This window comes from Podarcis pityusensis (genome assembly GCF_964106645.2).
Source record: "Podarcis pityusensis genome assembly, chromosome: 13".
Classification (NCBI taxonomy): Eukaryota; Metazoa; Chordata; class Lepidosauria; order Squamata; family Lacertidae; genus Podarcis; species Podarcis pityusensis.
This window is the reverse complement of record NC_138038.1, coordinates 29,974,111-30,108,695: the sequence shown is the minus strand read 5'-3', so window position 1 is coordinate 30,108,695 and position 134,585 is coordinate 29,974,111. Positions and strand designations below refer to the sequence as shown.

The 134,585-nt window shown below is 40.4% G+C and overlaps 16 protein-coding genes across 20 annotated transcripts; 5 read left to right on the top strand and 11 right to left on the bottom strand.

The window, feature by feature from the left end:
• Positions 1 to 433: 433 nt before the first annotated feature.
• On the bottom strand, positions 434 to 15,176 carry LOC308460806 (uncharacterized protein; the record flags this gene model as incomplete). Its single annotated transcript, XM_080977341.1, has 3 exons — positions 14,147 to 15,176; positions 12,472 to 12,554; positions 434 to 1,436 (listed from the first exon to the last, which is right to left on the bottom strand). Exons 1-3 carry the CDS (start codon positions 15,092 to 15,094, stop codon positions 434 to 436), a joined length of 2,034 nt encoding a protein of 677 aa, XP_080833467.1. The 5' UTR covers positions 15,095 to 15,176.
• On the top strand, positions 5,812 to 11,491 carry LOC308461487 (olfactory receptor 6F1-like). Of its 5 annotated transcripts, none has more exons than XM_080978478.1 (3): positions 5,812 to 5,871; positions 7,803 to 7,962; positions 10,128 to 11,491. In XM_080978478.1, the coding sequence occupies exons 2-3, from the start codon at positions 7,945 to 7,947 to the stop codon at positions 11,091 to 11,093; spliced, it is 984 nt and encodes a 327-aa protein (XP_080834604.1). In that variant the 5' UTR covers positions 5,812 to 5,871; positions 7,803 to 7,944; the 3' UTR covers positions 11,094 to 11,491. The 5 variants fall into 5 exon arrangements, with proteins under 5 accessions (XP_080834604.1, XP_080834603.1, XP_080834607.1 ...); XM_080978477.1 differs by having other exon boundaries at positions 5,818 to 6,100; XM_080978481.1 differs by lacking the exon at positions 7,803 to 7,962 and adding an exon at positions 7,297 to 7,689 and having other exon boundaries at positions 5,818 to 6,100.
• A 1,392-nt stretch (positions 15,177 to 16,568) lies between the features above and the next one.
• Positions 16,569 to 18,945, bottom strand: LOC308461501 (olfactory receptor 10A4-like). Its single transcript, XM_080978496.1, has one exon. The coding sequence runs from the start codon at positions 18,019 to 18,021 to the stop codon at positions 17,065 to 17,067; it is 957 nt and encodes a 318-aa protein (XP_080834622.1). The 5' UTR covers positions 18,022 to 18,945; the 3' UTR covers positions 16,569 to 17,064.
• A 7,411-nt stretch (positions 18,946 to 26,356) lies between these two features.
• LOC308460805 (olfactory receptor 10AG1-like) lies at positions 26,357 to 28,267 on the bottom strand (the record flags this gene model as incomplete). The annotated part of the gene is made up of 2 exons (XM_080977340.1): positions 26,357 to 27,325; positions 28,178 to 28,267. The coding sequence occupies 2 exons, from the start codon at positions 28,265 to 28,267 to the stop codon at positions 26,357 to 26,359; spliced, it is 1,059 nt and encodes a 352-aa protein (XP_080833466.1).
• Positions 28,268 to 33,948: 5,681 nt separating this feature from the next.
• LOC308461504 (olfactory receptor 10A4-like) lies at positions 33,949 to 34,905 on the bottom strand (the record flags this gene model as incomplete). The annotated part of the gene is made up of 1 exon (XM_080978499.1): positions 33,949 to 34,905. The coding sequence occupies one exon, from the start codon at positions 34,903 to 34,905 to the stop codon at positions 33,949 to 33,951; it is 957 nt and encodes a 318-aa protein (XP_080834625.1).
• Positions 34,906 to 40,646: 5,741 nt separating this feature from the next.
• LOC308460804 (olfactory receptor 10AG1-like) lies at positions 40,647 to 41,471 on the bottom strand (the record flags this gene model as incomplete). Its single annotated transcript, XM_080977339.1, has 1 exon — positions 40,647 to 41,471. One exon carries the CDS (start codon positions 41,469 to 41,471, stop codon positions 40,647 to 40,649), a length of 825 nt encoding a protein of 274 aa, XP_080833465.1.
• A 3,671-nt stretch (positions 41,472 to 45,142) lies between these two features.
• Positions 45,143 to 46,099, bottom strand: LOC308460803 (olfactory receptor 10AG1-like; the record flags this gene model as incomplete). The annotated part of the gene is made up of 1 exon (XM_080977338.1): positions 45,143 to 46,099. One exon carries the CDS (start codon positions 46,097 to 46,099, stop codon positions 45,143 to 45,145), a length of 957 nt encoding a protein of 318 aa, XP_080833464.1.
• Positions 46,100 to 49,450: 3,351 nt separating this feature from the next.
• On the bottom strand, positions 49,451 to 57,455 carry LOC308460802 (uncharacterized protein; the record flags this gene model as incomplete). The annotated part of the gene is made up of 3 exons (XM_080977337.1): positions 49,451 to 50,419; positions 55,195 to 55,259; positions 56,540 to 57,455. 3 exons carry the CDS (start codon positions 57,453 to 57,455, stop codon positions 49,451 to 49,453), a joined length of 1,950 nt encoding a protein of 649 aa, XP_080833463.1.
• Positions 57,456 to 60,668: 3,213 nt separating this feature from the next.
• On the bottom strand, positions 60,669 to 61,610 carry LOC308460801 (olfactory receptor 5V1-like; the record flags this gene model as incomplete). The annotated part of the gene is made up of 1 exon (XM_080977336.1): positions 60,669 to 61,610. The coding sequence occupies one exon, from the start codon at positions 61,608 to 61,610 to the stop codon at positions 60,669 to 60,671; it is 942 nt and encodes a 313-aa protein (XP_080833462.1).
• A 4,483-nt stretch (positions 61,611 to 66,093) lies between these two features.
• LOC308460800 (olfactory receptor 6N1-like) lies at positions 66,094 to 67,071 on the top strand (the record flags this gene model as incomplete). Its single annotated transcript, XM_080977335.1, has 1 exon — positions 66,094 to 67,071. The coding sequence occupies one exon, from the start codon at positions 66,094 to 66,096 to the stop codon at positions 67,069 to 67,071; it is 978 nt and encodes a 325-aa protein (XP_080833461.1).
• A 3,768-nt stretch (positions 67,072 to 70,839) lies between these two features.
• Positions 70,840 to 71,760, bottom strand: LOC308461556 (olfactory receptor 5V1-like; the record flags this gene model as incomplete). The annotated part of the gene is made up of 1 exon (XM_080978558.1): positions 70,840 to 71,760. One exon carries the CDS (start codon positions 71,758 to 71,760, stop codon positions 70,840 to 70,842), a length of 921 nt encoding a protein of 306 aa, XP_080834684.1.
• A 3,633-nt stretch (positions 71,761 to 75,393) lies between these two features.
• Positions 75,394 to 76,326, bottom strand: LOC308460799 (olfactory receptor 6N1-like; the record flags this gene model as incomplete). Its single annotated transcript, XM_080977334.1, has 1 exon — positions 75,394 to 76,326. The coding sequence occupies one exon, from the start codon at positions 76,324 to 76,326 to the stop codon at positions 75,394 to 75,396; it is 933 nt and encodes a 310-aa protein (XP_080833460.1).
• A 7,040-nt stretch (positions 76,327 to 83,366) lies between these two features.
• LOC308461542 (olfactory receptor 8S1-like) lies at positions 83,367 to 84,299 on the top strand (the record flags this gene model as incomplete). The annotated part of the gene is made up of 1 exon (XM_080978539.1): positions 83,367 to 84,299. One exon carries the CDS (start codon positions 83,367 to 83,369, stop codon positions 84,297 to 84,299), a length of 933 nt encoding a protein of 310 aa, XP_080834665.1.
• Positions 84,300 to 88,709: 4,410 nt separating this feature from the next.
• Positions 88,710 to 89,648, top strand: LOC308460798 (olfactory receptor 5BS1-like; the record flags this gene model as incomplete). The annotated part of the gene is made up of 1 exon (XM_080977333.1): positions 88,710 to 89,648. The coding sequence occupies one exon, from the start codon at positions 88,710 to 88,712 to the stop codon at positions 89,646 to 89,648; it is 939 nt and encodes a 312-aa protein (XP_080833459.1).
• An 8,283-nt stretch (positions 89,649 to 97,931) lies between these two features.
• Positions 97,932 to 99,299, bottom strand: OR13G1 (olfactory receptor family 13 subfamily G member 1; the record flags this gene model as incomplete). Its single annotated transcript, XM_080977332.1, has 2 exons — positions 97,932 to 98,871; positions 99,274 to 99,299. The coding sequence occupies 2 exons, from the start codon at positions 99,297 to 99,299 to the stop codon at positions 97,932 to 97,934; spliced, it is 966 nt and encodes a 321-aa protein (XP_080833458.1).
• A 3,343-nt stretch (positions 99,300 to 102,642) lies between these two features.
• Positions 102,643 to 126,484, top strand: LOC308460796 (olfactory receptor 13A1-like; the record flags this gene model as incomplete). The annotated part of the gene is made up of 4 exons (XM_080977331.1): positions 102,643 to 102,648; positions 103,505 to 104,362; positions 111,027 to 111,086; positions 125,525 to 126,484. 4 exons carry the CDS (start codon positions 102,643 to 102,645, stop codon positions 126,482 to 126,484), a joined length of 1,884 nt encoding a protein of 627 aa, XP_080833457.1.
• Between the last annotated feature and the right edge of the window lie 8,101 nt (positions 126,485 to 134,585).

Here is a 134,585-nt window from a genome sequence, read left to right as displayed (position 1 = left end):
CAAAGACCTGAATCCTAAAATAAGTTTACTTAAGAAAGTTAACTGAAGTTCCACTTCAGCAGCTCCACTCATCACATCTCACATTGCACAGGGGCACCCCAACCAAACTTATGGTATGAGCATAATAGCGGGGAAAGGTGGGGGGAATCTATGGATTTTTTCAAAAAATTCAGGATTCAATCCTCTTCTTGTGGATTCAGTCAACACGTCCAGCTGTTAATCATCAAGTGCTGAATAATTAACACCACAGTCCTATCCAGATTTACTCTGAAGTAAGACACACTGTTTTGAATAAGATTTGCTTGGTAATAAGTGTGCATACAATTGCAGCCTTAGTGATAGGAATGCATAAGGCAATCAACCCTCAGCCCCCGAATCAAGCACTACTATGCACTTTAAGACCCTATTACAATCCAAAAATGGGTCAATGTCTTTAAGTGGTGATACTTTTCCTTACCGCTTTAGATAGGGCTCCTTTTACTTCCTTGTTCCTTAGACTGTATATGATAGGGTTGAGCATGGGAGTAACCACTGCATAGAATATTGATACCATCTTGTCTTGGTTGGGTGAAGTGTTGGCTTTGGGACTCATGTAAGCAAAGATTGCTGTGCCATAGCAGAGAGTGACCACAGTCAGATGTGAGGTACATGTAGAGAAGGCTCTCTGCCGACCTTCTGAAGAGCGAATTCGTAAGATAGCACGGATTATATAGACATAGGAGAGCAGCACAACACCACAGGGAATCAACAGGACAATGACTCCTGCCACTATAATCACAATCTCATTGACAAAAGTGTTGGAGCAAGCCACTTTGATAACAGCCAGGAGTTCGCAGGCAAAATGGTTGATGGTGTTGAAGCTACAGAACTGAAGGTGCATGGTAAATACCGTCTGCACCAGAGCATTGAGGAAGCCGCCCATCCAAGAAGCCATTGCCATCTGAATATACACTCGTCTGCTCATTATCGTCATGTAATGCAAGGGATAGCAGACAGCCACATATCTGTCATAGGCCATGGCTGCTAGCAGGATAAACTCAATACCACCCAGGGACAAAGAGATGTAGAGCTGAGCCATGCAACGACTGAAAGAGATGACCTTGTGACTAGTCAGGGAATGGAGCAACAGCTGGGGCACCACACTAGTTGTATAACAGATGTCCAGGAAAGACAAATTGCTCAGGAAAAAGTACATGGGGGTGCTGAGCCGTGGGTCAATACGGATAGCCACAATGATTAGTGTGTTGCCTGTCAGGGTGACAAGGTACACGGAGAGAAACACTACAAAGAGACACAAATTTACGTTTCGCTCCCTGGAGAATCCCATAAAAACAAACTCTTTGACATTTGTCTGATTGTGCTGTCCCATCATGGAGATACTTTTTTTGCTAAGAGAATGAGAACAGAGTCGCTGTGCGAAAAGTTCAGTGTGGACTCTAAAAAGAAAGAAAAAATAGAAAATGGAATGGTTTCCTTTGCTCTTGTATATGTATTATCATTTAACCTTTAGGAAGAAAATCAATAATAACATTTGAAAAGTAATTTTGCAAGTTATCAATTTGAATTAGGAAAGATAGAATTTATCAGTTAGCATTCATGACACTAATAACTCATCCTTCTCTCCCCCAATTCCTAGAGCCATTTTACCACTACTTAGTGTGTTTTTTAAAAGAAAAATAGGTGCTGGTGAGGCATCTGAGCCTGCATTATAATCAAGGCTTATATTTTGATCAGGTTCCTATAATTCTAAAAATGGGCTTAAATTCACAAATGTTTCATGCCAGGCAGGAACTAGGCTGGCTAAGATTTTGGCAGATGTTCATCCTCTTAGGCAGAGGGCCCCTTTGGTTTATTGGTTTATTGCGGTCATAAAAAGGCTGGGAAGCGAGGTCACTGACCTTACAAATAATCAAGTTGCAAAAACACAATGGTAAGCTGGTAAATAGTAAGAATATTGTGCCACAAATAGGACAAACGGCAAGAGCTAATGGAAACAGCAGCTGGCTAGGGAAAGGGGGGCTTCTCTCTGAAGAAAGTGTTTTTAAGTTTTTTCTTACTGTGAACGTCTTTGCTTATAAAAAAACTATATATGTTATGTATTAAATATATTGGCTTAAATGTAATTATGCAAAGGATTTAGAAATTTAGATTCTTATGTTAGATTCTTATTTCATAGAATCATAGAATCCTAGAGTTGGAATAGACCACAAGGGCCATTGAGCCCGGCCCCCTGCCAGGCAGGAAACACCATCAGAGCACTCCTGACATATGGCTCCAAAGAAGGCGATCTTTCATAGCTGGTGAACCCAAGATCTCTGTTCAGATAAAAATAGAACCATTAGCCACCATCTGTTCTGGAGTGAATAGGGCAATAGGGCAAAAGGTTATCTGGTAATTAAGGTGCCTTGTAGAGGTTAATGGTAAGGGGGCAAAGGTGATCGTTAATTAAGGTGCCTTGTAGAGGTTAATGGCTACTTGTTTGCCAATTATAAATAGAAGGAAATATAGCTCTTTGTCTCCCATAAAAGGTAATAGGAAATGGGAGTATCTTATATGATTGGTTCTAGCAATCAGCCAATAGGAAATTCAACCAGGCTGATTGGACAGAGGCAGCCAAAGGAGGAGCAAGGGGGCTGGGCTGAGGGAATATAAGTGCTGGCCATAATGGCAGGAGACCAGGCCAGAGCTTGGTAACCATATACCACTGTGCCTCTCATTTATTTGTCTGACAAATAAATTATTATTTTAATTTCTCTATTGCTGCGTTGAATATTTCATTCCAGCTAAGCGTTAACCACAAGCAGGGTGCTACACTGGAACTAACCATGACATTGTGCAACATGGTGCAGCCCTGAACAGATGCTGGTTTGACAACAGCTGCATTCACTACCCATAGAGGTGCTAAAAACTACAGCAAGCTCTCTCCCTAGCTGGTATGTGGGTCACTCCTGGTTCTGGCACTGGTTAATTAAATGCGCCCCCAACTCCATTGTTCTCATAGATTCGGGCAGATGGCTAGGGCAGCTTGGAAGGGCCCTTGCACAAATGCACACACTTGCAATAGTAGAGGCCTGGCTGGAAAGCTGCTACACCGGAGACAGACTGAAGAAAAGGAAATACAAATTGGTGCAGCCCCAAAGCTTGACCAAACATGGCTAGGAGTGGCTAAGAGCTAGGTAGAGTCATAGATCTAAAAGAAGAAGAAGCGTAGACTCGCACGCATGGGCCAACTTCTGTTTTTAGTGGAAATGTTCATTTTGGGCTTCTCAGAAGTACATAACAGCACAAACTGGGAGGGAGGAGCGCTGGCCTGTAGTTGCACCAGTACCTGGGAGGTGCCAGAACTGCACTCTGGTGCTCTCTAACTGAGAAAAAGCACTGCCACAACTTTAGTATTTTCCTCAATACATAACAATGCAAGGCTATCATCACACAGCCCCCACTGGAGGATTTGTTGTGCTGTTTTAAACAAAAAAATGTTGACCAGGTAAAAATAAGTGGATATCCCTTGGAGCATATACATACCACTTGGAGAAAAGCCTGAAACGTAAGTGATATGGCAAGCATGAGATAATTTACAATATGAACATTAGTTACCTTTATAAAAATATTTATAAGCCTCCAGCTAATAGGTAAAATATTGTTCTGGTTTACTCCAATAATAGAATAAAATAATTTAAACAAAACAGCAAAAAAATCAGATCTGAGTTACTAATAACAAATACAATCAAGTCTCTAAAAACGTTTGATGAAACAAAAACATTTTCAGGACACAGTTAAATATCAAAATTGTAGGTGCCTGATTTTGATGGCAACAGTGTTCTAAAATACTCACTCACTCACTCATTCACTCATCTACAGGAACCACTTAAAAAACAACAACCTTCTTTTTTCAGCATTTTTGGGTGAGTGGGGGTGGGGCAGGAGGCACAAATGTGGGCAAACATATCCATGGAGCTTCTTCACTGCCAAGACATCATGGAAGGCTGGACACATATATCTATCTATATCTATCTATCTATCTATCTATCTATCTATCTATCTATCTATCTATCTACCTACCTACCTATTGGAAGGAATCGGAAGGGGGGGTGTCTGTGTGTGTGTGTGTGTGTGTAAAACTGCCCAGTGAAGACTAAGCATGTTCAGTGTCCACAGAATGCTTTTTGACTGCTTACTGCTGGAACATCCCACTACAGTTTGAGAACATACTGTGTATGTGTGTAAAATGCACAGTAATAAAAGCTTTTCAGATATTATTGTAGTTTGAACTAGAAAGCAGCAACTATTTTTAAAAAGTAAGAAGAATAAAGTTCTCTCAGTTAAATCCCATCTCATTCCTCCCACCATTTCTTACCTTCACAGGTGCAACCCTGCTGCAGAAAGAAAATTTGTTTCAGCATAGGAGACATTTAAGAACATCTGAATTCCTCCCAGAAAAACTAACTGAGTAATGCAAAGTGTATTGGACAGATGCTGGTCCCCAATGGGCAATTAACTATGAAACAACTTGAATTGAAGTTGGGAACTGCAGCATCAAAGCCTTCAAATACCATTCATTCATTCATTTATTCATAACTGCTTTATACTTCAATTTTAACAATACAAATTGTTCTAAAGGTGGCTTACAAGTAAAAATAAAATTCAATGATATAAAGGACAATATCACAAAGAAATACTTTAAAACTGTCAGGAGAGACCTTCTTGTAATTCCATTGTATGATGCAGTGATGCAAGAAGGGGCCTTTTTTGTGGCTGCATATTCCTTTCTAGAATGTCCACTCCATGAAAATGCATCTGGCACTGATTTCTGATGGTGGTTAAATATGCTCCGTTTACTTCTGGTTTTCAGCGGAGGATAGGCAATGTTGCCAGTAGGCATTTGAATGTTACCTGTTATATTTGAAACTGTTATTGTGCATTTTTAATGTTTTAAAATTGTTTTTAAAACAAAACAAAACACAAAACACTGGTAATTGGTTGATATAATTAGTGTTAACTTGTTTTGATGTTTATGTTGGTATTCTCTTAAAATGATCTCATCTCCATGTAATGAAAGGCATATTTATAAATCTAAATAAAGGAATAAAAACTCTTCAGGATCCTTTCCATAATTGGTGGTACCTGACCCTCTGAAAGGAGGTAGAACAGGACCTCTACTATTTGTGGTCATTCCCCATTTCATAGGGCCACATTCACTGATCATAGTTCATGGATGCTGGGACCTGGAATCCTGCAACCTCGGGAGAACACAGGTACTCCATTATTGTTCTGAAGTACGAGTGTCTTGTTTAGGAAAAATAACAATGTGTGCTATTCCTGACCAGTGGTAGATGAACTGCTTTTCAGGCAGAAGGTTCCATGTTCAATCTCCAGATATCTCATCAGATATAACAATACCACTAAGAAATTCAGGAACTCTTTATTTCCAGCAGGAGTGCAAAATCTAAATGACAAATCAGTTGATTTTAAACCTCCCACTGATTAAATTTTATTAGGATCTTTTTGTTTTGGTATACAAAATGTACATTATTTTTAATACAGATTCTGGGAAAAATTTAAAGTAGTGCTAAAGAGATCTACTCCACCAGCACAAGCAAACAAATCTTCTAATATGCAATGATAGCACCACCAAAATATCCTCAGATGATGCAAGGGCCTAGGCAGGAATATGTAGGGAAAGGCACACACTTTTAGGTACCTAGGTCCTAAACCATTTAGGGTTGTGTAGGTAAGATTGCTGGCTGAGCCACTTACTGGAAGTGATCACTGTGACTCTGGTAAGTGAGACTTCGGGGAGAAGGTAGGAGGTGCTTTCCCAACTGCTTTCCCCCAACTGTCTAAACCTCTGGCTAAGCCTTTTAAAAACAGGTAGGCTCCACCTCTGGGCTTTTCTATTGGTCTACCTATTAACCCTTCCTCTCCCCCTGTACAGACATTTCCAAAAGAATGGGCAAAGGCACACCCACTCTCTTGGGGGCCCCAAAAAAATTTAAAGGGGGGAAAAATGGATGTACATTTCCAAAATATAGGCTAAAAAACAAATAAATTAAAACCTACAAACAGCAACAGTGTTTTCTGTTGTGTAGGCTCCTATGATGTAAGTACCTAGTAGGCCTGCTAGCCTACTCCCTAAAATATCACCATCACTATTAATATACAGTGGTACCTCAGGTTAAGTACTTAATTCGTTCCGGAGTTCCGTTCTTAACCTGAAACTGTTCTTAACCTGAAGTACCACTTTAGCTAATGGGGTCTCCCGCTGCTGCCGTGCCGCCGGAGCCCGATTTCTGTTCTTATCCTGAAGCAAAGTTCTTAACCTGAAGCACTATTTCTGGGTTAGCAGAGTGTGTAACCTGAAGCGTATGTAACCTGAGGTACCATTGTACTTCTTCTTAATTGTATTTCAATATTAATAAACTTCTTAATTGTATTTCAGTTCAACAATTACTTTGATAAAATACATATTTTGTTATGTGCAAATGGCTTTAGATACCTATTAGGTCCATAAATTACCATGTCGCATATATTCAACACAAAAAGAAGCAACAATTTGTTGTTGACGAAGGACAACTGGACATATAAAGGGCCCTATTACCTTCAGTAACTTAGGGCCTCATCAAACCTAAATCCGGCCCTGGTCCCAAGCCAAGCTCAGCTGAATACATGCCAATATAACTTGCTCGTCCTGATACAGCAGGGGCTCAGGTGAAGTTGGCTGAGACGAGGCCATTGTAAGTCACCAGAAGAGGCATTATGGGGGTGAAACCAGAGAAGGGGGAATTTGACTACAGTAGATCCTAAGCCCATTCAGCTATGTCAGATGACATGGCAACCTGGCATAGAACACTATTTCAAAGCCTTGTTTTTCCCTTTCCCAAGCTCAGTGGAGCAACAGTAGCCCAACTGACTGAACTTTACACCTTTGTTACTTTATACCTAATCAACTTACACTGGCTTGCATTACACCATCTTCTTGTGCAAAGGAGTAAATGGAGTAGACATTGTTAAGTTTAGTTTTGGCCCTCAGCCACTACTCCACATTGGCTCATTTACCTTCTTTTTCCATTCCCCAAACTCTTAAATTGATTGGCTCTCAGGAGACACACATGCACACCAAACACTATGATATTTTTGTAAACTTCAAGAAATCACCACATCAGACTGAATAAAGTGCAGAGAATATTGGGCTCACTTCATATTAATTTACTAGGTCTATTTTCAAATCATTTCTCCCCCACCCCAAGACTTTTTAAACTATATTTTTAGAATCATTGAATACATTTCTTTTATTAGTTCCTAGTGAATTTTATCTTTTACTCCTGCAAAGCCCAGCTTCAGCAAGAAGGTCAAGAACATGGGTAGGCAAGCTAAGTCCCAGGGACTGGATCCGGCCCAATCGCCTTCTAAATCCGGTCCTGGACGGTCTGGGAATCAGCGTGTTTTTACATGAGTAGAATATGTCCTTTTATTTAAAATGCATCTCTGGGTTATTTGTGGGGCATAGGAATTCATTTTTTTCTTCAAAATATAGCCCGGCCCCTTATGAGGTCTGAGGGACAGTGGACCGGCCCCCTGCTGAAAAAGTTTGCTGACCCCTAGTCAAGAAGTATAGAAGAGACAGCGAAATAAGAAGACTATTGCCGTTATATTTGGTTTTTGGGTTCCTAAGCAAACTAGTCCAAAAAGGTATGTTCTGTTTTTCATCTATAGCAGTCCAGTGGTATTTGCCATCCAAAACTATCTAATACCAGTGCTACAAAAGTGACTCCTGTTATGTATAGCATCTTGCCTCCTTTCAGGTCTGGCTGCAAACAGCAGAAAGATCTGGAATTTGTCAGGGCCCCAACAGTGCCAAAGGGTGAATCACCCCAACACCACTGCAATTGTGACATTTCACATTTAATCCAAGAGGGCCAGCAACAGTGAAAATTCCTACCCTGCATGGCTCACCTTTTTCAGGTAAATGGTCTTCACTGAGATACCTCTACCTAACATGTCCCCAGATCCTAGAGCCAGTACTGCCTACCTTGAATCTTTTTTGATGACAGTCATACCTCGGGTTGTGAATGGGATCTGTGCAGGAGGCACGTTCGCAACCTGCAGCGTTCACAACTTGCAGCGCTGCATCTCTGCATGCACGTGACGTCATTTTGTGCTTCTGCATGCAAGAGCACTGAAACCCGGAAGTAACCCATTCTGGTACTTCCGGGTTTGGTGCGGTCCGCAACCCAAAAATGCGCAATCCACAGCATTCGTAACCCGAGGTATGACTGTAATGTTCACAGAGTATCCAAGTGGCTGTATCTCTATCTTGTTACAGGTAGAAGTCTGAATCATATTGACAAGTCTTCTTTCTCTCAGACCTGAAATTTGAACCTGGAGATGTAGACAGTTTTGGAGACATAACCCTCCTGGATTGCACCTACCTTCTATAAATTGAATATTCATAAATGGTCAACTTTATGCTTTTGCCTAATGCTATCATAAATATTGTTTTTATTGGGTTTATTATTATTATTATTAATACCCCACCCATCTGTCTGGGTTTCCTTTTCGAAATGGAGTCAGTTATTTAGCGCACTCTCTTGAAACATGCTACGTCAGACCATTGGTCCAGCTAGCTCAGCATTGTGCATGCTGACTATTGGAGACTGAATCTGGGACTTTCAAAGGAGGAAGAAGATGGGTTGGGGATGACCAAGGTTATTTGGGGATTACTCAGCTAGTGTCAATACTCTTTAACTGAACCTATGTTAAAGTCAAAATGTCATACAACAGATGACATCCTACCACACAGTAAAAAGAAAAAGGCTAAGGTGATTTTGCTGCTAGGGATATTGTTAATCAACAGGAGAGATGTTATTTTAAAAGGAGGAGGAGGAGGAGGAGGAGGAGGAGGAGGAGGAGGAGAACACACAGAGAGAAAGTCCTGCTGACACATCTTCAGCACACAGAGAAAAGAAATAAGCCTAAACTTCCATGTGCAAAGGCAGATTAAGTAACATTGTACCAAATATCAGGGAGGAAAAATATAACGGTTGCAGTTTTCAATGAATCAGTTCCAGGCTAACTTGCTTGTAGATTCTATTTTTAAATAAAAATAACACAAGGAAATGAAAGCAAATGAAGCTTCCTTTTGTTTTTGCCATGGCACAGTCCTGGGGAAAACACCTTACTTCCAGGTGTTAACAATACCTCAAAGGATCTCATCATTGTCTGATATCATTGCCAACATTTATTTCTTATTGTGCCACTTGAAATATTTCATACAAAGCAGAAATAAGATATGGCTAATACAGTGGTACCTCGGGTTAAGAACTTAATTCGTCCCAGAGGTCCGTTCTTAACCTGAGGTACCACTTTAGCTAATGGGGCCTCCCACTACCGCTGTGCCGCCACACCGCTGTCGCATGATTTCTGTTCTCATCCTGAAGCAAAATTCTTAACCCAAGGTACTATTTCTGGGATAGCGGAGTCTGTAACCTGAAGCATCTTTAACCTGAAGCGTCTGTAACCCGAGGTACCACTGCATTGTATTAGTGAGAAATGATTACCTTCTGAGATAACCAATTTTTAAAAAAAATGTTTATTGATTTATCATAAACATATGCACAAAGTAACAGATAAACATATAAACCATAACGGAACCATACACAGAGCATACTGAGCATAAAAAAAGACAGAGATGCAGTTACATATACCTACATTTTTAAGATGAGTCTATAAAGTACAGCTACAATGAGAAGTGAGTTATGGGAGTAGTACTTATGTGACTCTGTTTAGTTATATAATCACAAATGCAGACCAGTTCACATTGAAACTGTTCAGTTTGGCTTGAACCCAGACAGCAGGTCTATGTCTAACCAGACTTTCAGATAGCACAATCAAATATTGGATCTACACTTAGAGAATGAACCCTTCACTGGTGGTGGAGGAGTGTTGATTAATTTATTAAAGTTTTGATTTGCTAATCTCCTAATTTCTCAGATGTTTCAACCAAACCTCCAAGTTCACCTCAGCATTTCACTTGACTAACATTGACCATATCATTAAAATGTGAGAATACAGTGCAAATATTTATAGCTCACTATCACCATGACTGCTTATTCACATTTGTTTTCTAGATGGAAGATGACACAGTCTTGGAGCAGTTAAATTACACAGGAGTAACAACATTCATCATTGCTGGTTTCACAGGTACTAAGAAGTTACAAGTTATATATTTCATCACATTCCTTCTCATATATCTCCTTACACTTTGGGGAAACATCATCCTGCTTATCACACTAAAGACAGAATCGAGTCTCCACACACCGATGTACTTCTTCCTGAGCAATCTTGCTATCCTGGAGATTGGTTACACCTCAGTCACTCTCCCTAAACTTCTGGCAATATCCTTAGGAAGATCTAAGGCTATCTCTCTAACAGCATGCCTTGTGCAGTCATATTTCTTCTTCTTTCTGGGTTCCACAGAGTGCTTCCTACTTGCTGTTATGGCTTATGACCGTTATCTTGCCATATGCAACCCACTGAGATACTCAACACTGATGTGCAGTAGAATGTGTATCTACTTAGCTTTAGCTTCCTGGGTGACTGGATTCCTAAATCCTTGCCCATCTACCATCTTAGTTGGCAGGTTGCACTTCTGCGGCAACATCATTGACCATTTCTTCTGTGATGTCCCTCCACTGCTCAGCCTGTCATGTACTAACACGTACATCAGCAGAACCATCATCTTCATCAGTTCAGCTGTCATAGTATTAGGAACTTTTCTGTTGACCATGCTTTCTTATGTCTGCATCCTGGCAACCCTCCTAAGGATGTCCTCAGCAAAAGGACGGCAGAAGGCCTTTTCCACCTGCACTGCCCACTTGACTGTAGTTTCACTCTACTATGGAACCGTTATCTTCATATATGTCAACCCCACAGGCCAGAACTCAATGGAAGTTAACAAGGTGGTCTCATTTATCTACAGTGTGGTGACCCCCATGCTCAACCCAATCATCTACAGTTTGAGAAATGAAGATGTTAAGAAAGCTTTAAAAAAAATGATGCTTAGGAGATTCTGCCCTGGAAGACAAACATTTTAGAAACAGAAGCTTGGCTTTAATGTGATTTAATAATTTATAGAAGTTAACTGAAAGTTGCTTCAAAATCTCCCTCTGGTTGGGCAATCTAAGACTGTGCACATCCTTAAAAATAATGAAGTACACTATCTATTTAGAAATCTTGAGTTTGTTTGTTTGCTTTTCCTCCTCTGTTTAGAATTCCCAGGCAACACTGGGCACTTTCTGCTAGTTAATTTATATGCTTAATCTGTGTATATTCATAGTTACTGTATTCCTAATGTGAGCTGGTAGTAGTAGTCGTTCTTGTAGTTCTTCTTTTTTGCTTTCTTCTTTCTTTCTCTCTTCCTCTCCCCTTCTCTATGTTAAATTTTCAAATAAAAAATCAGTTTAAAATTATTGGCTCATTTTTTGAGATTAAAGGGAACATATAGCACATAAGGTCTAGGAAGTCCTAAAAGGCATGCAAAGTCTTAGATATGTGGGACAACCTACTGGGTGATTAGAACTCCAGTTTTTGCTGCCTTTCTGGTATTGGGTTGGGGGGGGGTATTCTTGCATCCCGCACCTTTGAAGACAAAATGTGTGTTTGATGGGCTGACTTCAGATTGGAGAGTCACAAGTCACGCAGGCTTGCCCTGAACTGCTGCTGAGAAATCCAGACTGCTATGGAAATTATTACTACTACTCATCCTCCATTACAGTTATTACCATGCTGTCACACAAGACTCCTAGTGCTCTCAGGAGCTCTACTCATCTGCCCCACACCATCTTGGTTCTCATTCAAAGATCCTCTCCAACTTTACAGATCCTTCTTTTTCTATAGATGCTCAGTGGAAGATCAGTGGGGAGTTGCCTATAACCTGCTTGACATTGAAACCACTGCAGTTTTGTATATTATGTGAATTGGTGAGAGATGGTTCACTGAGATATATGTGGCCCAGTTTAGGTCAATATGTTTTCACTTGCATATTCTGTGTAATATCAACCCAAGACTAAGCTGGTGTTGTAGGGATGCGGCAGCAAAGTATCTATCTTAGGTAAAGGTAAAGGGACACCTGACAGTTAAGTCGAGTCGCAAACGACTCTGGGGTTGCGGCGCTCATCTCGCTTTATTGGCCGAGGGAGCGTGTGTTTATCCACGGACAGCTTCCGGGTGATGTGGCCAGCAAGACTAAGACTAACACGGAAACACCATTTACCTTCCCGCTGGAGTGATACCTATTTATCTACTTGCACTTTGACGTGCTTTCGAACTGCAAGGTGGGCAGGAGCTGGGACTCAGCAATGGGAGCTCACCCCCGTCGTGGGGATTCAAACCGCTGACCTTCTGATTAGCAAGCCCTAGGCTCTGTGGTTTAGACTACCATTCTACCACTAATGGCATTCAATATCCATTTGCCTTGGAGTGGTTTCAGATATGCTCCTGGAAAGCATCCAGACATGGCCAGGAATGCGTTCTGCTACTATAAACTGAAGCGAATCCTGTAGTGTTGACATAGCAAGTATTAATTCATGCTTTTGTATTATTTAGAGTAGTATTGGTACTGTATATATGAAAGTTTTGATATTTCTCTCCCATTAGAAACATTCCTGTATTAATAAAGCGGAATGTAAAATATAGTAGTCAGATCTTTATGTATTTCACATATTAACAGACATCATTAGTGACCATCTTCAACCATGAAGTAATAGTATGGATGTTGCTTGTTTATTTTCATTTCATCTATGAAACATCTTTCCATGAAACATCTCAAAGCCATTAAAAATAAAAATGTCATAAAAAACATCATTCAAAACATCAAAAATAAAAACACATGCATAAACTATTTCAAATGCAATAGAGATACTGACTGGGATTAGAATTTCTACTTGAAAGCCTTCATGGGGAAGGCAGGTATTCAGCACATGGTAAAAAGGCAGTAGAGATGGTTCTTAGAATCACAGAATTGTAGAGTTGGAAGGGATCCCGAGAGCCATCTAGACCAATTTCCTGCAATGCAGGAATCTCAACTAAAGCATGCCTGATAGATGGCCATCCAACTTCTGCTTAAAAACCTCCAGTGAAAGAGAGTGCACAGCTTCCTGAAGTAAACTCTTCCACTGCTGAACAGCTCTTACTGTCACAAAGCTATTCCTGGTGTTTAGTCAGAATCTCCTTTCTTGTAACTTGAAGCCATTGCTTTGAGTCCTACTCTCCAGAGCAGGAGAAAACAAGCTTGCTTCTTGTCTGATATGTAATGGGAGGGAGTAGGGTGGGCGCTGCCACCCTAAAGGTTCTGTATCATGGAAAATGAACCTCCTGAAGAGATTGCATCTGCAGAAGGCCTATAATCTATGCTTGCAAAAGAATTTCACAACAAATGCCCAGGGAGAGGAATTTCATGGTGAATGGTTCAGCACTGCAACTCAGCCCACTGTTTTTCTCTTCCAAACCGTACTGCACACTACTTTTCAGACTTTCATAGAATCATAGAATCATGTAATTATAGACTTGAAAGGTACCCCAAGGATCATCTAGTCCTACCCCATTGATGACAGATGGCAACCCAACCTCTGCTTTATAATCTCCAAGGAAGAAGAGTCCACAACCTCCCAAGTATACCATGTTCTCAGACTTTGGTCCTTTGCCAAATATCAAAACATAAAAATCAGCCCATTGGGACAGATCTTTCAGTGTAGGTGTGTTAAACTATGGAACTCACTCCCGCAGGAGGCACTGCTGACCACCAACTTGGATGGCTTTAAAAGTGGATTAGACCATTTCATGAAAGAGAGAGTTATCAATGGTTACTAACCATGATGTCTATGCTCCACCTCCACAGCAGGAGGCAGCAAAGACTGCAAATTCTAGTTGCTGGAAACCACAGAAGGGGAGAGTGCTCTTGTGCTCATGTTCTGCTCCCTGGTTTCCCACAGGCATCTAGTTGGCCACTGTGAGAACAGTGTACTAGATGAGCTACTGGCCCAATCTGACAAGATTATTCTTATATTCTTACATCTTTATAGTGATAGTATGGGTCTTCAGATCTCTTCAACTGATCTTCAGGTCCTTGAGGTTTCAGTTAAAGAATCTAAATTCCAAGGGAAGGTATTCTCAGCAGAAACTTTCTCATTGCCAGCTTCACTTCCTTGTTACGTAGGCTGTAAATAATTGGGTTGAGTGTTGGCGTTAAGAGACTGTACAAAACCCCCACAAGCTGATCTCTTTCAAGTGAGTAGCTGGAGGTAGGACGGACATATGTAAATATGCTGGAGCCATAGAACAGAATCACAACTGTGAGATGGGAAGCACAGGTGGAAATGGCTTTGTGGCGCTGTCCTTTCTGGCGGCTGCTCATAATGGCATGAAGGATGAATGTGTATGAGACCAGGGTGAAGAAGAAAGGGCTAAGGCCTACAAACACACCCACTGTAAGAAGGGTTGCCTCATTGACTGACGTGTCAGAGCATGAAATACTCAACAATGGTGGAATATCACAGAAAAAATGACTAATTCCATTAGATTGGCAGAAAGACAGGCGAAATGTGAGTATTGTGTGGAGAGAAGCATTGAGGAAGCCACAAGTCCAGGATATAGCAGCCAACTGAAGGCAAATATATTTATTCATGCGTTTTGTATAGCCCAATGGATGGCATATGGCAAAATAGCGGTCCAGAGCCATAGAAGCCAGAAGGAATCCTTCGGTGCCCACCAAGGCAACAAGGAAAAACAACTGTGCAGCACAACCCATGAAGGAAATGATTGGGGATTCAGCCCAGAGATCCGCTAGCATTTTTGGTACTGTCACAGAGATGTAGCAGATGTCAAGGAAAGAGAGGTTGCCAAGGAAGAAATACATGGGGGTGTGTAGAGACTGATTTAACACAGTCATGGTGAGTATGAGTGAGTTTCCCAAGAAGCAGACAGTATACATAGTGAGGAACAGGATGGCAAGGAAGGTCTTTCCTTGTGTGATATTTACAAATCCCAGGAGTATGAATTCCAAGATGCATGTTTCATTCTCAGAGGAAGTTGATCTCATGGTGTTTAATCTGAATATTACAAATGCAAGAATATTTCAGTCATTTCAATGTCATGCAGCAAAAATTTATCCTATATAGATATTTTTAATGTTACATATAAAGCTGCACTATTTCTATATTCTTAAAGGGAGCTAACTTGTAGCCTGTTGGCATAAATTGACAACCTGCAGGTTTTTACTTAAGAAAGTGATCCAACTGATTATCCAATTGATAATAATTGATAATAATTGATTATTCAATTGATAATAATGTTTGCAGATTGATCTTAATTAAAAATATTTTTTTAGTGACCTTGTTTTTGCTTTAGCTATAGATGGAGCAGTGCCCTCTAGATCTTGTTGGACTACAACTATCATCATAGTTTTCAGACCTAGCTGAATCATAGTTTTCAGACCTAAACGCATAAAGGATTGCAGGCTAAAGATGCAATTCTATATTCACTTTACATGGGAATAAGCCTCACTGAATGTAACGGGACTTTGTTCTGAGTTGCATTAATAGGATTGAAGTCCATCTAACAAGAACATTGTCTACTGATCCTTTTCTGGTGTCAAAAAGAAAGAAACAAGCACTTACGTTTGGAGGACTGCTGATCATTGTAGGTAAAGGATATGGTCAGCCTATCCTATTTAATGCAGCTATGAAATAGCTAGGGATGTCCAATTCCAGAAGCTGTGTGTGTGTGTGTGTGTGAGAGAGAGAGAGAGAGAGAGAGAGAGAGAGAGAGAGAATGATTCTCATCTTAAAGGATTTTAAAGTGTGCAGACATGATACCCCATTGGCATCATTATTTGAAGCAAATCATTGTCCCCAGAGAAGTTGAAACTGCTGCTTTGGGTATAAAAACTGGGTTTCTCCTATGGGGCCAAAATGATTAATTATAAAGCGATATTGCACTTCCATTATCTAAGATTCTGCACATCCATGAGTTAGTAAACAGAACAATGTATTTCTTTTATTTATCATTAAATTTATATTCCCCCTTTCCCACAATGGAACTCATGGCAGCAAACAACAAGCCAAAAAATAATAAGTTGGTGTATGTGTGTGTGTACACACACACACACACACTCTACATCACAGAGAAAGACAATGCAGCTTTCCAAAGCAAAGTCGTAACATGCAGGTATAGATAACTGTGAGCAAGTATCATAAATTGTAGTCGAGTTCTCACAAAGAGAATATTAAGAAGTAAACCTTTAGCTGGACTGTATCACTTCTACCTTCTGGTGGTGCTAGAGATGACAGATTGCAGGTTCTTCTTCTTCTTCTTCTTCTTCTTCTTCTTCTTCTTCTAAAACAAACAAACAAACAAACAAACCTTCCACAATGAATATGTCTGAGAAAAGGTTAGGTGTGTACACTCCTAGCAAAAATGCCCCCCCCCCTTTGTTCAAGGAATATTTGTAAGGATCATCAAACCTTATACCAATCTGAAAAGGTGCCATTCAGAAATAGCTCATGACAATACTGTCTGTCAGAACTAGGTCTATGAGTAAATATATCTTAAATATTTATTAACCAAAGTTTTCAAACATTTTATTATCAATTAAAGTACAACCATCCAAGTCCTTTGCTTTTTTTCAACACCTTATTTGCCAACTGAACTAAATTTCTCCTATACCTCCAGTAGTGGATTTATATACATGAAACTTTTTTCATGCAAAAATAAAAAGTAAAAACCCCTTCGCAATACACAATGAGCATGTCAGAGAGTTGGCTTGAGCCAACCTTCATGTAATATTGTGCCATTCAGAAACAGTTTAATACTCCTCTACAATTGTTCAGACACACAGACTATGAGTGTATATAGGCTTAATATCTATTAACAAGAGTTTTCAAATATTTTATTTTCATGTTACAACTTTCAAACTTTTTTTCAAATTTTTAAAATAAGAATGGCATTCTGTGACAAATGATTAAACTGTTAGGGCTTAAAACAACTCTCCCTACCCAGTTACTCAAATGTTCAATTAGTTGAGTCTTGGGCAGAGAAGATTCTTGTAACTGTCTTCTTAAATGCTCCTTTTACTTCTTTATTTCTTAGGGTATATATTATGGGGTTTAAAGCAGGTGTCACAACAGTGTACATAAGAGAAATCATCTTGTCACTCTCCGGAGTGTAGCTGGACTTGGGCCTTAAGTAGGCAAAAAGGGCTGTCCCATAGAATAATGTCACTACTGTGATGTGTGAGGAGCAAGTGGAAAACGCTTTCCTCCTTCCCTCTGCAGAAGGAAGTCTGAGAATGGTTGAAATTATACGGATATAGGAGAGGATGATCAGCAGGAATGGACTCATGATGAAAAGGACAGACACTGTCATGACAACAATTTCATTTTTAGTGGTGTCTGTGCATGCCATTTTCACCAGTGGTGGGATATCGCAGAAAAAGTGCTGAATGCGTTTAGAACCACAAAATGGTAAGCTGAAGATCCATGTTGTTTGAGCAACTTCCACTGAAATGCCAATAATCCATGATGCGGCTGCCAGCTGTGTACATACTTGGTGGTTCATGATGACTGTGTAATGCAAAGGATGAGATATAGCAACATAGCGATCATATGCCATGGCTGCCAGAAGGCAGCATTCTGTCAGCCCCAAGATGGTGAAGACATACATCTGGGCTGCACATCCAGCTTTAGAAATGCTTTTATGCTCTGTTAACAAATGTATCAGCACCTGGGGCACCACACTTGTGGTGTAACACATTTCTAAGAATGATAGGTTCACCAGGAAGAAATACATTGGCGTCTGAAGAGAAGGGTTGAGTTTTACAAGCAGAATTATGAGCAGGTTCCCAACTAAGGTGATCATGTATGTTGCCAGAAAAATGAAAAACAGCAAGATTTGGAGCTCAGCTAGGTCTGAAAACCCTACAAGGATGAATTCATTAGGGTTGGTCTGGTTCTCTCCTATATCTTCCATAAAAAGGATATCCTATATGGAACAGGAAAAGATTGATACTGGGCATTAATTAGATCAAATAAGGATACTATTTACTCACATACATTGTTTTATTACGGTCCAAAGACCCACAAAAAAAATTCAGAAGCAAAATGCAGGAGAGATACAAAGAAAAGATACCAAGACAGTCACTATGTTTTATCCAGAGCATGTTGATTTCTTTTTCTTATTACCTCTGAGAAATTTTTTGCCATGGTCAGGGTAATATCATTTGACTTAGCTTCGAGAAGACACTTGAGATGGAAGATTTCAGAAATGGGCAAGTGTGGAGGATTCCAAGGAGGAAATTGCAAACACTTTGCTCCTCTGTTATTGTTTTGCTTGCTGCAGCACTATGGTAAATTAATCTCTTTAATGGCTTAGCATTTCCTCTCAATCCAGACCTTATGTGAAAACACCAGATAATGTATTTGTTTGCCATCACTCAACTAGCCATTACTCAGAGATGAAGGCCTAACTCAGCCTTTTTCAGGAGCCCCAGCTAGTGAGGACCGAGGGACCTTGGGTCTCCCCCCAAAAAAAATTAAGAAGGGGGCCAGGCCCCCTGAATATCCCACAGTGACATGCTCATGCCACATGTGCAAGCTGTGTGGCGTGTGACATGAGCACATTGCATGGAGCCAGCCCCCTCAGTCGAGAGGGCAAGCCTGTGTGCTTGGCCTTTCCCCTTGATACTTGCTTTAACAAGGTTTAATTTTTTTTCATTATCTGAAAAAAACCCTCATCCATTCTTTATGAGTTTCAAGGGGTAAAGGTAAAGGTAAATGGTGGCCATTCGTGAATTGTATAAAAAGACAAACTTATAGCTGGCAGGTTCCTGCAAAATATGACCGCATCTGGATATGATTGTGTTCCAGGACTTGTTATTGACTGCTTTGTTGCACATCCATGGAATCTTTTTAAAAAATATAATTATTAAGTTTCCATTTACCAAATTAAACATATCATACCAATTAGTCCAAATTGTATCAATACGCATCATAAAGTCCAAATGTTTTCCAAATTATATTTTTTTTATGGGGGATACCCATGCTTCGCGATCGGCCAGAGTCCAATCATCTAATATTTCTGCTGCTTTCATATTTACAATGATGTTTTCAGTCCCATCTTCTCAACTCTTGGTCGTTACTCATTTTTCTTTTCTGTCACCTCCGAGTTCTCTTCGCAAGTGGATTGAAAGAAACAGTCTTGTTTATATCTCTGTGTGGGCTTTATAATGCTCTCTCGTAGATCTCTCATAGAAATGCAATAGTCCAGGCATTCGTTCGAGCAGACACGCCATCTTGCCTCCGATGAAATATAGTCTAAATGTCCGCTCATTAACTTTCCAGACCTGCTGCATCGTAAATTAGTCCTCCAGAAGGGTAATAGCCTTTCAAATTTACGATCCCAAACTGATAACCGATCCACGGCTCTTCCTCCCTAAGACCATATATCCTGCAGCGAAGGTTTGCCTGTCCATATCAAGTCACATTTCTTGCTGCATCACAGAGAGAGCCTTTTTCTTTTCCAAATCTTTCACAGAATAAAACCTTTAATTCATATTATTTTTTCCCCACACAGTTCATTTTTAATCCCTCTTGCAAGTTAGTTGTTCAGACGCTTCTTTAAGGGGGGGGGGGTTGTTAAATTAATCACATGAAAAGTAAAGAGTCTCCCCCCCTTTCCGTACCATTCCACCTACCAACATGTCTGCAATTCTCTGATGTTATCTCTGTTCCTTCTGTCCCAATGTTCTCCTGACCTCTCTTGAAGCATGTGCGTTTGCTTCTCCAGTTTTTTCTACTTTTTAAGCAACGCAACCAGATTCGCTCCTGAAAGTAGCTTCAGGGAGCTCCGAGCCTGTTCGAGGGCTTTCCGCCCAGTGCCTCTCACCCCCTCCTTCATCCGAACTCGGGGGTGATTTATGACAACCGTGGGCGAGGGCAGCATCTTCCCCTTCCCTGGGAAGATGAGGGAGACTGATTTTACTCCCCATAATCAGCCTCTAATTACCTCGTGCAAGCTGGATAGATGGTATTGTCAGCCATCTTCCAAGGCGCCCCTAGGGCCCCCCCCCCACATCCATGGAATCTTGATCTTATTATTCATATCATTATTTTTCTCTCTTTGATAAAACAAACATTTCATTACTTAGCAACGTTTTCTTTCTTGAGTTGTGGATCATATGATGTAAAATGGGAAAACCATTGTTTGCTTTTGTATCTCCCAAGCATCTGTAGTTTTACATGAAATAATATAAAATATTATTATTATTATTATTATTATTATTATTATTATTATTATTGAAGCAACTGTACTGCAAACTGAGAGCCAAACTCCAAATGTTGCACAAGATCACTAACCCTAATCCTAAATTAATCTTCCTATGTTTCACACCACCACCACCCAAAAAGCAGTGATGGAGAGGAGTGTCGCCTTAGACAGGAGTTGTAATATTGGGGGATGAGGACTGAGCCATTCCACTCACACAATTTCCTCAGTTTAAAGCTATAAACCCCTAGCACAGTTATTACATGGGGCTCAGATTTGGACAGGCACTCACCTTGGATCAGTTTGTTGTCCATACCTCCCAATCAACTATAATTGTGCAACTTGAATTTTCCTGTATGTGATTGAATACCACCTCAAATAAAAACAATCCAGAAGAGCTGCTGATAAGCACACAAAAAATACTATAAATTATTTATGCTTAGCCAGAAATGTGCAATAGGAAGCACACAGATATGCACAAGTTGATTCTCTTAACTCTTTTCATTTTACTACAAATTAAGGAAGAGTGTCCAGATCTTCTTAACCCACAAATTAGACAGAACCGCTGTCATTGAGATGTAACAAACCTACCTTATTCTTACTTTGCGCAAGAAATAACCACTCTTTCTTCCTTTGAAGTAGCACACTGAGATGCTGCAAACAAATACATGTTAATTTATATCTTCCCATCCTTGATGTAACTAAATTCTTTAGAAAAGCTTTTGGGAATGTTCCACTAATTAATCATTGGGGTCTAGAGAAGTTGCAAAATATTTACACAGTAAATATGAATGATGAAAAAAGTGGGTGAAAAGAAGTTACCTCTAGGGATGTGAGAAATTACAAATGGCTTACATAAATCCCAACATTTTAAGGCATTTAAGACAGTTTATCCATACAATTAAAAATTCACCCATCTGGGGGAAAAAATGTGCAGGAAAATAGTCCGGGGGGGGGGGGGCTTTCAGCATCTGTAAACCATGTTGAATTGATTAGAATAAAATGAATGAAGTTGGTAAAACAACCAACAGTTTGAATGCCATACAGGTGCGCCCGGTTCCACCCAACATTGTGGGTGCCCACTGCATGTGTTTGATTTCATGTGCGCCTCACACATGATATCACATGGCAGAAGGAGGCCCGATGGGGTCCGTCGTGCCCACAGAAAGGCTCAACTGGGCCTGCTGTGGATGTGATGGGCTCTGTCAGGTCTTCCCGAAGTCTGTTGCTGCAGTAGGAGGGCCTGACAGAACCCATCGCAGCCGCAGCAGGCCCTGCCAGTCCTTTCTGAGGGTGTGATGGGCCCCATCAGGCCTCCTTCCGCTGTGTGGGCTGTGGAATAATGAGGGGACCCAGCACCTCCTTGAAAATTTTCATGGGGCCTTGGCTCCCATGGCCCCACATAGATGGCACTCCTGATACCATCCATTGTTTGCAGTGTGCTGTGCACATTTCTGAGTTTCACGGGACTCTTCATCCGTCTGAGCATTCAAGATCTAAGGAAAGTTGCACAAGATTTCCTTTAATTGTATGGAGAAACTAAGGAACTTCAGGTAGAGGTGTCAAAGTAGCACTAGAGAGTGCTGAGGAAAGGAACAATTCAAGACAGTACTGAGGCCAAAGCATAGCTTGCTTTTTGCCTTTATATCAGGGGTTGACAATCTTTTTAAACCAGACAGCACTTTTAATTTGGAGAAAGTGCCAAGTATAACATAGTTGCCATGGGGGGCGGGGGGAGTGTGATGTAACACAAAAATGGCTGCTGTGGGGAAATGGCATGGCACAAAATTGTAGAGAGTGCCAGTCCTTTTTTTTCTGGGGGGATGCAGGGTTATGCATACCCCTAAACATTTTGTGAATCTAAGTTTGACCTATGTATGAACAGCTGCTGACATGTAGCATTGTATGCAATAGACTCTCCAGTTCAAAATCAAGGATTAAGCCAGGTAGTGTGGTCCAACCAAGGTCCATGAATTAGCCTTATATGTGGAGAGAAACATGTGAATAGGCTCCCTCCATCACAGGCCTACAGTCTCCAGAAGGCTATCTGAAAGGGAAATTGGCCTTGGGCTGAAAAGTGTTGCCGACTCCTGCAATAAGCAAAAAGAAGTAACAATCCTTTTCGCCCCCTTCCAGATATAGTCTTGGTATTAATTAGAACAATCTGATATGTGCTTATATTTAAATAAATCAAAACATGAAATGGAAAAGAGCTGTGCAAGCTTACCAAGCTCTTTAATATTTTCTCATCTGTATTGCAGGCAAGACAACAAAATCATCCAAAGTAAAGCTGTAAAATCAGCAATAGAATACTGAAGGGATGCACAAGAAACAATAGCCTAGTAATCACAAAGAGAATATTAGGAAGAATCTAGACTGCACTACTTGTACTTGCAGGTGGTCTTTCAGATGACAGAGGTGGTGGTGTTGGTAGGGTTGGCAAATCTGATAATTTCAGTTCCTCAAATTTCAGTTTCTTATCCCCCCATACCTCAAACTTAAGTTCCCATCAGTATGCGTTTTTTAATTATTCATGAAAATTCATCAGCATTTTAATATGAGTATGCAACATTTTGTAAAACAATTTTCCGGTATACAATACATATTTAATATCCTTTATGGAGAGCATGTGTTGTGGTGGGGTCTGGCAGGACCCCCCCCCCTTTGTTGCTTGGTGGGATCATTTAGATGGCCATGACAGTGATTCGGCTATTCTGGGTTGTTGGGCAAATTTTGATGTTGCTAATTTGATGGACAGCCCAAAGGCTATACATTCCCTGCATGCAGCGTGAGCGTTCTCTTTCGCTGTATGCATCGGATCACCTACCCACCCTCCCTAATTTTAGGGCTTTTGTGTTTGACCTTGCTATGCCTGTCATGGGGTGTCTGCTTTTGGGGCAGGGGCCTGGTAGGAATTTTGTCCATTTGGCTGATTGGCTGGTACCATTTGGTTTTTGCCTACTGCATAGCAAATCGTCACCACTTGTAAGGTTGTGGTTAGGCACTGGTTAAAAATTGGTTGATGGAGGGGTAAGGATTGGCTGTGCCTGCCCCTCCAATGCTGGTGCTGCACAGGTATTCCGTTAAAGGAATCCAGGGGCTCACTATGCTTTTGTCCAAATCCCTCACAAGGGGCTTGGGCCGCGCAAGAGGCCCTGGGAACATTTGGGGAGATGTGAGGGTCTGGCACCCAGCTCCATTCGCTCCATAGAAATGTTTTCCCTTACTGACTTTTGCAGGGTTACGGATGTCAGTTCTGTCCCTAGGCGGGGACAGATAGTTGTAACCAATGCCTAAGCAACCACTCACATTTTGTATTTTAATAAAGTTGTGGCCACAATTATGCCAAAAACCTTAAATAAAAATTCTGTGTGAATTGTGAATTATTTAGAGGGGTGGCTTGGGGACCTCAACACGCAATTTCAGTTCCTCAAAGTTTCTCATCCCCCCAAAAAAACTTAAATTCCCATCAGTATGCATTTTTTAACTATTCATGAAAATTCACCAGCATTTTAATATGAGTATTTCCTATTATGCAACATTTTGTAAAACAATTTTCCGGTATACATTACATGTTTGTATGTTGTTTTCGCTAATATCTGTATTTTATGTAGATCTTTTATACACCTTACTGTGCTTCAACAAGTCATCATGAAATTGAGGAACAAACTTCAAGGATGGCTATGTTACAGTTTTTGTATTGTTCCAGAAAGTAATTCAGTCAGTTTGTGATTATCTGGTACATGGATAAAATTTCTCTTTCATCCCTAGTGGTGGGTTTATATAGGTGATAAAAACAATTAACAATAGACAATGAGGTGTTCTCCCAGCTATCTGTCTTTCTAAACCAGGAATATTATATGAAACATTCAGCCTTCATGTAAACTTGTGCCATCCAGAAACAGTTTACCGCTCCTCTTTAGATGATCAGACACATGCCTATGATTAAATGTATAATTAATATTTATTAAAATGAGTTTTCAAATATCTTAATTTCAATGAAATTACAAATAGAAAACTTTTTTTCTTTTAGCTTCATAAAATCAGAAAGGCTTTTTGTGATAAATTTGTTATGAGTTAGTGCTTAATAGTATAGTTAGTCCCTTAATCAACAGTCATGATTTCATACCTATCAACATTTTTTTCTGATGAGAATAGGGGCATCCTATTTTACTGTGATTTCTTTGTACTCTGTTGCCAAATGTTCAGTTGATTGGATCATGTGCAGAGAAGAGTTTTATATCTGATTCTCAAATGCTCCCTTCCCTGCTTTTTTCTTAGGGTATATATTATGGGGTTTAAAGAAGGAGTCACTACAGTTTTCATAAAATAAATAATTTTGTCACTCTCTGGAGTGCAGCTGGATTGGGGCCTAATGTAGACAAAAAAGGCTGTCCCATAGAATAATTTCACTATCATGAAGTATGAGGAGCAGAATAAAATTTAAGGGTAGCCCAAATCATATGGATTTAGGAGACAATGATCAGCAAGAATGAACAGCAATTTCATATTTGGAGGTGTCTATGCATAACATTTTCACTAGTGGTGGGATATCACAGAATAAGTGTTACACAGAATTAGTTCATGGCATTGGGCAGGTCAACAGTAGTACCTCTGAGTTGTGTGAAAACCATTATGAAGGAATATTTACAGCCAGAGAAGGCAGTCTCTGAGCTGGGAGTTAGATTGCAAGATAGTGGTTATTGTCTTTTAAGAGTATACAGAAATGTGAGAACTGGAAAGCTGAATTTTAGTATAGGAGTAATGGAGTTGTGAGGGAATGCTCCACTTAAACCTCAGTTCAGTAGGACAAGGATGTATCTTCTAGTGAGAGAAGAATAATCCCAAACCAATTAGAAGTATCTAAAGATGCATCTGAAGTAGTGTGCATGCACATGAAAGCTCATACCAATAACAAACTTTGTTGATCTCTAAGGTGCTACTGGAAGGAATTGCTTTATTTTGTTACAGTTAGAAGTGGAATGAGTGCTGATTCCCTCGTCTGATATACTAAATCTACTAGGTAAAAGGTAAAAGACCCCTGGATGGTTAAGTTCAGTCAATGGTGAGGGGGGGGGCGCTCATCTCGCTTTTCAGGCTGATGGAGTTGTCGTCTGTCCACAGACAGCTTTCCAGGTCATTTGGCCAGCATGACTAAAGTGCTTCTGGCTCAATGGGACACTGTGACGAGTGCAAGAGTGGATGGAAGCACCATTTACCTTCCTGCTGCTGCGGTACCTATTTATCTACTTGCAGTGGTACACTCTCGCACTGCTAGGTTAGCAGAAGCTGGGACAGAGCAATGGGAGCTCACCGTGTTGTGTGGATTCAAACTGCAGATCTTCTCATTGACAAGCCCAAGAGGCTCAGTGGTTTAGACCACAGTTCCACCCACATGCCTAACCACTAAGTCTACTAGAGATCTCTAAAGGTTGGGAATATGAAGGATAATTGGCAGATTAGAACTCACCTGACAGAAAGTACCAACCTGTTTCAGAATCCCAAGTTATTGAAAGCTAAACTGTACCATGCCTGTGATTAGTTTAAGTAACTGAAGAAAATCAAAGCTGTACACCTACCAACTTATTGAAAAGTCTTTGACATCTGATGAGTTCAGTGTGTATATAGTTTGCTGTTTCTTTGAAGATTTCCAAATCCCATGGTATTTCTGTTTACCATTCTTGTTGTGAATGAAATCCTTTTTCTGTTTAAATTTCATACAGTAAGTCTCCAAGTATTAGGGTTTTTTAAAGGGGAAAAAGACACTACAAGTCAAAGTCTACTAATCATGCTGTACAGGTTCCTGCACAGCAAACAGTATTAAGAAAACTAATAATCAAAGCAGGTATAGATTTATGCTTAACCCAAAGAATCACTCCAAAATTATCACAGAGGTACAGGCAATTTAGGTTGGAATCAGGCTTATTTCTGTAATAACTGTTATAAATTAGGCCTTAACAATATACTTAAAGCCCCTTAATCTCTAATGATATGTCCTATGTTTGTTGATTTTTCTTCTTGCCATACTCCATGGTTCAGATTTTCAACTTGTTGGGTTCTGTACAGAGAGCAACCGTGAAACTGTCTTCTTAAATGCTCCCTTCACTTCTTTATTTCTTAGGGTATATATTATGGGGTTCAAAAATGGACTGACAACTGTGTACATCAGAGAAATCATTTGGTCACTTCGTGGAGTGTTGCTGGACTTGGGTATTAAGTAGGTGAAGATGGCTGTCCCAAAAAATAGTGTCACCACCATGAGGTGTGAGGAGCAAGTGGAGAAGGCTTTTCTCCTTCCCTTAGCAGAAGGAAGTTTGAGGATGGTTGAAATTATACAGACGTAGGAGATGATGATCAGCAGGAAAGGACTCATGATGAAAATCATAGACACTGCCATGACAACAATCTCATTTTTAGTGGTGTCTGTGCATGCCATTTTCACCACTGGTAGGATATCGCAGAAGAAGTGCTGGATGTGTTTAGAACCACAGAAGGGTAAACTGAAGTTCCATGCTGTTTGAGCAATTTCTACTGAGATGCAAGAAATCCATGATGCAGCTGCAAGCTGTACACATACCCGGGTGTTCATGATTATTGTGTAGTGCAATGGGTGGCATATGGCAACATAGCGGTCATAGGCCATAGCTGCCAAGAGGCAACATTCTGTCAGCCCCAGCATGGCGAAGGCAAACATCTGGGCTGCACATCTTGCAAGGGATATCCTTTTATGCTCTGTTAACAGATGTACCAGCATCTGGGGCACAACACTAGTGGTGTAACACATTTCTAAGAATGATAGGTTTACCAAAAAGAAGTACATGGGAGTCTGAAGAGAAGGGTTGAGTTTTATGAGCAGAATAATGAGCATGTTTCCTAGCAAGGTGATTATGTATGTCACCAGAAAAACAAAAAACAGCAAGATTTGCAGTTCAGCAAGATATGAAAACCCCTCCAGAATGAACTCATTCAGATTGGTTTGGTTCTCACCTAGTTTTTCCATAGAATGCTTATCCTGTATGGAAAAGGAAAAGACATATACAGATCATTAATCAAATTAGGTAATTATAGTAGAGCTATCTGGAGCATCCAAAAGGCCCATCTAGTGCATAATCCTATTCTCACCATGGCAAAACAGAAGCCTACAGGAAACCCTCAAACAGGACAAATGAGGATTACTGTCTGTGACAATGGAAGTAAGATAAAGCCATTATGACTAGCAGCCATTGAAAATTTCTTGAATGTGATTGGTCTGGAGGCAAGAATTATACCACATTTTTACAAATTCGTTCTCAGAGTTTGGAGTTCTTAATTAATGGGCTTTCCCCCCTGAAAGGTAGTGTGCTGAATGCAGATTTCATTGATTTGAAAGCTGCATTCGATTCAATCTCTCAAGTAAGACTGTGAGGTAAATTGAACTCTTCAAGTATAGATAAAAGATTATTGTTCTGGATTAAATGGTGATATAAAAACACTGTGTTGAAAGTGCATTGCTCTACAAATGGGCAGCTCACAGGATTCGTACCAGCCACAAAGGGAGTTAAGCAAAGGTTGTATCCTATCTCCCACATTGTTTAATTTATATATAAATGATATTGTCTGGAGTTTAACATCTCCAGAGTATCATGCCCCTAAAGTAGCCACAAATGTCATCTCTATATTCTTATATGCAAATGATGCAGTACTTCTATCTCAAACAAAAGTGGGCCTAAAAAGATTGGTGAGTGCATCCTCAGGATACTGCCAAAGAAAACAGCTGGCTGTGAATTATAAGAAAACTAAACTCATGGTGTTTCCAAGAAACTATAGGGCCCATTGATGGTAGATGGAAAATCAGTTGATCAAACAAGTTCAAGTCTTTAAATACCTTGGCCTTCTCTCCAGTCAACAGGGTCATGGAGAGCATATCAGAAATATGCAATGGAAAAAGTGTCTCAAATTGCCAAAATTCTGACATGTTTTCCCCATACACATGTGGCAATCACATACCATCAGTACTTGAAGTGTGTAAAGCTAAGCCCCTAGCATAGTTATTACATGGGGCTCAGATTTGGAGAGGCACTCACCTTGGATCACTTTGTTGTCAATACCTCCCAATCAACTATAATTGTGCAACTTGAATTTTCCTGTATGTGACTGAATATCACCTCAAATGAAAACAATCCAGAAGAGCTGCTAAGCACACACACAAAAAATACTGTAAATTATTTATGCTTATTCAGAAATGTGCAATAGGAAGCACACAGATATGCACAAGTCGATTCTCTTAACTCTTTTTATTTTACTATGAATTAAGGAAGAGTGTCCATAATTGTTCATGGTCAACAATCCACCAAAGCTTCTGATGACTTGTATGAATTCCTAAAAAGCATAAAAGAGTAAACTTCATCCAGTTGTACATGCATTTGGATTAAGATTATCACCAGTTGTGTTTTATCACTGTACAGAGCCACATTATATCTTAGCAAAGCACAACACTTTTAAAAAAGCCATCACATGTTCAATACCATCACATTGTTATTACTGATGCTGCCAGAACTCATTCATGTAGATTATTTTATAGTCACAAATTAATTTCTTTGCCCCCTTCCATCAAAGCTTTTAAGGCTGGGATGAAGAACTTGTAGTTTTGCAACTGTTAGTGGACTATTTTCCATGTCAGCCACGGACAATGGAACTCGGATTCCACTAAAACCTTGGGGCTACCCACATATCTCCCACCTGTTTTACACTGTTCTTCAGCATTAGCTGATCTGTTTGGTGAAGCAGTCTTCAAACTGCAACCTCCTATTAGCCATGAAATGGAAAGCACTCAGGTACAATGGGTTGTACTCAACACTGCTCTTCCACTCACAGAAGAGACTCTACTTGTGCATTGGAACTTAGATTCTGCTGAAGCACCCACACACCCTCAAAATCTGCTCTAGTAGGTTTAGCGACCTTATGGAGCACGCTGGGGAAAGGGGTGGTATGTGATCAGAAAATGAAACTGAAGTCCCATTGCTTCAATGCTATGAGCACTGTAACTTTTCTTCACTGTGATCTGTGGCTTTGTTGGTAGAGTAAGATAAAACACTGAAAAACACACGCTAGTTTGATTTGAATCGTTTATATTTCTTTATTTCATTTCTTTCATGTCTTGACTTTTCTTGGTTGTAAAATAAAAATGAAGATAGATAGATGATAGAGATCGATAGATAGATGATAGATAGATAGATAGATAGATAGATGATAGAATATCTCACAGTTGAGATTCTCCTAACAATATTTAGCTATAAATGTGTCTCTCTTCACTACACAGAGACACACATACCAGAATTAAAACACACAGTCAATCATAATCAAAAGTTCTTTGATTTAGATGTAACAATCATACCTTACTCCCAAAAAATCTTACTTTGCAAAAGAAGTAACTGCTGTTTTGTGCTTCAGAGCGGTGCACAATGATGCACCAAACAAAGATATTTTCATATATGTGATCTCATTTATGATGCAACTGAATTTTGAAGGAATACATTTGGGAATTTCCTGCTAACTAATCCATGGGGGTAAGAATAGGCAACAAAAAATAAATAAATGCATTTAATCCTTGGGTGACACACGAAATTACAATTACTTCCAGAAACCTCCCATTTTTAAAGTAATTGAAAATACAGCTTTTCAATGCAATCTAAATTTCACCCATCTAATTTCCTGTGGGTAAAAGGGGCTGGACTCAAAACCTCTTTCGGGTTTTTTCTACAACCAAGCAGTATATAAATTTTATGAAATAAATGAATGGATGGATAAAAAAGACTAGGTAGCCATGTTTGATTAGAATAACATGAATGGAGTGGGTCGTGCAGTGCATTGTATGCATACCAACAGCTGTATCAAGTACACTATACAAGGGTTTGAGTTATACACAGTCGTTCATCAGTCTAGATAATAATCTAAGGCAAATGAAGACCAACTTTGGAGGGAGTGGAAGTTGCAGTTCAACTTGGCTGTAGTTATTTGGGGTGGCCTCCCAGCTCCAGCCTGGCTGTGGGAGGAGCACTGGCTGCTGTAGCTCACCCACAGTTGTAGCCACAAAATGACACTTGCTGAAACAAAGACAGTTTTCACTGCCAAAATCTCATCAGTGAAGGAGGGTGTTGGGGGCTGCAGTGGCAGTAGGGCCTTGTGTGGCACCTAACTTGTGGGGGGGATACTCCCCACCGCCTTCCCCACAGGGGGGAATTTTAGTAAAATCTAAAACGTGGTCATACACAAACTTTGTGTGTGTCAGAATTGGGTCTGTGAGTAAATCAATACCTAAAATTTATTGAGAAAAGATGTCAACTGGATGACAGCAATAAACCAGAACAACCAATGTTACTGAGTGTGCATCAGACTTAGCTGTTTAATAATCATATAAGACACATGTAAAAAGCAGGTTCCTGTACAGCAAACAGTCTGCAAAAAGAAATAATCAAAGCACATGTAGATTTACAGTTAAAAGCAAGAATCCCTCCCAAATGATCACTGATATACAGACAGTCCAGGTTGCATTGGGTTGGGATCTGGTTGGCTTCCTGCAATAATGCAGCCACGAGCCGCATTTGAATGAAATATTTACATCCCCTTAATCAGTAGTTACATCTTTGGTGTTTACTTTTCTTCTATGCTCCATTCTTCAGATGTTCAGCTAGTTGGATTTTGTGGGGAGAAGACCCTTGCAATTGTTTTCTTATATGCTTTCTGCACTTCTTTATTTCTTAGGGCATATATTATGGAATTTAAAACCGGAGTGGCAACTGTGTACATAAGAGCACTCATTTGGTCACTCTGTGAAGTGTAGCTGGACTTGGGCATTAAGTAGGTGAAGAGGCCTGACCCAAAGAATAATGCCACCACCGTGAGGTGTGAGGAGCAAATGGAGAAGGCTTTCCGCCTTTGCTCAGCAGAAGGAAGCTTAAGGATGGTTGAAATTATACGGGTGTAGGAAAGGATAATCAGTAGGAATGGACTCATGACAAAAGAGATGATCACTGCCATGACAGCAATCTTATTTTTGTAGGTATCTGTGCATGTCATCTTCACAACTGGTAGGATATCACAAAAGAAGTGCTGGATATGTTGACAGCCACAGAAGGGTAAACTGAAGATCCATGGTGTTTGAGCAACTTGTACTAAGAAGCAAATAGTCCATGCTGTGGCTGCCAACTTTGTATAGACTTGGTGATTCATGATTGTTGTGTAGTGCAATGGGTGGCATATGTAAACATAGTGCTCATACGCCATGGCTGCCAGGAGGCAGCATTCTGTCAGCCCCAGGATGTTGAAGGCATACATCTGGGCTGCACATCTAGCTTTGGAAATGTTTTATGCTTTTTTAACATATGTGCCAACATCTGGGGCCCCATAATAGTGGTGTAACCAATTTCTAAGAAAGAAAGGTTTTCCAGAAAGAAGTACATGAGTGTTTGAAGGTAATGGTTGAGTTTCACAATCAGAATTATGAGCATGTTCCCAACTCTGTTGCCAAATGTTCAGTTGGTTGGATCATGTGCGGAGAAATTTTTTATAACTGATTCTCAAATGCTCTATTCACTTTTTCTTTTTCTTAGGGTATATGTTATGGGATTTAACAAAGGAATCACTACAGTGTTCATAAAATAAATAATATTGTCACTCACCAGAGTGTAGCTGGACAGGGGCATAATGTAGGCAAAAAAGGCTGTCCCATAGAATAATTTCACTACCATGAAGTGTGAGGATCAGAATGAAATTTAAGGGTAGCCCAGATCATATGGATGTAGGACACAGTGATCAGCAAGAATGGACAGCAACTTCATATTTGGAGGTCTCTATTCATACCATTTTTACTAGTGGAGGGATATCATAGAATAAGTGCTGCCCAAAATTAGTTCCTGGCATTGGGTTGGTCGACAGTAGTACCTCTTGAGTTGTGTGAAAACCACTCTGAAGGAATAATATACCTGAACGAGCGTCTCCACCCCCATCGTTCTGCCCAGACGCTGAGGTCCAGCACCGAGGGCCTTCTGGCGGTTTCCTCATTGCGAGAAGCAAAGCTACAGGGAACCAGGCAGAGGGCCTCCTCGGTAGTGGCGCCCGCCCTGTGGAACGCCCTCCCATCAGATGTCAAAGCGATAAATAACTACCTGACATTTAGAAGACATCTTAAGGCAGCCCTGTTCAGGAAAGTTTTTAATCTGTGATATTTTACTGTATTTTTGGTTTCTATGGAAGCCACCCAGAGTGGCTGGGGAAACCCAGCCAGATGGGCGGGGTACAAATAATAAATTATTATTATTATTATTATTATTATTATTATTATTATTATTATTTACAGCCTACTGCCTACAGAGAATATATTTACTGCCTACAGAGAAGGCAGTCTCTGAGCTGGGAGTTAGATTGAAAGATAGAGGTTATTGTCTTTGAAGAGTATACAGAAATGTGAGAACTGTAAAGCTGAATTTTAGTATAGGAGTAGTGGAGTTGTGAGAGAATGATCTACTTAAACCTCATTTCAGTAGGAAGATGTATCTTCTAGTGAGAGAAGAATAATCCCAAACTAGTTAGAACATTAATGAGTGCTGATTCCCTGGTTTTTTATACTAATTCTACTAGGTAAAAGGTAAAGGACCCCTGATGGTTAAGTCCAGTCAAATGTGACTATGGGGCGCACACTCAGCTCGCTTTTCATGCCAATGGCATCATCGTTTATCCACAGACATGTTTCTGGGTCATGTGGCCAGCATGACTTAACTGCTTCTGCTGCAACGGGACACTGTCACGAGTGCCAGAGCACATGGAAACACCATTTACCTTCCTGCTGCAGCAGTACAAATTTATCTACTTGCAGTGGTATGCTCTTGCACTGCTAGGTTAGCAGAAACAGGGACAGAGCAACCCTGTTATGCAGGTTCAAACTGCAGACCTTACGATTTACAAGCCAAAGAGGCTCAGTGGTTTAGACCACAGTTCCACCCACGTGCCTAGCTGCTAAGTCTCCTAGAGATTTCTCAAGGTTGGGAATATGAAGGATAATTGGCAAATTAGAACTCACCTGACAGAAAGTACCAACCTGTTTCAGAATCCCCAGTTATTGAAAGCTAAACTGTACCATGCCTGTGATTAGTTTAAGTACCTGAAGAAAATCAAAGCTGTACACTAAAGAACTTATTGAAAACCTGAGACATCTGATGAGTTCAGTGTGTGTATAGTTTGCTGTTTCTTTGAAGATTTCCAACTCCTGTATTATTTCTGTTTATTATTCTTGTTGTGAATTAAATCCTTTTTCTGCTTAAATTCCATACAGCAAGTCTCCGAGTTTGAGTTTTTTTTAAAGAGGAAAAATACATTAAAAGTAGAAGTAAACTAATCACGCTGTAGAGGTTCCTGTACAGCAAACAGTATAAGAAATCTAATAATCAAAGAAGTTACAGATTTATGGTTAAACCAAAGAATCACTCCAAAATTATTGCTGAGGTACAGGCAATATAGATTGCTAGGTTGGAATCAGGTTCATTTCTGCAATAACTCTGTTACGAGTTAGACCTTAACAATATACTTACAGATCTTTAATCACCAATGATATGTTCTGTGCTTATTGATTTTTCTTGTTGCCATACTCCGTGGTTCATATTTTCAATTTGTTGGGTTCTGTACAGAGAACAACCGTGAAACTGTCTTCTTAAATGCTCCCTTCACTTCTTTATTTCTTAGGGTATATATTATGGGGTTCAAAAATGGACTGACAACTGTGTACATAAGAGAAATCATTTGGTCACTCCGCGGAGTGTAGCTGGACTTGGGTATTAAGTAGGTGAAGAGGGCTGTCCCAAAAAATAGTGTCACCACCATGAGGTGTGAGGAGCAAGTGGAGAAGGCTTTTCTCCTTCCCTTGGCAGAAGGAAGTTTGAGGATGGTTGAAATTATACGGATGTAGGAGAGGATGATCAGTAGGAAAGGACTCATGATGAAAATAGTAGACACTGCCATGACAAGAATCTCATTTTTGGAGGTGTCTGTGCATGCCATTTTCACCACTGGTAGGATATCGCAGAAGAAGTGCTGGATGTGTTTAGAACCACAGAAGGGTAAACTGAATATCCATGTTGTTTGAGCAATTTCTACTGAGATGCAAGTAATCCATGATGCAGCTGCAAGCTGTGCACATACCTGGCGGTTCATGATTACTGTGTAGTGCAATGGATGGCATATGGCAACATAGCGGTCATAGGCCATAGCTGCCAAGAGGCAACATTCTGTCAGCCCCAGAATGGTGAAGGCATACATCTGGGCTGCACATCTTGCTAGGGAGATCCTTTTATGCTCTGTTAACAAATGTACCAGCATCTGGGGCACAACACTAGTGGTGTAACACATTTCTAAGAATGATAGGTTTACCAAAAAGAAGTACATGGGAGTCTGAAGTGAAGGGTTGAGTTTTATGAGCAGAATAATGAGCGTGTTTCCCAGCAAGGTGATTATGTATGTCACCAGAAAAACAAAAAACAGCAAGATTTGCAGTTCAGCAAGATATGAAAACCCCTCCAGAATGAACTCATTCAGATTGGTCTCGTTCTCACCTAGTTGTTCCATAGAATGGATATCCTGTGTGGAAAAGGAAATGACAAATACAGATAATTAATTAAATGTGGTAATCATAGTAGAGGCACCTGGAGCATCCAAAAGACCCATCTAGTGGATGATCCTAATCTCACCGTGGCAAAACAGAAGCCTACATGAAGCCCTCAAACAGGACAATAATGCAATAGCTCTCTCCCCAATGAGGATTGCTTTCTGTGACTATGAAAGTAAGATGGCTAGCAGTTATTAGGATAATCTTACTGGAGGCAAAAAAGTTCCCAAATTTTCCCACATTCCTTCTCAGAGTTTGGAGTTCTAAATTACCTGGCTTTCTCGCTGGAAATAAAACCAATACATTCAAGAATCCTCCCATGGTTCCTTTCATATTTCTCAATCTTTCAATGAGCACAGTGTAGACACAATTTAGTTGCATTTTCAGCTTCCTCATATATCCCTGCTCTCTCCAAGTGCATCCACATTGCTAGTGTACAGGTGTACATGTTGAGAAAAAAGGATGCAGTAAAGAAGCTGTGTTATGTTCCCCCCCCCTTGACCAAAAACAGTGGTCAATGATGCAGCTCTTTAAATATTAACAAATCTATTGTTACATAATAGTTCATGGTCAACAATCCACCAATGCTACTGATGACTTATACGAATTCCTAAAAAAGCATAAAAGAGTAAACTTGATCCAGTTGTACATGCATTTGGATTAAGGTTATCACCAGTTGTGTTTTATCACTGTACAGAGCCACATTATATCTTAGCAAAGCACAACACTTTTAAAAAAGCCATCACATGTTCAATACCATCACATTGTTATTATTGATGCTGCCAGAACTCATTCATGCAGATTATTTTTTAAGTCATAAAGTAATATATTTGCCCCTTGCATCAAAGCTTTTGAGGCTGGGATGGAGAAGTTGTGGTTTTCCAGCTGTTAGTGGACTATTTTCCATGTCTGTCACAGACAAAAGAACTCGGATTCCACTAAAACCTGGGGGTAACCCAAAGATCTCCCACCCATGTTTTACAGCGTGCTTCAGTATAAGCTCATCTGATCTGTTTGGTGAAGCAGACTTCAAATTGCAACCTCCTATTAGACATGAAATGGAAAGCACTCAGGTACAATGGGTTGTACTCAACACTGCTCTTCCACTCACAGAAGAGACTCTACTTGTGCATTGGAACTTAGATTCTCCTGAAGCACCCACACTCCCTCAAAACCTGCTCTAGGAGGTTCAGCAACCTTATGGAGCACTCTAGGGGAAGGGGGGCATGTGATCAGAAAATGAAACTGAAGTCCCATTGCTTGAATGCTATGAGCACTGTAACTTTTCTTCACTGTGATCTGTGGCTTTGTAGGTAGAGTAAGGTAAAACACTGAAAAACACACACTAGTTTGATTTGAATCGTTTATATTCCTTTATTTCTTCATTTCTTTCATGGCTTGAATTTTCTTGGTTGTAAAATAAAAATGAAGATAGATAGATGATAGAGATAGATAGATATAGATAGATAGATAGATAGATAGATAGATAGATAGATAGACAGAGAGGGAGATAGATAGATGATAGATGATAGATAGATAGATAGATAGATAGATAGATAGATGATAGATAGATAGATAGATAGATAGATAGATAGATAGATGATAGATGATAGATAGATAGATAGATAGATAGATAGATAGATAGATATACATATGATAGACGATAGATGATAGATGATAGATAGATAGATAGATAGATAGATGAAAGATAGATAGATGATAGAATATCTCACAGTTGAGATTCTCCTGACAGTATCTAGCTATAAAAGTGTCTCTCTTCATTACAGACACACATACCAGAATTAAAACACAGTCAATCGTGATCAAAAGTTCTTTGATTTAGATGTAACAATCATACCTTACTCCCATAAAATCTTACTTTGCAAAAGAAGTAACTGCTGTTTCGTGCGTCAGAGCGGTGCACAATGATGCAACAAACAAATATATTTTCATATATGTGATCTCATTCTCAATGCAACTGAATTTTGAAGGAATACATTTGGGAATTTTCTGCTAACTAATCCGTGGGGGTTAGAATGGCTAACCAAAAAAAAAAAAAAAAAGCATTTAATCTTGGGTGATGCAAGAAATTACAATTACTTCCAGAAACCTCACATTTTTATAGGGATTGAAAATACAGCTTTTTAATGCAATCTAAATTTCACCCATCTAATTTCCCGTGGGTAAAAGGGGCTGGACTCAAAACCTCTTTCAGGTTTTTTTCTACAACCAAGCAGTATATAAATTTTATGAAATAAATGAATGGATAGATAAAAAAGACTAGATAATCATGTTTGAATAGAATAAGATGAATGGAGTGGGTCATGCAGTGACCAATATGCATACCATTGGTATGCATACCAATAGCTGCATCCAGAACACTATACTTGAGTTATACACAGTCTTTCATCAGTCTAGATAATAATCTAAGGCAAATGAAGACCAGCTTTGAAGGGAGTGGAAGTTGCGGTTCAGCATGGCTGTAGTTATTCGGGGTGGACTCCCGGCTCCAGCCTGGCTGTGGGAGGAGCACTGGCTACTGGAGCTCACCCACAGTTGTAGCCACAAAATGACACTTGCTGAAAAAAAGACAGTTTTCAGTGCCAAAAGCTCATCACTGAAGGAGAGTGTTGGTGGCTGCAGTGGCAGTAGGGCCCTGGGTGGTACCTAACGTTTGTGTGGGATATACTCCCCACAGGGGAGAATTTTAGTAAAATCTAAAACGTGGTCATACACACACTTTGTGTGTGTCAGAACTAGGTCTGTGAGTAAATGGATACATAAGATTTATTGAGAAAAGATGTCAACTGGATGACAGCAATACACCAGAAAAACCATTGTTACTGAGTGTGCTTCACACTCAGCTGTTGAATAATCATGTAAGACACATGTAAAAAGCAGGTTCCTGTACAACAAACAATCTGCAAAAAGAAATAATCAAAGCACATGTGGATTTATAGTTAAAAGCAAGAATCCCTCCCAAATGATCACTGATATACAGACAGTCCAGGTTGCATTGGGTTGGGATCTGGTTGGCTTCCTGCAATAATGCAGCCACGAGGAGCATTTGAATCAAATATTTACATCCCCTTAATCAGCAGTTACGTCTTTGGTGTTTACTTTTCATCTTTTTTCTATGCTGCATTCTTCAGATATTCAGCTAGTTGGGTTTTGTTTTCTTATATGCTTTCTGCACTTCTTTATTTCTTAGGGTATATATAATTGGATTTAAAGCTGGAGTGACAACTGTGCGCATAAGAGCACTCATTTGGTCACTCTGTGAAGTGTAGCTGGACTTGGGCATTAAGTAGGTGAAGAGGCCTGACCCAACGAATAATGTCACAACCGTGAGGTTTGAGGAGCAAGTGGAGAAGGTGTTCCGCCTTTGCTCAGCAGAAGGAAGCTTAAGGATGGTTGAAATTATACAGACGTAGGAGAAGATAATCAGTAGGAATGGACTAATGATGAAAGAAATGGTCACTGCCATGATTGCAATCTCATTTTATAGGTTTCTGTGCATGCCATTTTCACCACTAGTAGGATATCACAAAAGAAGTGCTGGATGTGTTGAGAGCCACAGAAGGATAAGCTGAAGATCCATGCTGTCTGAGCAATTTGTACCCAGAAGGAAATAATCCACGCTGTGACTGCCAACTGTGTACATACTTGGTGATTTATGATTAGTGTGTAATGCAATGGATGACATATTGAAACATAGTGATCATATGCCATGGCTGCCTGGAGGCAGCATTCTGTCATCCCCAGGAAGGTAAAGGCATACATCTGAGCTGCACATCTAGCTTTCGAAATGCTTTTATGCTTTGTTTACAGATGTGCCAACATCTGGGGCACCACAATAGTGGTGTAACTAATTTCTAACCAAGAATGGTTTACCAGAAAGAAGTACATGGGAGTTTGAAGGGAATGGTTGAGTTTCACAATCAGAATTATGAGCATGTTCAGAACTCTGTTGCCAAATGTTCTGTTGGTTGGATCATGTGCAGATAAAATTTTTATAACTGATTCTCAAATGCCCCATTCACTTATTCTTTTCCTTAGGGTATATGTGATGGGGTTTAAAGCAGGAATCACTACAGTGTTCATAAAATAAATAATATTGTCACTCACCAGAGTGTAGCTGGATTGCGGCCTAATGGAGGCAAATAAGGCTTTCCCATAGAATAATTTCACTACCATGAAGTGTGAGGATCAGAATGAAATTCAAGGGTAGCCTAGATCATATGGATGTAGGAGAAAATGATCAGCAAGAATGGACAGCAACTTCATATTTGGAGGTGTCTATGCATAACATTTTTACTAGTGGAGGGATATCACAGAATAAGTGCTGCCCAAAATTAGTTCCTGACATTGGGTTGGTCAACAGTAGTACCTCTTGAGTTGTGTGAAAACCACTCTGAAGGAGTATTTACAGACAGAGAAGGCAGTCTCTGAGCTGGAGTTAGATTGAAAGATAAAGGTTATTGACTTTAAAGTATACAGAAATGCGAGAACTGTAAAGCTGAGTTTTAGTATAGGAGTAGTGGAGTTGTGAGGGAATGCTCTACTTAAACCTCAGTCAAGTAGGAAGAGGATGTATCTTCTAGTGAGAGAAGAATAATCCCATAATAGTTAGAAGGGGAATGAGTGCTGATGCCCTGGTCTGATATTCTACGTCAACTAGTTAAAAGGTAAAGGACCCCTGGATAGTTAAGTCCAGTCAAAGGTGACTATGGGCTGCACACACATCTCACATTTAAAGCCAAGGGTGTCATCGTTTATCCACAGACAGCTTTCTAGGTCATGTGGCCAGCATGACTAAACCGCTTCTTCTGCATCAGGACACTGTCACGAGTGCCAGAGCACCTGGACACACCATTTACCTTCCTGCTGCAGCAGTACAAATTTATCTACCTGCACTGGTATGCTCTCGCACTGCTATGTTAGCAGAAGCTGGGAAAGAGCAATGGGAGCTCACCCTGTTATGCAGGTTTAAACCTCAGACCTTCCGATTGACAAGCTCAGGAGGCTCCGTGGTTTAGACCACAGCACCACCCATGTGCCTAGCCACTAAGACTTCTAGAGATTTCTCAAGTTTGGGAAGGATAATTGGCAGAACTCACCTGACAGAAAGGACCAACCTGTTTCAGAATCTCCAGTTATTGAAACCTAAACTGTACCATGTCTGTGATAAGTTTAAGTACCTGAATAAAATCAAAGCTGTACACTAACTAACTTATTGAAAAGCCTGTGACATCTGATGAGTTCAGTGTGTGTATAGTTTGCTGTTTCTTTGAAGATTTCCAACTCCCATATTATTTCTGTTTATTATTCTTGTTGTGAATTAAATCCCCTTTCTGTTTAAATTCCATACAGTAAGTCTCCGAGTATGAGTTTCTTTAAAGAGGAAAAATACAGTATACAAATAGAAGTAAACTAATCATGCTGTAGAGGTTCCTATATAGCAAACAGTATAAGAAATCTAATCATCAAATAAGGTACAGATTTATGGTTAAATCAAAGAATCACTCCAAAATTATCGCTGAGGTACAGGCAATATAGGTTTCTGGGTTGGAATCAGGTTCATTTCTGTAATAACTGTTATAAATTAGACCATAACAATATACTTACAGCCATTTAATCAAAAATGATATGTCCTGCTTTTATTTATTTTTCTTGTTGCCATACTCCATGCTTCAGATTTTCAACTTGTTGGGTTCTGTACAGAGAACAACCGTGAAACTGTCTTCTTAAATGCTCCCTTCACTTCTTTATTTCTTAGGGTATATATTATGGGGTTCAAAAATGGACTGACAACTGTGTACATAAGAGAAATTATTTGGTCACTCCGCGGAGTGTAGCTGGACTTGGGAATTAAGTAGGTGAAGAGGCCTGACCCATAGAATAATGTCACCACCATGAGGTGTGAGGAGCAAGTGGAGAAGGCTTTTCTCCTTCCCTTAGCAGAAGGAAGTTTGAGGATGGTTGAAATTATACGGATGTAGGAGAGGATGATCAGCAGGAAAGGACTCATGATGAAAATAATAGACACTGCCATGACAAGAATCTCATTTTTGTAGGTGTCTGTGCATGCCGTTTTCATCACTGGTAGGATATCACAAAAGAAGTGCTGGATGTGTTTAGAACCACAGAAGGGTAAGCTGAAGATCCATGCTGTTTGAGCAACTTGTACCAATAAGCAAATAATCCACGCTGTGGCTGCCAGCTGTGTACAGACTTGGTGATTCATGATTTCTGTGTAGTGCAATGGGTGGCATATGGCAACATAGCGGTCATAGGCCATAGCTGCTAAGAGGCAACATTCTGTCAGCCCCAGCATGGCGAAGGCATACATCTGGGCTGCACATCTTGCTAGGGATATGCTTTTATGCTCTGTTAACAAATGTACCAGCATCTGGGGCACCACACTAGTGGTGTAACACATTTCTAAGAATGATAGGTTCACTAAGAATAAGTACATTGGAGTCTGCAGAGAAGGGTTGAGTTTTATGAGCAGAATAATGAGCATGTTTCCCAGCAAGGTGATTATGTATGTCACCAGAAAAACAAAAAACAGCAAGATTTGCAATTCAGCAAGATATGAAAACCCCTCCAGAATGAACTCATTCAGATTGGTCTCATTCTCACCTAGTTGATCCATAGAATGCTTAACCTGTATGGAAAAGGAAAAGATATATACAGATCATTAATTAAATCTGGTAATTATAGTAGAGCTATCTGGAGCATCCAAAAGGCCCATCTAGTGCATAATCCTAATTTCACTGTGGCAAAACAGAAGCCTACGGGAAGCCTTCAAACAGGACAATAATGCAATAGCTCTCTTCCCAATAGGATTACTATCTGTGACAATGGAAGTAAGATAAAGGGGGAAGGGGGGCATGTGATCATAAAATGAAGTCCCATTGGTTGAATGCTATGAGCACTGTACCTTTTCTTCACTGTGATCTGTGGCTTTGTAGGTAGAGTAAGGTAAAACACTGGAAAACACACACTAGTTTGATTTGAATCGTTTATATTCCTTTATTTCTTCATTTCTTTCATGGCTTGAATTTTCTTGGTTGTAAAATAAAAATGAAGATAGATAGATGATAGAGATAGATGATAGATAGAGAGAGAAAGAGAGAGAGATATGATAGAATATCTCACAGTTGAGATTCTCCTAACAGTATCTAGCTATAAAAGCATTACAGACAAACGTACCAGAATTAAAACACAGTCAATCATGATCAAAAGTTCTTTGACTTAGATGTAACAATCATACCTTAGGCCCATAAAATCTTACTTTGCAAAAGAAGTAACTGCTGTTTCGTGCGTCAGAGCGGTGCACAATGATGCACCAAACAAAGATATTTTCATATATGTGATCTCATTCTTGATGCAACTGAATTTCGAAGGAATACGTTTGGGAATTTTCTGCTAACTAATCCATTGGGTAAGAATGGCTAACAAAAAATATATACATTTAATTTATCTAAGAAAGATAGGTTTACCAAAAAGAAGTACATGGGAGTTTGAAGGGAATGGTTGAGTTTCACAAGCAGAATTATGAGCATTTTCCCAACTCTGTTGCCAAATGTTCAGTTGGTTGGATCATGTGCAGAGAAATTTTTTATAACTGATTCTCAAATGCTCTATTCACTTCTTTTTCTTAGGGTATATGTTATGGGGTTTAAAGAAGGAATCATTACAGTGTTCATAAAATAAATAATTTTGTCACTCACCAGAGTGTAGCTGCATTGGGGCCTAATGGAGGCAAATAAGGCTGTCCCATAGAACAATTTCACTACCATGAAGTGTGAGGATCAGAATGAAATTTAAGGGTAGCCCAGATCACACTGACCAGATGCTTGGAAGCTGTAGCTGGATGGTTTAGTGGGAGCCGATTGAAACTAAATCCTTCGAAGACAGAGGTCCTATGGCTAGGTCGGGATGGCATGGGGATGAGGGACCAACTCCCTTCTCTTGCGGGGGCCCAATTAGTGCCATTGCCTTCTGTTAAGAGTTTGGGTGTAATCCTTGACACCTCCCTTTCCATGGAGGTGCAGGTTACAGCAACAGCCAAGGCGACATTTTTCCACCTTCGCCACATCAAGCAGTTGGTCCCTTACCTTTCCCGCCCCGACCTGGCCACAGTGATACATGCGACGGTCATCTCCAGGCTTGACTACTGTAATTCGCTCTACGCGGGGCTGCACTTGAAGCTGTCCCAGAAACTCCAGCGGGTGCAGAATGCTGCAGAGAGGCTCCTCACAGGGTCTCTGCCATGGGAGCATATTCACCCAGTGCTTTTCCAGCTGCACTGGCTCCCGGTGGAGTACAGGGTCAGATTTAAGGTGCTGGTTTTGACCTTTAAAGCCCTTCACGGCCTAGGACCCTCGTACCTACGGGACCGCCTCTCCCGGTATGCCCCACGGAGAGCCTCAAGCTCCATAAATAGCAACACCCTAGTGATCCGAGGCCCTAAGGAAGTTATATTAGCTTCAACCAGAGCCAGGGCCTTTTCAACTCTGGCTCCGGCCTGGTGGAACGCTCTGCCTCATGAGACCAGGGCCCTGCAGGATCTGATTTCTTTCCGCAGGACCTGTAAGACAGAGTTGTTTCACCTGGCCTTTGGCTTGGAGCCAATTTGATTCCCTTCCCCTCTTTCTTTTTTCTTTTCCTTTCTCCTCCTGTGATGAGGCTACATTTTAATGTTTCATTATTTTAATGCTGTATTTTAATTTTGTTTTTAAGTTGTATTCATTCAACTTGTTTTTATTATTGCTTGTTAGCAACTTCATATTTGGAGGTGTCTATGCATACCATTTTTACTAGTGGAGGGACAGTGTACCTCTTGAGTTGTGTGAAAACTACTCTGAAGGAATATTTACAGCCAGAGAAGGCAGTCTCTGATCTGGGAGTTAGATTGAAAGATAAAGGTTATTGTCTTTAAGAGTATACATAAACATGAGAACTGGAAAGCTGAATTTTAGTGTAGGAGTAGTGGAGTTGTGTGGGCAGGGGTACCTTTACCTTTACTAGTGGAGTTGTGAGGGAATGCTCTACTTAAACCTCAGTGAAAAAGGAAGAGGGTGTATCTTCTAGTGAGAGAAGAATAATCCTAAACTAGTTAGAAGGGGAATGAGTGCTGATTCCCTGGTCTGATATTCTAAGTCTACTAGGTAAAAGGTAAAGGACCCCTGGATAGTTAAGTCCAGTCAAAGGTGACTATGGGGCACATGATCATCTCACTTTTCAGGCCGAGGGTGTCATCGTTTATCCACAGACAGCATTATAGGTCATGTGGCCAGCATGACTAAACCGCTTCTGCTGCAACAGGACACTGTCATGTGTGCCCGAGCACATGGAAACACAATTTACCTTCCTGCTGCAGCGGTACCTATTTATCTACTTGCACTGGTATGCTCTCACACTGCTAGGTAGCAGAAGCTGGGACAGAGCAATGGGAGCTTACCCTGTTATGCAGGTTTAAACCACAGACCCTCCGATTGACAAGCTCAGGAGGCTCAGTGGTTTAGACCACAGCACCACCCATGTGCCTAGCCACTAAGACTTCTAGAGATTTCTAAAGTTTGGGAAGGATAATTGGCAGAACTCACCTGACAGAAAGGACCAACCTGTTTCAGAATCCCCAGTTATTGAAACCTAAACTGTACCATGTCTGTGATAAGTTTAAGTACCTGAATAAAATCAAAGCTGTACACTAAACAACTTATTGAAAACCTGAGACATCTGATGAGTTCAGTGTGTGTATAGTTTGCTGTTTCTTTGAAGATTTCCAACTCCCATATTATTTCTGTTTATTATTCTTGTTGTGAATTAAATCCCTTTTCTGTTTAAATTCCATACAGTAAGTCTCCGAGTATGAGTTTCTTTAAAGAGGAAAAATACAGTATACAAATAGAAGTAAACTAATCATGCTGTAGAGGTTCCTATATAGCAAACAGTATAAGAAATCTAATCATCAAATAAGGTACAGATTTATGGTTAAATCAAAGAATCACTCCAAAATTATCGCTGAGGTACAGGCAATATAGGTTGCTGGGTTGGAATCAGGTTCATTTCTGTAATAACTGTTATAAATTAGACCATAACAATATACTTACAGCCATTTAATCAAAAATGATATGTCCTACTTTTATTTATTTTTCTTGTTGCCATACTCCATGCTTCAGATTTTCAACTTGTTGGGTTCTGTACAGAGAACAACCGTGAAACTGTCTTCTTAAATGCTCCCTTCACTTCTTTATTTCTTAGGGTATATATTATGGGGTTCAAAAATGGACTGACAACTGTGTACATAAGAGAAATTATTTGGTCGCTCCACGGAGTGTAGCTGGACTTGGGAATTAAGTAGGTGAAGAGGGTTGTCCCAAAAAATAGTGTCACCACCATGAGGTGTGAGGAGCAAGTGGAGAAGGCTTTTCTCCTTCCCTTAGCAGAAGGAAGTTTGAGGATGGTTGAAATTATACAGATGTAGGAGAGGATGATCAGCAGGAAAGGACTCATGATGAAAATAATAGACACTGCCATGACAAGAATCTCATTTTTGTACGTATCTGTGCATGCCATTTTCATCACTGGTAGGAAATCACAAAAGAAGTGCTGGATGTGTTTAGAACCACAGAAGGGTAAGCTGAAGATCCATGCTGTTTGAGCAACTTGTACCAATAAGCAAATAATCCACGCTGCGGCTGCCAGCTGTGTACAGACTTGGTGATTCATGATTTCTGTGTAGTGCAATGGGTGGCATATGGCAACATAGCGGTCATAGGCCATAGCTGCCAAGAGGCAACATTCTGTCAGCCCCAGCATGGCGAAGGCATACATCTGGGCTGCACATCTTGCTAGGGATATGCTTTTATGCTCTGTTAACAAATGTACCAGCATCTGGGGCACCACACTAGTGGTGTAACACATTTCTAAGAATGATAGGTTCACTAAGAAGAAGTACATTGGAGTCTGAAGAGAAGGGTTGAGTTTTATGAGCAGAATAATGAGCATGTTTCCCAGCAAGGTGATTATGTATGTCACCAGAAAAACAAAAAACAGCAAGATTTGCAGTTCAGCAAGATATGAAAACCCCTCCAGAATGAACTCATTCAGATTGGTCTCGTTCTCACCTAGTTGTTCCATAGAATGCTTAACCTGTATGGAAAAGGAAAAGATATATACAAATCATGTATTAAATCAGGTAATTATAGTAGAGCTATCTGGAGCATCCAAAAGGCCCATCTAGTGCATAATCCTAATTTCACTGTGGCAAAACAGAAGCCTACGGGAAGCCTTCAAACAGGACAATAATGCAATAGCTCTCTTCCCGATAGGATTACTGTCTGTGACAATGGAAGTAAGATAAAGCCATTATGACTAGCAGCCATTGAAACTTTCTCGAGTGTAATTAGGGTAATCTTACTGGAGGCAAAAAAGTTCCCAAATTTTCCTTAATTCCTTCTCAGAGTTTGGAGTTCTAAATTACCTGGCTTTCTCCCTGGAAATAAAACCAATACGTTCAAAAATTCTCCCATAGTTCCCTTCATATTTCTCAATCTTTCAATGAGCACTGTGTAGACACAATTTTGTTCCATTTTCAGCTTCCTCATATATCCCCGCTCTTTCCAAGTGCATGCACATTGCTAGTTTACAGATGTACATGTTGAGAAAAAAGTGGAAGAAAGAAGCAGTGTTATGCTTTCTTGCTGTTGACCAAAAACTGTGGTCAATGATGCAGCTCTTTAAATATTAACAAATCTATTGTTACATAATTGTTCATGGTCAATAATCCACCATGCTTCTGATGACTTGTATGAATTCCTTAAAAAAGCATAAAAGAGTAAACTTGATCCAGCTGTACATGCATTTGGATTATGGTTATAACCAGTTGTGTTTTATCACTGTACAGAGCCACATTATATCTCAGCAAAGCACAACACTTTTAAAAAAGCCATCACATTTTCAATACCATCACATTGCTATTATTGATGCTGCCAGAACTCATTCATGCAGATTATTTTTAAAGTCACAAACTAATTTCTTTGCTGCTTGCATCAAATTTTTTAAGGTTGGGATGAAGAACCTGTGGTTTTCCAACTATTAGTGGACTATTTTTCATTTCAGTCAGGGACAATGGAACTCGGATTCCACTAAAACATGGGGGCCACCCACAGAGCTTCCACCCATGTTTTACAGCGTGCTTCAGTATCAGCTCATCTGAACTGTTTGGTGAAGCAGTCTTCAAATTGCAATCGCCTATTAGCCATGAACCTTCCAACCTAGCAGTTCGAAAGCATGTCAAAGTGCAAGTAGATAAATAGGTACCACTCCGGCAGGAAATAAAAGGTATTTCCATGTGCTGCTCTGGTTCGCCAGAAGCGGCTTAGTCATGCTGGCCATATGACCCAGAAGCTGTACACTGGCTCCCTCGGCCAATAAAGCAAGATGAGCGCCGCAACCCCAGAGTCGGTCATGACTGGATCTACTGGTCAGGAGTCCTATTAGCCATGAAATGGAAAGCTCTCAGGTACAATGGGTTGTACTCAACACTGCTGTTCCACTCACAGAAGACACTCCACTTGTGCATGGGAACTTAGATTCTCCTGAAGCATCCACACACCCTCAAAACCTGCTCTAGGAGGTTCAGCAACCTTATGGAGCACACTGGGGGAAGGGGGGGGCATGTGATCAGAAAATGAAACTGAAGTCCCATTGCTTGAATTCTATGAGCACTGTAACTTTTCTTCACTGTGATCTGTGGCTATGTAGGTAGAGTAAGGTAAAACACTGAAAAACACACACTAGTTTGATTTGAATCGTTTATATTCCTTTATTTCTTCATTTCTTTCATGGCTTGAATTTTCTTGGTTGTAAAATAAAAATGAAGATAGATATATGATAGAGATAGATGATAGATAGATAGATAGATAGATAGATGATAGATAGATATAGATGATAGATAGATGATAGATAGATAGATAGATGATAGATAGATAGATGATAGATAGATAGATAGATAGATAGATAGATATAGATGATAGATAGAGATAGATAGAGATAGATGATAGAATATCTCACAGTTGAGATTCTCCTAACAGTATCTAGCTATAAAAGCATTACAGACAAACATACCAGAATTAAAACACAGTCAATCGTGATCAAAAGTTCTTTGACTTAGATGTAACAATCACACCTTAGGCCCATAAAATCTTACTTTGCAAAAGAAGTAACTGCTGTTTCGTGTGTCAGAGCGGTGCACAATGATGCACCAAACAAAGATATTTTCATATATGTGATCTCATTCTTGATGCAACTCAATTTTGAAGGAATACGTTTGGGAATTTTCTGCTAACTAATCCATGGGGGTAAGAATGGCTAACAAAAAAATATATGCATTTAATCCTTGGGTGATGCAAGAAATTACAATTACTTCCAGAAACCTCACATTTTTTATAGGATTTGAAAATACAGCTTTTCAATGCAATCTAAATTTCACCCATCTAATATCCTGTGGACTCAAAACTTCTTTCAGGTTTTTTCTACAACCAAGCAGTATATAAATTTTATGAAATTAATGAATGGATGGATAAAAAAGACTAGATAGTCATGTTCGGTTAGATTAACATGAATGGAGTGGGTCTTGCAGTGCATTGTATGCACACCAACAGCTGCATCCGGAACACTATACAAGGACTTGCGTTATACAAAGTCCTCCATCAGTCTAGATAATAATCTAAGGCAAATGAAGACCAACTTCAAAGGGAGTGGAAGTTGCGGTTCAGCATGGCTGTAGTTATTTGGGGTGTCCTCCCGGCTCCAGCCTGGCTGTAGAAGGAGCACTGGCTGTTGTGGGGCGCACTGGCTCCTGGAGCTCACCCACAGTTGTAGCCACAAAATTACACTTGCTGAAACAAGGAAAGTTTTCAGTGCCAAAAGCTCATCACTGAAGGAGGGTGTTGGGGGCTGCAGTGGCAGTAAGGCCTTGGGTGGCACCTAATGTGTGTGTGGGAGATACTCCCCACCGCCTTCCCCACAGGGGAGAATTTTAGTAAAATCTAAAACGTGGTCATACACACACTTTGTGTGTGTCAGAATTGGGTCTGTGAGTAAATGAATGCCTAAGATTTATTGAGAAAAGATGTCAACTGGATGACAGCAATAAACCAGAAAAACCATTGTTACTGATTATACTTCACACTTAGCTCTTTAATAATCATATAAGACACATGTAAAAAGCAGGTTCCTGTACAACAAACAGTCTACAAAAAGAAATAATCAAAGCACATGTAGATTTATAGTTAAAAGCAAGAATCCCTCCCAAATGATCACTGATATACAGACAGTCCAGGTTGCATTGGGTTGGGATCTGGTTTGCTTCCTGCAATAATGCAGCCACGAGCCGCATTTGAATCAAATATTTACATCCCCTTAATCAGTAGTTACGTCTTTGGTGTTTACTTTTCATCTTTTTTCAATGCTGCATTCTTCAGATATTCAGCTAGTTGGATTTTGTGGAGAGAAGACCCTTGCAATTGTTTTCTTATATGCTTTCTGCACTTCTTTATTTCTTAGGGTATATATAATGGGATTTAAAACTGGAGTGACAACTGTGTACATAAGAGCACTCATTTGTTCACTCTGTGAAGTGTAGCTGGACTTGGGCATTAAGTAGGTGAAGAGGCCTGACCCAAAGAATAATGTCACCACTGTGAGGTGTGAGGAGCAAGTGGAGAAGGCTTTCCGCCTTTGCTCAGCAGAAGGAAGCTTAAGGATTGTTGAAATTATACGGATGTAGGAGAGGATAATCAGTAGGAATGGACTCATGATAAAAGTGATGGTCACTGCCATGACTGCAATCTCATTTTTGTAGGTATCTGTGCATGCCGTTTTCACCACTGGTAGGATATCACAAAAGAAGTGCTGGATGTGTTGAGAGCCACAGAAGGGTAAGCTGAATATCCATGCTGTTTGAGCCACTTGTACTAAGAAGCAAATAATCCATGCTGCGGCTGCCAACTTTGTACAGACTTGGTGATTCATGATTACTGTGTAGTGCAATGGGTGGCATATGGCAACATAGCGGTCATATGCCATAGCTGCCAGGAGGCAACATTCTGTCAGCCCCAGAATGGTGAAGGCATACATCTGGGCTGCACATCTAGCTTTGGAAATGCTTTTATGCTTTGTTAACAGATGTGCCAACATCTGGGGCACCACACTAGTGGTGTATCCTATTTCTAAGAAAGATAGGTTTACCAAAAAGAAGTACATGGGAGTTTGAAGGGAATGGTTGAGTTTCACAAGCAGAATTATGAGCATGTTTCCAACTAAGGCAGTAATGTACATCAGCAGAAAAAACAAAAACAGCAAGATTTGCCATTCAGCAAGGTATGAAAACCCTACCAGGATGAACTCATTTAGACTGGTCTGGTTCTCAGCTAGCTCTTCCATAGAATGGATATCCTGTATGGAAGAGGAAAAGGCACATCTAGATTATTAATTAAATCAGATAATTACACTATTGATACTGGTCTGGCTTGCATGTCACACCAGGCAAAAATATAATTTAGGATACAGGAATTCTACAAATCCATAGTTAGTCTGGAGAAAGTTAGGGCATTAGAGTGGCTTCAAATCTCATGGCATGGCATGGCAGCAAAGTGATCAGAGAAGAACAACGTAGATTAAATTTTCTTCCTGGAAGCCCCCATTCTCATATGTTGATGCTAAATTATGGTTTGCTTAGCCTGGCATGCAGACCAAACCATTATCTTTCCCACTCCCTCATTTTCAATCTTTCTCAGAACTGTTTTGTTAATGAATGTAATTACCCCACAAACCTCATACACAAATGCCTTTGAACTTGGATTAAGAATCGTCTAAGTTATCACATGCTTGAATTCAAAACAGATTTTGCAAAATCCTTAGGAATTTAAGAAGTGCCTGCTGAATCAGCCAAAAGAGCCATGTGGTTCATCATTCTGTTCTTACAGTGGCTTTCTATAAGACCCCAAAGAGGGTGTGAATACAATAGCATTCATAAATGGGCATTGTTCCCAAATTTTCCTAATTTATTCTCAGACTTTGGGATGTATTACCTGAAGTAAAATGAATGGATTCAGAATTCTCTCTTGGGTCCTTTTATATTTTACAATTTTCTACTTTCTAGCACTACGTGTGCATAGTTTTGTTTCACTTTCAGCTTTCTCATATATTCCCACCTCCCAATCTTCCACATGTTGATAATGTATAGCTGTACATATTGTGAAAAAGTGCAGAAAAAGCACTTTCCTGGGTAGATTTTTTGGTGAAGCAAAAATAGTGGTTTGGCTTACAGTTCATTAAATACTAGCAAATTTATAATTGCATAAGTTTTTGTGGTCTACAGTGCATAGTTGAATGTGTTGACTTGTATGCATTGCTAAAACAGTGTAAAGAAGTAAACTTGATCCAATTGTACATGCAGTTGGATAAAGATTCTTATAAGTGAAGGAACTCACTGCATTAAAACAACACAATTTTGTTATGTGATATCATGGTCAGTGCAAACACATCATGAATAATGGTGCTGCTGGAAATCAAAACTAATCAGTTCATAAGTCAAATATAGTAGGTTTCAAATTCTCAAATATATAGTATGCCCTGATCCAATCATGTGAACTTTAATCCTGAATTAGGAACTGTCCTGAGATAACCCTGTGAGAGGAAAGGCAGTCTAGAAAACTGCTAAGTAAGAAAATATTTTGTAATTCAAAGCAAATCTGATTATGAGTTAATTTTTACTTTCTGTGTTTATATGGCTCTTAGTGAATTTACAGAATTATGAGGTGGTCCAATGACTTTATATCCATTCTCTTATTTGTTTTCTTTAGCTTTTTCAAAACTAAAATCTCTCTAAGCAGTTAGAAAGCACAGATCCTGCCACACATATTCAAAATGAGGCCATTAATGTCACTGGAAATGGCATAATGTGATTGTGTAACAACATCTCCAGGGGCTGCATGGAATTGAGAGAGACAGAGAGGGGAGAGAGGTCTATCCCTGTTTGATTTTTTGCAGAATACACCTTCTTTTTCATTGGAAATAATGTGCAAGGAACCCTTTTAAAAACAAGCAGCTTGCTAAAAATTGTTTGGGTAACCTTGTATTACTGCATCCAACTTACTGAAGGTATTAATGACATTGCAAGCTCATTTGATAGAGTCTGTTTGCCAAACAGTAATCAAGAATAGTGGGTAGATGCCAATTAATATGTTGCACTCTTTTCTTACTCCGGCTTTCAAAGCATCACAACATTCTCAACTGTCTTAAAAACATAATAAATGGGCATAGTCTGTGACAATTCCAGTGTGAGTCAACATAATTGTCATCTCTTGGACTAATGTACAGATTTAAATTTGATTATTCATCAGCTCTCACGCTTTCCAAATGTCCCAAATGCGAGTCATCCTCCTTGCAGGTAGAATAATTTAAAAAGAGAGACGTCAAGTGGCACCCACGAGTCTGCTTTGAATCATTTGCATTTTATTCATTAATTATGTCTCTTTCCCTTTCTTTTCCTCATTTGTTTATTTCCCTCACCTTTACTTTTCTTGATTATGATTCTAAATGAATCAAAATAAATATACATATGATCCCATTGTCGGGAGTTTGCTAGGAACTGGATCTTGTTGTCAACATTGCCGTCCTTAATACACACACACCAGAATGGCTGCTTACTGTCTTGTCAGTCAGTGGCAGTTGCAGCCTGACGTGGCACCTCCTCTCTCCCCCAGACATGCAGACCATTTTAGATTGTTTCCCAATCCCCTCCGGCCACTGTGGAGGCTCACGGGTTTCCACCTGTCCCTCAAATAAGGCAATCCATGGCAGCCCTGGGGTGGCATGGACATCTGCTTATCCCGGCCAACCACTTAGCACAGCATCCAGTCGGCTGGGAACATCCTTAATACACATACACACACCTCAACACCAGAATTAAAACACAGGCAAGCGTATTCATGTTTCATCAGAATTTATGACCTTTGATTTAGATTTAACAATTATACCCCCCCACGCCCTTAAAAACTTACTTTGCAGAATGAGTGCTTGCTCTTTCTTGCTCCAAAACAGTGAAAAATGGAGTTCCAAACATAGGTATTTTCATAGATGTGCTCTCACCCTCAATACAGCTCAGGATTGAAGGAAAGTGTTGGGAATACCCTGCCAATGAATTCATGGAAGCAACAAAATTCTATGTATTTAATCCACTAAATAGAAGTGGTGTTATCTCTAAAGTTGCAAGGAACATCAAATTATTTACAAAAATCCTATGTTTCCAAAGCCATTTAAGATACAATTTTCCAATGGCTTTTCATATATTTAGCATTTCTAAATTCTTAATGTATACTGCTTTTAGTTTCCCCCCCTTTTATAATCAGACCATGTGTATGATTTTTATGAAATAAATAATTTATCTTTGTGTGACTATTCAACAGACACATGTTCAGAGGAAGCATAAGAGTGGTAGCAAGTCCTGCTTCCGACCTACACATTTGCTAGAACATCAGCATGTTTTCTACCAGGTGTGCAGCATTAGCTTTGCTAAACTGGAGCATTGCTCCACCACCCGCCCTAATATTGCACATTTTATATGGATGTTTGAAGTGAAGTCACTAGGCACAAGCCGATGCTCACATCTAGGTGGAATTTTGATGTATTCACTGTATTTATGCCATCCAATGCTTGAGGGAACCTAATTCCACAGGGAAAGTGTTGGGAGCCTTCTTCTGATAAAATCCATCAGGGATAGAATGATAATAAAACAGTGTTGTAGGGAAATTCAGGTCAAAAGACCTCTAGAGAGTTCTGCATGAGAGTGCTACATGCAGAAATATATTTTCCCTTTTGGTATGGAGATGAAACAGTCAATATCATCACAAACTCATTCATTAATGCTTGGTAGGGAAGAATCTGGAAATTATGCTTGGTGTATTAGAATACAATGAATAGGCATTTGCTAAAGCTACCCTTTTAGGTAAATTCCCATCAGTATTTCTAGTGCTGGTTGACAAGCTTTCAACTCCCACAGTTCAATTTTGAGGCCTCTCTTCCACAGCTTTCCTCTCTATTCCCAAAAATGGGGATGGAGAACCTGACCACTGGCAATGCTGCCTTTGGTAAAACAAAACAGAGCAGAGTTTTCATCATCACAGAGTAAGCATTAATCAAATGTGAATATTATTGTTATCAGGTGTGCAATGTTGCAACCACACACTGTGACATTATGGTGCAACAGGTCTGGAGACAAAACTCATTTCTAGTAAGAATACGGGGGGGAGAGAGAGAGAGAGTAAGTAGCTAGAGTCAAGTGCAAAGACACAATCTGGAATGTGAAATCTGTGGGCATTTAAGCATTTTCTGGTCTTATAGAATGTGTGTGTGTGTGTGTGTGTGTGTGTGTGTGTGTGTATCACCCCACCTTTATTTATGCCTCAACTCAATGTAGCATATATGTTTCCTTATTTTATCCTCACAACCATATGTGAGGGAGTTTAGATTAAAGAGCAGTGATTGTCCCATGGTCACCCAGTGAGCTTCATGGCTGAACAAGGACTTGATTCTGAGTATCTTCAGTTCTATTCTGACATTGCAACTAATACATTACTGAAAGGATCTGTGAAACAGGAATGGAATACAAATTTGATTTGGTTCACATTTTAATTTGAATCTACATAATCCATACTTCCTGAAACAATATTTTAAACAAAATGCTGCTATCCTTTGAAATCTCTTTAAACTTCTCTGAATTTTGCCATACAGTTCTCCAATAAATAACCTGTACACAAATGTGTATTCTAGGGGAAAGTATACCTAGAAAGGCATATTTTTTTAGTGAAAATAATGCAGAAATTGCATTCTGTTGGGGAAGATTGCTTGTAAAAATGTATATATTAAGGTATATCCTTTATTTTGTGTTTTATTAAAGCTTTTTTATCCCACCATTCTGGTACAAAAGGCACTTTGCATTTGAAGTCACAATGCCATTTTAAAAACACCTAGCAATATAAAAAGGAAGCAGCAATTGAAACAAAAATTAGAATCATTATGCGCTACATATAAAATAAAATCTGTAGGAATGAAATGGTGTTTTAATAAACAATGAAAAGCTGTGAAGGGGTGGTGGGCATATCATGTTTCATAATATATCTGCAGCCATTAAGGTTTCCTCTCCTGGTTCCATTCAAGTGTGCTTTTACTGTAAGCTGAAAATTGTCTTTCTCAACTCTGTTCATTTGAATGATTTGTGTATAGCGCTCCATACCTGTACTCAGAGCAAATTCAGTATAGAATGTTAGGGATACAAATTAAAGAAGAACACTGCAAGTCATTAACAAAGAGAGGTTTGACATGAAATACATTGCAGATATGATATCAGGTGTAGGACAGTGGAGCATGGCTTGGCTAAAATGTCCCAAAGAGTCACAAAATCTTTTATGTTTGGATTTCATTGAAAAGCTCCATACTATTCTGGAAGCCTTTAAGTCTTCACTCCACCAGTTAGGACAAATGGACATAATTCAATTCAATTTCTCTGGACAATCTTAATTTCCAAGAGTAAATGCTTTCTCTTCCCCCCCAATGTCTTAACTGCCAATTGCACTTCTACGTTCCGTAGGCTATAGATGATAGTGTTGAGAGCTGGTGCATTTTGTGAAGTTTGCATATCAGAAATATGGCAAGCAGTTGGTGAAAGATGCTCATGGGAGTAGGGGTGGCAGTCTCCTGTCCACAGATCCTCTTTTCCAAATGGTGCCAATATCCTTCCCAAGACTGGGGATCCAAGATTAGAGTTATCCATGAAATGTCTAAAAGAACTCTTAGCAGTGAAGGTTTCCATGTTACGTCAATCCTTAGCATTGGGGTATTAGTTATTTAAAATACAGAATTGCCATCTCTTTTATTCACCTTTCTGTTACCTTTGGAACAAAAGTGCCTGAAACATATTGGTTCCCAACATCATAATGATGGAAGTTAACCAGAGGAATATTTTGAAGAATTCACCTGTGAATGACTTCAGTTCTAAAAAAATTACCAAAATTTGCCTAAAGTGGGATTTTAAGGTACATCTAAGGTTGTGCTCAAGAAATTATCAGTGAAGACAAAATATCTATCATCCATCTATCATCTATCGTCTGTCATCTGTCGTCTATCATCTATCATCTATCAATCATCTATCTAATCTAATCTATCTATCTACTTTGGATCATGCATACCACTATACTGAAATGATCACATACAAGTTAGTTTATCAAGGTTCCATATTTATTTGCAACTTTCACTACTGGCAGTTACAAAACAATGCACCATTATTATTATTTTTGGAAACTAAGGTTAGAGGACGTCACATGCCTATCGGGAATATTTAGCATCATATGGTAAAACAGAAATCACATGTCTCTCAGCTTATCACACACCGTGTAACATTTTATTTTAAAGAAAGTTCAGTTGTCTTGATACACCATTTATTAACAGTGTGTCTCAGTTAATCTCAGTTCTTGTTAAAGGTCCGAACTTTATAATGTTATCTAATTAATAACTTACTTATTGCTCTTTTCACTTCTTTGTTCCGTAGGCTATAAATGATAGGGTTAAGCGTTGGAGTTATGATATTGTAGAGAACCCCAACAAGCTGGTCCTTTTCCAGTGAGTAGCTGGAGGTAGGTCGAAAATATGTGAATATCCCAGAGCAGTAGAACAGAATCACAACCGTGACATGAGATACGCAGGTGGAAATGGCCTTGTGACGATGTCCTTTTTGCCGATTGTTGAAAACAGCATGAAGAATCAACGAGTAGGAGATCAGAGTAAAGAAAAAAGGGCTAAAACCTACAAATACACCCACTGTGAAAAGTGCCACTTCATTAATTGATGTGTCGGAGCATGAAATGCTCAGCAATGGAGGAATGTCACAGTAAAAATGACTGATCACATTAGATCTGCAGAAAGACAGTCGGAATGTGAGTGCTGTATGGAGAGTAGCATTGAAGAAGCCACAAGCCCAGGATACTGCAGTCAGCTGGAGACAGGTCCATTTAGTCATGAATCTTGCATAGACCAATGGGTGACATATAGCAAAGTACCGATCCAAAGCCATGGAGGCAAGAAGAAATCCCTCAGCACCCGCCAATGAGATAAGAAAATACATTTGTGCTGCACAATCCAGTAAGGAAATGTGTGGAGATTGGACCCAAAGATCTATGAGCATTTTAGGGAGAGTCACGGAGATGTAACAGATATCTAGGAAGGAGAGATTGCCAAGAAAGAAATACATAGGTGTGTGGAGGGACTGATTTAATAGACACACAGTGATGATGACTGAGTTGCCCAAGAAGCACATAATATACATTGTGAGGAAGAGGATGGTGAGCAAGGACTTCCCTCTTTTAATAGTTACAAATCCCAGAAGTACAAATTCTGTTATTGATGTTTGGTTGTTAAAGAAGGATGATGTGCCCATGGTGTCTTATCTGAATATTACAGTTAGGAGAGTGCTATTTTAGAAAATTCAGTACTATTCAGCATTATCAGTGAAAGCTTTCCAGGCATAATGCAACTATATAGACTGTATCACCTTCATGGCTTTCCGTATGCAACAAATTCCACTGTGGTTGTACCTGAAAAGCAAATTGTTACACTCACTGTCCATGAGCAAATATCACACGTATGAAGGTTAACAGGATTTGCTACCCCCTCCCCTTATATACTTAGGTCAGTTTGATCTTTTTAGGACTCAAACTCCGGCCCTCAGCTGGAAGGAAAAAGGAAACTTTGCACAATCTGGAAGAGAGTGAAAGAAGAAAAGAGTGGTAAAGGAACTAAAGACCTTGCAGCTGAGCTTTCCATGCAACTTCTGGTTGCTGCCAAAACTGTGTTAACCACATATTGGAAAGCTCCTACATTACCACCCGTTGGAGGATGGCTTATTAAATAATTAAATAAATAAATGCATAAATGTTGGGATAGATAAGCTGATGTTGTAGATAAAATTGCATTATTACCCGAGGAAAAAATAAACCAGTTCCTCCAGTTTCAGGATGTGTGTTTTCGTATGGGAGAATCAAACCATTTTATAACACACTAGAATTTACACTAAAAATTTGTCCCATTACATATAATTTGTTTGTGTAAATATGATAATAGAGTAGGAAAATATTGACCAGCCAAGCCCATAGCATGGCTTCCTGGCAGGAAGTGTGCATTCTGTGATATGCAGACCACAGGCACCGTCTCAAGTGAAGATCTCGGGAGTTTCAAAAGAATTTATATTTTGATGCCTCTGACCACATCATGGACACTTCCACAAAGAAAAAAATAGTAAGAGGTTTAATGAGAGGGCACACTATTTGTGTGCTCTTAGAAATAACATGTAACAACTATCCCTATCATTCCTCCCTATGCAACATACTTCTTTCATTTTCTATTAATACAAAGCACAAACACTCAGTTCTTGTTCTTCCATACTCCAAAGAGCAAATGGTTCCCTTAGATTCAGAGGATGTCAAACATACCCAACTTACACAAAAACGCTTTCTGGCCACCAAAGAAGTACTATTTCTTATTTTAAAGCAGCACACTGTGATGTAGCAAAGAAGCATGTTTTTATTTATATTCTTGTTTAAGGGAAGCTCATGGGAATGCCCCATTAATGAATCCATGGAGGTTTAGAACTATGGCAAAATATGTTGTAAGTATGTGGATGAAAGCAAACTACACAAGCTTCGAGAAATGACAGCAAATCCTAACTACTTTCAAAAGTGTTGCCACCACTTTTAACCATTTGAAACAGAAGTCGGGTTGCCTTTCATTGCAGGCCAATCTGATATTGTAATACACATTCTACTGTACTAATACATTCCCGAAAATCAGGGATATCCATTCCACCCTTTCCCAGTTAACAACCTAGAAATACTGTACATGTAGCTACTTGATAAGCTGGTCATATCTATGTTTTGCAAGGTGAGAAAGAGAAATTTACTATACTTATTAATATACTATACTATACTGATGCAGCTGGGAATGGCAAAATGATTATCATCTCTTGGCAGGACGAAGTGGTTATCTCATTTACCAATGTACCAAACAGGTTTCTTCCTCCAAGTCATGGACAGAGGAGCAGGGATATATGTGCTTCCTGTGTCCCAACACCCCTGTGCCATAAACCTGGAATGATCAGGGTTCCTGTTCAGACATGACATGCTTTGCCACTAAAGGAGCAGTCGATCTCTGACTCTGCTGGGCTAAGTAGGCACTTCATCTCCAACCCTGGCTCAGCTGATGCTATGCCAATGTAACTGGCTTTCTGCGGCTCAGCCAGGGCTCTGCTGAAGCTGGCTGAGTCAAGGCTAGTGTAAGTCTCAAAAAGGGGCATTAGAAGGCGTGTGGAAGAGGCAGGACTAGAAAGGGTGGGCGGACTTAGGCTGGATTCTAAACCCATTCAGCTCAATAATATGACTTGGCAACCTGGCATAAAGCACAATTTTAAAGGCTTCTTTTCCCTCTGCCAGGCTTACACAGAGCAGCAACCCCCCTGCTGAATTTGGTGTAACTTTAAACCAGCTTAACTTTTATACTGGCTTGCTTCACTCCACCTTCTTGTGTAAAGGATTACCCCTGTGGTTGAGGGTAGAGTTAGAGTGTTAGTGGAGTGAGGCTAGCTATCTCTGTGTGTAAAGATTGTGTGGAGACAATCTACTCAATGTCTGAGTAGGATTTAAAGGGTCATATGCATGCTGCAATAAATTACCACTTGGAAAGTGGTTGCCTTTCAAACTTATATTTGCCTGTTCAAATAACAATAACAATAACAATAATAAATTACTTATACCCCACCCATCTGGCCGGGTCTCCCCAGCCACTCTTGGCAGCTCCCAATAGAATATTAAAAACATGATAACACATCAAACATTGAAAACTTCCCTAAACAGGGCTACCTTCAGATGTCTTCTAAAAGTCATGGTGAATAGCTTTACAGTGAAGGATTTACATTCATCTTTATCTTTTCTTTTGCTCAATAACATTGGCTGAGAGTCTCTACGCCAATAATTTATTGAGTTTTTAAAAGCAATGCAGTTCATGTATATAATGAATGCTGATATCTTAATCTTCATTTCTTAGAAATCCCGACAGATTTAATTCTTGGTAATTGTACATATCACAAAGCATTAAAAGATAAGCATGTATTAAAAGATACACATGCAGCTTACTTCTGAGTATACATACAGTGGTACCTCGGGTTAAGTACTTAATTCGTTCCAGAGGTCTGTTCTTAACCTGAAGCACCACTTTAGCTAATGGGGCCTCCTGCTGCTGCCGCTCCGCCAGAGCACGATTTCTGTTCTCATCCTGAAGCAAAGTTCTTAACCTGAAGCACTATTTCTGGGTTAGCGGAGTCTGTAACCTGAAGTGTATGTAACCTGAAGCGTATGTAACCCGAGGTACCACTGTACATGGAAGTGCACTGCAAGTTTTGTTAGTAGTTCTGATATTGTAAGTTGCTCTGAGTTGCTTTTGCAAAAAAGTGACCATAAGCTTAAACGATGATGATTGCTAATAAATGTGTCTGTACAGTATCTAAGTAGGTATTACAAGTGGTGCATTATAAAATTTATACATTGTTTCTGTATGTTCCTCTGTTAAAGCTCAGCTCAGCTTTTTCCAGAAGAGAAACTTATCAATTCAGTCCTTCCTGTTTCCTACAGAGAACTTTTTTAAGGGCCTCTTTCACCTCCTTGTTCCTGAGGCTATATATGATAGGATTCAAGAGTGGAGTGACCAGGCAGTAGAAGACAGCCACCAACTGGTCCATATTGAAGGAGAGGTTTCGGGTGGGCCTGACATAAATGAACATCATTGTTCCATAATAGATACCAACCACTGTCAAATGGGAAGCAAAGGTGGAGAAGGCCTTTTTCCGCCCATCGGAAGAACGAATTCCCAGAACAGTGATCAAGATGGCAGCATAAGAAGCCACAGTTATTGTGAATGACCCAACAAGGAGAAAGGAGCAGATGAAGAAACTCAGCATCTCGTTGAGCTGGGTCCTGTTGCAAACCAGCCTCAGCAATGGCAAAATGTCACAGAAGAAATGGTCCACTACATTGCTCCCACAATAGTTGAGCTGAGATATGAGAATTGTTGGGATCAATGGCAGAACCAAGCCAGTGACCCAAGACCAAGTAGCAAGCTGATGATAGACAACACTATTCATAATGGTGTTGTATCTTAAAGGAGAACGTACAGCCACATATCTATCATATGCCATGGCAGCCAAAAGGAGGCACTCAATGCCACCAAGAGCATGGAAAAAATATATTTGGGTAAGGCAGTTCTTGAAGGATACAACATTCTTTTTTCTAATGAGATCAACCAATATTGTTGGGGCTGTGACGGAGGTAAAACAGATCTCCAGCAAGGAAAAATTGCCCAGGAAGAAGTACATGGGAGTGTTAAGAGAATTTTCATACCTGGTGATGAATACTATAACCATGTTTCCTATCACTGTTAGTGTGTACATAATTAGTACTAGCGTAAATATTGGAAATCTGCTCTTTTCCAGGTTGGGAAATCCTGTGATAAGAAATTCACTCACTGTTGTATGATTTGAGAGATCCATCTTATGATTGGTTGTTCTTTTGTGGAAACAAAAAAAGAACAGTTGTTTGCCCTAAAGTGAAAGCATTCTGTGTACTTCTTATGTATGATATATCACTTGAAGAGGTTTAACCCAGAAAAGGTTTCAGATGAATTTTTTCAAGGACAGAACGTCAATCAAAGCGAAGAAATCTATGATTGAAAGAAAGAAAAGAATTCTATGATCATTAACCTTCACAGCAGTCAAAGGAAATAACATTGCCAGTGTGCTTAAGAAATGTTGTAGTCTTGAGTGGTAGAAGGGGGAAAGGAGTTTCTTTGCATTTATATCTATTGATAATATAAGGTCATTATTTGGAGAGTAGACTTGGGGACTTGGAAATGTCACTAAACTTACAGCATGCATTACTCTGCTCATGTAGAGTAATGCATGCTATCACTGTACCTCTTCCATTGATTCCAGTGGAACTTGTTAATTGCACACAATTGCTGCCTAGTGCTGTTACTCTATGAATGCTTGGTTAAGAGGAAAACATACTAAATTGAGCACCACACTCCAGATGAGCCATCCAGACCATGAGGATTTGTCAGATGTGGGATATGAACCTATGCTTCCATTCAGAGACCAGAAAAGATAAAACAGTAAAATCAAGGGGGGGAATCACAGCCACACTTTAAAACATACAAATGTTAAAATACTAAAACGGTTTAAAATTACCTCAGCTTTCTAAATACCTGGGCAGACTCGTCTAAAGAATAATGGTTTTTTGCAGGTGTTAAAAAATGTGTGTGTTTGCATTTAAAGTGGGAGCGAATATTTAGACTGCTCAACTATAAATTTAAGCAAACCTGACCTGATTTCTGCCTGAAGTGGTTTCACACATACCCCACACTTCTCAGCTGAATGTTTCTTCCAGTATTAAGAATAGCAAATATAATCCTTCTGGAGTTCTACATTCCTCTCAACTCTCAACATTCCTCCTCATAACAGTTTATGTGCTATTACATATATAATCTCCAATTGTTCTTTGAAAAATTTACTAAGTGAAAGAAAGAACAAAAAAGCATTTCTTTCTCACATATCCTGGCAATGTGACATTTTTGTCGGTAGAATTAAAATCAATAAATTATATACACATTGAACTATTTCATTAAAGAAAAACCCTGAAAAGAAAAGAAAAGTACATATTTTAAAACGTTTTGTCCATTTACATTTTGTGATCTGGCTATACTCACAAATGATGCAGATCATGCACTTGAAAATAGTTGGTCCCATCATGACTACCATGAGGACTGGCCAGGTGTTGGGACAAGACGATGTGAAAAGAAGACCTAAAGATAAATTATATTATCTTTTCATGGGGAGATTTGCATGTGTACTTTATACACTGAACCTATTTCATCAGCATACCTGTATTCAAACTCATGGGGACCTGATCTCCAAGGGATAAACCCTAGAGCTTAAAGTTAGGCAGCCTTATCAGTGAGACTCTGCAAACTGTGCTGATGAAAGTGGTGGAAAATATTTCACCATCTTTAATTGATCTGAGAAACCCCCCAGCAGCTAAATGAGAGTGTGATTAATGAGAAAAGGACAGACCACTATTTAATAGGAGTTGATTCAAGCTACGTGTTAGGATGTGTTCCTTAATGTTAGGAAGTGCTATAACCTATTAACAATGCACTGCAGAACATCATGAACTGCCACAATCATGTGTATGATATAAAATACAAGAAAAATGAAACTCATTTGTATGCATATACACTCATTTTCTCTCTCTCCCCCCCCCCTTCTAAATGTCGTGGGAAAGGTTATGCAAATAAGATGCATGTACATACAAAGGTGGACAAACTTCAGAATATTTCTCTCTTCCGCAGAGTTTAGCCTACTAATGAACTAATCCCAGAGTAGAGCCTCTGTGGAACGCAAATTCCACAGAGAATTGAGATACATAATGAAACCTGTTATATTTACCATAGCTCTTTTTGCCTCATAGAATGAGATTCAGTAATTTTTTGCAACATTCCTCTGAAAAATCATCTTCGATATTCATTAAGCAAGAACTATGCTTAGACTACAGAGATATCTGATTGCCTTCCAGAAATGATCAACACTTTGTTGCCTCTTTAACAATACTTTCCAGAGGAGCTCTGAAAGAAAGGAAAGAGTGCAGTGAGATTTCCGCTTTCTTCCAAATTAAAGAATGATAAGCTACATGCTAAAGTAGCAATGGAAAGGTCTGGTGGTTTAGGTTCATGGGCCTTGCAAGCTGCTTTGAAGTTTACAGTTTGCAAGGATATGTCCTTTCCTTGCCCTGTGATTTTTGGGAAATTTTCTTTATTCTTTGTTGCTATAGGAAGAGAGAGTGTTAGATTAGTAGTATTGACTGATAGATGTACCCCCCCCCCAAACAGGGAACTTTTGAATGGATTTTAAATACTGAAACAAATGAACAAAATATTGCAAAATGCATAGTATATAAAATGCTACATACCAAGAGCACCACCCTTCTAGTATTTCAGACGGTGTGTGTTTGGATCCTTCTCACTCTTGGTTTTTTTATTAATTTTTTATTTTCCATACAATTTGGAAGAATAAAAAATGGAGCATGGCTTTTGTGTGTGTGTGTGATACATATGTGTTTTGTTAAAATGTGTATATTTTAAAGCTAGCATTTTTAGTACAGCTGCACCAGTGGTTTACTGGCCATGACAGAGAGGAATGAAACTCAGAAGATCAATTCTACTCCTTCCTCCTCCATTTTAAGATCTGGTCAGTATCATGCAATAAATCCCTGAATATCATTATGGTACACTCATATGTTAATACTGGGAGACGAGAATCTCCTTTCCTTTAAATAAAGGTAAAGGGACCCCTGACCATTAGGTCCAGTCATGACAGACTCTGGGTTAGCGGTGCTCATCTCGCTTTATTGGCGGAGGGAGCCACATACAGCTTCCAGGTCATGTGGCCAGCATGACTAAGCCACTTCTGGTGAACCAGAGCACTACACAGAAACACCATTTACCTTCCTGCTGGAGCGGTACCTATTTATCTACTTGCACTTTGACGTGCTTTGACGTGCAGGAGCAGGGACCAAGCAACGGGAGCTCACTCCGTCATGGGGATTCGAACCACCGACCTTCTGATCAGCAAGTCCTAGGCTCTGTGGTTTAACCCACAGCGCCACCCGCGTCTTCCTTTAAATGCTTTGACTCAATTCATTGAAGTCCTTGTGTCAAAGATGGATGGTCAACTATGTAGTTGATGTAACACATGAAAAAGTGCCATAGTACTGATTAATGTTTTCATGCAGATCTATTTCTGTGATTTCTCACCACCAGCTCTTTTTATCTACTTACATAGGTGTAGACCCAACTGAACTTAATGTGACTTACTTCTGAGCATGCATGTATAGGATCACACCATAAGACAGAAAATATTGCACATGTGGAGTCTGTCTGCAGGGAGGTGGACAAATCGCAGAACCTACTAATTAACTAATCCCAGAGTAGGTCCTCTGTGGAATAAAATTCCCAGAGAGAATTGAGGTGCATGATGAAAAATGTTATATTTACTATGTTCTTTTTTTATTTAGTGGAGATATTTCTTGATGACGTTCTCTTAAACATCACCTCCAATTATCTATATTCATAAAGGAAGAACTGCTCTGAGTCACCTGAGCTATCTGATTGACTTCCAGATATGATCAGCATAGTCTCATCTCCTTAGTAGCACCTTCCACTTCAGCTCTTAAAGAAAGGAAACAGTGAGGTTTCAGCCTTCTTCAAAATTAAAAAAGGTAAGTTGCATATTAATAAAGTAGTTCCTAAAATGCTGCTACTGTAGTTGTGTCCCTGAATCATTGGCCATCACTTCTAAGTGGAATTTGTAACTTCCAAAGGGAACTTCAACAGTAGAGCTAAATTGAAAAAATCACAAATGGTCATTTAATGAGCATGGGTCATTAATCCATGAGAATATCCTATCACCTATTGAAATAAACTGAAAACCCTGAACATAATAAGCAGTGAACCAAATGGAAAGTATACATTAGGATACTGTAATAAACAAATCTGTGAGACATAAAACCTTGTGCTCAAATCCTGTCTCAATCTTGAACATACTGCAAAGTTTTTGGGAAGCAATTACCATTCAGGTTCACCTCCCATCTGAAATTTCAGAGTACTTACAACATCGTAAATTCCACCTTGAAGAAGCATGTGGCAAAACTTTGTAAACGGTAAAGCATCAGAAATGATAGATACGGTATATTTCCACATTTTTAACTCTGCTCAGTGACTGTTAGCATCACTTTCTCTGTCTCCCTTTTTCTCTTCTCTTCAGATAACATCACATAAACGTGCTTAGATGCACATCAGGTGTGTTTAGCATCAAAAATTCTCTTATTTTTTTTTCATAACGATCATTATTCTATGTCAGATGATTCTTTGATATACGTATCTTTTTCTTTCCTGCTTCATAGATCCAAAAGTATGTCAGTATGCTGACTGGCAATCAAACTGCAGTAACCCATTTTATCATCTTGGGCTTCCCAAGTCTGAAGAATCTTCAGCTTCTTCTCTTCTTTATGGGATTGGTTGTCTACATCTTGACCTTGTGTGGGCACCTCATCATTATCACCATAGTATGTATTGACCAACATCTCCAAACACCCATGTACTTTTTCCTCAGCAATTTCTCCTTCCTGGAGATATGGTACACCTCCAACATTGTTCCAAAGATGCTAGAAGTATTCCTAGATAAGAACAAATCCATTACATATGCAGGCTGCATTACTCAACTCTACTTTCTTATTACACTTGGTACCGCAGAATGTTTCATTCTGGCTATCATGGCATTTGATCGCTATTTAGCCATATGCAATCCTCTTCGATATCCTACACTCATGAATGACAAAGTTTGCCTTAAGCTAGCTGTAAGCTCTTGGATTGGTGCCTTCATAGTTAACATCCCTCCATTAGTTGCGCTTTGCAGGCTGCCATTTTGTGGCCCAAATGAGATCAATCACTTCTTTTGTGATGCACCACCTTTACTGAAACTCTCTTGCACAAGCCCACATGAAGCTGAGCTGTCCAATTTCATAGTGGCCACAAGCGTCATTGTTAGCTCCTTCCTCCTCATTCTGATATCGTACATCCTCATCCTCATCGCTGTTCTGAAAATCCCTTCATCGACAGGCCGCCAAAAAGCCTTCTCAACTTGTGGTTCCCATTTAGTTGTAGTGACCATTTTCTATGGCACTTTAATGTTCATGTATGTCCGCCCAACATCAAATTTCTCTATTGATTCAGTGAATTTCAACAAAATTGTGTCCATGTTCTATACTGTGGTTACTCCCATGCTTAACCCAATTATATACTGCCTGAGAAACAAAGAGGTCAAAGATGCTCTCCGGAAAGCAATCAGTGGGAAGCGTGTGTTCCAAACAAGTAGGATTTTTAGTGGCATAGTTAAGTAGATGATAATAGTATATGTACCTCAATTGAGTGAGCACAATTAATTACCTTGTATAACTGTATCCTTACAAATTCAGTAGTTATTTCCCTCTCATGTTTAAGAACATCTATGATATTGCATTCAAATTTTATCCACGTCTTCTGAAAAAAAATTTAAAGACTGAACTTTCCGTACACATCACATAGGAGTTGCATTGAAAATGCACTAAATGTATTTTACAACATTGTGTGTTTTTGTGTTGTTGTTTTTACTGATCCACCACCGCTGCAACTCAGGCAGAAATTGCATCCAAATGGCACCCTTTTGTCATTTAAAGCAAACAAGTAGCCAGGGCATCACCTCCAGTGATTCCTCCTTTTTGAAGTATTAGAAGCATTGGCATCCATGCACTGGCGAATGCTGGTAATAACTAAGCACTTTTGGAGTGACAGGGAAGTTCAGGGAAGGAGGAAGGCTGGCAACAAGCACATCAGTAGCAACATGTGCTCCTTTGTTTTGCTACTGAGCAAAGACAGTTGGCTAGTTGTGGCCAAAAATGTCTGATTGCAGGCAGGGAGGCAGGGTTCCTCAGCAAGACAGTGTTTAGAGCAGTGCAGATAGCTAAACATTTCATCTATATGCAACTCTCACACATGGCAATGAAATGAGGAGTGAGTGTGAGAATACATGGAGGAACTGGGACACTATAAGTAGAGTGAAGGTCAATGGAACAAATGTGGATATGAAGAAATGGGTTGTAATGGACAAGGGCATGCAGTGTAAGGAAAGTCTTGATGGGCCAGGTTTCTTTAAAGATTACAAAGGTAGTTTGCAAAGGGATGCTATGCCCCTGCCTGGTGGTTTTGTGGGTAATTTGCTGTATTCCTTGTTATAGACATAGAGAAAGTGGTAAGACTAGTACTGCTGTATGTAGCCACATGCTGGGAACATTTGAATGGGTTTAAAATAATGTAAATATACAAAATAGTGCTTAATGCATAGTATTGTGGACAAAGACCCAAATCTCCAAGCCGTATGAGATTCTAGGGGTTCCAGGCACTCACCCAGGGTCCTTATTTCCTTTGGAATGGAGACAGTGGAGACTGTGGTGGTTTATTTACACCTATATACAACCTGAGCCTATGATGGGGGGGGGGGGGCTCACAGCATTAACATCCCATGAGGTTCTTGATTCTCCCATAGCCACAGCCTTGGATTCCAACAGAAATCAGGTATAGCTTTGCCTCCCAGCTACCCAGCCTGCCAGTGTCCACTTTCTAGCTCACAAAACTCCACTCTAGGGGCTCAAGACTACAGCCTGCCCCACGCCCGCCCCCCGTAAAAAAATTCATAACAGTGTATAAAATGATGTCTGTTTTTTAAGAATGCTCCCTGCCTCAGAGCACCAGCCTACATAGTCTTTTAGGCAAAGGGTATGAGTTTGCATCCTTCTCATTACAGGTTTCAGAACTTTTTTCTCTTGCTGTTGTTGACTGTATGTACACTTTGGATGAAGAAGAAAATGTAGCATGGTTTTTGTGTTTGTGATACAAATGCATTTTGTTTTTTTAAAAAATCTGTTTTTTCTGAAGCAAGCATTGGAAATGCATATATTTAGATACAAGCAGGTTGTATGGACCAAAGACTGAAGATCAATAAACCCAATATGGTCCTACATTTATATGCTGTAGTAGTTTTCTCACAAGACTTTCTATGGGCAAGCAATATGGTATTAACTTATTGAATTTTTTGGAAAATTAACACTTTAGCATTTATCAAAGAGAAAAATATCAATTTTGTTCAATGTCTAAATCCTTACCTGAGAAGCAGACATATTGCTTGCAGTCTGTATAAACACTAATCTTTGACTGTGACATTCTAAAAACCCATTCAAGTAAACTCAATGCTTTTATTTGTGAAATCAGTGAAGGACTCTTAAGACAGTGATGCAGCCCTCCTAATTTCTTAGCAGACATCACTGGGAGTGAAAGAACTAACGTAGATCCTGCTGCTCAGTGTGTTGTTATTGATTTACTTGGCCTGATTTGAAGCTCTAGATTTATAACTGGAAATTACACAACTGGCTGAATTCATCTCTTTATTCCCCTTGGGAAATGTGACCCCCTGAAATGTTTCTTCAACATGTTTGTTTCCACACCATGTTCCTTTGATCCTTAATTGTCTTAATGACCCATTAGCCCATTCTATCACCTCATGGGAAATTTAATTAGCTTTTAACACATGCTGATTCCAGAGGACAGAAGTATCTAGTACAGAGCTTAATATGCATGTATCTGGCACTTAGTTTTAATGCATCAAGCCTTAATTAAATTCTAGCACTAGCTTGATCCAGAGATTATATTGGTCTTGCACCCACAAACTCGTAACAATACACAGTGTCAGAGAAGAAGCATCATGAAATTAGATGAAAGATACCATGGTGGAGGATTAGCAAGCTAAGTATAAAACAGACTGAAGAGGATGTGTTGCTGAAGAAAAAAGATCCAATTGATGGAAGCAACATTGTCAGAGAAAAGAGACTTAGAGAAACAGGCATTGATGAGTCTGTGTTGAGGAAAGGCACAGAATGAAGGTAGTCAAGTTGTGGACTTTGGTATGTTGTTGAACTGCAACTCTCATCAGCCCAGACCATATTGTCTAGGGGTTATAGGCATAGGAGTTCAAGAAAATCTGCAGGACACCATGTTAGCATACATAATAAAGAACAATGGCTGCTTATTCATAGAATCATAGAATCATAGAGTTGGAAGTGACCACAAGGGCCATCGAGTCCAACCCCCTGCCAAGCAGGAAACACCATCAGAGCACTCCTGACATATGGTTGTCAAGCCTCTGCTTAAAGACCTCCAAAGAAGGAGACTCCACCACACTCCTTGGCAGCAAATTCCACTGTTGAACAGCTCTTACTGTCAGGAAGTTCTTCCTAATGTTTAGGTGGAATCTTCTTTCTTGTAGTTTGGATCCATTGCTCCGTGTCCGCTTCTCTGGAGCAGCAGAAAACAACCTTTCTCCCTCCTCTATGTGACATCCTTTTATATATTTGAACATGGCTATCATATCACCCCTTAACCTCCTCTTCTCCAGGCTAAACATGCCCAGCTCCCTTAGCCGTTCCTCATAAGGCATCGTTTCCAGGCCTTTGACCATTTTGGTTGCCCTCCTCTGGACACGTTCCAGTTTGTCAGTGTCCTTCTTGAACTGTGGTGCCCAGAACTGGACACAGTACTCCAGGTGAGGTCTGACCAGAGCAGAATACAGTGGCACTATTACTTCCCTTGATCTAGATACTATACTCCTAGTCCTAGTATGCTTGGCTGCTCCTTTCCGCTGTATAGTAAACTTCAGAAGAGCATGATCACTCGCGCCTAATGATCCTTCCACTTCTACCCCACTAACCAGGTCATCAACATTGGTTAGGACCAGATCTAAAATGGCTGTTCCTCTTGTTGCTTCTCCCACTTTCTGGACAATGAAGTTGTCTATTAGAAGAGCTGGTCCGGGAATGAGGTGGGGAGTAAATCTGAATATGACATATTGATGAATATTGAACTAAGCTCTGCAGTTTACAACTGTAATGACATAAAACATCCTTTAACTATAATGTTTAATAATCATACCCAAATACAATGAAGTATATTAAGTTAGTGTCATATTCATGCTAATAAACTACAGCTGCAGTCCTATACTCACTTGTCTGAGAGTAAGCCGCCATTTAACTAATGGGACTTGCTTCTGAAACAAACTGAATAGGATTGTAGTGTTAAAACATTTACTTTTTCCCAAATATTCTCCCAAGAGCTCTCTTCACTTCCTTATTTTTCAAGCTATAGATAATTGGGTTCAACATGGGGGTCAAAATGCTATACTGAATAGAGAACAGCTCATCCATTGTCATGGAAGACATGCTGCTGGGTTTCATGTACTGGGACATTCCTGTCGTATACAATAAGCCAACCACAATGAAGTGAGAACTGCAGGTAGAGAAGGCTTTGCTCCTTCCCTCTGGGGAGCGGATATTCAGGATGGTGGAGATGATCTGGAAATAGGAGACAAAGGTTGGCAGGAAGGAACCAAGTCCAAAAATCACAACAGAAGATAGAAGAATCATATTATTGAGGAAGGTGTCAGAACAGGAGATTTTCAAAAGAGGTGGCAGCTCACAGCTGAAGTGGCTGATTTTGTGAATGCCACAGAACTGCAAACTAAATGTGGGCACTGTGTTTATTATTGCAAAAAGGAAGCCCATTATCCATGCCCCCATCACCAGGTAAGCACATAATGTTTTGTTCATGATCGCTATATAGTGAAGTGGGTGACATACAGCAGTGTATCTATCATAAGCCATTGCTGAAAGAATAAAAACCTCTGTAACACTCAACAGGAGGCTGAAAAACATTTGTGTAAGACAACCAGTGAAGGAAATTGTCTTTTGCTTCATTAGCAAGTTCATTAACATCTTAGGGACAATGTCAGTTGAATAACAGATATCAACGAAGGACAAGTGAGACAGAAAATAATACATGGGTGTATAAAGGGAAGGTTCCTTCCTTATCACCAGAATGATGGTGACATTTCCTGACAGTGTTAACAGGTAAATGGTTGAAAACACCAAGAAGAAGATGATATTCAGTTGGGGATTGCTGGAAAGTCCCAAGAAAATAAACTCTGAACTTTCAGTTTGGTTTTCCATTTTTGTTTAGGAACCTATAAAACAAGCAAAAAAAATTTTTTTTAAAAGGAACAATTCAGCCCATTGTTAGCTTCCTTGATCATGCAACTCTGTAAAAGTCTACTCAAAATTAATTTCAGTTCAGTTCACTGTGGCTGGTAAGTGGGTATGAAGTTGCAATCTTAATATATAAATTCTCTCATTGTATCCGATGTTCAGCAAACATACTTGAGATGTTTCACCCTGAGAGATATTGATGCGAGGATCAATATTAACATGGACTGAAAGCATGATGAAATCTTGAATTCATGTGTAAATTAAAGGGTTAGTGTGACTTAATAATATAAAATACAAACTGATGAAATATATCAGTATATCTTTTAGAACACATACACATTTTGCACTATTTCTTTTGAAACATGATCAAAAGTTTATTTATTATTCTTTTTTAAAAAACAAACATTTACTTAAATTTGAAACAAATCTGTATCTATAATCATCTATATCAGGCTTCCTCAACCTCGGCTCTCCAGATGTTTTGAGACGACAGTTCCCATCATCCCTGACCACTGGTCCTGCTAGCTAGGGATCATGGGAGTTGTAGGCCAAAAACATCTGGAAGGATGAAGTTGAGGATGTCTGATTTATATCTATCTCGATCATTGCTATGTTGGGATTTGAAGGATTTCAATGTAATTCTGCAGTTCAAGTGCAGACCACAGAGAAAGGGTTTGATGCACACACAGAGTTTTGTGTCCTCAAAAAGCTCCTTCCCCTTTACAAGCTTCAGGAAAATTTCTGCATGTGGTTCCATGACCCAGAGAAAAGAAAGGGATGGACACAAAGTTCTTTCACACATACTGTTGGGTCATGGAGGGGAAACACACTCCTGTTGCGGGGGATGGAGTGCATGTGTAGTTTAATGGTAGATCATTTGCTTTGCTTGCAGAAGGTCCCAAACTCACTCCCTGGTATTTCAAGATACAACCGGGATAGACCCCTGCCAAAAATTCTGGAGAGCTATTGACAGTCAGTGTAGAAATACCAAAACAGATGGACCACCTGTTTGACTCAGTATAAGGCCGCTTTTTGTGTTCCTTTGTACGTACGTTGCTGTTTGGTTTTATATTTATTTTTGTATCCTTATTTGTTGCTTGTAAGCTTTCTTTGAACTAATTTGTTGGAAACACAAGGTATAAACATTCAAAACAAACAAACAAACAAACAAACAAACAAACAAACAGGCAAACATCAGTCTTAAATGATACAAAAAAGCTGAGCTGCCCTACAAAAGAGATAAAATAAAACTATGTTTTAGAAATAAGACGTTTATGAGTTATACTATTGCAGTGGCTTTCAAGCTGTGTTCTGGGAAAATGTGGAGTTCCTTGAAAGCCTGTTGTGGTCCCTAAATGAAAAGGTTAATATAATCAAGTTTCTGAAACATAGGTTGGCCAGCACAGTGACTTTCACCATTAACATGTTCAGCCAGTATCCTATGTGAATAAAGTGTGTGCCCTGAAATACCTCCAAAATCGTCTGTCATGTTCAACGCAAATGCACTGACATTCTACAGCAGAACAATCAATATGGAAACAATTAGACATTATCTATTAGATTCAATGCTTCTTGTAAATGAAGAGGAAAACTAAAGCAATTCAAAAATGGGTCAGTGTGATCAGATGGTGTGCATAAATATGTGCATTTGTGAAAGACAGATGAACTTACCAGATATGTCACAAGAAACAGAGCAAAATAAGATTTGTCCTGGAAGGAATGTAAAGCAGAGTGAGCAGAGAACAGAAGTCCTTCACTCATGTGCCCTTTTGATAAAACAAAACAGATCCTCAATTATTCCAAGCACAAATCTGTTGGCTAAATGTACTGTAAGCATATAATTATCCATTTTATATGAAGGATACATTAATTCCCAAACCAAACAAATATTTATTCTGGTGGGATGACTATTCCCACCTTGGAGCTCTTTGCAAATAATTACCACTATCTACTTTTTGTTTCCCATGTTTTTAACAATGGGAAATGACCTAATGCAAATACTTGTAAGACACTGTCATACGAGGTGCATTCCCATGTCAGCCCAACATCACCTTTCTTCACCTTGAATCACAGTCATTTTATTGGTCAGCAATTTATTTGGAAAGCTGAGACATGTTCTAGCCTAGAATTAGGCAGAGTACCCAGGCACAGATAAAATTGCTAGTACCAGTGTACAAAGCTCAGGACAAATTTATCTAAACAACTGCCCCACCCTGTATATACCCAGCTGATCAGTGTGCTCTGCAGGAAGGAGCCTCCTGTAGATACATACCATCAGCAAATCCATTCCATATGAAATAGAAATTGGGCTTTCAGTGCTGTGGCACCCAGACTTTGCATCTTCCACCTGTTATATATTAGGCAAGTTCCATTTTCATTGCATTTTTGGCACCTGTTGAAGACCTTCATCTTCCAACAGACCATTCAAATGGATTTTTTAAATCCCAGACTATCTGTATTGACGTAAAAAAATCATATGCATATATTATACATTTTTATTGTTGAATTTACTCAATATGATTCATGAAAACTGATTCATAAAATTAAATATGTCAACTCAAAACAATATGCCACTGATTATCTGTGGATGAATGATCTCATTTGCGCACCCCCAGGAATAATAAAAACATATTGACACAGAATTTTAGTTTAAAGGTTAATGGGCATAATTTAGGCCACAACTTTATTGATTACAGAAATGTGAGTGGTATTGGCTTAGGCATTAGCAATAACTATATCTGACTCATGCCTGCCTTGCAGGAAATCTAGAAGGGTAAAGCGCCAAAAGAGGGAGCTCCATCGATGGCAACTAACTGAAACTCACCCCAGGGTTCTTGCTGGGTCCTGGCATGGCCCTAGCCCCCAATCAGACTTTGGACGAAACCCAGACCCACGGATTCTTTTACTGGAATACCCTTGTACCTGGAGGGGCAGGAGATGGCTGCACCTCCCCTCCCCCGCATCTCACTAAGCCAATGCCTAACCACCAAACCTTACAAAGTTGTAACGATTGCTAAGAGGTAGGCGAAAACCAGATGGCCAGTGCCAATCTGCCAAATGGAAAAAAAATCCTACCCGGCCCCTGTTCCAAAACAGACGATCAACCAAAGTCCAGAGCAAGACCAAAGCAGACATCTAAAACATTAGGGGGGGGTGGGCAGGTGTTCGGCGGCGTGAAGCCAGGTAAAGCCCCAGCAATGCACCACCACCTTTTAAAGGCCCCCACAATCACGCTCCCACTCTCTGATTGGCGAAAAGGCCATGGCATGATCGTGGGGCCACCGCATGGCTCAGGCTCATCCCCCACCCCCTCCATGAATGGAGGGAGTGCCTTGGGCCCATGCACAATGCAGCCCCTCAATTAGGAGGATCCGATTTCCTGTTTTAGATCACACATCCCTCTCTAACTAGGCATGCAAGAAACATGATTACATTTAAATGACACTTTTCAAGCAGGAAACACACACAAACGCACACACAGCTACACTCAGAAATACACTCAAGGAAGGTGCAAAGAAGGGTAATTCAGGGACTACCTTCAGTGTGAGTTTCATAATCACTTCAAGCTATTTTAGAGCTATTTGTTTTTGGGTGGCTTTAGACTTTATTTATGAGAAAAGTTTTCTTCAAAGCTTCTTTCACATCCTTGTTCCTCAGGGTATATATCATTGGATTCAGCAAGGGTGTGATTACAGAGTAGAAAACAGCTACTATTTTGTTGGCATTAGATTTGTATTTTACTGCTGGGCGGACATACATGAAAATGAGTGTCGCAAAATAGATGGTGACTACAGAGAGGTGGGAGGCACAGGTGGAAAATGTCTTCCTCCGGGCGGCAGCAGAAGACATTTTCAGTATAGTGATTACGATTTGCACATAAGAACCTAGAGTGAACAAAAGAGTGGCCATTACAATAACACTGCTGAAGCCGTAGCCAATGACCTGAATAGAATAAGTGTCAGTACATGAAAGGCGAAATATCTGCCCAGCATCGCAGAAAAAGTGGTTGATTTTGTTGGGGCTGCAGAAGGAAATTTTAGCTAACATGAAGGAAGGGAATGTAGGGCATATGAATCCCACAACCCAGCATATCACAGCCACATTCCTGCATGTCCTAGGGTTCATGATGGCGGAGTATCGTAGAGGGTTGCAAATTGCAAGGTACCTGTCGTAAGCCATGGCTGTCAGAATAAACAGCTCAATTGCAGCAAAGGCAAAGAAGAAGTAATATTGAGTGATACATCCTGGAATGGAAATTGTCCTCTTCTGAGCCAGTAAATTCTCCAACATCTTTGGCACTGTGACAGTGGTGTACCAGACTTCGACCATCGAGAGATTGCAGATGAAGAAATACATGGGGGTCTGTAGGCGTGAGTCCACGACCACAATGAGTATAATCAGCAAGTTCCCCATAAGAGATAGGATGTAGATGATTAAGAAAAGCACAAACAACACCATCTCAAGCTTCGGGATGCTAGTGAAATGAAGAAAGACAAATTCTGTAACCACAGTTCGATTTTCTTTCTCCATTATATCAGAAAGCTACAGGGATATAAGCAACAAAAAAAGAAATGGAAATCATGATTTTTTAAAAACAACAACAACGATGAAGAACAGTGTCTAAATTCTTTGTTATTCAAATTTTTTTTTAATAAATTCTTTATTCATCCTCTCAGCATTTTACCTTAAAAAAAAATCATTTGGCTCAGTGTAATATAACTCCCCTCCCCTCTTCCCTCCCCCTCCCCATCTGTATTTCTTCCATTCATTTTGAAAGAAAAAGAAACAAGAAACAATGAATCTATGAAAAGCATTTGATGCTGTTTCTAGGTGCACCACAGTACTGACTGATGAATTTCAAAAGTAAAATTTGCAGCGGTAAATATTATCATCAATGACTTTTTGGAAAGAATTGGTCCAATTCAAAGGCTGATGTGAATGGACCTTGCTCTATTCCAACAAAGTAATTATACTGTGCTGTTCTTCAGCTTTATTTGAGGTACACACAATGTCAGCATTCCTCTGTGTCTGGGTAACGGAATACATTTCCTGTAGACACTGGCATACTTTTTGCAACAGCCTCGGCTATCCTTTTGTCCTCTAGATAATGTTGGACTCCATGCAGCACTACCAATAGTGGAACTTGTGGTCTACCAATATCTGAAAAGCCAAAAGTTTAGTTGCCTCTACGTTAGAGCTTATTTTTTAAAAAAAATCCATTTACCTCCAAACCTCTTTTTTCCTGCCTTTTACACACAGAAAACTTTTAGCTTTTATTTTCTAATCCATAATTTTCTTGTTTTTTGAATGATTAGTGCATAGGCTGCTGCTCAAAATTTGAAGGATACATTCTAGAAGTGAGGTAAGAATTTGATTGCATCTTCCCAACCAGAACACAACAGCAACAGGAGATACTTGATTCTATTATGTCCCATGCTGGCTAAACTGTATAATGATGTCACTATCCATAAAAACAAAAAACACTGACTGCAATAGGGGTTTGTTGTTTAGTCGTTTAGTCGTGTCCGACTCTTCGTGACCCCATGGACCAGAGCACGCCAGGCACTCCTGTCTTCCACTGCCTCCCGCAGTTTGGTCAGACTCATGTTTGTAGCTTCGAGAACACTGTCCAACCATCTTGTCCTCTATCGTCCCCTTCTTCTTGTGCCCTCAATCTTTCCCAACATCAGGGTCTTTTCCAGGGAGTCTTCTCTTCTCATGAGGTGGCCAAAGTATTGGAGCCTCAGCTTCACGATCTGTCCTTCCAGTGAGCACTCAGGGCTGATTTCCTTAAGAATGGATACATTTGATCTTCTTGCAGTCCATGGGACTCTCAAGAGTCTCCTCCAGCACCATAATTCAAAAGCATCAATTCTTTGGCGATCAGCCTTCTTTATGGTCCAGCTCTCACTTCCATACATCACTACTGGGAAAACCATGGCTTTAACTATACAGACCTTTGTTGGCAAGGTGATGTCTCTGCTTTTTAAGACGCTGTCTAGGTTTGCCATCGCCTTTCTCCCAAGGATCTGGCGTCTTTTAATTTCGTGACTGCTGTCACCATCTGCAGTGATCATGGAGCCCAAGAAAGTAAAATCGCTCACTGCCTCCATTTCTTCCCCTTCTATTTGCCAGCAGGTGATGGGCTCAGTGGCCATGATCTTCATTTTTTTGATGTTGAGCTTCAGACCATATTTTGTGCTCTCCTCTTTCATCCTCATTAAAAGGTTCTTTAATTCCTCCTCACTTTCTGCCATCAAGGTTGTGTCATCTGCATATCTGAGGTTGTTGATCTGAGGTTGTGTCATCTGCATATCTGAGGTTGTTGATAGGGGTTGGCTGCCTCTAAATGAACATGTAGCTAAGTTTGTCAGTGACGTGATAAAACTTAACTTGTGTCATTCCAGATAAACAGGGTGTCACAAGTTTTCTTCCAGGCAAAGGTTATGCACAAAGTTCATATTTTATTCTACACCCATCCCATAGTTCTACAACTATTGTGTAGAATATATAATCTACCTAATTCAAGAGGGCTAGTTCTCTATTCCTTGCTTGAAACATTTTTGGTGGTGTCCTAATCTCTCATCTGGCTGAGTAGCAAAACTTGGACAAGTTCTGTACACATGTAGTGGGCTAGTCTGACCCCCACCCACCCATTACTGTGGATGCTGATGATTATTATGTCTGAGCACAATACAGCTACTGCACAGATGTGCAAGATGTTAAATCTCAGGGATGGGAAACTGTGACTCCCCAGGTGTCATTATTCTCCCATTCCCATCAACCATAGTAACCATGGCTAATAGTCAGGGATGGTGAACATTGTAGTTATATTTAGGATTCTCCTACTACTAGTAGTAACAACAGCAACAACAACATTTAGAATAGTCCTCTTGGAGCAGACTTGTCAGCTTATCTGATCCAGAAGATCCTGAAAATTCCATTTTCAACTATGGTCAACTAATGTCTCCAGGGCATTAAAGAAATAAGCCTCCCCTGATGTTTCTCCCTGAAATCTAGTAGCCAGAGACAAAGTGCCTTTGCACATGAGTATTCCATTTAGCTATCAAGGCTATGAAGCCGTTGATAGAACCTATTTCCTGTAAGAATATAAACACATTTATTGTAATAAGTGTTTTTATAAAGAAACTTACCAGGGAAGTTTCCTGAGGGAGCACTTGCTACACAGAGGGATACGGTCGTCTTTATTGGAAGAAATGCATCTTAAATGGTCTATAGTAAAAGATGAAGATAATGAAGAAGAAACAACCCCTTTTGCTTTCAGTCCAGTCTAGCCCAAGTTTCACCCAGTATTACTGAAATGGTGATTTGTTGTAGCAATTGCACGTAACCCATCTTACTTAAAAAGACAGTGGCGCATAATGTGTTGGCTATGCATCTTTGCAACTGTACAATAGAAATGTCCCAGGCCTGTTAATATCGGTTCATGTTGGAGCTCTAGGGAATTCTGCCCTTACGAGCTTTTTCATGTTACTGTTGCACTTAAGTCTCCCTGGAATACAGAGACTGTTCAGTATATGTAATTAAGCCCATTTATTTTTAGTCTGTTTTAATTGTGAAAGTTTACTAACATGGAATAGTTTTCGCTTTATTCTAGGCTGGACAGGCATAATTTGTGAGTGCAGTTCATTTGCCTTTACTGGCAAGTGGTTGACATCACTCATGGATGTGGCTGTTAGCACTGCTGCACAATGTCTGCAGTCCTGGGAAAGCAGGGGAAGCAATAGGCTGCTGAACCACTGTATATAGATGGGGGGGGGTGTATTTTCAGCTTGATGGCTTACAATATGGATGGGAACATATATATTTTTCACCTTGAAGGATACATTCTGTCATGGGCAGCCTACCAGGGCTATTAAACACTGATGGCAAGGGCCAGGAACAAACAAAGGTGGAGTAACCAGCACAACTATCTTTGCACATTAGCATATATTCATATGTAAAGTCTCAAACATTTCTCCCTCTTCCATCCAGGCAAGCAAGAGGTATAGTCAGAATTCAATGATCGGCAAGCCCCTTGTTCTCTGTTATTTGGCATGTGAGAAGTGGCTGTGCAAATCTGCTTCAGTCATTTTCCTCCCTTTCTTAAATGAATGAACTATTCAGCTCTAAGCAGAGTTGCTCTCCAAAGGGACCATGGGAGCTGAGGACACATTCCTGATCTCTGTACTATCTTCCTTTGGCGGGGCGGGGGCGGGGGGGATTCGCAAATCTCGTGGCTCTGACTTCAAATTGAGCCACAAAGTGTGTACTCCCTAAAATGAGAGCATGTGTTGCGGTGTGGGCCGCCAGGCCAGCCTCTGTTGCCAGGCAGGTTAATAGTTATTGCCTGGCGCAACAATTGGCTGACCGGGTTGCTGGGGCAAATTGCATGTAACAAATTGGGTGGGTGGGACCATAGGCTTTAAATATTGGGGCACATTGCTTTCTCTTTGTCTTTCGCAGAGTGTATCGGCCCGCCCTGTGTTCCGGTTGACCTTGCTTTGCCTGTCATGGGTCGTCTGCCTTGGTGCAGTAGGAATTTTGCCATTTGGCTGATTGGTTGGTGTCACTTGGTTTTTGCCTACTACTTAGCAATTCGTCACAACTTGTAAGGTTGCGGTTAGGCATTGGTTATAAAAAGCTGGTGGTGGAGGGGTCAGGATAGGCTGTGCCTGCCCCTCCAATGGTGCTGGAAGGGAATTCCATTAAAGGAATCCTGGGGCTTGCCACAATTTCGTCCAATCCCTGAAATGCGACCAGGGTTGGCAAGCCTTGGGGAGCTGGTTGGGTGAGCTGTGAGGGACTGACGCTCAGCTCAACTGATCCCCAACATTGTTTTCCCTTCACTGGCTTCCGATGAAGTTCGGAAAGTCAGTTCTGTCCCAGGCGGGGGGACAGATAGTCATAACCAATGTCTAAGCAACCACTCACAGATTTTGTATTTTAATAAAGTTGTGACCAAAATAGTGCCAAAAACCTTAAACTAAAATTACGTGTGATTTGTGAATTATTTTGAGGGGTGGCTTGGGGACCTACGCACGCAATACGATTTTATAGTATCAGGAGAAAAGTTGTTTGATGACTTTCAGAAGAGCATATGGCAGGGTATGACATCATCCAGTTTCTTCCCCTGCCTTCCAATATATCACACCAAGACTTATATATGGTTCTTCTGAACCAAATAATACATCATAGCCTGGGGAGATACAAGGTAATATTCCCCCCCAACAGATCAATTTAAATGAAGAAGATAAATATAGATGAGTTTTCCCCACACACACTTTGCCTCCTATTAATATTTCATGACGAACATTCTGAGTGGGCAGAAGTTTATTTCAATTTGAGGTGTGATCTTAGGTATAGTGATAGTGTATGCACTTGTGGATTAAATGCTGGGTAAGTGACAACTCATTTCTGGTCTTTGCAGATGGATTTAGTGGTAGGGATGTACAATGTTATAGCATAGTGAAAGAATTATAACCTGTTGTATCATTGGTACAGGGTGGCAGGAGAGGGACCCTAAGCATTTACCACCTGATCTGACTAACCACATAATGGAAGTTTAGCGAACTGAAAAGTTGAATTAGCTTTCATAATAGATAATTGAAAACAATAAAATTAGGATGCAGTTTGAGCTGAGATCTCAAAAGAATATCTAGAAACTAATTCCTTCAAAACTGCAATTAGTTATTATCAAAACCATTTTTTCTTTCCTTTGATGTGCCTCAGATATCTTGCCCAAGCAGATACAGTAGCCCTAATTTTTCCTCTGAAGTTCTGCCTTGGGTGAGATCTTGTCAGTTTGCTTCCCAATACTCATTAAATTTTCTCAATGTATGGAGTGTCTTCAGCAGACATGATCTCCTCAAAACATATATTTTAAGTGGCATATGGCACTCATGGAGAGTGTGAATAAATATGGTTCCCCAGCCATGATCTAAATGAGCAATATGATAATACGAGTGATCTTTATTTTCTTTGGGGATTTCACCAAGATTTGTTTCAAATCGTCATTTTTTAAAGTAATTGTAAAGTGGATGGAGATCTCTTTGAGATGCAGCTCCAGTCAAACCTAAGGGCAGTGGCAGTTGTTGCGCATCTGGATTAGCTATCAGGTAAGTGGCAATCTCTTTCTGATATTTATGAATAGTTTAATTCAGTGTGTTTTATGTGCTGGGCAATCTTAAATAGACAGTAACCAGTACATGCTATCAATTTGCAGAATTATTCAATATTTTCCTAAAGATTCCAGTGACTTGCACTTGGAAACACGAAATCACAGTAAATAACTAAGATTCACAAAGAAGCCAAACATATTTGCTAGTCTTCTGATAACTTTTTAGTACTTTCTAATCCTCCCAAATGTTTCAGCAGTTTAAAAATTCTACAAATTTGCTTCAAAATTTCATCCTTTAAAAATGAAAAATGTAGGCTGTTCTAGTATATACAAACCAGAAAGGACCACTGTCTCCTATACTGGCTAAAGAGCTAAAAGCTCAGTGATAGAGCATCTGCTTTGCATGCAGAAAGTCTCAAGTTAATCCCTTGTACTTCCAGGTCAGACTAGACTTATTCTTTTCAGAAATTCTGGAGAGCCATTGCAAGTCAGTTTAGACAGTACTGAGCTAGATGGACCAATAAAGGACAAGTACCTAACAAAAAATCATGATCAACATATCCATAAATCTGAAAATGCATCTTTTTCATGTATGCCAGCAGAACTGAGATGACATTATTGGTCTTACCAAGTAGACATGGGTCTCAAAATTGAGACTGAACAGTTTCCACATTCAGAGCAGCATACCTAAGTTTGATCTATGAGGACAAATCTGGAAATGGAAGGGGGCTCACATGTTCTCAGAGCTGCTTCCTTTTTTATAATAGGCAGATGTACAACAGGTCAAAGTTTTCCAACCACCAAATGTGTGCTAGGAAATAGTTTGACTGTTTATAGTCTTGCTTTTCATCTACAAAAACCTCCCTCCATTTTTTAAAAAAACCCTCCCTTCCCACATTTAGCATTCTGTCTGGAATTTAGAGTTTGGAATTACATGGCCTTGTGCCCAGTATGGAACTATTGGGTCAGTGGTCTCCCTTGTCCCTGTCAGGTATGTAAAATGCTATGTGTACACAGTTTGTTTTCCATCCATTCAGATCAAATAAACCTCACCCCCCCAACATTAAACATTAGCATGCATATTGACCTCCACCTTAAAAAATAAAGAAACAATCTTGAAGTGGTTGCACATGTGCGTGCATCCAATTTCCTTTTGTGCAGTGAGTGTGGAACTGCAAATGTGAAATCTCTACACAAACAATTAGCGCTTGAATCAACAGTCTAGTTCTTGGCTGCATCAAAGCAATCATAACTATGTCCAGACAGAGATACAGTAGATCATATTGAATTCAGTGGAGCTTACTCCCAGGTAAATAGGGTTAAAAATTCAGAAAATACTTCCCCTACATTTATGCATTTATTAATCATTTTTCAGAGCTTTCTACAAATTGAATAAATTCTATTTCTTTTTTTAATTTGCACAGATGTTAAGGCTTTTAAATTCGTTGAGATGGAAAATCAAACTGCAATTACAGAGTTTATACTCTCAGGACTTTCCAGAGATCCACATCTTCAGGTGTTTCTCTTCTTGGTGTTCTTAATAATTTTTTTGGTAACATTGTTAGGAAATTCTGCAATCATGCTGGTGATTAGAACTGAGTGTAGCCTTCAAACCCCCATGTTCTTCTTTCTTAGTCATTTAGCTTTTGTTGACATCTGCTATTCATCTGTCACTGTTCCCAAGATGTTGGAAAATATCATAGCAAAGCAGAAAACGATTTCCTGGGAAGGATGCATTGCACAGATCTTCTTCTTTTTCCAGGCTGCTTGTGCTGAAGTATTCATCCTTTCAGCAATGGCTTATGACCGATACATTGCTATATGTGATCCACTGCATTATACCACAATCATGAAAAAAGAAATCTGCAGACAGCTAGTGGGTGGATCTTGGGCTATGGGTACCTTCTATGCTGTGTTGAATGTTCCACCTTTGGTGAATTTGCATTTTTGCGGGAACAATATTATTGACCATTACAGCTGTGAGCTTCCTTCAGTCTTGGCCTTGGCTTGTACCCAGACCCTCATAAATTACATTGTTCTTCTTATCACTGTGTTGGTGTTTGGTCTTGGCTCCTTTCTCCTTACCCTCATCTCTTATGTTTACATTATTTCAACCATCGTGAAGATTCGTTCAGCAGAAAGCAGGCATAAAGCCTTCTCCACTTGCAGCTCTCACCTCATTGTGGTGGGATTGTTTTACATTGCAGCTTTTTTCCGGTACATGAAGCCAAGTTCAGAATCACTCGCCTACCTGGACAAATTAGTGTCGGTGCAGTACAGCATCTTAACTCCCATGTTAAACCCTCTCATTTACAGTTTGAAGAACAAGGATATCAAAAATGCTCTGTTGAAGAAGTTTGGAAAGTGTAAGTTTCTTCAATAAAATTAGACTCAATTCTAGAAAAGTGTACAGTGTCACAAGCTATCATTTAAAATGGTGTACATGTGTATATATCCGCCAAACATCTTAAGGGCTAATGAGGAGAGCAGCTCCCTGTTTTTAAAATGTCATGCTTCCCTTGATGCTGGAGTTAGACTAAAAAAGACCCCAAAACAAAGCTGAGGCATAAGATTAGGTTGACAGAACTGGAATCAATTTGCTTTCATGGGGGAAAAAGACCAAGGGGACATTTAACGAATGGGAAATATAGAAGGGTTCTTTTTTTTCCTTAATGGAAATATGGAGAGAGAAAATGAATGATATGAATTATATAGGGGAAATGGAGTGAAATTTGAGTTCTGTGTTTATGGTTTGGATCTACTGCCTTGCATTTAGCTTCTGTTCTGGTGGACATCTTCTGCCTTCATCTAGTCTAGCCCTCTGAATCCAGCCAATGGTCATCCAGCCCAATGCCTCTTGGAAGCTCAGGTAGAAGGTGAGGAAGCTGAACTTTTTCTCCAGCATCCAAGTCATATGCTTAAACTGCCACTGAACGAAAGCATAGGAATGGGGAACCTGATTGGTCACTTGGGCTTGCAGTGATGTAAACAACTCTTGAAGGGCCAGAAGTTCCCGGTTTATGCATGAGGTTATTAGGAGTGAAGATGTGTTAAATGAAAAAGGAGAGTTTATCCATATATTGCTGAGGAAATGTGTTGGAGGCATGCCTAGGTAGGATTGGTGAGATTTGAAGCTAAGAATGGGTGGACTAATATAATCTATATCACTTTCTTGTGTGTCCATTCATAAATCCACACTTCCAGGATTGCTGAATTGATCACACTAATGTATCTGAAGCACCATGACCTTGTCCCTCCCACTCACCTTCCCAGTACACAGCAGAAACTGATATTCATAGGCTCTGAGGATAGCTAATATTTGTTGTTAGCTTCCACAAGTATTTAAAGTGACCTAACTGAGAAGCAATCCCCACATCATATAGCAATGAAACCCCACTAGTTAGTTAAATATGTATTGCTTGAAGACTACAATTTTGTGGTATATTGCCACTCAAATTCATAATGTGAACCCTAGTTCTAGTATTAGCATTATCAGCCACTAAAATTATTATTTTTATAAAACAAAATGCAATTTTGTGCCTGAATGACATATTTGTAACCCAGCTGTCATCAGTCTGTATGGTTATGTGCTTGCTTGTTTGCTTAAATGGTGCTTAATTGGTGAATTGTAACAGCAATGAGTATATGGGGTCTTCTTTGCTACCTTTTAAAGGAGCTATTCCAATCTTGTTTGTTTGTTTTTAAAAGCTGTGGTGAATTTTAATATTTTACATTCTTACTGGACTTAGTTTAACACATCTCTTACAATTAACAGGATGTTCAGGGCTGTTGTTGTTTTTTATAAAAAAAAATCACTATTGTTTCTTTTTTGTAATTATAGTACTATTACTTTTATGCAATATTTGTTTAATGGCTTTTAAAATTATGTGTATTTTTGTTATGTTATTGTAAACCTGTTTGAAAGTGGGACATGATAGTGAACAAATAAATGTGACTATTCACCAAAACAGTAGTAAAGTGAGATTTAACTTTTGTCAAGCTGAAATCAATGTTGAACCAAGACATTTTGTTTTCTGATATGGAGTCCAAACGCTCCTCACAAGGATAAACATTTTTAAAACTTTTGCTGCATGATTCAATAAACTCCTGCTTGTAATCTATCTCCCTTTCAGAATTCTCACTGATGCCTGTTGCTTCACCCTCCTGAATGGCAGGGTTACCCTTGGATGAAATGTAAACTCTCATTTACGTTTGCCTTAGCTAAATTTCATACAGTTGCACTAGGGGTGCTCACACATTATATTAAACAAGTGTGCAATCAGTGTTCTTGTGTACATGAATAACTGCAGTATCAAAATACAGTGGTACCTCAGTCTACAAACAGTCCTGTTAATGAACTATTTGGGCAACAAACTCTGCAAAAACAGAAGTAGGTGTTCCGGCTAGCGAACTTTGCCTCGGAAGCCGAACGGAAGTTAAACGGTGGAAGGGCACTGGTGGCGGGAGGCCTCAGTAGGGAAAGCACACCTCGATTTAAGAATGCTTTGGTTTAAGCATGGACTTCTGGAACAAATTAAGATCATAGACCGATGTACCACTGTATACAGTATGCCAAAATCTGGTCCTTTATCTCATGAACTGTCGTGTCAAATTCAGCAACAATATCTCCAGAGGCATCCAAATTGTTGCAGTTTGGAATGTTTCCTTGGCCATCTTGAACGAAATAAACTTAGATGAAGCCTACATTCTTCACTCTGTTACCGATAAACAAAAATATAGCAACAATATATTTAGAGGCATTCAAGTTGCCACAGTTTGGAATCACCATGCCAAATTGGATGAACGCACACCAATTGAGCAATTATATACTCATACATATTCAGAGGCACAAGAACCCTAATTGCCACAATTTGGAACCACCGTGCCAACTGGTCCCAAGCTACCCTCTGCATGTTTATCCATATTTGCCACCATGGCAGAAAAGCTTCTCCCACTAAAACAAAACAGAACAAAATTCACAGGCATTTGCAGGAATGCACTACTGATGAATTTAATTATCCTCTTGGGATGAGTATTTCTATATAAGTTGCCACATTCCACACTGAAAAATATATTCTCCAGGGTTTGTTATAGCAAGTATAATAACATCATGGCAAACACTCCACTTAGTCTTAGTGAGCAAGGGAACCATTCTTACTGACACATAAAAGGTGCTTTTTCCAATTCATTCCCGCCTTTTCAGTCAGGTAATTATATACAAAAGTTTGAGTCTCTGGTTCAAGGCAATGTCCTCCAAAAGCTTCTTGCATGTTTCTTGATTTCCTCTTTCCCTCTGTTTTTGCTGATCATATTGGTTTTTCTTAGGCCTTTATAAAAGAAAAAAGAAGAAATGAAAAGAAGAGATATGTTCACGTATGATTTCATTGTGTTTTAAGGCAGAAATCCTTGCTTATGTGAGAACGAGCAGGAAGGAAAGAAAGAAACAGCATTTGAAATTTCTCACTCACTAGACATAAATTAGAACATAGGAAGTGGAGCCATTACAAGGTAGTTTTCATCACCAGTGCAACCAAATTACAAACATAAGGCTAAAAAAGTAAAAAGTGGTCCTGCAAATGCACACGTGGGTTAAATATGGGTTCCAAGTTTGAAAAGAATGAAGACTACTGTTCTAATCCACTCTTAATAGTAACATGACATTTATTCCTTTTACATCTCTCTCTCCCTCCCTCCTATATTTTAAATTGCAGTATTTGTTAGGAAGAAGAGTAGCCCTACTGTGGTGACGGTCTAAATTTCAGTTGCCATTAATTTCCTTGCATTTCACTTCATTCTGTGTAAGAAAGTGGCATTGAAGGAGCACTTCTAAAGGCTGACTCACGCACACACTAAATATTTCCATATGATGATTTCTGCATATTTAGAGTGAGCAAACTGCTGCAAATGGGAACCTTCAGAAACAGAAATGAGATGCAATGTGATTGCCTGCTGATTTTATTATTGGCATTCAGCTCTTAAAGGGAGAGAAAGTCTTCCAAGGAAAAGGTGGCAACCCTGGATGTTAAATTGTACCAAACAGTCCTTAGGGAAAAAAGCTTGTGAGCCACTGATTTACTAAATCAATTCATTTTTTGTTAATCTTCAGTCCTTATGGAAGACAAATAGAGAAGTCTGTTCAAGCAGACTTTTAGAAACTGGTGAATAAGGCTGAGAAATGTTGAAAGATAGCAACTTCCCAACTGTGTGATCTCGATGATGGCAGCTGCTTTTGTTATTAGACCAGTTAGGATTTAACCAAAGATCCATATTATGGGTTTGAATATGAAATGATGCTCTCAGCATATTGAGGAAATTTTGATACTATTTATTTAAAATGTGTTATTTATTATATAAGAACACCTCATTTTAATAAGCTTTCTAACATTGATTACAGGCAAGTAAAAGGCTGAAATGTCATGCATAGCTTGCATGGAATTATGTCCCACTGAGACCAGCTGGACTTCATTTCAAGGAAACATGAACTGGTTTGGGCTACAATGGCTGTTGGTTAATCTTGCTATCTGGTCTATGACTGCAATAAAGATTTATTGATTGGTTGGTTGGTTCCAATGATGCAGAAAAATTGAGCATGGACATTGACTTCTCAGTGGAGGTTAAAGCTGCTCAACATAGACTGAATCCAGCTCTTAATTGATATAAGTTTTTAGAATTATGGTTCCCATCTCAGCAATATTTCAGATGCTTTAGTCTACTATTCAGGAACAACAGAACAACCTTGCTGCAATCAGATGTTTGTTTGTTTTTCACAGATTACATTTTTGTTGGAAAGGAAATGGAAAATCAAACTACTGTGACATATTTTCTTCTTGTGGGATTTTCTTACAGTTTTCCAGTCCGTATTTGCCTCTTCCTGGTGTTTTTACTCATGTATGCAATAACTTTGGTAGGGAACACGATCATCATGATGGTAATAAAGAAAGACAGTAATCTACAGAGCCCTATGTACCTCTTCCTAAGTCAACTGTCTTTTCTGGATATTTGCTACTCTTCAGCCACGGTGCCTAAGGTTCTCCTGAATTTCTTCCATAGCCAAAGAATTTCTTACAGTACCTGCATCATGCAAATGTTTTTCATCATCCAGACAGGATGCACTGAAATCTTCCTTCTTACAGCAATGGCTTATGACCGATATGCTGCCATATGCAAGCCACTTCATTATGTTGAAACTATGAATATACCGTTCTGTAAGCTGCTGGTGGGAGGTTCATGGGCAATAGGTTTTGTACATGCATTGATTAATACATTTCCTGTTCTGAAGCTGGTGTTCTGTGGTCCAAACACTATCAGGCATTTCAGCTGTGAACTCCCATCTCTCTTGGCCTTATCTTGCACAGAAACCTTTGTGAATGCGATAACATTCTTAATTACAAGTAGTGCAGTAGTGCTTTCATCAATCTGTGTCATGCTGGTGTCATATACCTACATAGTCTCTATGGTTCTGAAGCTTAATTCAGCAGAAGCTAAAAGAAAAACATTCTCCACCTGCAGTTCCCATCTCATTGTTGTCATTTTATTTTATGGCACTGCCTGCTTTAGGTATTTAAGGCCGAATTCAGCCTCGTCTGTACTACTGGATGAACTCTTTTCCACCCAATATAGCATTTCAACCCCCATGCTGAACCCCATTATTTACAGTCTGAAAACCAAAGAAGTGAAAGAAGCCATCAAGAAACTGATGGGGTACAAAAAAGTGATACCTCCTGCTATATAATTATTATTATTATTATTATTTAAAAAGAGTCACATATAGCAGACAATTCAAAAATTTGTCATGTGGGTATAGAATTAGTTGTATTTATAGGAATTACTTTTCTGTGGTCATTTAAACTATAATAAAGCCATGCTGATTAATTCTGAATCAATTTTCATCTCTCTAATTTGCAATAAAATTTCTGTCTGTCTGTTTCTCGTAAAAGAGAATAAACACCCAATAATATGTGTATAAAATCTGAACATTTCCCAATCAATCATAATATTTGAAGGACCACCTGTTTCCATATTAATGTGCCCATATATTAAGAACTTCATGTTGCAATCATGAACACATTTACTAGTGAATAAGGCCCATTGAACTCAATTGAATTTACTTTTGAGTAGGCCCATTTGTGCAGGATTGTGTTGTCAATGGAGGTCTTCTATGGGTGACTATGCCACTATGAAGTGAGATGTTTTGTTTCCAGAAAGAGATCCTTCTCAGTGGTGATGTCTCAGTTGTTGAAAGTTCTCCCCAAGGAATTTTCATTATTACTCAATTGACTGTCCTTTCAACACCAAAGTCCTTCTTAGTTTCCAAGGATCTTTTTGATTGTAATAGTAGTCCTTCTGGATGTTTTATGCTGCCTTTATGATAATGCTGTATTACAATTGACCTTGTAATTATTGTATTCTATACATAAACCACTATGTTTATATAACTTTATAATAATAAAAAAATAGGATAATAAATAATAATAAATACCTTAAAATGGACCATGAATTCTTTAGCTTTATCCTATTTATGGTTGCAATAATTATTTTTCAACTTTCCTGACAATAATGCAGATTACATTAGTGAAATGAATGGGACTTCCAGTCCGGAGCTGCCATGGCGAACAGCAATTCCATGATAGCGGATGCTGGGTGTGCAGATAATTAAGGTTGATTTGAGAGTAATTATCCTTGCAAGCCCCCCCCCCCCAGCTCAGGGGGGGTGAGCTCTCACTTGCAGATCATCCGATACCTGCTTCTTGTTTCTATGATGCGGGACAGGGGATGCAGAGTGCATAGCACTGCATGTATCGGTAACTTTCCAGCACAGTCACCATGAGCAGTGGTTCCTCTGTTTTTTAAGATAGATATGAATTTAGATTTAAAAAACAGACACGTTCTGGAAGAAGGAGACAAGATAACCTGCTAAATGAATCAGGCACTGAGTGCCAAGGTCTTCATCTGGAGAGGACTATCGTCATAACCGGATTGGAAGGCAGGTGGAGGGAAGCCTTAATTTTTTCTCTATACATGCACTACATAGTTTTATGATTTGGCAACCCTTCACTGAAGAAAGAAAAATAATTTCTAATGGAATATAATTATCAATGGATTGTAATTAGTAATGGAATGCAAGAGGGAATCAACAAGTCAGCCTAAGTCAGCCCAGAGCAAGGCTAGAGGCCAAAGAAACATGGTGGAGAGGATTGTGCAGTAAGAATTAAGTTCTCGGAGTGGCGTGGGTGGGAATGCCAGAAATAATGGATTGCAACAGTAAAGGAAAGACAAACATTAAAATATATTACACAGAGAAAGTTAGAAGATATAACCCCCTCTGGCAAATTAACAGAGATGGAACAGTTAAAAATACGAATGAAAGTCATTATGTCAGTGGCTGCAAAGATAAAGGAATAACATCGGAATGGTATTATTCAGATTAAATAAGAATGGAAGCAGGAGAAGGAGCAACAACAGTATCTCCACAAGACCATTAATGAATGTTAGAATGATGTTGGAATGAATCTATGTGATTTTAGCAAAAATGTAACAAAGATTTAAGAAAAATAGACTGTTAATTGGTGAAAAGAGGGAAAGTAAATTTATATTAAGATCAAGATAAATTTTCAGGATAAAAATTTTGAAGAGAGGGAAAGAATTTGCTGAAATGGATAATTGACTTAGAATACAAAAAAGGGAGGTGTGAGGAGGTCAGGGAAACAAGCAAATGAAAGATAAGTTATGGGAAGGTTTGATTTTTTTTTTTAATTGTTTCTATCTTTATGTTTTTTTATTGTGATGTGTTGTTTTGTCATTGTTTAATTTGGTGTGTTTTCTTTTGCCTTTTTGTAAACTTAAAACCCTAATAAATACTATTTTTTTTTTAAAAAAAGACCAGAACATAGAAAGTCACCCAAAAATGTTTAATTTGGAATGAAATAATTGGTTTTTTTTAAATTATTTTATGATTTGGTATTGTATCAATGTGTCTTATATTGGATTATTATTAATGAAAAATTAATATAAATTATTATAATAAAAAAATTATCATTAGTGAAATGAATGGGTTAGGAAAGGAAGGGAAACTCCATGGTGTCCCATAACTTTGGCATATGAGACCCTATTCTTGCTCCTGTTAGAAACATGGAAGGCAAGGACATTTAAGGAATAGCTCCAATATTATGAAAAGCCTTCCCTACAGAGCCCTTTCAGCCCCCCTTGTCTCTTTCCAGACCAGTGGTTGTCGTGGCTAGATGCAAAGGTTGGTGTGGCTTGTTTCTATATATACTCACACACCCCTCTGCATCATTATCATCCATCCAAGCAAAAGGCATTATCAGAGTTCAAGAACACAAAGTTGGTCTGCCAACAGGCCTGGTGCCTGAAACCAGCTCCCTGCAGAGCATGCCCTTGGAGATCCTGTCATCTTCTATTCTGTGGACATGACCAAGATAGCATAGATGTCAGTCACTGAGACAGGAGTGTTAACTTACTTGGGGATGTGGTAGGAGTGGGATGGAATAAGGGGACACTTATACCTATTTCAAACTGCTTTCAGCTTGGTGCATGACCCAGCAGCTGGGCAGAACATAGCTGGCAAAATTCCTCCTGAACAACATTTGGAATAGTGATAATCTACATCAGCCTAAGTGTGATAACTTACACCAGCTTTCTATAGTTAGGATTGCTCTGTACTGTATACTGGTAAAACTTTAATATTTCCCATCACCTGCAATATACTGTTTTTGAGTGGAGACATTTCACCCATTTACCTACAAATAATCAAATGTACATTTCTTCCCATCTACACACATACCCAAAATAAACTCTTAAGCAGATTGATTTATTGCTCAGATAAGCCTGACGTCCGGCACGCTTCAACTGCGCAGCTCTTGCCGGCCAGGCCTCTGCATTCCAAAGTCCACATTCCGATGCGCTGAGCAAAGCAGAGATCAACAGCGGCAAGAGAAAGACTGCAAAAAACTCCAGAGCATTCTTCAGTGTGCTTAAATAAAGTCCACTCAGGATCTTAGCAGCTAAAAGCAGTTTTATTTACAGCAGACTATCCATTATCTATCACAGCGAACAGCATCGTGAAAACACGTCCTCTCCCCTCAAAAGCGAAAGTAGAGAGAAGAACAAAGGCTTGAGGCTCTCGGAAATGACGAACATCCCCCCCTCCCAACAGTAGGCAGGGCGCACACTCTGAGCTGTTTAACCCTGTAAGCTCAGGTTCTCCTCACACCCCCTCTCGCCCTGCGCTACTGTGGGGAAAGTAAGTACAGAACTTACCCCCAACTCCAAACCACCACAAAACTCCCCATGACGCTGGAAGCTTAAAGGTTTGGTAAATCCATCGGCCAAGTTACTGTGACTGGCACAGTACTTCAGCGATATCAAACCTGACTGAACACTCTGACACACATTTTGGAAACGTATGTCCAGATGCTTGGTTCTGGCCTTAAATTGCGCAGATTCAGCCAATTTCAAACAGGGTTGATTGTCTTCCCAAACCGTGATGGGCAAGCTACAATCCCCATAGATCTCTTGCACCAAGCATCTATAGAACTCTAGGTCCCGGCACAAATCTGACAGTGCACTGAATTCAGCCTCAGTAGAAGACAGCACAATGAGACTTTGCATCCGGGACTTCCACCCAACCAGTGACTTCCCAAACTTTACCACCAACCCAGACACAGACTTGCGGTCCTGCGAATTCGCCCAGTCACTGTCCTCATAGCATGTGAGCTTCGCCTCACCTTCAGCTGGCAGCTTAAGACAGAAGTCTTTGATATGCTGCAGGTAGCGCAGTACCCGCTTGATACCGTGCCAAGCACTCACACTGGCCTTTGACGCTTCCCTACTTAGCAGGTTGGTAGCAAAGGCAATGTCTGGTCTGCTCCATTGGGACAGATACAACAGACTACCTAGAGCTGACTGAAAGAGCTCAGCATTCTCAAACTCAGCACTTTCTGCTTGCTGGCTATCTTTCACGAAGTTCGTCTCCATGGGTGTCCGAACTCCTGCACAATCGGACATTCTGAACTTCTCAAGCTACTGCTCAATCTTGCATTTCTGACTGAGCAAGAAGCTACCATCCTCAGTTCTCGCTATCTGGACGCCCAGGTAGATCTTTACTGCACCCAGGTTCTTGAGCTGAAACCGTTTCCCAAGCTCTATGGCAAACTTCTGCACCTGTTTGTCTGCCTTTTCAACATGGATGATGTCATCAACGTAAAATAACACCAGTTCCTGTGAGTCTCCTGATCCTCTAAGGAACAGGCAACTGTCAGCAAGACTCTTCCTGAAACCTAGCTTCTCCAAAGCTTCATTCAGGCACAAGTTCCAATTCCTGGCCGACTGCTTCAGGCCGTAAATTGACTTGTGAAGTTTCCACACAGTACCTTGCTCATTGCCCTCAAACCCTGGAGGAGGAAGCATGTACAGATCCTCCTGGAGGTCTGAGTTCAAGTAAGCAACATCCACATCAAAGTGATGCACCAGCAAACCTCTTTGTGCAGCAATGGCCAATACCAAGCGTAGAGATTCACTCCTAGAGGTGGGAGCATAAACTTCCGTATAATGCAACCCCCTGCGCTGCGTGAATCCTCTCACCACTAATCTGGCCTTATACTGCGGTTCTCCGGTCGCTGTGGGCTTAAGACGGTAAACCCAGCGGCTACCCACGGCCTGTTTGCCCACCGGCAACTTCGTGAGGGAGAACACACCTAGCGACTCCATTGAGTTCATCTCCTTCTGCATCGCCTCATGCCATTTCCTGGCTTCTTCCTGAGGCAGTTTCTGAACATCCTCAAAACTCTCGGGTTTACACTGTGCCATTCCGACCCACACGCTAGTGACGGCAAACCCTTCAGGAGGTTTCCCCTTGGTCGTCCGAGCTGAACGGCGCAGCACTACTTCAGGAACCCCCTCTGACCCACTAGGGCCAGCCAGAACGTCCTTGGCATCAGAGAGCTCCCCCTCTGACTTACTGCACCTTCTGGACTTCTCAGCCGAACCTGTGGGGCAAGATGGAGCACTGAGTTGCTCAATCTTCACAGCCTTGGGAGAAGTTCTCCCCTCTGCCTGCACTGGGTCTGGACTCTGAGCCTCAGTAGCAGGTTCAACCTCTTCCTCTCCTTCATCAGCAGAGTCTAGCAGACTCTCTGACAGGATGTCAGGGTTCCCATGTATCCTTGCCCAGCCACTCTGCTCACAGAATTCAGCACTGTTGCTGAGCAGAATCCTGGACTGATTCCCTGACGGATAAGCAAACCTCCACCCCTTGGTCCCTGGCTCATACCCACAAAAAAATCATATTTTGGGACCTGGGTTCACCTTTCTTGCGTTTGGCCTTTGGTATGAGGACCCAAGCCTCACAGCCAAAAACACGGAAGTAGTGCACCTTCGGTTTCCGTGCAGCAAGAAATACGGTGTGTCACCTACGACTGAATTGAACGACCTGTTCAGAATAAAGTTGGCCGTTCGCCAAGCCTCCCCCCAAAAACGCTGTGGGAGCGCGGCATCAAACAAAAGAGCTGCGGACATCTCCCCTAGAGTCCTGTTTCTGCGTTCTGCGATCCCATTCTGTTGGGGACTGTGTGGAGAAGTCAACCTGTGTTGAATCCCCTTTTTGTGGAAGAAACTTTGCAGTGCAGACCGGTGAACTCCCCACCGCGATCGCTCTGAAAGTTTTGCACCCGTGTGGAAAACTGCAGTTCCACAGCCGCAATCCAGTCTTTGATTAGCGGCGCAGCTTCATTTTTGTGTCGGAGCATGAAGATCCAGGAGTTGCGCGTATGGTCATCAATCAGAACCAGCGCAAATTTGGCTCTGCCCATACTGCTCACAGACATCGGACCAGACAAATCTGCATGAATTAACTGAAAAGCCCTAGTGGTCACCCTCTCAGACCTAGGGTATGTGCACATTTTCACCTTTGCGGACTTGCACGCTCTGCAATCTAGAAACTTAGCACATGATTTCATTTTGCACCCTTGCGTACACTCTGGGATCTTCTTCACTGACCCCCAGGACACGTGTGCCATGCATCGGTGCCATAAGTGAGCACACGCATCATGAACTGGAACATTGGCACACTGTGCTTGAGCCTCCTCCGTGTCATCTGGACCTGCAAAAGAAGCATCTATCACAAACAACCTGTCTTTACATACAACACTGACTAGGTGCTGTCCATTCTTAGAAATAGAACACTTATTGTTCTCAAAACACACTCTGTAGTTCTCAGCAAGAAGTGCACTGACAGACAGCAACGCGCAGGACAGTCCTGGAACAACAAAAGCCTGGATTGAATCCTGTGAGAAAGAACAAAACAGTGAGCCAGTCTGCATGAGTGGGTGTCGAGTCCCATCTACTAAACAGACAGTCTTCCCAGAAGTTACAGAGGTGCAGTTCTCCAGGAATCCTGCAGATGGCAGGAGATGATGGGAAGCGCCTGAGTTTATGACAAAAGCCAGCACAGCATCCTGTTGACAACTCTTGACTGCAGCCATAGAGGCTGCCAAATGTTTACGTTCAGTGTCTCTGCCAGGTGCCTTCGGCTTGCCTTTCCCACGCTTTGAAGAAAAGCCCTTTATCTGGTTGCTACGGGAGACGGCCTTTGGCTGTTCCTGTGCCTCCACTGGACATTCTCTCACCAGATGGGAGGGGGAGCCACAGCAATAACAGCGGCGACGCGTAGCAACAGCTCTCACAGCTCCCTCTTCAGCCATTCCTTTGTTCCCAGCACCCCCACCTTTGGGTGCACAGCCTGGGCCTGCACGCTCCCCAGCACTCTGGTTGTAGGCCTCAACATCACACGACCCCTCGGAGACAAAGCAGCTACTCCCAGCTGTAACTTCAGGAACATGGCCAGCAGCCCCCTCTGGGCTCTCGGCTTCCTCCCTGCTCTCGGCTTTCTCCCGGCCCTGGGCTCCTGATGAGCTCTCACACAGACTCCTCAGCACCTGCCAGGCGGCCTGAGCTGACTCAACGCCCTCCAGGTGGGGCAACAGCATAGCGTCCACGCTTGCTCTCAACATGCAGAGCTCTCTTTGCATTCTCTGCTCTCTATCTTCCAGCAAAACAGCCTCCAGGTCTGCTCCGCCATCTTCAGCAGCAACTGGCATGGGTGGGGCCGGCTCCTTCTGGGCTATACTCCAGAGCCCTGTGGCCAAAATCCACCCCCTTACTCTTCTAACCCAGATATCCCAGGACTGGGTTGTGAGCTTTTCAAACGGGACATCATAAAAGTCCTGGAGCTCAGCCATCTCCTCCCCCAGTGCTCCCTTTGGGGCTTTGAAGTACTCACGCGTACCAGCCAGCTTCAACGGAGAGGCCTCCAGTGGCTCTTTGCAGCACACAGCATTGCAGCCAGTCTCCCTGCTTTCTCCCAGGCAAAGCCTCAAAGCAGGACTTTTTTTTTCTTCCGGCAGCAAAAACAGCAGCTTCTCAGTTTTCTCAGCCTTTTTAAGCACACAGCACTTCAAAGCAGGCTTCCTCTAATTGCAGTAACTGTCTCCCATAACCTCTTAAGCAGATTGATTTATTGCTCAGATAAGCCTGACGTCCGGCACGCTTCAACTGTGCAGCTCTTGCCGGCCAGGCCTCTGCATTCCAAAGTCCACATTCCGATGCGCTGAGCAAAGCAGAGATCAACAGCGGCAAGAGAGAGACTGCAAAAAACTCCAGAGCATTCTTCAGTGTGCTTAAATAAAGTCCATTCAGGATCTTAGCAGCTAAAAGCAGTTTTATTTACAGCAGACTATCCATTATCTATCACAGCGAACAGCATCGTGAAAACACGTCCTCTCTCCTCAAAAGCGAAAGTAGAGAGAAGAACAAAGGCTTGAGGCTCTCGGAAATGATGAACCTCCCCCCTCCCAACAGTAGGCAGGGCACACACTCTGAGCTGTTTAACCCTGTAAGCTCAGGTTCTCCTCACATAAACCACCCCAAAGTCAAGAACCAGAGCTCTAAATATAATATTGCAATTCTGCTGGAGAAAAAGAGTAAAATGTTCTTGCTTAACTCATGAGTTGAGGAATACTTTTCTGAGAGCTGCTTTGACATCCTTATTTCTTAAAGTGTAGACTATAGGATTCAGAGTTGGTGTAACCAGTGTGTATAGGGCAGCAACCACCTTGTCTCGCTCAAAAGAGTAGCTGGAGGCTGGTCGTATGTAAGTATAGATGACAGTTGAGTAATATAAGGACACAACAATGAGATGTGATGAGCAAGTGGAGAAAGCCTTCTTCTTCCCTTCAGAGGTCCTGATGTTCAAGATTGCCTTAACAATGAAGCAGTAAGATAAGCATGTTATTAAGAAGTCCCCCATAGCAAGAAATATGTCTGCTGTGAATACCCAGACTTCATTGATTCTTACTGGGCTGCAGGAGAGAGCCAGAAGTGGAGGAATCTCGCAGAAGAAGTGATTGATACCATTGGGGCCACAGAAAGTGAGCCGCATAATCAGTCCAGTGTGAACCCATGAGTTTGTAATGGCGATAAGGATCACCACTGTGGAGAGTGCTACACATACTGTCTTGTTCATCATGATGCTATAACGCAAGGGGTGGCATATAGCTACATAGCGATCATAAGCCATGACAGTGAAGAGCACCATCTCAGCTCCCAAACACCATGTGAAGGAATAGAGCTGGGCTATGCAGCCAGAATAGGAGATTCTCTTGCTAAAAGTTGCTATGTTTGTCAGCATCTTGGGAATGATGGTGGAAGTGCAGACTATATCCACCACAGCCAAATGGAACAGAAAGAAATACATGGGTGTGTGAAGTTTGGGATAAGAAAAGATGGCAGCAATGATTGCTGCATTTCCGATCAGGGCAACGATATAAATGGAAAGGAAGAGAATAAAGAGGAAGATCTGCAGCTTGGGATGCTCAGAGAGGCCCATCATCGTGAATGCGGTCACACAGCTCCTGTTCCTTACTGCAACTTGGCCACATGATCTGTTGATGCAAAAGAATGTCCATGATAGCTTCTCTATAACACGAATCAACAACTATGATAAACAAGTGTAGTTAAAGTAATGTTTTATATCAATAGACAGTTGCTTTCCTCCTCCTTTTCTAACAACATTTATTTCACTTCCTTTAAAGCTAACTGTTATATTGGGACATCGATATTAAAATTTAAGCATTTTGGCCCTTCTGTTTTTTAAGCTCACATTTATTATTAAGAGTTCTAGCAGCATGGAATGGCTAGAAAGCACAACAGCTATCATAAACATTATTGTGATATATCACCAAATAGTAAAATTTCTATAACTCACAATATATTTTAGTGAGGTCCTGCAAGGACTAAGACAAACGATTGCTTCTTATGAAAAGACCAAAAGATAGTATATTTACATGTCATCAAAGTACTGCTTTTCCATGCTTCTGTTCTCTTACTACTTAGGTTAGCTCTGTTACCATAGAACACAGATAATGTTACAATGCGCTCAATGGGCGAGAACATGCCAATATATAGGTGACTACAGGGAGAAAAATTCCCAAAGCAACTCCATATTGGACCCTAAAGGAACAATTAAAATTTTAGTTTGTTTATGAAATGACATCACACAAATCCCCCCTTTCTCTTCGATTTACCATAAAAGTTCCTTGTTAAATTATATTTTATTGCAATAAGGCTAACAACCCCTCTGAAGATTCATCAGAACATTGCATCATTTCATCCCTGGTGTTTCCCAATCAGAGCAAATGAAATGAATGCAGCCTGGGATTGACCTACTCCCAATACTTTGCTCACATTCTCTCCCCACCCCACCCCATATCACCATAACAAGTCTCTGATGGCGATGTCTGACCTGTTCTACATGGCCAATGTAACATTAGAAAAGTTTTTGTGGCACGTTTTATTTTCTTATCATTATGTACTACAAACTTTGAAAAATGGTTTTCTTTTTCTCAATAGGTTAGATAATATCTTTTAATATATTATCATCAAACTCAGCATGAGAGTTCCTGAGGTGGGGCCTGTGGCCTTCATCAATATTTGGATGCCTGGTGCCATTTAGAATCAAGATGGTGGACCAAAGGCACCAACTTCCAAGGGAGAATGGGGGCTGATGTCACAGAGTGTGTGATATCAGGATGTTGGGAGTAGCCAGGACGGAGCCAAACACAGTGGCAGTGTATTGGCAGTACAGCTTCAGTGGCCATGACAACTCCTCCTGCTGCTGCCACCGCCACCAGCAGGGGGCTGATTTCCTGCTTCTTCCTCTCTAGCAGCAGCAGGAGGAGAAGGAGCCAGCTGTGCCACACTTAGCTCCATGATTTTCATCTTCTGCCACCTTTAAACATGGGGGGGGGGGGCTTGGTCCTTAGGAGATGGCGCTCCTGTGGTAGAAAGCATGACTTGGGTATGACTTCACATGTTTTGGGGCATGCAATGTCCAAAACAAGTCAATTTTGATGCCACTGAAGATATTGTTCCCCATTTGGTAAAACTTCACCAGATTTGATATATACATGTCAGGGGTACTAACTTGAATAAAATGGGGGGGGGGGGAGGAAAGCCCTATCCTGCATAATTGATCACAAGACACAGCACACACACACCATTTGGATGGCAATGTCCATCAAGTTTGGGGGACCCAGCCAGCCCCTCAAATATTTCATTGGGGGGTTGAAGCGAGCTTGGCCCCTAGGAGTTGGTTCATATGATACACATACAGCCCCCAAACTCACAAATTTCTTTTAATAATAATAATTTAATAATAATTTATTATTTATACCCCGCCCATCTGGCTGAGTTTCCCCAGCCACTCTGGGCGGCTCCTAATCAAGTGTTCAAAACAGTACAGCGTTAAATATTAAAAACTTCCCTCAACAGGGCTGCCTTTTAATTTCCAGCACCAGGAACTCCCCCTAGTAGTTAATAAGCCAGACAGTCTGTTTTCTATAAAAATAATACCACCAAAGTAGTTGCAAGTCCAGGCATCATGCTCCCCAACCCCCAGATAAATAAAAGACGACTAAGTCTGGTTTGGATTGAAACAGGCCACAACTTTATTGAGTACTTCTGGCCCACCCACTGGAAATGATGCGTAGGTCAACCCAGGCGTGGATTCCTAAAACTTACATGAAATAAGTGGACTTCCACAGGGACTGCTGTCTGGGGGAGTACCATCAGCCTTGGCCCACCTGGGCACACAGACATGACCACTCCCCTCAGATCTCTTTATCAGGATACCCCAGCATTTGGAGGGGCAGGTGGAGACTACAACCTTCCCTCCATCCAAGACAAAGAATTGTCCCAATGCCCCAACCGCCAATCGAGCAAAACAGTCACTGCCAAACCACTCACATCTGCATTCAAACCCTGATACTTCCTTCAATGTCTGCCAACCAAATATCATTTCCTGTGTAGAAAATGTCTCTTCTGAGAATGTAATACTGGGGTGCTAGATCACCCAGCCACTAGGTTGCAATATGCAGCACCTAATTGTGCAGCTAGCCCTTTTCCAAGCACAATTGATTCCCACTGGGACTGGGTTGCACCACTGTCGTCTCTCAAGCATATCGGACCAGCCAAGGCATAAGCCAGACAGCCTGTATTCTATAAAAATCATTGTAGTAAAAACAAGAATAAGAGCAACAATGGTATAATTTCCTTCCTCCCTTCCTCCATTCATTCATCAAAATGGGGGCTAGATGAACCTGCCTTTGCCTAGGTATTTTAAAAATAAACCTGTAATAAGTCAATTTATAAATTAATGCTATGACCGTTGATAAGATCTTTGAAGGACAATATAAATTTCTAGATTTCTCTCTCTGCCGGTGGAGAGAAAACCAATCACGTCTGTTGCTTCTCTACGTCAGAACTTTGGTGTCAGAGAGTGTAAAAAAGAGGTGTGCTGGGAGAGGCTGTCGATACACAGAGTCCAAAAGTTTTCCATTCTTCTGATCTGTCATTGAAACTATGACAGTCCTAGAGCTGGTGTAGCTTATTTCCATCCCAGAGATATATAACTCTCCCAAACAAGGACTAAGTGAGCCTGCGCTTTAGATGTGATGGTTTGACTAAATTTCATTTCCCCTTCCTCAGAGTATTATTATTGCTCTGTTAGTTACATCATGTTCCTTTTGCCTCCCCCCGCCCTGAATACTCTATAGTACCTTGGAATGCACTGGGGTTTAAATGTGTTAATGAACACCTATCAATTCAAATGGGGGATAGATATGGGACAAGAGATCCCACTAGATACTTTGTGGGTTTGAAAGCATATCTTGAAGCAAAACACCTACAAAGTAATATTTAGATGACACTTAATTCCTCCTATAATTAATCTTATATATAGGGATCAAAGATTATGGCAAAGATTAAAAGAAGTGACAATATATTATTGCAAATATTACTGTTGTGCAGTTTGAAGTGAAAACTGACTCCTTTTGGAAATGAAAACTGCCTTTTTTTGGAAATGAAGCATTGTCAACATTGAAATTTGAATTATAAGTGTATTTGAAAAATGGGCTAAATGTTGACATCAGTAGAATGAATAGAACAAATCCTCATCATCTTCCAGGTGCCTCAGAGTTCCTTCTCCCAGTGGCACCATCACTTCAATTAAAGTAAGATTTAAAGGTAGCTGATAGCTTTCCTCGAAAGCCTGTCTACAATGAGATCAAACCAGTTTTCATCAGACATCCAACTTATAGAAGGCAATTGGCTCCAAGTTATAAAATACCAGCAACGATACAAAAGAGCAAATAGGGATGAAGGTAAATCTTTCATGTTACTTAAGAGTTTCTTCATAATGTAAATTGGTTAATTATTAAAGAATAATAAATGACTTGTGTTTTGCCCAACCCCATTTAAAGGGTTTGTAATATGTGGCTTGACATAGTATTTCACATAGCATTTTCACACAATCACTTAAATCTCTGAACTCTAACTTCTTGCACAAAAAATGTCATCTCATTTTCAGAGACTCACATATATCTATATTTAAGGGCTTTGAAACAGCCCAGTTGGATATGTATGGGAATATTTTAAAAGTGGATATTTCTGGCTGAGTTATGATGACTGCATGTACGTGTTTTTAAAAGGACACAGAAGATTTGAATATAACTATTTTCTGATTAACCAACTCTTAGAGAAGAATTTGAATTATGGAAAACTTTCAAAAACTGGTGGAAAGATTTAGGCAGCCTATTCTTACTAATGTTGATATTTACCGAGGATGAATATAAAGATGAAATTGGGTTATTTAGGCCTTATTTATTTATTATTTATTTATTTCAAGGCTTGGCAGTCCATAAGATGCTATGGCTAATATTAATACAATTTAGGTTATAAAGATCAACTAACAAGTTATTTAGGCCATAGTAGATGCTGCTCTTTAATGAAAAGACAGCCAATTTAATAATGAATGAAAGTATATTGTTAGCCATGAGACTCAAAAGAAGTTATGATTTTTTTTTTGTGATCTCAAATGAAAGAACAATTGCTTTACAAATATTTGCCAGCTGAAGAAAGAAATTGCCAAATCTCTAGTGTGAGTGAGAGAGGGAGAAAGTGAATGGAAAAACTAAGTTTCTATCTGGATAACCAAGTTAACACAATTTTCCTGTCTAGGTCATCAGCATCAGAGATATTGACATGAAAAACCAGTCTACTGCTATGGAGTTTACACTGGTCAGCCTAAGCAGCTCCTTAGAACTACAGACTCTTCTCTTTTGGGTATTTACATTTATCTATGCTACTGCTTTGGCTGGAAACTTCCTGCTCATCTTCACCATATGCAGTTGCAGAAAACTCCACACACCCATGTACTTCCTACTCATCAACCTGTCCTTAGTGAATGTGTTTTCCATCTCAGTTACAACTCCTAAATTGCTCCAGACTCTTTGGACTCACACAAAGACCATTTCCTTTTATGGCTGCATCACACAGGTGTATCTATTCATATGGGCTTTAGGAACAGAGATTTTTCTTCTCTCATTTATGGCTTTTGACCGCTACGTTGCTATCTGCAATCCTTTGCAGTACACAGTCATTATGAGGAAGGAAGTGTGTTTTGGCATAGCAAGTGGAGTATGGGTTGCTGGAATGGGCAATTCTGCCATTCACACTGTACTTGTGCTGCAACTGTCCTTCTGCAACTCCAACATCATCAACCACTTCTTCTGTGATCTTCCTCCACTTTTAGAGCTCGCAAGCTCTGACACCAGCCTGAACGAGACTATGGCTTTGGTGGCAGATGTGATATTTGGGATTGGAAGTTGTGGGTTAACCTTAATATCCTATTTGTTTATCATGAGAGCTATCTTTAGGATTCGTTCCACTGAAGGGAAAAAGAAGGCTTTCTCTACATGTTCCTCACATCTCATTGTAGTCAGTTTTTACTTCTTCTCAATCATATACACATATATCCGGCCATCCTCTGACTACTCCCCCGAGAAAGACAAATTTGTTTCTCTCCTTTATACAGTGGTACCCCCTGTTGTTAATCCCCTTATATATTCACTAAGAAACAAAGATTTTAAAGAAGCACTCAAGACATTTCGTGGAAGAAGCAGGCTGCTTCCAATACTCCAAGAATGAACTCCATATCCTTTTAGAGCAGCATACTTAAAAATATGTGAACTGAAAGAAAAGGTTGACAACAGGATATTGTTTATGTTTAGCTGACGTAAGATGTTTCAGATGACATATTTTGTACTTGAGAATCAAACATGGTGCTTAAATAATAAGCATATTTTAGGAAGCAATCTATTTTAGGAAACAACCTAAGTATAAGCTCCCCTGAACTCATTGGTATTACTGCTGAAAATACAAGTATAGAATGGCAGTATCCCAGTGTATAAACAGCTTCTTTAAAAAAAAAAAAAGATACAGGGGGTTTCTGAGAGAGAGTATACATGTACATCAGTGCACACAATTGGGGAACATGCCTTTTGCACATACATAAGCCTTTCATGTGCCTTAGCCTTATTTAGAACTGCAGAACTCAAGCATGGAGGTCTTCAGTAGTTATTGCAGACACAATTCCAATACACGCATTGTGAAATGGTGTCCCATGGAATGTTTGAAATAGTCTACAGTGGTACCTTGGTTTACAACCATAATCCGTTCTGGAGGTCTGGTTGTAAACTAAAACAGGTTGTAACCCAAGGCATGCTTTCACCAATGGGTTCTTCCCCCCCCCCCCAAAAAAAAAAAATTGGTTGTAATCCAAAAAAAAATGGGTTGTAATCCCCAAAAAGGGACACACACTTCCAGGTTTGACGTGGTTGTAATCCAAAAGGGTTGTAATCTGAAGTGGTTGCAAACCAAAGTGCCACTATAATTCCTAATATTCTGCCTGTTTTTGTAACTTGGAACAGTGCATTATATTATCTAAAGTTCAATATATACAGATGATGTTGCTGGATCTCTTCAAATTGTCTAGTTAGCAATGAATATTAGGAGCACTTTGTGAGTTTGTGAGTTGTAAGCCTTTTAAAGACACACATAGTTGTAATTTTTAAAAAATAACAATGATGATGCAATGCACAATTGTGTATGGATTTAGGAGTAAAGACAAGAACCACTGTAATTTTCTGTAATTCAATAAAAATATTATTCTTAAAAATGGACGTATCAGCAGCCAGTTGAAAGTTAATTTTGAATTATATTTAGCCACTGAACCCAGCATGAATATACTTAACTTAAACATATTGTTCCTTAACCTGACAGTGACCTTGTTAAATGTGACAATTGAACTGAACTGAACTGAAATGATATTCGAACTGAATTGAAGTGGAACAAAAACCAAAGGAGTAATGGTTTATCCCAAACTGCTGAAATAGAGTATGGACTAGGGATGAAAGGGGGAATTCTATTCAGTTTGCATGTAAAGCTGAATCTACCTAATGCGAACTTTTCTAAACAACATGCAACCCAAAACACAACCATAATATGGAGAAATATGCATATACTAGATAGAGTGCATTAAATACATATATTTCTGAACATAGTATACAAAATGTATTATATTAGAGAAAGTTCTTTGCAAAAGAGAGAGAGTGTGTGTAATAGGAAAGTTACAGATAGGTAGCCGTGTTGGTCTGCCATAGTCAAAATAAAAAAAATCCTTCCAGTAGCACCTTTAAGACCAACTAAGTTAGTTCTTGGTATGAGCTTTCGTGTGCAAGCACACTTCTTCAGATGTGTATCTGAAGAAGTGTGCTTGCACACGAAAGCTCATACCAAGAACTAACTTAGTTGGTCTTAAAGGTGCTACTGGAAGGATTTTTTTTATTGTAATAGGAAAGACATGCTTTCAGATATGTATAGTAGGAGTAATCCACAGTAAAAGGTTGACAATTTTACATAAGGACTTTTTTCAAGACAAATGTGTAGAGCTGATTTTAGGATTGGAAAAATGGGAAACCCAAAACTACAGATTAATCCTTTCAGATTAGACATGGGTGTGTGGCAAGGGCAGGAGCTGTGGGGACAGAAAAGAATTAACAACAACAACAAGGTTTAACTTGCTCTTTCAACTATTGGTTTAACACAGAAATCAGTGTCATGCCCTCCAGGTTTTGTTAGGATGCGGGTGGCTCTGTGGTATAAACTACTGAGCCTCTTGGGCTTGCTGACCAGAAGGTTGGTGGTTCGAATCCCTGCAATGAAGTAAGCTCCTGTTGCTCTGACCCAGCTCCTGCCAATGTAGCAGTTCGAAAGCACGCCAGTGCAAGTAGATAAACAGGTACTGCTGTGGCAGGAAGGTAAACGGTGTTTCCGTGCACCCTGCTGGCCACATGCCCCAGAAAGCTGTCTGTGGACAAACACTGGCTCCCTCGGCATGGAAGCGAGATGAGCACCACAACCCCATCGTCGCCTTTGACTGGATTTAACCCTCCAGGGGTCCTTTACCTTTTACCTTTACCTTTTAACACAGAAGTCAGTGTCATGCCCTCCAGGTTTTGTTGGAGTCCAATTCCCAGTTATGATAGCCAATGGTAACAGAATATTGGAGGGAGCTATACTCCAAAAACAACTGAAGGGCAAAACATGGGCTGTTCCAGTTTTAACAACAAATTGTCAGGAATGAGCTAGCTCCGAGTGAATGTTTGCAGCCAACAGCAGAAAGCAGCCAGGAACAGAGAGACTAAGATGTTAGTCAGGCAGGGGAGAGCCAGGGAGTTGCAGACTTCAGCTCTTCCTGACCGTGACAGGCTGGCTGATAAGGCAGTGCAGTGGTACCTCGGGTTAAGAACTTAATTCGTTCTGGAGGTCCGTTCTTAACCTGAAACTGTTCTTAACCTGAGGTACCACTTTAGCTTATGGGACCTCCTGCTGCCGCCACACAATTTGTGTTCTCATCCTGAAGCAAAGTTCTTAACCCGAGGTACTATTTCTGGGTTAGCTGAGTCTGTAACCTGAAGCGTCTGTAACCTGAAGTGTCTGTAACCTAAGGTACCACTGTAGCTTAGAGCAGGCTAGAACGCAGGCCAAAGCTCACAGGAAGCACAAAACAGCGCAAACAAACTCAGAGACAGCCTCCCTGAAAAGGAAGAGGTTGGAGCTGATCCAATAAGTCCACACAGTCAGTGAATGGGAGGGCTGCTAGACAGGAAGGAAAACAAGAGATGTAAGGTGCGAAAGTTCAATATATTCTGTAGACACTGGAAGGAGTCTTCAGAAGAGTCATCTTGAGTAATGATTCTGGAGGCTTTGTTAGAGCCATCTGGAGCTGTTTGTTTTGCAATAAAGTCTCCTTTTTAAATTATCTACACTTATTGTGTTAGCAAGCTGGAAACCTGGACTCCTAACACAAATGAATTTTGTTTTCCTTCAACCGAAGAGCTGCAGTGTTTCAGGTGTTTACAATACTAGCTAGATGACTGCAATTGCTCTTCCCTGCTCCTGGTTCTTATATTCGTTTATCTTGAAAATAAGAATGTTTAGGGGTACACAAAATAATATGCACAAAATATAATGCTGCAACTGCAAAACAGCATACAAATTAATTCACCAAAATACTTTCCTTGACATGCACATATTTTAAATATAGTTGTTTATTTCATTCATATATTACATGTGTATATATATTATGTCACCTTTACCTTATAATATTTCCAGGCAAAGACTTTTTGGTAGTGTTCATAGAAAAACCCAATTATATTAGGGTTGCATCATCTCACAAAAACAATAACTTTATTTGTAGAAATAGTAGTGGCATGATTCACCCAAGGACACACTCATATTAATTTAAATTCAGTGGGAATGTGAATTTTGCCTCAGGTTTCTAAAAGTTGAATGATAGGAAGTGAATTTGACAAGTGTGCTAAACATGGAAATGATGCAAATGTACATGTGCAATTATTTTGGCAACAGAATTAATCATCATCTCCCGGATGATACCTCAAATGTCTTTCTCCCAGTGGCACCATCTCGTCACTTAAAAAAATATTTAGCGCTGGTTACTAGCTTTGTCTGGATAGTATGCCTTCGATGATATCAAACTGGTTATTATCAGAAATCAGGTTGATAAGAGGATATTGGCTCTACATTATAAGAAGGGGAAATAAATGAACAAATGAATAATAGGAACAAACAAGCAAATGCAAAAACATATGAAGGTAAATATTTGATTTCATCTGTTTCCTCTGAACCTAAATCGGTTGCATAAAATCAGGAGCATGAAAAACCCCTGGTACATGCGCCTGCTCCAAAAGGTTTCAGCTAGAGTCAAAGAATATATGTACAAAGTAGTGCTCCAATGATATTATTCATTGGTCAAGTTTGGAAAGATAAACTGAAAGCTGTTTATTAAGTTCTGGATGGTATGTTGCAGGCTGGGCATATATTATTCACATGTGGGGGTCTTGCCCAATAATGGCAGCAGTTTGGACTCCCATTTTCCAAAAATTCTCAGCAATTGTACTACAGATTATCCCTCCAGAACTAACATTGGCACTGCTGTTGATTTCTCTAATGGAAATGAAGCCATTGATTTACAAAGAGCTCATTCTTTTTTTCTTTTTTAAAAATATTTTATTAAGGATTTTCTTGTTTTACAGAAGTAAGTGTAACGCCTTGTATTTTTTTCCCCATGTAACATTTTTACAAATCCGTTCTTGTTCTATTGCCAGCTGCTATGTTAGAAATCTCCCATAATTGGTCCTCTCATTCTCTTCTAACATTAGAACGTTGGTGGAATAAAGTGTGACTCTTTGGTGAGAGGGAGCATTAACCGCATCATCAGTGACTGTGCAGGAAAATATCTGGAGCTTATTAGTTCAAAGGAAACATGGTGGCCACTTTTGGCAACCAGTAATAGGCCAATTTGACCTTCTGATGTGCAATTCTGATTTTGAAGACATTCAGTTCAAGCATAGGATCACCTATGATGCTAGGTTTACCTGATAACATGTTATCAGGCATTCTGTGCTCCTCTCTAATAATTACATCATATTACCAAGCAGTTGACCCCTACTGTAGTTTTCCTGTTTCTATTCTCTATTGTTAGTGTTTTATCCTTTTTAATGTAATTCTTCAGCTAATTTTGGGTGGGGAAGAAATAAATACACAATAAATACATATAAATAAGAAACTGTTGTGCTTTGATAAACCCCTTTCAAACCACTTTTTAAGGGGTTGTAAAATGAGGCTTTATATAGTATTATATTTTGATATGTATTTCATGCGCAGTGTCATGGAATGTGCCACCAAGATTGTCTGCTGGGTAATGTAACACTGAGGCTGAAATAAATTTCATTAAGAGTAGAAATATGATTGTGAGTATGTCAGTCTCTGCTCAGGTACTGGTGGTTAAAAACTGTATTTGAAAGGAGAGATGGGGGAGCACCCTTCTTTAAAAGAGTGGCAAAGTAAATTACAGCACAGTAAATTATTAATACATAAAATAAGATATAAGCTTATTCTATGAATGAATATGCCCCACCCCCAAAAAATGATTGGAACAGCAGGGCAAGTTTAACAAGAACAGAAATAATAAGAGTTGATATTTGAATGATAGAAATGAGGTGTTAGAAGTTGTATAACTGGATTTAATTAAACCACAATTGGATTATATCAATTCAAATTAAATGATGAAGAATAAAAAATACATGATTTTTTGTCAATGAGGAATAAAATATCAAACAATAATCAAACACAAATCATCAAATAGTCATTTAAATTTGATGATTTGTGTTTGATTATTGTTTGATTGAAGTATGAAGTATAAAGTATCTCTCTTATTGAATGTATTTTTGTGTTATTTATTTCACTAGTAAAACTTCCTTTTTAGTATAATTTTTAAAAATGCAACATCTCACAAAACTGGTTTAACCAGATATCATGGTGAAATGAGTATATCCTTTATGAACAAAGATCCAAGATATCACCCTAAACAACACAATCTGATGGAAGTTTTCTTGGATGAAAGCCTTACTATGTTCATTGGGCCTTGCTCCCTACAGAGCTGATGGGCACAAGCAATTGTGCATGATGAATTAGCCCTTGTCAGGCTTTGCATCTGTATCTGCAATCACAGGATCCTCCACCTGACTACATCCCCCTGAGTGGACTGATACATCTACCTGTACAAATCCTGCAGCACTGCAGCAATACATTTCCACTCAGATATAGTTAATTAACCAGCTTAAGTATGAACAAAATGGCCACAGAGACCTTTTGAAATGGAGGGAATAATCAGCATGTCTCAACAAATGTTGACAATTAACAAAAACTGATATAAACGAGGGTAAGCATTGTGTCATTTACTGAAACTACTTGGTGGTTCTCATCCTCATTAGGTAATACAAATGTCAGCAATTACTGCTAGCAGTGTTCTTTTTTAAAATTCCTGCATTTTCCTAAGCAGTGGCCATCTTTTGTGTGTTTGTTTTGGGGTTGCAGTGGGAAGTATTGTTTTAGTAATGTTCAATGTCAATGAGACTATTTTCTGAGTATAGTGCAAGGGATAACTTCAGAGTCCACATTTTCTATGATGACAGACTAGCTTGCCACAATCTTAAAAATGACTAGTGAAGTCAAATAAGGGCCAATTTTCTCCTTTTAGCACAAAAAGAGAGAAAGAAGGATGGTGTATGTATAAATTTGGATCATTAATTCTACTTAATATAATTTATCTGTTTAGGACACCAGTGCCACGGTTATTGAAATGAAGAACCAGTCGGTTACTATGGAATTTATACTGGTTGGTCTGATCAGCTCCTCAGAACTCCAGACTTTTCTCTTTGGGTTATTCACATTCATATATGCTATTGCTTTAGGCAGTAATTTCCTCCTAATCTTTACCATATGCTCTTGCCGAAAACTCCACTCTCCCATGTATTTCCTGCTTGTTAACCTGTCCTTAGTGAATGTGTTTTCCATCTCTGTTACAATTCCTAAATTGCTTCAGACTCTTTGGACCCGTGCAAACAGCATCTCCTTTTATGGTTGCATCACACAGGTGTATCTATTCATATGGGCTTTGGGTACAGAGCTTTTCCTTCTGTCATTTATGGCTTTTGACCGCTATGCTGCTATCTGCCATCCTCTGCAGTACACAGTCATTATGAGGAAGGAAGTATGTGTTGGAATAGCAAGTGGAGTGTGGGTTGCTGGAATGGTCAACTCTGCTGTTCACACTGGACTCATGCTGAAACTCTCCTTTTGCAGCTCTAACATCATCAACCATTTCTTCTGTGATGTTCCTCCACTTTTAAAGCTCTCCTGCTCTGACACTAGTCTGAATGAGACTATGGCTTTTGTGTCAGATGTGATTTTTGGGATTTGTAGCTGTGGGTTGACCCTAGCATCATACTCATTTATTGTAAGAAGTATCCTCAGAATTCGTTCCACTGAAGGGAAGAAAAAGGCTTTTTCTACATGCTCCTCACATCTCATTGTAGTCAGTTTTTACTTCTCCTCAGTCATCTACGCATATATCAGGCCCACCTCTGACTCCTCTCTAGACCAAGACAAATTTGTTTCTCTCCTTTATACAGTGGTAACTCCAGTTGTTAATCCAATCATATACTCACTGAGAAACAAAGATTTCAAAGATGCTTTCAAGACAATTACTGCAAGAGGAAGGCTGCTTCAAATTCCTCAAGGTTGATTGATCTACATACATATAAATTATATATATATATGTACACACACATACATACACACACACACACACACACACAAATATATAGAAATACTATTAAAAAACAGTAAACAGTAAACTGTTTGATTACTTCATGAACAGTCAAATATGCTTCAGTTCTTCAGAACTCGTTTGCGGAACATATGATTCAAGCTTTCATGATTTTCTCTCTAATAGATAATATATTTCATTAAAAATACTTAAAAGTTAACACTAAAATCATCCTTTTCACCACTAGAATGGTTCTTGAAGAGGAAACGATGTGATTTCATAGATAGAGGAGTCCTTCATAAGTACTATAACAGGCAATGATTTTATTGTAGTAACTGGTTTTTCCTAAATGTTATAGCTAAAAGCCTGTAGCTATATTTACCATATTCCTTCTCAAGTAGGGGTCCTTTGAATGCTCTCAGACACCAATCTGCTTTTTTTTTTATCATTCTTTCTTGCCATCCAAATTTATCTCTCACCAGATTGGAGAATAATCTTCCTTTTTGGCAGGCAGAAGATTATTGAGAAGCCTGAGCGAGTGGAAGATTAAAACTAAATATCATAATATTTTGACACACACCACTTAACTGCTTCTTTAGGAGGCCTCGTATCAATGTTAAATAGTACTGGAGATAAAAATTGTGCCCTGCTGGGGCAGACAATATGAACTTCAAAGCCTTGCAGAATGTGCCCCCTCACCACGTTCAGCAACAGTGGGGGTGTTCTGGCATGTGACATTGCCACTTGTCTTCCCTGGTTCATGATAAGGTAATAGTGATGGGGTGGGATGCAGCAACAGGCCAGGTAGGAGGTGGCTCCTGGTTGATTGCCCAATCAGGAGAAGAAGGAAGCCAAGCTATTTGATCAGTTTCCTCCCCAAATTGTCCCTTCTTCTTTTAGAAGTAATGCACAAGTTTTGCTGGTTGCTTGTTTGAGTATTGAGTAGTAGTTCTGGGGGGAGGCCCTGATAGGTTTTGGGACTCCCCCCCCCTTTTCTATGGTTATGCATGGCGTTAATGGGATTGGTTTAATAGGCCTTTCCAGGCAGGAAATGTAAGATCTTTGGGGGAAATAAGGGCACTCTGTGGGAATCTTACATTGTTTTGTCCTTTAGAACCCCAGAGGGCCATTTAAGCTTGGGGGGGGGGCTGACCGACACCTGTGGTTCGCCCAATAACTGCTGCTCACTACAGAATGCCTGGGCAGGGACTCAGGGTCAGGAGCACTGCATGAATTGGCACTCTCCAGAGTCATCACCATGAGCAGGAGGATCCCTGTTTTGCAAAAAAATCATTAAAATTTGGACTAAAAAACAGGCGTGTTCTGGAAAGAAGGAGATAAAAAAGACCTGCTAAATAAATCAGTCACTGGATGCCAAAGTTTTGAATTAAAAAGGACTTTCATCATGGTGTTTCAAGTGAGGTGAGTGGTTATTTCTTTCTCTACATTTGCTACTTATGATTCCCTGAACCTCACAAAAAGAAAGAATTAATTATCCAAATGGTGTGCAGGAGGAACTGTAAAAAGTAATTAGAAGCTGGGCTGTGCAGTTCTCGGTGGAGAGCCCTAATTAGAACTGGCAAAATATGATCAGAGATTAAGGAGGTTCAGGCTGAAAAAAATGGTGGTGGCTCTGGCGCAGGAGAAAAAGAAAATGGCCTCCTCTGAGGGGCGGGGGCTGAGAACATTTGATGGAATAATTGGAGAATATTTCACATAAAAAATTCTATTTACTTGCATGAACTTTTCTTTTCAATATACAGTGGTACCTCAGGTTAAGTACTTAATTCGTTCCAGAGGTCCGTACTTAACCTGAAACTGTTCTTAACCTGAAGCACCACTTTAGCTAATGGGGCTTCCTGCTGCTGCCACGCCGCCGTAGCACGATTTCTGTTCTCATCCTGAAGCAAAGTACATAACCCGAGGTAATATTTCTGGGTTAGCGGAGTCTGTAACCTGAAGCGTATGTAACCTGAGGTACCACTGTATGGTGTAATGTGAAAGTAGAGTCAATCTTGGATTTGGCAGGCTTCCCTAGGGCCCATGGGAGCAAGCTCGGATCTTGGAGGATCTAAATTAAACAATCCCCCAAAAATAGTGAAACATACCCCACAGCATTGCTTTTCTACGGAGATATTCATTTGGAATGCTAACTTGAAACATTAATTTGGAACACTATGGAATACTAACTCATTAAAAGACTGAAAGACTGCTTCACCATAAATCTTATCAAAAGAAGGAGAGTTGGCACGTGCTGAGAGAGCTGTAACATAGCCCAGAGCCTGGAAGATAAAATGTTGAAATGAAAGATGGGACTATTAAGAGAACTACGCTGAAAAAAAACAATTGAAGGATAACAACATAGAATGAACTGCCTTCTGCATGTTAAAAGAAATACTGATTTGCTGGACACGATAGAGAGTCATACACCGGAACCGCGAAGGCAAAACAATGGATTAAGATCGGACTTATGAAACTGGGGAAAAACAAGAGAGGTGAATGCAGGAACAACTGTAAGAGACTTTCTCCAGACATCCAGAACATGGGAAGTCCTCCTTTATTTGTTTATTTTTTAATTCAGAATGTATAATTGGCTTTGTTTGTATTATGATGTGGCAAGATTTGATCTGAATTGCTATCATTTGGAATTTTATTAATTTGAAAATCAATAAAAATTATTTACAAAAAAAGAGATGAGATGCATATGCTTTGTGTGCTTATGAACAATAATACATCAGCTGCATATGTTGTTTTTGGGTTTTCTTTAATTCTTCAACTAACATATAAATAAAACAATACAACAGAGTGTACTCAGGGAGAAGCGGAGGTGTATCGCAATTCCTTCAGGCTCACAGCAACCAAGATAGAAGTTAGGGACTGTTTCCCCCTTATGCCTGAGGATCAGGGCCTTTGGAGGATCTGGAGAGCTTTTAGTTCAGTGGACTCTACCTGCCAGCATCCTGTCCCTCAAATATTCTTTTTCTGGGCTTTCTGCCTACCACTGCCAGTGGAGACATTTCCAGCAAGAACATTTTGCCCATCTTGGTTCCTCACTGATGTAGTTCAGAGCAGGCAGGCACCAGTGCAACATCATAACTTGAGTTTATTGGAAGTAAAGGTAGTGCAGAAATGACCGCTCCCCGCTTAAAACGGGGGACGCCCTTTGCGTGGACACGCGCAGCCCCTAGATCTGGAGCGGCTCCAACAGCATAGGCTTGGTTTGCCTTCCCTCAGGTGGGATACCTGGAGGTCTCCGCCTACCTCAGTCAGTTGTCCAATCCCACCTGGGGGAAGCGTTGCCAAGGAGACCAGGCCAGGTAGGGGAGGGATTACCTGCCCACACAATAGAGGGAGGATCTTACCTGGGAATCCTCGGGTGGCGGTATCAGGCCTTGGGCGGAATCCTTTAGTCCATCTTCCTCTTTGCGGCAGTGATACCAGGGTTCCCAGTTAAAGGGGTTTCTGAAGGGAGGCTTTGACCGTACGCCGAAAGGTCATCATTGCTCTCCCATGCGGCGGCGTAACGGGGGCGGCTATCTCTGCTTGAACATATGTTCTCCAGAGCCAGCCCATCCCCCCCCCACACACTGGATAACCCTGATGCTCCCTAGGTCCCCGGCTGGGGACTGGGGAGGGAGAACACCCAATGCCTGAGCCAAGGTCTACCCACATTTGAAATTTAATAAAGTTGTGGCCAATTTAATCCATAGCACGTTGTCAAGAGTCGTTATTCCACATGACGGGGGGACCGCGCGGGATCTGGGGACTCCGCCTGTCCATGCAATTAAACAAACAAACATTTCTATACCGCTTTATATTTTTAATAAAAATCTCAAAGCAGTTTACAGCATATTAAATCAATAAAACAATCGGCGGGTGGTGTTCCTCCAGCCTCATGAGGAGCCTCTTCAGTAGTCCACTCTTACCATCATCAGTTTAAGATTGTGTGCCAAATCTTCTTTAGAATCTGTTTTATATTATGTATACAATATAATGCAACAATTGCAAAACAGGGTACAAAGATATTAATCAAAATACTTTGCTCTTACAGTCTCACTGCAGATATTTCCGTCTGTCAGTGCAAAGACTTTTGAGTACTGTTTCTAGAAAAGCCCAATATAATTACTATTGCATCACCTCACAAAAAACAATAACTTTATTTTTTAGAACATACTGTGTTTTGTTTATGAGTTATTTCTGATGCACTCCCATCATGTTAGCTGTTTGTTAGTTTGGTGGTAGAATTAGTACAAATAGAAGTGGCATGAACCACCTAGGTTATTACTTTGGCTTCTAAGGGAGTCTGGATTACCCCTTAGGTATCTAAATATTGCATCAGAAATATGATTAGCAATGTTAATCTTGCATGTGATGTCATGCTCCCAGTGGCACTATTACTTCACATAAAGAAATATTTAATGGGGCTGCTCGCTTTGACTGGAAAGGATTTCTACAAGGGCATCAAACCAGTTATCATCAGACATCAGGCTGATAGCAGACAATTGGCTCTAAGTTATAGGAAGGGGAATTAAGTGAACAAATGAAAACCAGGAGCAAAACAAAAATGTAAATAGATATGAAGGTAAAAATTTCATTTCATCTTCCTGCCTCCTTACAGCTAATAATTTTGACAACAAACAACTGTACACTCTGATTATAAACTGATTGATTCTTAAATGATTATTAAAGGGAGCATGGAAATCCGAAGGCATAAGCTTCCACTTTGCATGGTTTTGGCATGAGTCAAAGAATATGTGTACAAAGTCATATTCTAGTAGTATTGCTCATAGGTCAAGTTGGGAAAGATAAACCGAGAGCTATCTATGGAGTGTTGGATGCAATGTTGCAGGCTGGGCACATATGGTGGTAATGTCCAGTGGTGGTGATATTCACCCATATATTCCCAAAAAAATCACAACAATTTTAATGTAGATTATTCCTCCAGCGCTTACACTGGCACCGCTGTCAATTTTCCCAGTGATTTACAAACAGATCATTTCCCCCTTAAAAGTTGCTGCTAAGTTAGGAATGATTTGCCATTGGTGCTCCCATGCTCCTTTTATATCAGATGCTTGGTGTAATGAAGTATGGCACTTTGTTGTGAGGGAGCAGCAAACACATCATCTGTGACTGTACAGGGGAATATCTAGAGTTGTATGGTAGCCACTTTTGCTACCTTAGAGTTGTTTGGTAGCCCCTTTTGCTACCTTCTGATCTCTCAATTTGCAACTCAGATTTTGGAGACATGTAGTTCAAGCGTAGGATCCGCCATGATGCTAAGTTTATCTGAAAACATGTTTTTAGGCATTTTGTACTCTTTGACACAGATCAAATTGGAGCAATCATAACAATATGCTTTAAAGAAGGGTGCCTTGGCCCATATGGAACCCTGGACAGAAACTGCACTTTCCAAAACCCTTCAAGGGTGTAACCTTGAACTAAAAATCCAACCCAAGGCCTTATCTGCCTGAAGCTTCGATGATTGCTATGAGGCAGGTGAAAAACCTGCAAAATGGCCAATTTGCCTGAAGTCCAAAATCCCTCCTCACCAGAGCTGCTGCTGCCACCACAGCTTTCCATAATTTTTAAAATGATCGAATTCAAGCAACAGTCAATCTTCTCCACTTAGCACAAAAGGAAGGGATGGAAGGAGGCAGGGAGGGAGGCAATATGGCTCAATCTTGATCCTTAATTTGAATTAATACAATTCATTTGTTCAGGAAATACAATTAATAAAATTCATTTGTTTAGGAAAGTAACATCAGAGAAATGGACATGAAGAACCAGTCGGTTACTATGGAATTTATACTGGCTGGTCTGATCAGCTCCCCAGAACTCCAGACTTTTCTCTTTGGGTTATTCACATTCATCTATGCTATCGCTTTAGGCAGTAATTTCCTCCTAATCTTTACCATATGCTCTTGCCGAAAACTCCACTCTCCCATGTATTTCCTGCTTGTTAATCTGTCCTTAGTGAACATGTTTTCCATCTCTGTTACAATTCCTAAATTGCTTCAAATTCTTTGGACCCATGTGAATAGCATCTCCTTTTATGGTTGCATCACACAGGTGTATCTATTCATATGGGCTTTGTGTACAGAGCTTTTCCTTCTGTCATTTATGGCTTTTGACCGCTATGCTGCTATCTGCCATCCCTTGCAGTACACAGTCATTATGAAGAAGGAAGTATGTGTTGGAATAGCAAGTGGAGTGTGGGTTGCTGGAATGGTCAACTCTGCTGTTCACGCTGGACTCATGCTGAAACTCTCCTTTTGCAGCTCTAACATCATCAACCATTTCTTCTGTGATGTTCCTCCACTTTTAAAGCTCTCTTGCTCTGACACTAGTCTGAATGAGACTATGGCTTTTGTGGCAGATGTGATTTTTGGGATTTGTAGCTGTGGGTTGACTCTAACATCATACTCATTTATCATAAGAAGTATCCTCAGAATTCGTTCCACTGAAGGGAAGAAAAAGGCTTTTTCTACATGCTCCTCACATCTCATTGTAGTCAGTTTTTACTTCTCCTCAGTCATCTACACATATATCAGGCCCACCTCTGTCTACTCTCTAGACCGAGACAAATTTATTTCTCTCCTTTATACAGTGGTAACCCCAGTTGTTAATCCAGTCGTATATTCACTGAGAAACAAAGATTTCAAAGATGCATTCAAAACAATTACTGGAAGAGGAAGGCTGCTTCAAATTTCTCAAGGTTGATTGATCTACATACATTTATTATAAAGACTACTTGAAAACTGGAAACAGTAAACTGTTTGATTTCTTTATGTGTAGTCAAATATGCTCCAGTTCTTCAGAACTCGATTGCGGAACTTATGATTCAGGCTTTCATGATTCTCTCTCTAATAGATAATAGATTTCATTAAAAATACATAAAAGCTAACACTAAAATCATCCTTTTTACCACTAGGATGGTTTTTGAAGAGGAAACGATGTGATTTCATAGATAGAGGAGTCCTTCATAAGTGCTTTAACAGGCAATGATATTATTGTTTGAATTGGTTTCTCCTCAATGTCATAGCTAAAAGCCTGCAGCTATATTTACCGTGTTCCTACTCAAGTAGGGGTCCTTTGAATGCTCTCAGACAACAATCTGCTATATCTTGTTTATCATTCTTTCTTGTCATCCAAACTTATTTCTCACCAGATTGGAGAATAATCTTCCTTTTTCGCAAACAGAAAATTATTGAGAAGCCTGAGTGAGTCAAAGATTAAAGCTAAACATGTTTTCCCGCATCCTTCCCACCAATGTTTCCAAGCCCACATGCCCTTCCTTATTCACACGTTATGGAGAAACAGAGTTGAGTGTCACCAACATACTAACAGTATGATAGTATTTTGAAACACACCACTTAACTGCTGCTTTAGGAGGCCTCGTATCAATGTTAAATAGCACTGGAGAGAAAAATTGTGCCCTGCTGGGGCAGACAAGATGAACATCAAAGCCTTGCAAAAGGTGCCTCCCTCACCACATTCAGCGAAAGTGGGGGTGCTCTGGCATGTGGCATTGCCACTTGTCTTCCCTGCTTCATGATGAGGTAATAGTGATGGGGTCAGATGCAGCAACAGGCCGGGCAAGAGGTGGCTCCTGGTGGATTCCTCAGGAGAGGAAGGAAGCCAGACTATTTGATCAGTTTCCTCCCCAAATTGTCCCCTCTTCTTTTAGTAGTACAAGCTTTGCTAGTTGCTTGTTTCAGTGTTGAGTAGTTGTTCTGCAGGAAGGCCCTGATTGCTTTTGGGACTCCTCTCCCCCACCTCTTTCCTACTGTTATGCATGGAAGAAGAAGAAGAAGAAGAAGAAGAAGAAGAGGAGGAGGAGGAGGAGTTTGGATTTGATATCCCGCTTTATCACTCCCCAAAGGAGTCTCAAAGCGGCTAACATTCTCCTTTCCCTTCCTCCCCCACAACAAACACTCTGTGAGGTGAGTGGGGCTGAGACACTTCAGAGAAGTGTGACTAGCCCAAGGTCACCCAGCAGCTGCATGTGGAGGAGCGGGGATGCGAACCCGGTGCACCAGATTACGAGTCCACCGCTCCTAACCACTACACCATACTGGCTCAATGGAGCTAATGGGATTGGTTTAATTGGCCTTTCCAGGCTGGAAATATGAGATCTTGTGGGGAAATAAGGGCCCTCTGTGGGCATCTTACATTGTTTTGTCCTACAGGACCCTGGAGGGCCTTTTAAGCTTGGCATGCACACCAGGGTAAAAGCTGAGACCATAAGTCCATGATTCACTTAACAGGTTCAGGCTGGAAAAAGGATTCATTCCAATCTTTTATGATGAGGCCAATGATGGTAATTGCACTCTAGACCCAGAGAGGGGAGGGAGTTCTCCCTTGTGTTTTAGGAAATTTTATTTCAATTGGTTGTTTTTGCATATCCTCTTTACTGTTTTATTTTGAATAAATATGACCAATTTTCACCATGGTCTGGCTAATGTGTCTTTTTCCAGGGTGCGATGGCAAAGAAAAAAAATACCAAAAGCTTTAAAAAGCATATTTCAGTATATGCATATATTTCATACATTGAGATTTGTGTGCTTATGAACAATAATACATTAGCTATATATGATGTTTCTGGGTTTTCTTTAATTCTTCAACTAACATATAAATAAAACAATACAACAGAGTGTACTTGGGGAGAAGCGGAGGTGTATCACAATTCCTTCAGGCTCACAGCAACCAAGATAGAAGTTAGGGACTATTTCCCTCTTATGCACATGCCTGAGGATCAGGGCCTTTCGAGGATCTGCAAAGCTTTTAGTTCAGTGGACTCCACCTGCCAGTACCATAGCTGTCAACTTTTCCCTTTTCTTGCAAGGAATCCTATTCGGAATGAGGCTATTTCCCTTAAAAAATGGAAAACATTGACAGCTATGGCCAGCACCCTGTCCCTGAAAAACTCGATTTCTGCCTGCCACTGCCAGTGGAGACATTTCCACAAGAACATTTTGCCCACCTTGGTTCCTCACTGATATTGTTCAGTGCAGGCAGGCACCCAAATCTCTTTTCTGATGAGAGCAGCTTTTGCATCTCATTTGGAAACCAAGGACCCAGAGTCTGGAGGAAGAATGGGGAGGCACACAATGCCAGATGCTTGAAATCGAATGTGAAGTTTCCACAGTCTCTGTTGATTTGGGGAGCCATGTCATCAGCTGGTGTTGGTCCACTGTGCTTCATTAAGTCCAGGGTCAATGCAGCCATCTACCAAGAGATTGTGGAGCACTTCATGCTTCCTTCTGCAGATGAGCTTTACGGGGATACTGATTTCATTTTCCAGCAGGACTTTGGCACCTGCCCATACTGCCAAAAGTACCAAAACCTGGTTCAATGCCCATGGGATTACTGTGCTTGATTGGCCAGCAAACCCACCTGACCTGAATCCCATAGAGAATCTATGGGGCATTGCCAAGAGAAAGATGAGAGACATGAGACCGAGCAATGCAGAAGAGCTGAAAGCTGCTATTGAAGCTTCCTGGTCTTCCATAACACCTCAGCAGTGCCACAGGCTGATAGCATCCATGCCTTGCCGCACTGAGGCAGTAATTGATGCAAAAGGGGCCCAAACCAAGACTGAGTACATATGCATGCTTCTACTTCTCAGAGGTGCAATATTGCTCTATTTGCAGTTCTTGTTTTGCTGATTTCATTTAATATTCTAATTTTCTGAGACTGTTAATTTGGGGTTTTCATCAGCTGTATACCATAAACATCACAATTATAACAAATAGAGGCTTGATATATCTCGCTTTGCATGTCATGAGTCTATCTCATATATTAGTTTCACCTTTTAAGTTGAATTACTGAAATAAATGAACTTTTCCACAGTATTCTAATTTTTCGAGTTTCACTTGTACACTTCATATGGTTAGGAATCAGTTGTGGAACATAAAACTCAGACTTCCCTAATTCTGTATGCATACAGCACAGCTTATTGTTCTGTGCAAGTGATGTTTAAAACCTTCACTGTGATCCCTGGAATGCAGTGTATATGAGGCTACATGTTTGCTCGACAAGCATGTGGATTCTGACATATACCTCTTAACAGATATTTCAAGTTCTTGGTAATGCAGGTTTAAATTATTTAATTATGTCTATGTCTATATAAACTGTTTTCTAATTTACTGATTATCCTGCCTTCCATCTATTAGTGATTGATTTTAACAATATGCACTCTATTGGCTCCAACATTTGGATAATGAAGGTGTGAAGTAAGGAGTCTCCTGTACATGTGTAGGCTTTCTGCATGATTTGAGGACCTGATTATACAGGGTTCAAAATTTCACAATGAACCTCCATAGATTCAGGAGCCCCGTTCCTCACAGACATGGCAAACATTTATGCTCAATGAGATGGAGGGCTAAGAAGAAGGAGTGTAGTGTGGGTTATATGTTCAACTCTAATTAATGCATGAAAGGAGTCAAGACCTTAAAGTAAGCTGTCTGGCCAGGCTTAGCTAGGTCACACACCCTCACCAAAGTGTCACCAAATTCTTCGTTCTCTCTCTTCTACCATCTGAACCCTAGCAGTGAGGAGCTCTAAGCTGAGTGCTGCAAGCTTAAACCTTGTGGCCAAAGCAAGGCACCTTTGTGTTCCTATATAAGTACAGTGGTACCTTGGTTTATGAACTTAATCCGTTCCGGAAGCCTGTTCTTAAACCAAAGCATTCCTAAACCAAGACATGTTTTCCCATAGCAGCGAAGGACTCAATTTACAAATGGAACACATTCAACAGGAAGCAGAACATGTTCTGCTTCCAAGGCAAAGTTCAGAAACCAAAACACCTACTTCCGGGTTTGCAGCATTCTTAATCCAAGTTGTTCATAAACTAAGCTGTTCTTAAACCAAGGTACCACTGTAGTTTAGAAACATTGCCCATTTTAGGGCCTAAGTTATACTGCCTGTCTTGCTGCTGTATGAAAAAACACATAAATCTGACCTTTGAAGAGTTTGTAAGTAAACTATTTTTAACTTACCAAACATGTGGTCTCTTTCTGTGCTAAGAGCAGTAGGGAACTTTTGAATCAACTTAGAAGGGGATGTTTCAATGGTCTAGCAGCCTATATTTCCACATTTTACTTTGCAACATATTTTGTAATTTTAAATCTTTGTTGTGCCTCTCCTACAGAGTACTTCCCAAAACCTGGATCTAGGCATCCAGGGAATTCTTTTTATTTTACCTAAAGTAATTTCCCTTTTTAACCAAATTACTAAAAACCAACTTTTAGTGCACTCATATTTGCTGTGCTTTCTCAATATGTAGCTTTTACATTTGAATGGAACACCTCCCTATGGCTATGGTATAATGTTATTCTTTCTTTTAAGACACAAGCAATTTACACAGCATCTTTCTTTCTTTCTTTCTTTCTTTCTTTCTTTCTTTCTTTCTTTCTTTCTTTTACTGCTCTTCATCTGAGATCTCAGGATGATTCACAGCCTAAAGATATAGAATAAAAAACAAAAACAAAACAATAATCCCCCTTCTCACAAATACATTTAAAGGACACAGAATGTTGATCAGCAAAACACCTGGTTGAAGAGGAACATTTTCACCTGTTGCCTAAAGATGTATAATGAGGGTATGGGGAGAGAATTCTACAGGGTAAGACCCAGGGTAAGCAGAAAAGGCCCATTTTCACCTTTCCACCCTCTGGACCTCTCATGGGGGACACACATGAAGGACAGCCTCAGATGATGATTGCAGGGTCCAGGTCAGTTCATATCAGGAGAGGTGGTCCTTGAGGTATTGCTGTCCTGATCTGTTTATGGCTATACAGGTCAAAACCAGCACTTTGAATTGGGCCTGGAAACTAATTGGCAGCCAATGCAGTCAGGTCAGGATTGGTGTAATATACTCAAACTGTCTTGCCCCAGTGACCAACCTTTGCACACATCAGAATTGGTGTAATATACTAAAACTGTATTGCCCCGGTGACCAACCTGGCCACCAAATTCTGTACCAGCTGAAGTTTCTGAACCATCTTCAGAGATCCTAACCTAGATGTTACAAGAACATAGATGAAGTTAGGCTATCCCTGCCCAGATAGGGACACAGCTGTAGTTATAGTTCTCATGAAATCTCAAATGTCTTTTGTTTTTCCCAATGGCATCCACACCCTATTTAAGGAAGTATGTGGAGCCCAATTATACATGGTTATGCTTTTGTCAGATGAGCATCAAGGTAATACAATATTGGCTTGCCTAGAAATACATCCAAAGGATATCAGTAAATCTTTCCAGCCAGCAAATATAGTGAACATGAACACTGATGCATTTCAGGAGAAGACTGTGAAACATTTCTTCAGAAAAAACTGGAATTGAGGTAAGGGTTTGTTCTTTCCTTCTTTGTTTTAGATAGGTTTTGGTTAATTTGGTTGGATTATTCTGATAGCAAATTCTATGGTTATAATGTAATAAATATAACCTGTTCCCCATATTTCTTATCTCAAGTCTTCTTGGGTGTGTTGGCAAAACAGGCAATGTAATCATTAACCAAAAATCAGACCAGAAAATGGTAAAGTTGTAACTAAGGATAGGGGCACCTCTCAGTTGTAGTTTCTTGTCCCTCTAGTCTTAAATTGAGTTCTCCACATTTCTACATCAGTTTGCTTAAAACAACAAAACAACTCCTAATTAAAATTTATCATGTATGTGAGAATTTCTTGAAATATACATTATTCTACACAATTCCCCAAATATATGTATTTTGTAAACATTTTCCCTTCAAGCAGGGATATTTTTGGTATTTCACAGCTATATGCATTTGTATGTACACTATATCCCAATGTATGGATTTTTGTACACATCACTTGGATGCAGAATTTTACTGCAAAATCTGGAAAGTGTAGATTTTGAAGAATGGCTGTGTTTGGTTTGTTGTTTCAGGTTTGTTGCAAATTAGATAGGCCAACCTTTAAATATGAACTGAATTGAATTTCTTCCAAATCCTAGTTGCAATTTAATTTTTTTTCACAACAACATATATACAATAACTGCTCACAAGTAACCAGAAATCACATTAGGACCAGCTGTTTAAAGGTTTTTTTTTTAAAAAAGAGAGTTGCAAATGACACTGGGCCTATTTAAGCTGTCTTGTGTGAGCTTCAGTTGCTCTTCAGATCCTGGTTTAAATATACAATTCTGCATATAGTAAAACTGCACTATTGTACATACTTAACTTAGATTAAGTCCTATTGAATTTAGCGGGTTTGTTTCTGAGCAGATGTGCATAGGATAGCACTGTAAGTTCCACTGTGTAGATATCTTGCCTGTGAACAGTATTTGCTGCCTAGCATTATTTTAAAACTTAGCAAGTAACCTGTTACTCTTTTTTTTTTATTGCCCTTGACTTAAATGCGAACCATAATTTTCTTCATATGCTATTATTAATAAATCCAACGTGTGGAAAGTTTTCTTTTCTGAATTAGGGATCTCTCCTATCAACTGGTATGGTCTCTACATAGAGTGATTTATTTGTCTAGGTCTGCAGAGTCACAGTGCTGGAAATGAAGAACCATTCTACCATTACAGAGTTCATCCTGGAGGGTCTTTCCAGCTCCCCTGAACATCAGATATTTATATTTTGGGCATTCACCTTCATCTATACAGCAGCATTGGTAGGCAATGTCCTCATCATCCTTGCCATCTGCACGTGTAGCAAACTCCACACGCCAATGTATTTTCTTCTCATCAATTTGTCTATAATAAATGTGTGTTCTATTTCTGTTACAGTTCCCAAAATGCTGCAAACTATTTTTGCACCAAGAAAGACAATTGCACTTCCTGGTTGCATTGCACAGGTCTTTCTCTTCACCTTGGCTCTAGGAACTGAGCTCCTGCTCCTTGCATTCATGGCTTTTGACCGCTATGCTGCTATCTGCCATCCTTTCCAGTACTCAAGCATCATGAGGACTGAGTTTTGCATTGGGGCAATGGCTGGACTGTGGCTAATAGGCTTGGTAAATTCTGCAGTACACACAGGACTGGTAGCACAGCTTTCCTTCTGTAACTCCAATATCATCAACCATTTCTTCTGTGAGCTACCACCTATGTTCAAGATCTCTTGCTCAGACACAAGTCTGAATGAAATGATGGTTTTTGCAGCTTCTGTGCTAATTGCAATAGGTAGTTGTGCCTTAACATTAACATCGTATGGATTTATCCTAAGAACCATAGTCAAAATCCGCTCAACAGAGGGGAAGAAGAAAGCCTTCTCTACATGTTCTTCCCATCTCTTAGTTGTAAGCTTTTACTATTCCACAATTATCTACACTTTCCTTCGGCCTGCCTCAGCCTACTCCTTAGAAGAAGACAAGGTTATTGCTATCCTTTACTCAGTAGTAACCCCAGTCCTCAATCCACTCATATACTCTCTGAGAAACACTGATGTTAAAGAAGCTCTTGCAAAGCTAGTAGGCAGAAGGCTCTTCCAGAGAGAGTAGTTTTCTTCTAATAAATGTATCGGTGGTTCAAGTGATTGCACAATGTAGGATGTGACTGAATCATTGCATAGATTAACATTACCTTCCTATTAACAAGATAAATCTACAGGCTCAAAACACAGGCCTGGTTCACACTTAATGCTAAGCCATGGTTTCATCCTGGCCTGGTGGCTTAAGCATCATTGATTAAGCATGAAGAAACCACACTCTGAAGCCTGTTGTTGGTTTATAAACCTTGATTAATAATAACCATAGCTTAGCATCATGTGTATTAATTAATTAATTAATTAAATTACTATACTGTCCTTCATCTGAGGATCATGGGGCAGTATTTTTGTATAAAAATGCAAAAAATGCATACCATCATAACAAAGAAAAACAATACCCACTGCCCAGCTTTAAAGGCCATTGATTGTTTACTTAGCCAAAGGCCTGGGAGAAGAGGAGAGCAGGGAGCTACCACAGAAAATGTCCATTCTCATGTTGCCACCCTTTGACCCTCTCATGGAGGAGGCACACAATCTGTAAGTTGCCTGTTAGAACTGAATGACAGAAATATAATTTGTCAGACTTTTGCAGTCATTTGGTACATGAGCTTTGATGATTTATTTGACCCAGTTGATTATTTGAAGGGTTATTTGTTTTTAGGGAAGACAACAAATACAAAAAATGTAGAGCTGAAGAGAGAAAAGAATATTATTCAAAACTAGATACCATTAAAATATGCACTGTGCATCAAACCTTGGCTTTATTGTATTGTATGAACTGTGAAATCAAATAAGAGATGGGAAAGTGGAGAGGCATTTTAATCCTATGTAGGCTGCCTGCATAGAATTGTGCAATCAAACATTGGCAAACCCAGGCCTATTTTGCTTCAAGAAGGTTGGTTTATTACGTGGACAGACGGAGTCCCCAGATCCCGCACGGTCCCCCCGTCATGTGGAATAACGACTCATGACAATGTGCTATGGGATTAAATTGGCCACAACTTTATTAAATTTCAAATGTGGGTAGACCTTGCCTCAGGCATTGGGCGTTCTCCCTCCCTAGTCCCCAGCTGGGGACCTAGGGAGCATCAGGGTTATCCAGTGTGTGGGGGGGGATGGGCCAGCTCTGGAGAACATACGTTCAAGCAGAGATAGCCGCCCCCGTTACGCCGCCGCCGCAGGGGAGAGCAATGATGACCTTTCGGTGTACGGTCAAAGCCTCCCTTCAGAAACCCCTTTAATGGGGAACCCTGGTATTGCCGCCGCAAAGAGGAAGATGGACTAAAGGATTCCGCCCAAGGCCTGATACCGCCAAAGTTGTGACGTTTTGCTACGGGAAAGGCGAAACCTGCCAATGCAGGGAAATTCCTTTCCGGCCCTTTAACAGCGACCTTAACGTAGCAGCGCCCGCATACCTGCGAAGAAAAGTTAACCTGCAAAACCTGTGAAGAAAAGTTAACCTGCAAATAAGACATTAACTGAGGGTGGGTAGGGTGGGAGAATCTCTGGAGCCAAGTGAGGATTCCCAGGTAAGATCCTCCCTCTATTGTGTGGGCAGGTAATCCCTCCCCTACCTGGCCTGGTCTCCTTGGCAACGCTTCCCCCAGGTGGGATTGGACAACTGACTGAGGTAGGCGGAGACCTCCAGGTATCCCACCTGAGGGAAGGCAAACCAAGCCTATGCTGTTGGAGCCGCTCCAGATCTAGGGGCTGCGCGCGTCCACGCAAAGGGCGCCCCCCGTTTTAAGCGGGGAGCGGTCATTGCATGGACAGACGGAGTCCCCAGATCCCGCACGGTCCCCCCGTCATGTGGAATAACGACTCATGACAACGTGCTATGGGATTAAATTGGCCACAACTTTATTAAATTTCAAATGTGGGTAGACCTTGGCTCAGGCATTGGGCGTTCTCCCTCCCCAGTCCCCAGCCGGGGACCTAGGGAGCATCAGGGTTATCCAGTGTGGGGGGGGGGATGGGCCGGCTCTGGACAACATATGTTCAAGCAGAGATAGCTGCCCCTGTTACGCCTCCGCCGCAGGGGAGAGCAATGACGACCTTTCGGCGTACGGTCAAAGCCTCCCTTCAGAAACCCCTTTAACGGGGAACCCTGGTATCGCCGCCGCAAAGAGGAAGATGGACTAAAGGATTCCGCCCAAGGCCTGATACCGCCACCCGAGGATTCCCAGGTAAGATCCTCCCTCTATTGTGTGGGCAGGTAATCCCTCCCCTACCTGGCCTGGTCTCCTTGGCAACGCTTCCCCCAGGTGGGATTGGACAACTGACTGAGGTAGGCGGAGACCTCCAGGTATCCCACCTGAGGGAAGGCAAACCAAGCCTATGCTGTTGGAGCCGCTCCAGATCTAGGGGCTGCGCGCGTCCACGCAAAGGGCGCCCCCCGTTTTAAGCGGGGAGCGGTCATTGCATGGACAGACGGAGTCCCCAGATCCCGCACGGTCCCCCCGTCATGTGGAATAACGACTCATGACAACGTGCTATGGGATTAAATTGGCCACAACTTTATTAAATTTCAAATGTGGGTAGACCTTGGCTCAGGCATTGGGCGTTCTCCCTCCCCAGTCCCCAGCCGGGGACCTAGGGAGCATCAGGGTTATCCAGTGTGGGGGGGGGGATGGGCCGGCTCTGGACAACATATGTTCAAGCAGAGATAGCTGCCCCTGTTACGCCTCCGCCGCAGGGGAGAGCAATGACGACCTTTCGGCGTACGGTCAAAGCCTCCCTTCAGAAACCCCTTTAACGGGGAACCCTGGTATCGCCGCCGCAAAGAGGAAGATGGACTAAAGGATTCCGCCCAAGGCCTGATACCGCCACCCGAGGATTCCCAGGTAAGATCCTCCCTCTATTGTGTGGGCAGGTAATCCCTCCCCTACCTGGCCTGGTCTCCTTGGCAACGCTTCCCCCAGGTGGGATTGGACAACTGACTGAGGTAGGCGGAGACCTCCAGGTATCCCACCTGAGGGAAGGCAAACCAAGCCTATGCTGTTGGAGCCGCTCCAGATCTAGGGGCTGCGCGCATCCACGCAAAGGGCACCCCCCGTTTTAAGCGGGGAGCGGTCATTATCTGTATCCAGTCTTAGCCCTTTTGCCTGAAGACAACAAAAGCTACAATATGGTGCATCAGTGAAATAGTTGTGCAGATGTACAAATGAGCATGGTGGCATCAGAGGCGTAGGAAGGTCAGGTGGTACCCGGTGCGGAAAATTTCTTGTCACCACCCCCCATTGATTTATTTTTATTTTATTTTATTTTGCCTACAAAAGTGGTTTTACGTTATTTCATATTTTCTTAGAAAGGAATGTGGATTCTGGGCCTCTGATAAGAAGTAGGCAACTATGGACAGATACTTAAATCTACAGGATGGATTGTATTTTGGCTTGTGTTATTTTATTTATATTTATTGTTTATTTATTTAATAAACTTTATTTTTAAATACCTACAAAGTGGCTTACCAAAACAAAAGAAACACCACAGCAGTAAAAAATTCTTTAGAAAACACAATTCTACTTTAAAACATACAAAAGCTAAAATATTAAGATTAAAATTACTTCAACTTCCTAAGCATCTAGGTATGCTTGCCTAAAGAAGAATGCTTTTAGCAGGTGCCCAAAAAGAGTCTAGCAAAGGCATGTGCTTTGTTGCAATAGGCCGGGAGTTCCAAAGTGCAGGTGCTGTCACAGTAAACAATGCAGTACAGATAATTATGTGGAACCTGTAGTAGTGCTTGAAACTACTGAAAGGGAGGTTTTATTTATTGTGCTTTCACCATGCTCTGTAATATCTGAAAAGGAAAACATTTATTTAAAAAAGAGGACTGCACAGCAGCAATCTAGTCTCATCATGATCAGTGGGACTTATTCCTGAGCCGAAGGTGCATAAAATGGGCTGCAATCCTATGCACCCTTGCATCCAACTTGTACCTAAAACTCTGCACAAGCCTGCACCAGAGAATTGTGGAGTTGGAAAGGGCCCCTGAGGGCCATCTAGCCAAACCCCTGTGGCAATGCAGGAATCTCAACTAGACCATCCCTGACCAATGGCCACCCATCTTATGTTTTTCCCCTCAGCCAGGACACACAACAACGGAGACTGGAGGTGGGGGGAAAGATAAATTTTGACAATGGGGCGGATTTGTCAGGCGTGCACAGGAACAGCTTGAAGATTTTACAGGGAGAGGAACCCCACAGGGGTTTCCCCACATATAACATAACAGGCAGGGAGCCGGCTCAGATAGAGAGAAAGACATTGGGGGAAGGAGGACAAAAGAGTACCAAAGTCCTCCCATTTTATCCTCTTTGGGATGGTGGCTCTAGGGCTCTGGGACCACCCTTCCCAAAATATTTACTTGTCTTCAATGTATTGTTACCATTGTTATTCTATAGTATAGATCCTTTTTAAATTAAACACTTTCTCTAAAATTAAAATGGCAGAAGTAATCAGTAGCATAGATATCAAAAGAAAGGCATGAGAATAGTCCCTAATAGGTACAAGGGAGACACAGATACACAAGCACACAGAAGTAAATAATCCAGCCTTGGAGAGAGGGGTGGAAATGTACAGTTTGCTGTACTTAGCCTCGAGATGGGAGACTGAAAGGGATTAAAAAATAATTTAAAAAGTCTTGTGTCTAGGAATATTTTTTTGCAAAAGCATCAGACTGGTTGTCAAAAGTGTAAACTTCATTAATAGACCCTATTTAAAGGAATTGTTCAATTAGACACAGAATTGCTTTGCTGATTTTTCTCATCTTCTTTTAATTACACAACTACTTTTGGGGGGTCCTAGCTTCATGCAGGGGAGACTGGCGGGGGTTGGGGGATTTTATCATATGCATGTTTATTTAGATTTATTCAATTGTCTAATAAAATAATGGAGAGTCACATGATGAATGATAGATGATTCAATTCTAAATGGAAATAAATTTTATTACTCTCTATTTATCTCTATTACTCTCTTATTTATCTCTAAGTAAACATGCTTAGATTGATATGTGCTCTCTTTCTTGTTTATTTAGTTGTTGTTGGAAAAGCTTTCAAATATGTTTTCAAGGGGAGTGGGAACACCTTTGCTCCCTCGCTGCTTTTACAGCTTACAACACAAAACATTTGACAACAGGCTTGCTCCCTGAACACATTTCCTTTCCTCTCTCTTCTTGCCATGCCCTCCAACCCCCAAAACCAATCAGGTCCTTGACATAGATTCTGCTCTGTGTCTGGGATATTTTATGATATAAATTTATATCAAATCAGACTGCTTTAAAAATGTATAGGTGAAAAGAAAATTTGGGAGGCAGGAGATGTGTAAAAGCAAAAACTATCATAGTTGATTGGATGGCTTTGAAAGACAAATTCATGGAGGATAAAGCTATCAATGATTAACAGACGTAAGCTATGTACTAATGTCATAGGTAGTATGCCTCTGAATACCAGCTGCTGGAAATCCCTGGTCAGGAAAGCACTGCTGCACTCAGGTCCTGCTTGCAGGCTTCCGATTGACATCTGGTTGACCACTGGATGCTGGACTATATGGGCCTTTGGTCTGATTTAGTATTTGTGCTTCGAGCCCCCAAACCCATCCCCCATGGAAATAAAGACACAGTGGAGACAGAATTTAGCTTAAATGTTAATGGGAAATTTTTGGCCACAACTTTATTGAATACACAAATGTGACTGGTATTGACTTAGGCATTGATATCAAACTATATCTGGCTCCTGCCCCACCCTGCAGGAAGCCTGTAAGGGTAAACAACCAGCGGGGGATGTCCGTCAGTGTATATCGACAGGTCTCACCCATGAGGTTCCCGGGGGTCCTGGCATGGCTCTGGCCCCTCTCTGGGCTTTGGACGAGATCCAGACCCCTGGATTCCTTTAACGGAATACCCTATTCATTGAAGGGGCAGGTGATAGCCGCACCACTCCTCCCCACATTCCCCTAAACCAATGCCTTACAAACCTTGCAAAGTTGTGACGATTGCTAAGAGGTAGACAAAACCCAAGTGGCCACAGCCAATCTGCCATATTGGGAAAAATTCCTACCCGGCCCCCATTCCAAAACAGGCGACCAACCAAAGTCCAAAGCAAGGCCAAACACGACCTAATTAACGGGTGGGTGTTCAGCAGTGTGAAGCAAAAGGAGGTCCCTACGTTGCACTGCCAAATAGATACCCCCAACCTTTGCCACGATACCAATTGGCTAAAGGCCAGTGGCATGACTGTGGCACCACCGGCTTGGAGCGGGGCAAGCCCTGCCCACAAGCCGGTTGAGGAAGAGTTTCGGGGGCCGAGCACAACATGGACCCTCTGTTAGGAAGATCCAACTTCCCAAATACTGCATGCTTTGCTGCTTCATCGTCCATTGGTTTCAGACAACCCAATCACGGTGTATAGCAGCATCCAATATGGCACAGCAAAAATAGTATTGACAACAAGGAAAATAACTGGGCCTGCTCTTGTGCCTTTAACAATAAATTGATCTACAGAAGTCACAGGTGAATCTTTTCACATTAAAGAGGCAAGCATCCCTTCTACAGGGCAAGCTCTCATTAAAGACCCACAAATTGTAAAAAGAGGAGGGGAAAAAAGAAAATGAGGGGATTGGCAAGCACAATACTATTATTTACTGCATTCAATGGGGTTTACTCTCAAGAAGGTGTGCACAGAATTGGCCTTAGCTTGCAATTCTGAACATACTTAAGCCCTATTAAAAACAGTGGAATAGAGCTCTGAATTAACATGAACAGGATTTCAGTGTTAGTCACAAAGCCTTTCCTGTAGCTAATTCTGTGTTGGAATGGGCTTCGTTTGGGAGAAAAATAAATGCAACTATTCACCCCCCAATAAAAATGCTGTTATAATCCAAGTAGGCCTTAATAACATCATAATAATGTAATTCAGTTGCTAGGTATGTCAGCTAGGGTCCGTTTCTTATTCTATGCTGCCACCAAGTGTCCTGGTTTTAATCTTGTCAGTATTTGAATATACCATCCAGTGACTGTAGTTCAGCAGCACCCAGAATCAGCAGTTGCGTGTCGAGGTCCCCAAACCACCCCCAAATAAATCGCAATTCACACGGAATTTTTGTTTTAGGTTTTTGGCATAATTTTGGCCACAACTTTATTAAAATACATAATGTGAGTGGTTGCTTAGGCATTGGCTACGACTATCTGTCCTCGCCCCGGGACAGAACTGACTTCCGGATTCCAGTGAAAGCCAGTAAGGGAAAACAATATTGGGGAGAGAATGGGGCTGGGCACCATACTGTCACCCCTCCCCGCATGCTCCCAGGGGCTTGCACGGCTCTAGCCCCTTGCCAGGGATACGGACAAAAGCATGGCAAACCCCTGGATTCCTTTAATGGAATTCCCTTGCAGCAGCAGCATTGCAGGGGCAGGCACAACCAACCCTTACCCCTCCACCAACCAAATTTTAACCAATGCCTAACAGCAACCTTACAAGTTGTAATGATTTGCTATGCAGTAGGCAAAAACCAAATGGTACCAGCCAATCTGCCAAATGGACAAAATTCCTGCCAGGCCCCTGCCCCAAAAGCAGATGACCCCATGACAGGCATAGCAATGTCAAATGCAACAGCCCTAAATTAGGGAGGGTGGGCGGGCGAGCCAATGCATGCAGCAAAAGAGACTGAAAAAAGCTGCATGCCAAGAATATATAACCTTCGGGCCAACCCTCTAAATGGTAACATCAAAATTTCCCCAACAACCCAAATTGGCCCAATCACAGTCATGACCATCCAGATGGTCCAGCCCAGTAACCAAGAGGGGGTGTCCTGTTAGACCCCACCGCAACACGTGCTGTCCATGAAGGAGAACATGCTTAATCAAAAACTGCATGAGGACACAGCCTCAGAGTTTCATTCCTAAATTTGCCAGTGCTTTAAAACTGTCTGAAAATCAGTCTGACACATGAAAGAAAAACATACCTATTTCTAGCCTGCCTGTCTCTGATCTTGATTTGAAAGAGGTTTGTTTGTGTGTGGGGGGGTCAGCTTCCGTATTATAAAAGAGGGGGGAAGCACCCATGGCCAAAGGGATGTTCCCTTTAGTCAGCTGGTAGTCAGGGGTAGATTGGGAAGCTATTACT

Coding starts and splice junctions, on each gene's coding strand:
- LOC308461501 (XM_080978496.1), bottom strand. CDS start 18,021: ATGGAAGATATAGGAGAGAACCAGACCAACCCTAATGAATTCATCCTT.